The 136753-nt window shown below is 43.0% G+C and overlaps 2 protein-coding genes across 5 annotated transcripts; one reads left to right on the top strand and one right to left on the bottom strand.

The window, feature by feature from the left end:
• The first annotated feature begins 20035 nt into the window (after window positions 1-20035).
• On the top strand, window positions 20036-34801 carry CKB (creatine kinase B). Of its 2 annotated transcripts, none has more exons than XM_066612291.1 (8): window positions 20036-20121; window positions 22415-22602; window positions 24255-24409; window positions 26094-26226; window positions 27373-27544; window positions 30378-30501; window positions 32889-33078; window positions 34421-34801. In XM_066612291.1, the coding sequence occupies exons 2-8, from the start codon at window positions 22425-22427 to the stop codon at window positions 34597-34599; spliced, it is 1131 nt and encodes a 376-aa protein (XP_066468388.1). In that variant the 5' UTR covers window positions 20036-20121; window positions 22415-22424; the 3' UTR covers window positions 34600-34801. The 2 variants fall into 2 exon arrangements, with proteins under 2 accessions (XP_066468388.1, XP_066468387.1); XM_066612290.1 differs by lacking the exon at window positions 22415-22602 and adding an exon at window positions 21746-21961 and having other exon boundaries at window positions 20038-20121.
• Window positions 34802-56447: 21646 nt separating this feature from the next.
• MARK3 (microtubule affinity regulating kinase 3) lies at window positions 56448-129098 on the bottom strand. 3 transcript variants are annotated; one of them, XM_066629341.1, is made up of 19 exons: window positions 127804-129098; window positions 114778-114816; window positions 109979-110170; window positions 105731-105784; window positions 102688-102736; window positions 95301-95366; window positions 91812-91882; window positions 88754-88810; window positions 85795-86031; window positions 85540-85659; window positions 83697-83796; window positions 83426-83538; window positions 81795-81948; window positions 78205-78419; window positions 71156-71259; window positions 64367-64624; window positions 63444-63470; window positions 58946-58990; window positions 56448-57009 (listed from the first exon to the last, which is right to left on the bottom strand). In XM_066629341.1, the coding sequence occupies exons 1-19, from the start codon at window positions 127852-127854 to the stop codon at window positions 56661-56663; spliced, it is 2301 nt and encodes a 766-aa protein (XP_066485438.1). In that variant the 5' UTR covers window positions 127855-129098; the 3' UTR covers window positions 56448-56660. The 3 variants fall into 3 exon arrangements, with proteins under 3 accessions (XP_066485438.1, XP_066485455.1, XP_066485446.1); XM_066629358.1 differs by lacking the exon at window positions 58946-58990; XM_066629349.1 differs by lacking the exon at window positions 114778-114816.
• Between the last annotated feature and the right edge of the window lie 7655 nt (window positions 129099-136753).

Below are 136753 nucleotides of genomic sequence, written 5' to 3'. Positions count from 1 at the left end.
ACCTCCTTCAACTTCCTCCTTAAAACCCACTTTTTCTGTGGAGTGGCATGAGCCTGAATACCACCTAATGCTGTCTCAGATCCACTTCTTCTGCACAAAAAAAAAAAAAACACCACCAACCCAAACCTTTACTATGCTCCTTGTGTGCTACTCTCAAACACAGAAGTGCAGGACCTCTGGTTTCATTTACAGAGACAGTGTGTTTGTGCTGATGGCAGTACACAAGAACAGTGGTGTAGCTATGGGGAGAGGGGTACTTTGCCCTGGGTGCCACGCCTGAAGGGGATGCTAACCTGCACCCTGATGGTGGATCCCAAGACAAAAGACCATGGTCCACCACGTCTCCCAGCCCATGGTACAAAGGGGGTGTTGGAGAAGGTACTGCAGCAGCAAGGACACCTCACTGCCATGGTACCTTCTCCTGCACCCCCTCCCCATGGGCACTTGGAGTGGTTGGGAGCTGCTCTGAGAGCCGTAACCCAGAAGTAATTGGTGGTGACATCATCACATCAACATAATTACTTCTAGCTCAGGCGCTTCCAGGGGGATGACACAGATAGTCACAGCCCCAGGTGTCAGAGGGGCAGCGTCACCACTGCACAAGGAGAGGGAGAGGAATAAGACTTCTGAGTTGACATGTATAGGATTGTGCTGTAGGCTGCATGACATGCAGCAGGGACGTACTAAAGATGAAGCATTTGAAGAGTCATGCACAAAGGGCACTCACGTTTCTTTGTGTTAGTTATGTTTTTATTAGATTTTTAAAATCAGTTGAACCTTTACTGCAGGTTTTCATAACAGCTACTAAATTTAAGACTGAGAAAGAAGCCAGCCAAACATGCCCATGGCAGAGTGGGAACCATAAATAGATGTTTGCCCTATATGGCAGCAAATTCTTCTTTTATTACACATGATTTTTATGGAGTTTGCCAAGAAGAAACTGTTCCAAAGCAACCTAACACACTACATTCACAATTTTTTTTTTAAACGCACAAAAATAAACAGAGATTAAGCCAAACAAAAATACTCCCATCAGTCTAAGGACAGCACTATAGATGCAGTTCACTACTTTTCAGTCTAATTATTCCTAAAACATTACACAGTTATTTTTTCTTTTAAACTTTAGTTTCAAGAAATTGTTCATTTATTGATGGCTCTTGGAGGTCAGGGCATATTTTGACATACGGCAGCTGACAGTTGTCCTCCACAATTTAACAACGCTAACAAGAAACCAACACTCCCCCCTCCCCGGGCTTATAAACACCCTGTCTGTGAAAAGAAGTTATAAGAGACCATGAAAGCCATTCTGTTTGTCTCCAAGGGCCAATGTCAGGTTCTTCTTTTTTTTTTTTTTAGGGTACAAGATGTGGGTTGACTTTTTTCTTCAAACTCCACAGCTTGTTATCTGTTGGATGACATCTCCACACCAATAAAAAAGCCTGCTTTTGAACTTGTGCTTATCCTATGCCCGTTGAAGACATAGGGGCCTGCCAGCCAAGGAGTTGGTAACCTATTCTAGAAAGCAAGACAGTGTTGGGCAGGAGGTCTGGTCTAGAGGGTAGAGCCTCCATTTGCCTGAAGATAACATCCGAAGGTCGCCAGTTCGAGGCCACCGGCACCGTGCGACCTTGAAGCAGCTGACAAGCTGAGCCGAGTTATTCCATCTGCTCTGAGCGTGGGAGGATGGAGGCCAGAATGTGAAACCAGATCAAGAATGTAACACCTGAATGTTGTGGTTCTTGTAAGATAGAACATTCTTTCAAATTGTAAAAATCCCTACAGGGATTTAATAAGCCTGCCTATGTAAACCGCCTTGAATAAAGTCTTGAATAAAGACCAAGAAAGGTGGTATATAAATACCTGTATTATTATTATTTTTATTATTATTTGGTTAGGGTTGCCATCTCTTTGTTTGTGAATGATCCATTTCTTTATCCAGGCCGGTTTTTGAGGTACCCAAGATTAGTCACAAAGGCCCCAGTCTTATCCCCCACCATCCTACATGATGCAGCTGCACTGCTGGAGCTCACACTGCATTCAATGTGGGGAGGGGGCAACTAGACAGCCTGAAAGAGGTATTTTTTACTTACTTTGCCATAGGCCGCCTGGCCGTCAGTCAGTGGGTCTCCTTGGACCTATGCCAGCTGGTGTAAGTCTGAGGAGAGGCAGGGCGTGTGTTGGGCCAGGAAAACAGGGATAGATCCTAATGTGCGCTGCTGCCACCAGGATCCACCTCCTGAATCACCACCTATCTGACCCACTCTGAACCTCCCCTGAACTGCCCCTGCCACCACCTTCCTTGCACGGGAACAGTGTCTGGGTGGCACTGGTGTATCCAAGGAACCTCGGGGCCATTTATGCTGGCAGCCCTGCAGAGCATGACAACAGCATGTCATTTATGATGCTGCAAGAAGATTTACCATGGCAGATTGGGAGATCCACTGTCATAAGCCCTCCATGAGATTGAGCAGCCCAAGTCCCCTCCAAGGCTTATACTGGGAAGGGAAGGTTTAAAAAAAGGTGGACAGCAGTGTGCGCAATGGTCATCTGCAAAGAAGGAATCTCAGCAATAAAACTTTGCATTTTTAAAAGCTTTTTCTGCTTGCTTAGTGTCATTTTCGAGAGTTCTTGGCATGCTACGGAGGCTGGAAGCTGAGCAAACGCCCTTCAGGCTGACCCGCCGGAGGAAGACAGATCAAGTGTTTATACAGCCATAAAGTGTTTTCCACACAGACAACTGCTTCCAAGCCAAAGGGTCTCCCACGCAGCCATATTTTCATGCAAGGACACATACAACTTTGGATTGGCGCTCGTGCATCTGTGAATGTGATGGTCCGGAGCACATGGTCGATGCAATCCCTCAGAGACTGCCACTACATATTGCAAGAGTGAAGATAGATGCCTGTGGAAATCTAGAACCATTACCAATGTGTAGTGTTTTGCTCTTTTTGCTTTCAGTAACCAGTCTGTTATAAGTTCAGTATATCTGGTGACCTATGGGCCTGATACGCCAATTAGTTACAAGGTGTCCCGTCCAAATATTCCAACTCCCTTCGCCCGCTTTTTGGCTAATTAACATCCCCCTTTCCCAAGAACAACAGCTGCGGTATGCAAAGAAATGAATACAGAACTCCTTATCAGTTTGAGCAATTAACAAGAATTTATTGCTACAAACACAGACACTCCCTGCAAGTCCTCTTGTCCAGAGGCTTTCCTTCCCCAAAACTCCACTTAACTCAGGGGGTAAAGGTCTGAAGCCTCCAGTTCAAGTCCAATCTCATCTCCAAAGCACAGTCCAGTCTTCCTGGTCCAGTCTTCTGCAGTAGAGTTCCTCCTCTCCAGCAGTGTTCTCTCCAGCAGAGTGTCTCCTCCAGCAGGGTCCTGGCAGTCCTCTCCTCCTGTAGGTCTGGTTCCCTCTGGGTCAGCGTCCCACTCTCCTCCCCTTTGGTCCTTCTGGAGCTACCTTTTATCCTTCAGCCCCTTGTTAAGTCCAAATGCAGCTCAGCTGTGAGCTACCTCGTTAAGTCCAAATTAGGCTCAGCTGAGCCATCTCTTCAGTCCATGTCCATTCAAAGTCCCATCAAGGTCAAATGAAGCTCAGATGTCCATCAGAGTCCCATTGGCCTTGATTGCTTACAGCTGTGGAGCCAGCCCTGCCCTTCCCAGAGCTGTCAACCAGCTGTCAAAACATGGAATCGCTGTCAACACCACATCATCCACCTGATGATCTTCTGATCTTCCATTACACAAGGCAGCTAGAGCATCAGGACTATCAAAACCATCATAGACTGGATCCTGATGGGCTTACTTAAAGTCTCCAGGTTCATGAAAAATGTTTGAAAGAACTAGAAAGTTCATGGACAGTAACATGGAAGTAAGTGAAACATCACATTATGATACTTGTTCAGCCAGAAGCTCTTCCACATCAGAAATCTGGTGGAAGATGAACTACTGACAGTGGCATAGCTAGAGGGGGTGAACTCTAAATTTTGCAGGGAACTTCACAGCAGCATGCAAGGGGCCTGTCCTCCTCCCCTTTGGAGCCATTCCCTGCAAAATTTTGTGTTTTGCACCCGCTGTAGCTATGCCACTGACTACTAAAACACTTGGAAGAGCTTGATATTGTTGAGCAAGCAGAAGGCCCCACCCCTTGGGTCTCTCCAATAGCAGGTCACACACACACCCAAATCTAAAGAACCTGGCAAAATTCAGACTTGTGTGGAAATGCACTTACCCAGTCAGGCACAGCCATCTCGCTGTGGACAACGTTATTGCAGACCTAACGAGAAAAATTCTTCTCCAAACTCCTCATAGTGAGCTGCCACAAACTGGAGCTCTGTCCTGCCTACAGACACATCATAAACTTTTCAACCCCATATGGGCTTCACCACTGCAAGCATCTGAGTTTTGGCATTTCTTCAGCTTTGGCAATACCATCCGTGAAATTCTAGCTGGGCTCCCATGCAAGTGACGATATTTGGGACCACATCTGAAGAGCATGATATGCATCTTGCAGCATTCTTACAATGACCTCATGAGGAGAATCTAACCCCAAACAGAAGCAAATGTGAGTTCCAAAAAACCTGCTGTGAAATTGTTTGGATACAGCTTATTCAAAGCTGGTGTTACAGCTGATGCCTACAAAGTCTTGACTATTCACAGTAATGCCTAACCCTACTGATGTTTGCAGTTTATTAAGTCTTACAGTTTTTTATGACCGATTCATAACAGTCTAGCCACTATCTCACCAGAATCTTAAAAAAAAAAAAATCAGACATGGGAATGGTCGGACAAACATCAAACTCCTTTTACTGAGTTAAAGAATGCCCTTTCAAGTGATGCTGTCATCTCCTGCCTTGATCCAGGCAGGAAGCCTAAACCCCTGGGGGGTGCCAGCCTCTTTGGTCTAGGAGCCATTCTCACACAGATAAATCCACAAGGTCACATCTCCACCACTGCATATGCCAACAAAGCTCTCACACCTACATAACCGTTATACTAACTAAGGCTGCAATCCTAACCACACTTTCCTGAGAGTAAGCCCCATTGAACAAAATAGGACTTACTTCTGAGTAGACTTGGTTAGGATTGTGCCCTAAGGGCGCAATCCTAACCCCTTATGTCAGTGCTTTCCAGCACTGGCATAGCGGTGCCAATGGGACATGTGCTGCATCCTGCAGTTGGGTGTCACTCACAGGGGGGCCTCCTCAAAGTAAGGGAATGTTTGTTCCCTTACCTTGGAACTGCATTGCCCTTATGTCAGTGCTGGAAAGCACTAACATAAGGGGTTAGGATTGCACCCTTAGCCCTTACTAAGCTACTAACTAACTAGAGGGAGGTGTCAATTTCCTTCTCCCGCATGTCATTCTCAAAATGCTCTCTTTACTGTTCCACGTGCTGACTCATGCTTTGATCATCAAGTCAGTCTTCAATGACCAGTGGAAAGACCTCTTAAATTCTAAACAATTTGACTTCTGAGACATGAGCAGTTCTTTGCTAATGCAGTTTTCAGACTGGGGTGTCACGATGCCCCAGCCTGTGGGTTCTGGCCTCTTTGCCCTTAAGGGGCAGGGACAGCCAGGAGGCAGGGAGGAGGCAGCGGCGCGATCCCCAGGATCCTGCAGGGCTCCCCGCACCCCAGGAAGGCTGCTGCAGGGACTGGTGGGTGCACCCCAGTCCCTGGGGATTGCATCACTGCCTTCCCCCCACCCCCACTGCCTCCCTTCCCTCCCTCGTAAGAACTTACTACAGGTTTCAAACTCCTGGAGAGTTTGAAAACCACAGTGCCAATGTAAAAACTGAACTTACTGTTACAGAGAATGACCTCTTCTTCAAGGCACTTGTTTGGTTATAATAAATAATAATAATAATAATAAACTTTATTTATATCCCGCCCTTCTCCCCGAAGGGACCCAGGGCGGCTTACAACATATTAAAAACAGATTAAAAACATAATTTAACCGCAAATAAAAACATATTAAAAACACATTAACAGATACCCATAAAAACAGTAGTCAGCTAAAAAGTCAGATAAAAAGAGCAAAACGCAGCAAATCATAGAAGAATCAGGCCTGTAAAAATACTAAACATTATCCCACATTCTCTATGGAATTATGCATCTGAGTTGGCTCATGAAACTTGCAAAGGAGTAGTTAAAATTACTCGCAAAGGAGTAGTTAAAATTAAAGTTCTGCTGAGAGAGAAGGTATGATTTCCTGGGACTGACATACTCGCTGAATAGTGTGTAAAATTTTGCTAATTGTAGCAAGCAGCAACTGCTCTGCAGCACTGCAGGTCCCTTCTTCCATCACCATGGGTGGAAGAAGTCAGGGTTGATTTCTGAGGTCTCCCCAATCGAGGACATCTCATGGTTGTTGTGGATGACTATAGCCATTGCCAGAGGTGGAAATGTTCACAACCACGTCGGCACTGTTGTAATCTCCCCATTTAACAAGATGTTCTCATCTTCTGCATACCAGCTCTCTGAGAAGTGACAATGGCCCACCTTTCAAAGTTTGCAGTTTCTTTGGTTTTCATCCTCTCTTGGATACAAACATCAGAAAATTACACATGCTAGCCACAAGTCAATGGGGAGGCTGAGAGGTTTAGCAAAGACCCTCAAGAAAGTTCTACAAATTGCTGCAGCGGAAGGAGGTGATTTGAAACATTTTGGTTCCTCCACAGTTATGGGACCATTCCCCATTGTTCCACAGGCATGGCACCTTCTGCCATCACGTTTGGCAGACACATACAGGCAAAGCTGGTTTAAACTGATGTCTCTTGAAAGGGTCTACTCCTGGGCCAACTGGGTGGAAAAGAGAAATTTGCAATACAAGACAGCCACAATAGAACCATTCAGAGTGGGAGATGAAGTGCTTGTTAAAAATGTCCAGCTTTGAAACAAACTCAGTGCCCTTTTATCCTTCAGTATATCAAATCACAATAATAAAGGGCTTTGCGATCACAGCACAGAGAAAGGACCATAAAATCAGGAGGAATGTGTCTTACATTAAAATGACTTCATAGTGCCCCTCAGTCTCCAGAGCCAAATGATGATGATGATGATGTTTCACACGCAATCATGACATCATCCCACTCAACACTTCTGCTGCACTGAATCCAGCATCCTTGTCCCCCATAATCAACTTTACCATCTAAGGATCAGCTGTTGTGCTCCAAGCTATTTGCAAAACTCTGCTACTTAAAGGAAGCTATTCATAGCTCTGAATTATGGACCAATCTTGTCTGATCTTGGAAGCTAAGCAGGGTCAGGCCTGGTTAGTACTTGGATGGGAGACCGCCGGGGAATACTGGGTACTGTAGGCTTATACCATAGTCTTTCGAGACTGAAGGTTGCCAACCATGGACCAAAGGAACAGTTCTCATTCTCTCTGTATCATTCTTAGTTCTTCTCATATTTGTAGAATTGTGTTCTAAATTGAATTTATATTTACGGTTATGGTTTCACATCTGAGGGAAAAGGAAGGATATAGTGTTTGTGACTGAGCCAGATATTGATCTGGTCCAGATATTGGACCAGGCCAATATCTGGAGTGCCCTGGGCTGGCGATTCCAGGACTTATACTGGGCCAAAGAGTCAGGGAGGATTCTAAGGAGTGGACAGCAGACTGCGACCACCTGCAGAGAAAGAACTTCAGTAATAAACTCTCCATTTTGTCAAAATGGTGAATACCTAATCTCATTTTCAAGAGTTCCTAGCACTGACTAGACCAGTGATTTTCAACCTTTTTCATCTCATGGCACACTGGCAAGACACTAAAAAGGTCAAAGCATACTATTAGTTTTTTGACAATCGACAAGGCACACTGTGCTGTCAATGGGGGGCTCGCATCCCCCAATGGTCCTATTGATGAATGACCCTCTCCCAAACTCCCGTGGCACACCTGGGGACCATTCACGGCACACCAGAATGCCCCACGGCACAGTGGTTGAAAATGTCTGGACTAGACTCTTCAGCTAGGCTGTGCCTTTGAAAGTGGCTTGCTCTGCCACGAAGCAGGTGATAAAGTTTACCATCATAATTTGAAACACTTCATTTGCAGGGCAGGAGGTCTGGTCTAGAGGGTAGAGCCTCCATTTGCCTGAAGATTAACATCCACAAGGTCGCCAGTTCGAGGCCACCGGCACCGTGCGACCTTGAAGCAGCTGGCAAGCTGCAGCTGAGCTGTTCCATCTGCTCGGAGCGTGGGAGGATGGAGGCCAGAATGTTAAACCAGATCGGAGTGTAACACCTTGAATGTAGTGGTTCTTGAAAGAAAGAACCTTCTTTCAATTTGTAAAAATCCCTGCGTGGATTTAATAAGCCTGCCTGTGTAAACCGCCTTGAATAAAGTCTTGAATAAAGACCAAGAAAGGCGGTATATAAATACTGTATATTATTATTATTATTATTATTTGCTAATTTCTGAACATTAAAGGCACAGCTACCAGCACAGGTTAAAAATCTGACAACCCCAGCTGTCCCATTTTTCACGCCACTGTCTCTCCATGGGAGGAAAGTGTTACTTACATGTCAGATTGCTGTTAAATGGACTGCAGCAGATCCAGTTAAAAAGTTGGCAAGCACAATATAGTTTCTGTCTATGAAGAAACACTAATTCTATAGGAAACAGTCAAGGTTGGTTGCATAAATATTTGCATTTTCCTCTTTCTTCCAAAAATGCCAAAGTGCCAGTAATTTCGGTCATTGTGCGCGCATGAAAGTTCCCAGTATTCTTTGGACCCAACGTTTCCATACCCCAATGCAAATGAATTCATTGAAAAGTGTCAATTTCACCCAGTAGCATAGCTACAGGGGGGCACAGCACTAAGTTTTTCACGGTACGTCAACCTGCCCCTCCCCCTTGCCATCGCAGCCATTCCCTGCAGTGAGAGAAAAGTGGAGGAGACCAGAAATGGCTATGCTGGCGGGGGGGGGGGGGCAGCTTACGTGGCGCACTGAAGCGCCTTCCAAAATTAGTGCTGTGCCCCCCTTTAGCTATGCTGCTTATTCCACCTTTCCTAATTCACAGCTTCTTGCTCAAAATCTCTCTTCCTCAAACCTAAAAAGATAATATTCCCTGCCTAGAAAATGCAAGCAACCTCTAATATTATTTTTTAAGCTTAGTTTGGCTTTTTTTTTAATGTTCTTTCACATTTAAGTGAAGGCACTCACATGTCTGGAAGGATTTGATTGTAAGGGTCATTGAGAGGACACAGTATCAGGGGGTAGGATTAATTCAGACGTCTGTGGGCTTGCTCAGGCATTGCAGACTCTAAATATTGCACGATATACCAAGTACTACAATAATCCTTGGTTTCCTTTAAGAGGCACTGGTCGCCTTACCCTAACTGGTAAACAAGTTCAGCATTTAATCCAAATTAAATACAAATCAGAAAGTAATTATGAATTGCAACATGCACAATAAATTTAAGGAACCGGCTCCTAGTTGCAACTTAATTCTCCATGCAACTTAACACTCCTAGACATCTGTCTGTGAAAGCATCATTCTCTGAGTATCTAATGCTTCCATCTATATTTTGATTTGTCAGCGGCTACAGTTTCGCTTTTCTTATAGTCTGCCTCTGTGATCAATTGCTGAACGTTGATAATACACAGATAGTGCGGATTCTTAAAAACCTTTCATTTGTTTTCCCCTCCCAATTGCCCCCCAGCATAGCATGCAACAGAGGCTGTTTTGGGCAGCTGCATCCTATGGTGAGAAAAACAGGTATGATTGGGCTGCCTGTCCATAAAATGTACGTGAAATACTTATTGACTGTTTTATCCTTTCTTCCAAGTTGCTCAGGGAAACGTAGCTTCTTGTTTCTCCTTATATCCTCACAACAGTCCTGTGAGGTAGATTAGGCTGAGAGATGGTGACCGGTGTCCAAGGTGGTGACCAAGGTCAACCAGTAAATTTCATGGCTAAGGGGTGATTGGAAACCCTTAGTCCAGTACTCTAGCTACTACTCCACACTGACTCCGCATGGCTTCATTGCTTCTTTGCAAGAAAAGCTGTGTGCAAAACGTTGTTGTTGTACTGGGAGCAAAATCTGATAGGTTCACTGTGGGCTGGAGAAAACTACTTTGAGGGCTGACCTGAACCTCTGAGTGGGCATTCTTGCTGAACAAAGCATTGTACAAAAGAGTCAAACTTTGGGCTCTCCCACAGCCTTTGACTTTGAAAAGTTACTAATAGTTGTGGGGGTGGGGTGCAGTTTGGATCATGGTGCTGGTGGAGAGGGTTTTATCCTCCCTCCCTATTTTCCAGATTAAAATTTTGTCACCCCCCCCCCCAGCTGTTCTTAGCCCCATGGTGCAAAATATTAAGATACCCATTTGATAAATATATTTCTATCCTATAGGACAAATAGCAGCTTTGGAAGGGAATTATAATCAGAGAAAAGGGTTATGCCTTTTCCCTAAGCACCATGCAGCAACAGACCTTGCAGATGCCTGATCTCGTCTGATCTCAGAAGCTAAGCAGGGTCAGACCTGGTTAGTACTTGGATGGGAGACCACATGGGAATTCTGGCACCATGATCCTAATTCAGATTGTTCCCTTACTTCAGCCTGTATTAATGCTTAAAAAGGGGAGGATCCTATTTGTGGGCTTCTCATGTCACATCAAAGTTGGACCTAATTCAGTATTCTAAAAATGGGGATCTCTGTTCAGTTTCCCAGGCTGAAGCCCATCTTCTTCAGGTACACATCACTCTGCACAGAGAGAGGCTGTTAGATTCTCCCACACCCCCACATCAGCAACTACATCTTCCCTGTAGTACTAACTTACAGCATAACATTTATAATTAAGCCACCAAGGAAGCTAATAGCAGGGCCCCTGAGTAATGTCTCCTCTAGCTTCCCCCTCCCCCTACAACTCAGTGTTAGAACTCTTTGGAACAATTATCCGAAGGCCTGTATTTGGTTGCAAACTGGCTTTCTGCTCTATAATTCAGACCCATCTGCTCTATAATTCATCAAGACACTTATACACACAGCCAAGGAAATATAATGTTACCTTCTACCTGAGAGCGGGTACTAATAAGTAGAAAAGAGGGCAGGGGAAAAAAGGAACAGAGGCTCCAGACAAAACTTGTTAAATTCTCATTGTATCTGGAAGATGGAACTCTAACGCACAACAATTATAATTAAGCCTCGGGGGAGGAGGAGACTTGCTTGGGCTGATGTAAACCAATGCAGGTAGACTTCCTGTACCTGCAGAGTGGCCAGATTTTGCTGTGAATTGAGCTTTGGTAACTTTAAGATAGCTTTAAGTAAAGGTGTTTGAAAATGGGATTATTTACTTTATTCAGAAGTAAGCCCATTGTGTTCAATAAGACTTTGGCTGTAAACCATACAATGAATGTAAAGCTTTAGGCTAGTGTCCCTTAGGGCTTCCATTAAGGTAGATGGCCAACCTCTCAATGTTAGGGGGACCTTTAACAATTGTGTAGAAGAGGGAATTTCAGCAGGTGCAGCTTGTCGCCTCACAGATAACAATTTGTTTGCACCTGCTGAAATTCCCCCCCCCACACACACATAATTGTTAAGGGTCCAGGAGCCCTAAAGTTGGAAGATTGGCCACCCCTGCTTTAAAGTACGGAAGCACTAGACTCAGTATTAGATTTATGGGGTTGCTGCTTTTTCCTAGTATAGACTCCTGCCTTTAACCCATTTTTGCCCAGCCCACAGGTTCACACATTTGGTCCCTGTTGCGTATATGCAACATTGGGCAGAAATGGCTTAAGAGTTACACAACCAACAGAAATTCAACAAGTACAGCTGTTTCATAAATGGACTTGGAGGAAATAAAAGTTCATCATTTGGTGCATTGTTCCAAACACTGTTTCGAAAACAGTGTTCTTTACCTTCCTCAGAAGTAACCCCATTGTGTTCAGTAAGACTTTGAATGTAAACCTATCTTCCTCGCTGGAAACAAACACCTCTAGCCATGACTCATGAGCAACACAGGGCTTTATGACTGGTTGATGGATTGGCATTTATAAGCTGCTTTTGTGCCTGTTGTGGGCTATCAAAACAACCTTTTTTTCTGGCAGAGTATTGTATGTTGTTTAAATCAATCACTTTTTTTTCCTGGCAGTGCCCTTGTGCCTGCCACTGCAGAATTTCCATCACTACATTTCCATGTTGGGGAGAGCATCACCTGCCGCAGTTCCACCTGCCACAAAAATCTTCCAGGTACAGGGCCACTATACCCTTTTCCTCTGGCTCCTATGCCTTTAGTACCTGCACAAGAGACATACATTCAGCAGATGAAATTTTGTACACAACTGCATGGAAAAAATTAAGCTGCCAAACTTTTGCCCACCATGATGGTGCTCCTGATAGCCCAGGGACAACCTCCCCATCCCTCCCACTCACCATGCAGCTGCAGCCACCGATAGTTCCACGCACAAAGCACAATACCTGGAAACAGTAGGTAGTGACATGATGACTTCACCACTAACTACTTCCAGGTGACCCATTTCAGGCCCTATGGAGGTGAGGGTGGGTGGCAGGACCAACACAGGACTCTGCCTGCCATGGGCAATTCCATGCAATGGCTCCTCTGAAGCATGGGCCCTGATTATGCCAAAATGCCCCAAGGTTAGCCCTGAGCACCAGCAACTTCATGAGGTACAGCAGCCTATGATGCAGGGATAGGGTGACCAGATGCAATGACAGATAAAGCTCACATACCTTTCAAAATGGCTTTGGTTTGGGAGTTCAAAAGTTTGTCATGCAACTTACCATTCAGATGGGGTAAGGAAAGCTATGTGGATCTCAACAAGTGGGAAACCTTGGCCTCTGAGCGGCCCGCTTGGAGGCAGGCTGTGCAGCATGGCCTTTCCCAGTTTGAAGAGACACTTGGCCAACAGACTGAGGCAAAGAGGCAAAGAAGGAAGGCCCATAGCCAGGGAGACAGACCAGGAACAGATTGCACTTGCTCCCGGTGTGGAAGGGATTGTCACTCCCGAATTAGCCTTTTCAGCCACACTAGACACTGTTCCAGAACCAGCTTTCAGAGCGCGATACCATAGTCTTTCAAGACCAAAGGATGCCAACAACAACAATGCTCTTTTGACAGAAGGTGCTGGACTCAATTTATAACATTGCTAGATAGCACTGGGAACAAGGCTGGCTTTAACCCAATTGGATCCCGTGTCTAAGGAGACCCTTGTTGGGATAATCTAGTCTTGTCAAATACACATAACACCATGTTGCAACAGAGACCTAATCCTGCATTGTTAAATTAAAATGTGCTTCGATCCACTTAGGGCCCAATCCTATCCAATTTTCCAGTGCTGGTACAGCCATGCCAATGGGGCATGCACTGCATCCTGGGGTGGGGAGGCAGACACAGAGGCCTCCTCAAGGTATGGGAACATTTGTTCCCTTAACTCAGGGCTGCATTTCGGTTGTACTGGTGCTGGAAATTTGGATAGGATGGGCCCTGAGTCCATTAAATCACATGCACTTTTTAAACACACATTTTTATTTTTTTCCATCCTACAACAGAGATATAAAGTCTATAATAAATTCATTTATATCTAAGATTCTGTAGACCTTGGCTAGGAATCTGGGATCCCACAAAAAATGTTTCCAGTTGGGCCCCTGCAGCTCCAAAGGCTGACCCTGACAGCAAAGCCACTTGTCTGAAAATACTCCAAACAACTGCTTTCACAGCCCAATCCTAGCCACACTTTCCTGGGAGTAAGCCCCACTGACTCTAATGAGACTTACTTCTGAGTAGACATGCATAGGATTGGGTTCTCAGTCAGCACAGGCACAACAGACCTTAGATGGACCAATGGTCTGATTCAGTAGAAGGCAGCTTCCTATGTTCTGAGCACTACTGAATTTCTGAAATGAGCCGTAACAGGGCTTCAAACTTGTGCGCATGTTAGCCCTTCCTATGTCCAGATGATTATGGATTCCCACTGCCCACTGTGACTCCAAGGTGAGGGAACAGTAGCTTTACATTATGCCCAGAAGCATATCTGCTTTGATCACTTCACATGTTGCTAGGCCCTGGTGAGGTCTGGCTCAAATAAAATTCTGGAGGGTGGGTTTTTGGAGTCAGCGGAGAGGCTGAGGTTAGCAGACTGCTCTACGTTTCATTACTTTAAACACACACTTAAAACCAGTAATAATAAGTTTTGCCACCTTGTTAAAGACTGGCTCTGTAACTTTAAGTGCAACCTCACACCCTGAAATTAAGCAGATGACGATTTTCTTGGCATAGAGATAAATGGTGGGAGTAGTTTAATGTCATAACTTCAGCATGTTAGGCAGGACCAGATTGGAAAAAAAAATCACCTCTAGTAATAATGGAAAATAACAACAAGAAAGTATTTGCAAGACAGGATGAATCATGAGGAATCACAGAGCAAGGAGAGCTGATTGGCTGGCAATACAGTCAGTGCTGATAAAAGACAGTAGAGCAGTGTCCTGATCCTGGAATAAACTGAAATTACCTGAAATAACCCTGAGGGACCTTTAAGGGGAATTTTCTCACCTGAAACTATGCTATGAAAAGGGTTGAGCCTGCAGTGTGGGGGGTGAGAAATGAGTCTACTCTATCCTTGTAGAGCACCATCAGGTAAAGGGGGAGGCATCTGGTGTACCCCTTCAGATACCTGGAGATTGTGAGCCCAAACCTAAGCATGTCTACTCAGAAGTAAGTCCCATTAGAGTCAATGGGGCTTACTCCCAGGAAAGTGTGGATAGGATTGGGCTGTGTATCAGTCCTGGTCAGAATCTTAGCAATTGTGCAAAAAACAGCTTTCAGTCGCACAAGGCTTCACGGTAACTTTTTTTTGTTCTATTTAACAAGAATATTTAGTTACAGTGAACTGTGCTGGGAAAGTGTAATGGGGATGGGTGGATAGCGTGACAGGAGGGGGGCAGGATCAATGGTGGGCTCCCAGTCTCATGCTTTATTTGTTTGGGTCTTGGCATGAAAAAAGTTGAAGACCACTGTCCTGAAGGAAATTAAAATGATGGCAGACAGCTGTTTGAGGGGAGCTGCTACCTTTTTAAAGGGATTAGCACCTGCGTGTTTAGCTGCTGCATATATCCTAAAATATAAGACCTTTTCCCTGAATGCAAATAGGAGATGCTTCAGTGATGGCACCTTGACCTGGCCATATTGATGGGGGCAGCTGTCTTTGGGGACTAGGCTTATTCAGATGCAATGTGGCCCTGACTCCAATCTCCTTCAAAGTAGTGAGAGGAGAAAGGCAGCAAAGGTCCTGATCTTCTCTGGCTACTTCACAAAGCAATCCTAGTCATAGGTTTAGGACCCTTAACACTACCATTCTGCAGAACTAGCATTAAGATAACCATTATTTTCTGCCAGTTCCTACAGTTGGCATACTATCTGTACAATTAGCATGCTGTCTATGCCAACTGCCAGACTTTTTCTGGCAAGTGTCCTGCAAGTCGGCTCAAAGTATGAAATGACATGACCTTTTTTCATGTTGGGGAGACAGAAGTGGTAGGGGTCTTGAGCCCTGGAACAATGGTTCCCTGTCACAGGGGTGCTATCACCTGGCTGTCCTGGGCACCGCCATCTTGAATCATGGAAGATTTTGTGGGATTTTGCAAGATGGTGGCACCTGGGAAAGCTGGTAAGAAGAGACCACTTGGAACATCCCATGCTCCCCCCTTTACTGCACTGCAGCACAGTGGTTTGGGAACCTAGCCTGATGTTTGAGCTCAACTCCACCCAAATTATGACTTAGTAAAGCACAGATCAATTCATTCAGTTATAGTCTCACACTATTTTATCATCAAATTGTTCACAAATGATCACCTTCGCTATCTGCTTCACTTCCTTATTTTCTTAACCCTTCCTACCCATTAATTCTCACAACAACCATCTGAGGTAGGTTAGAGTGAGGGATCATGACCTGCCCAAGATTGCCCTGCAGTCTTCACAGATAAATGGGGATTTGAACCCTCAGCTTCCAGGTTGTAGCCCAGAAGTTCTCACACTTTCCAGTACTGTTATTTCCCCCAAATATATTAAATTTACTCATACATGATCCCTATCATGTTTTAGCTAGTCATGACCCACACTTACTCCAGAGGTTCTCAGTGTGTGGGTCATGACTAGCTTTGTCATGACTAGCATGACAATTGGTCCATCTAGCTCTATTGCCTATACCTGTCAGCAGCTGCTTTCTGGGGTTTCAGACAAGGGTCTGCCCCAGGCTATTTTCAAGGGATTCAAACAATTCAAGGGACTGAGTTAGCCCTTCAGAGCTTTGCAACCCCCTGACAAGCAGCTCACAACCCCTTGACTGAGAATCCCTGTCCTCATCTAATCACTGTGCCATACTGCTTTTCCACATATTCACAGGCTACCTGGCAAAGTGCTCCCTTCCCAGCAGTTCTTAAAGGTGCAGAAGTCAGGATTTGGATATTCTTTAAAATAAATGAACCAGGCTAGGAATTTAAAAACACTGTATCCTGTTGACTTTGCTGCTAAAGACCAGGCCTTTGATAACTAAGCCACTGCTGGCTCTGATCCTGTAAAAGAATTGCAGGCCTCCTTCTCTGCAACCCTATCAAAGGCAGGCTGCATCACTGTGCAACATTAGATGCTTTTATTAGGAACCCAGCTATTCAGCAGAGCTGTTGGCAAAGCATATTACCATGGTCCCATGTGTGGGCCTTGTCCAAGGCCCCAGTTCTACAAAGACTTACTGGTCTATTGCGCTGCTCAGAATAATGTAGCTCTATAATGTCCTCATTGCTTTGGGCAAACACTTTCACATAGTCCTCCATTTTTTTCTGGACTTTAATGATCCAGCCACTTTGAGAACTACTCTTGCCTGAAAAGTAGGGTATAAATATATTGAATAAACACAAACTACTTTGCTCTGCAACAGTGTTGAAGAAACTCAGCTGATGGAACTATTCTAGTTTTAGGGTCCAAATTAATACACACAACTTAGGGCTGCTGCATTGCTCCCAACAAACATTCTGTGCCCTTAACAACTCTGTGAAAGGCAGCAATTAAACAGATGCAGCTTTGTATTAACGTGTAACTGTAGCAGGGATGAGTCCAGCCCACAAGTAGGCTTGCCAACTTTTCAGCTGTAACTGTGCTTTTATCACAATCTCTAGGCCAGTGTTTCTCAAACTGTGGGTTGGGACCCACTAAGTGGGCCATGAGTCAATTTCAGGTGGGTCCCCATTCATTTCAATGTGTATTTTATTTTTAATAGACTTGATGCTACCATAGTATGTGACTGAATTTGGGGAAATGTTACAGATCTGTACTTTTAACAGGCTACAATGTATACGCTTTTAGCAATGATAGTCAAAGAGGCTTACACCCAGGTAAGTGTAGATAGGATTTCTACCTTATGTATCTCAGCTGCTTTTTCCTGAGTGACAAGATGCACAAAGACCTCTTTAACCACTCATCCCATGTAAACAGTACTGTACATTTTAGCAGAACCATTCATTGTATTTCAGTACTTTGGTTTACATGCAGCAGAATGAACTGAACCACTTCAGACTGCAGGATGGAGAAACCATTTTTGAATGCTGTTTCGTATAAAAACTCCCTGCAAGTAGAAAGCCAGCTCCCTGCCAAGGTAGTTTCCTGCTTAGAAGGCATTTTCTTCACAGAGGTCATTCAGAAATGTGATTCCCCATGTGAAGGGCTACAGCCTATTCTACCACCTCATTTTGACCAGCTCTGGTCTGTTGACCAGCTCTGGTCTACACAAGCAGAAGCTGAAGTGGGAAGAAGGTGGCAGAATGGATAGGTCTTCTTTAGGTTGCAGCTAGGAGGGAGTATTGTTTGAACACTCCCTGCAAGAAGAAAGCTAACAGAACAGGAAGCAAGCTAGAATCTTCCCCTTAACTGTGTTAATCTGCATAATATTGCAGAAAGGGAGCATGAAAAAAAACATACACAAAGAGTCTGAAGTTGCATTTGCTAATCTACTGCCTTGGGTTGCTACAGTTTCCTACTCTCACACACGTGTGGATCAGGACTAAGATACAATCAAAGGGCTCTTTCATACCTTTTCCCTGCTTCAGAACAGTAAAGGACGATGAGTTTGAATAGCCAATTATGTAGTTGAATGGAAAATCTTATCAATGCTTCATCTGCTTTTCATAAGGAATGGAAGGAGTTAAGAGACCCTTTTGCTTGTGCCTTTGCTGGTGTGAGAGTGAGTGAGTAGCAGGGATACTGGTCCTGTTAAGAAACAATTGCTGACCAGGCAATTGCTGAGCAGTGCACCTGCTCCAACTCTTCTCTTGTACACAATTATTAAAGATACAGGAGCCCTAGCATGAATTTGCATTAAGGTGTACCTGGGGGGGATGTCATGCTCTTTCTGTGCAAGCTTTAACCCATTTCTTCCCAGTCCACAGGTGCATACATTTGATCCCTGTTGCGTATATGCAACATTGGACAGAAATGGCTTAAGCCACCTCTCCTGTAACTCCAAACCTCGAGAAATTGTATTTCAGCTGCTCTCTCCAACATCATAACTCATCCCACATGACTCTTAATAGCTGCCTTGGGGGAAAAAAAAAACAACCCCAAACAAACCAGCCAGCCTTTGAATCATACTGAAAGCAAAACCTTTGACTATGTAATTGAGGATTGAGGGCCCAATCCTATCCAATTTTCCAGTGCCAGTGCAGCCATGCCAGTGGGGTGTGTACTGCATCCTGTGGTGGGCAGGCATTCACAGAGGTCTCCTCAAGGTATGGGAACACATGTTCCTCTACTTTGGGCTTGCACAGGTGCTGAAAAGTTGGCTAGGACAGGGCACTCAGTCTTATAGTGTACACACTTACCTGGGAGTAAGAGCACAACCCTATGCATGTCTATTTAAAAGTAAGTCCCATTGTGTCCAAGGGGGCTTACTGCCAGGAAAGTGTGTATGGGGTTGCAGCCTAACAGCCCAGTCTTAGCCTCCTGACTGACCTTGGGCCAGTCACTTTCTCTGGGTGACCTTGGGCCAGTCACCTCACCTACCTCACAGGGCTGTTGTGAGGACAAGAAGGAGGGGAGGAGCAACTGTGTAAACCGCTGTGAGCTCTTTGGAGGAAGGGTGGCATAAAAATGTGAACAAATAAATTAGAGTCAATGGGGCTTACTCCCAGAAAAGTGTGGATAGGATTGGACTGTAAGGCAGCAATCCTATCCATACTTTCCTGGAAGTAAGCCTATTCACTATAGTGGGACTTACTTCTGAGCAGATATGCCTAGGATTGGGCTCCATGTCCCTTTGGAAGCAGGGGTGCTTATGAGCCAACAGCATACCCAGACTCTATCTACAAGTGCAAGATACAGCCCTGATCCTTCCCGTTTATAAGGTCGATACAATCTACTCGGAGAGGCAGCAGTTTAATCACTCACATGACTCAGGTTCAGCTCACCAGTGAAGCTCTTATTTGTGATGCAGCCAATTTTTTTTTTAATTGCAACTGCTAAATCCTGAATAGTGGCAGATGGAACATCAGTGCATGGGGGGAAAACCTCAGCACATACCTGGCAGAGGCTACAATCCTATCCACACTTTCCTAGGACTAAGCCACATTGATCATAATGGGATTTACTTCTGAGTAGACATGGGCTCAGAGTCATCCTCGCCATGAATCGAGTGCATCTGCGGCGCCTGAGAACAAGCACCCTTACACAGAAGCAACCCATTGTGTTCAATAGGTTTACTCCCAAGTAAATTTGCACAGGGTTGCAGCATGAATCACACAGATTCCACCAGTCACTTTGTTTTATGGTCTTTTTTCTTTTGCCTACCAGGGTGTTGGAGCCTGGGGGGGACGATTGGGCGCTCCATCACCCCTCTGCGCCTGGGAGAAGCGGCGACCACCAAGTGGGGCGCACTGAAGGGCAACAACAGCGCCCGCCCCCCTCCCTTGCAAGCTCTCAAATGGAATGAATGGAATATAAATACCAGCCAATGGGCGGCCGGCTTGGGTTGTATATAAAAGTGATGAGGAGGTGGGGGTGAGGTTCCACTCCGGGCAGGTCTTTCTAAGAGGAACAGGAGCAGCAGTGCGGGGTGGTTTAGTGTCTGGGGGGAAGAAGTCCTCGCTTGCCTTTTTCTCGGGAGGTAAGTGATGGGGGTGCCTGTAGTCGCTGCCTGGAGCTGTGGGGCGGGCGGCTAGCTGGAGAGGGAGGCTGGAAGCAGCAGAGCTCTTTGGATGCTCTTGCCAAGGAAGAGATCTTGGTGGGGATAGAAGCAACTGGAGATCAAAGCCGGGGGAGGGGGAGATGCCGATGTTGAGACTGGAAGAAGGCATCGTTGGGGGTGGGTGCAAGGGGGGGTTATGGGAAAGTCTGGAAAAAGTAGCCCAGCCCACGGACGTCCTGGACCCACTCAAGACAGTGCTACGCTCCTTGGAAAAACCCTCTTGCTATGGGGCTGTGTCGCCTACGTGACCTGGATCTCCCCGATCCAGGCGAGCGTGCCTTTAGCAGGGGACTTGCATAGCTTCCTTATCGGGCGACATCTCCGCCTGCGGGGGAGGGAGTTGCATAATGGGACTGTTTCATTTTCTCCTGCCTCCTCCTCCTAGACTTGAGCGGGTGAGGTGAGAAGAAGTGGACGAGGGGCTTTTTTTGGGGGGGGGGGGTAGAGAAGAGCTGGGTCTATAGCAGTGGCGTAGCCAGAGGGGGGCCAAGTTTCGCAGTCACCGCAGCGTGCACGGGGTGAGGCTTGCATGCGCCTCCGTTCTGCTCCCCCCGCCTGGAATGGCTCCGAGGGAAGGGGCTGCGGTGTGGCTCACTGCAAGACCTAGCGCTTGCCCCCCCTGGCTACGCCACTGCCTCCAGCCTCGCGCTTCTTCTCTCCCCCCGAAAATCGGGGGCTGGACTCGCGCTGCAGCTTCGGGCTCCTGAGCAGGGAAGCAGGACGGCAGCGTCCGATCTTCCCCTGAGCAGTGCTGCGCTCGTCTGCAGCCAGCGCCCTTCCTCGTTCCTGCCAGGGGGAGGCTGCCTGCCTGCCTGCCTACCTACCGTGCCTTCCCCAGTGCAGCGCCCCTTCACCTGCTCCTTGAGAAGCCCTCCCTGCAGGCTAGCAGGTTGCAGCAGCCCTGCCAGGTTGGCGGTGCCCCCAACCTGTCTGCCCCCCCCCAGCGTTGCTTTGCTTAGCTGTCCATGCCTGGGGTGTGCAGCCAAGGAGGCAGCTGGCTCTGGGTGGGAGCTCTTGGGACCCCCACCTGTTTGCAACAAACTGGGGATCCCCCCCCAACCTTTGCCTGCCTGCAAAGAAGCCATCCCAGAGACTCCTTTCTGCCTTGCAGGGGAAAGAAAATATGTCTGCCACCTTGCCTTGAAGGTGACCCTTTGGGACCCGAAAAAGGAAGGGAGGCGCTCCATAGCGAAGCTCCTAGAGGAAGCCAAGGCCTGCTTGTGCCTGTCCCTGCCACTGTTCTCTTGCGTTGACCTTGGGCAACTCTCTTAATGCTGGCTTCCTTCCGTGTGTCCCTCCCTGGTTGCAGCCTGCATGGGGAGGAAGTTGTAGGGAAGGGAGTGGCGTTTGCAAAATACCTGGCAGGCCTCCACGACTGCAGGTGCTCTCGTGAGATGGTGTCTGACGGGGCAGGTAGGGCAAACGGCAAGGTGACTTTGTGCCGCGGCCCAGCTTTCTTCCAGAGACTGCCTGCCAAGTTAATACCCTGGAGGAGGCCAGGTGACCACAGAGTTTCCACTCTCTTCTTCTTCTCCTCCCTAAGCTCCTTGCAGTCAGGTGTCCGCCATGCCATTCTCAAACAGCCACAACCTCCTGAAGAAGAACTATTCTGCGGAGGATGAGTATCCAGACCTGAGTGCCCACAACAATCATATGGCCAGAGTGCTGACCTTGGAGCTGTATGCCAAGTTGAAGGATAAAAAGACTTCTTCTGGAGTTACCGTGGATGATTGCATTCAAACTGGGGTTGATAACCCAGGTAAAGAACACAGGTCACCTTCTTTGTTCTGGATCTGTTCTCCCTTCATTAATGAGGAAGTGCTGCTTTGAAAATGGCATCTGAAAGATCTCCAAAAGGCGACTTCCAAAAGGCATAGCTCCTTAAGCCCTTGAGTACTGGTGCATAAACCCTACTCAAGCAGAAAAATAAAGGTAGTTTTTTTTTTTTCCGAGGCATGCAAATGATCAATGCATGCAAGATCCTAACATGGTCAGTCTATGCAATTGCTCTGCTAAATGGTTTTGATGTACAATAAGATACTTCTTAAAAAAGGAGAAAAAACCCTCCCTCAAACTGAGGCTATTTTGTTTCTCCCCCTCACTACAATGCAATTATTTCCTGTGGCACTTCTTTAGTAAATCAAGGGGGAGCAGATCTTGGTGTGGTATGGCTGTCTAACTGCAGTGCGTATGGCTTTCTTTGTCACTCTAGCGATATCAAAATGGCCCCATTTAATAACCAGAAACTGCCTCCTGATGAGGAATATCCGGACCTGAGCGCTCACAACAACCACATGGCCAAGGTTTTAACTCCGGAGTTGTACCAGAAACTGAGAGACAGAGTCACCCCGAGTGGCTTCACCGTGGATGATTGCATTCAGACTGGGGTTGATAATCCTGGTAAAAAAGCCTTGAGACTCTCTGCTGTGAACCAGTTCCTAATAGTGGCTTTGGCTTAGAGGAGCGTCTGTGTGTTGGGGGAGGAGGGTTGGACAGTCACAGTTGTAGCTATAGAAAATAAATGCAAAATGGCTGTAACAAGAATGTGAATCTAATGAAATGGCTCTTAATTGAGTCTGATCCTCCCATATGGCAGCACTTGTTAATACTTGTCGCTTTGTGACTTGCCCCTCTATTACTGCAAGATGTGGCAAGGGCTACTTAAATGGCTTTACAAGGCGAGCGCAGACAAATTCCAAGGATAAGTCTTCTAATCATGGAACACCCATATTCTAAGGTAGTATATGAAATGAGTAAGAAATGTTTGGAAAGGATACTAAATGGGGTGTCATGGGGTTGGAGCCCAGTTCCACTCTTGTCTGTGCCCATGGTGAGAATTTTGTTACTAGAGACTCTTTGGGTGGCAGAAAATGCAACCGTCTAGAGCAGCAATTTTTCAGCCAGTATGCTGTGGGAATTTGGGGGAGTCATTAATTATTAGGGCCATTGGGGGATGTTAGCCCCCCAAGAGCAGCATGGTATGCCTTGTCAATTATTTAAAAAAAAACTGGTGATGTACCTTGACAATTTTGGCACCTTGTCAGTGTGCCCCAAGATGAAAGATTGAAAATTGCTGGCCTAGAAAACTCTAAATGACAACTTCAAAATGAGGTTTTGGTTTCTTGTGCTTGTAAACAGTTCTGTGAAATCTTTATATTCTCAGTTGTCCCTTAAGAGAGTGCATAATTGGAGCAGCACAAAATAAGCAAACTGTATGAATTTGAATGTGGGGGAGCTCTGAAAAAGCTCCAAACATAAAAAAATTTTCTGATTATATTTTTCCAAGAAACTAAACTTGTTGGAAATTGTTATGGTTTCCAGCCCTTGTGTTGGACTGCAGTAGCCCCTGCCATTAGGAGGTTTCTTACTAACATTCCGTTGTCTAGATATGGAAATTGGATACCCTGCATAGCACCTACCCCCTTCTGGGTTTAAATTATGTAAATTGTGGAATGAATTCAAGTTCCTGCATAATGTATGACAGAATTTAGATGGCCCGGGTGCAAGATTTTAATTTTTGCTTTGTGTGCACAGGACTAGATATGGACAATAGTGGGCAAAGGCAATAGTGGGGAAAGTGAAGAGTCCTTAAAGGTGATTTAGAGGGCAGAATCATTTGTAACCTTGTCCAGATGACCCATGAAATCTTGCATCCTACCAAACTTCCTGCCTCCAAACTAGAGGCCCCTTTATAAAAGCAAATTAATTGTGACTATAGCATTTTAGTTTTCTTCATAATTCTGCAATCCATATGGACATCTAGAACCTTCTAGTAAACAGAAAGCAAAAAACAGTTACGTCACTATGGCTTACCACAAGTTGGTGCATCAGATGGTTTTTCTAACTTGTTCACAAATTGCAGTCTTGTGGAATTGGGCTCTGAAGTAGCAACCAAATATGTTCTGAACCAATACCTCATAAAGCGAATGAAGTGTAAAACATTTAGTGCCTTCTGATTCACTTGTGTGGGGATGCACTAGAGAGCTGTGGATATTTTGGACCTAGTTGAGCACCTTCCAAATCTTGACTCTTCTGACTTGTTACCTCTGTAGGCCACCCTTACATTTTGACAGTGGGCTTGGTAGCTGGTGACGAGGAATCGTATGATGTGTTCCGCGAACTCTTTGATCCAGTTATCCAGGATCGACATGGCGGTTTCGGCCCTTCGGACCAACACAAGACGGATTTGAATTGTGATAATTTGCAGGTGGGAAAGCCTTTTAACATTAATGACTCTTGATCAAATAGCATGTTTGTTAGTTGCATGTTACCTTGGCTCTTGGCTATCCTGTACAAACCTAAAAGTTCAGATAACCTGAATTACATCTTCTCAGGGTTTGGCATGGTTGGTCACATGATGTAACCTGTATTGATGTGGCTGGGTTACCCCCCAAAAGCTACTAGTCACCATTGCCATGTGTCTGCTCCTTGGCCCATAGCGGTGAGTGAGTAGATGGTGGTGAGGAGGAAGTGCTGCTGCCATATACTTGCTTTCTTCCTGGCAAGGGCAGTAAAGAGGTCCACTGATGGAGGGACCCCCTTGCTTGAAGTATTCTTGCCAACAATTGGAGCTAGCATAGTTGTATCTATTGTCAGATGCTACCCATTGGGTGACTTTGCCCTCTGTCTCTCCCCTGCCACTTTTCTTATAATGGTCAGCCAGGCTTACTGAACACCTTTTTTCCAGTGTGACTTTGGTATACCCTGTATTGATCAGTTCACCTGCTTAGCAATTGGTTTTTCTGGGAGAATACCTGGAGACTAGGGTAGGACTGGAGTTTCTCAAAAGCACTTGGCCATACAACACTGTTATCTCACAGCCACAGTTTCCTTCCATCTTTTACCTCTAGGTTGGTGATGGGATCTTAGTCTAGGCCCTGAGACTAAGAATGTCTGAGAAAATTCTGCCATTCAAAACTCATAGCTGACGTTGCCTAGACCAGTGATTCTCAAACTTTAAGAAAGATTTACTCTCCAAGTGAGTCTTTGCAGGGAAGAAATGGAGTAGTAACCAGCAATTCTATGAACATTCTTGTAGAGTCAAGAGGTCTAGAAAGAACATAGAGGGCATCTTGCCAAGTCTGTGCCTTCCCAGACATCCAGAGTATACCAGGGATGAAGGTGTTCCATGCCACCAGAGGTGCCTGTACAATAGCTGGCATTGCTAGTGATCGTGCACATGTTGTGGGTAGAATGCAACTTCCTTCCTGCCCTTCTCTCTTGCTGACATGTATGAAGCACTGGGGTAGGAACAAGCAATATAAATAGACTGTAGCTGCTCTCTCTGAGTTGCTAATCTGTCCGACCTGATGAGTCAAGTATGTCATCCTAGACAGAGCAACTAATTGCATGAGTATAAAGTAAGCTCATCCAGCAACATATTCCCCAAAATCACATTCTTGGTCTCTAGCACTCATCTGCTATGACTTCAGACGTAGCATGGAATCATGCTATGATTCCATCTTGCATGTAGAAATGAGCGGTATAAATATGGCTTCCTTTCCATGGGGGTATTTCATGATGTCCCTAGCACGCATGCCTTTGATGGAACATGCAGTGTTTTCTTCTGCAGGACTTTAGAATAGTCCTTGTGGTAGGACTTGGCATTACTTAAAAATGCTTGAAGCAGACATATAAGGAGGTGCTAACCAACTAGATCCTGTATCATAAATGACTATAGCAAATGGAGACAGCTGGGAACTTGTAAGCCGTTGCTGAAACTCTCATTCCTAACATTGCTGTGAAGGTGCCACAAAAGCTTAACAGGATTATGTGTCCCCTGCCAAATCCATACCTGGTTGGTTGTGTTTTGGGCAAGTCAAAGCAGGATGTGTTGATGAATCTTCTGCTGTTGTGATGGGACTGTTTAAAATGGGTATTCTGTCTTTCAGGGTGGCGATGACCTGGACCCTAAATATGTCCTAAGTTCCCGTGTCCGAACTGGCAGGAGTATTCGTGGCTTCTGTCTCCCCCCTCACTGTAGCAGAGGAGAGAGGCGTGCAATTGAAAAGCTTTCTGTGGAAGGTAGAGTTGAGCATTGGTTGCTGCTTATCACTCGCGTAGAGCGAATGGAATAAAGCTGTAGCCTTAAATTACCTGATAACGATTCAAATGGATTGTTAACAATATGAAATGTCAAGTTTTATCCTTTGCTGTTGGTATTGTAAATACAGTGTGAGGGATGAAATGACTTCCTGTTAAGTATATCAAATTGAGATGCTTCTGGCACCAGCGAGAAATGTGGAATTTGGTATACACTTAGGGGTGCAGTCCTAACCAACTTTCCAGCACTGGCATAACTGTGCCAGTGGGGCATGTGCTGCATCCTGCAGTTGGGGGGGGGGGGCGGCAGTCACAGAGGCCTTCTCAAGGTAAGGCATTGTTTCTTCCCTTACCTTGGAGTTGCATTGCCCTTACCTCGGTGCTGGAAACTTGGTTAGGATTGCAGCCTAAGTCACACTTTCTCTTCCATCTAATACTCGACCTGAAAGAGGAAGCTTACTGTGCAACAGAGGCAAACACAGTGCAAGCCAAGCCACACCTGGAACAGGCAGCTTAGCTATGGGAGTGCTGCTGCCTTTCACATGCTTGGATAAGTCTTGGATGGATACCAAGAATCTTTCCTCCTCCAGCCTGAAACCTGTACCTGATGGCAGGAAATGAGCTTCATTTATTATCTAGCAACTGAATGAGTGTTAACTTTATAGAACAGTTGAAGAGCAGACATTTTTATCTGTGCTGTGTCCTCTTGGAAATGATCTCCTGAACAATTTAAAAAAATGCTAAAACTATCTGGTGTGCTCCCTGGGGCATTTGGTGGGTCACTGTGAGATACAGGAAGCTGGACTAGATGGGCCTATGGCCTGATCCAGTGGGGCTGTTCTTATGTTCTTAACTACAATTCCCAGGAAGCCTTGCAGGTCTCTTGTTATCTGGTGTGCTCCCTGGGGCATTTGGTGGGCCACTGTGAGATACAGGAAGCTGGACTAGATGGGCCTATGGCCTGATCCAGTGGGGCTGTTCTTATGTTCTTATGTTATGTTCTTTAGCGACCATATTTAGACTTCATTTTTTGTGTTCTGGGCCATAAGCCCAACTGAAGGCCTTGTCTTAAGACATCCTATAGGGCAATTGTTCTTTAACCCCTAAGCATCACTGTCCTTGTTTCAGCTCTGGCTAGCCTGGAAGGAGACCTCAATGGGAAGTACTATGCCCTGAAGAACATGACAGATGCTGAGCAGCAGCAACTTATTGATGACCACTTCCTGTTTGACAAACCAGTTTCTCCTCTGCTCTTGGCCTCTGGGATGGCTCGAGACTGGCCTGATGGAAGGGGCATCTGGTGAGTAAGACGAAGTGAAAAGGATGCTTCAAAACAGGGCAGCTGACTCCTTGCAAGTGGTGGAGACGCTAGCCTTGACCGGCAGCAGGAGCAACCAAAGGCATGGCTTAGTATGGGTAGGTGCTGTCTTGCTGAAGGAAGTCCATCAACAGACACACAACGAAGTCTTGTGGAGCCCTTTAAAGCCTAACAGATCTTTCAGTTATTATAGACTAGTCTACTTCATCAGAGGCATGAAGTGTTATCCTTGGTTGGCAACTGTGTGCATATACACATGGGTACAGAATTGGGGGGGGGGAAGGAAATGTAAACAGTAGTACCAGTTGACCACCAAATGTCTTCAGCTATCCTTCTGCAATTCATGTAAAGCTTAAACGCATTCAAGAGAAGCACAGCAACCTTGCAACAGCCTTCATTTCTGATGGTAGACCTGGTAAAACTAGACGGAAACCTGGAACAGGGCAGAAATCCATAGTCTCCGATGCTTAAAATGGCCAAATGACTTGAGCTGTCAAGTTGTATCCCTTTTTCAAGGTGGTGGTTCCTTGCTCCAGTATTTTAGTGTGGGGAAATTTTGCATACCTTAAAACACATCTTGGGCAGAACTATGTATTCCAGGGTGTCTAGTGTGATGGTGATTCTCCAGCAGAATCGTGCTGTGGAATGCCTCTGCTAAAGAAAGCCTACCTGTGGACCTGGATTCTCTTATCTGCTTAAGTGCTTCCTAGTAAGAGTTGCAAGTTCTCCCATGCTAGACCTTTATGCATGGAAGAAATCCAGAATATGATACAGGAAGTACAGGCACAACTGGAAAATCATTGTTAATTAATTAACAGAGTTGTGTTGCAGTCTCCTGCAGGTAGGAGTGAGTGCCAAAGACCTGTAGTGGAATCTTGTTTCTCTAAACTGAATTAGAACAAGCTTCATTGCTGGAAAGATGATGTGAGATGTTGACCTTGGCGGAACCAGGGTTGAACTTATGTTCGTTACTCATCTGAGATTTCACTGCCTTCTATGGGTGCCATTGCCACACTCTAGGCACTTTCTTATCTAATCTTTGAAACTCTAGGCACTTTCTTATCTAATTTTATATCCAGGAGCTTAGTCTCAAAAAGGAACAAACTCCATACAACTCATTTACAACGAGGTTGTGTGTAACTGGGGTGGGGGGCAGGAAGTCAAATTTTGTCATTGAGTACTGGGTCGGTGCTGAAAATAAACCACACAAGCTAAACCTGAATAAATGAAAGTTGACAAATTCTTCCAGTGGCCTGTATTGTAAGCGTGGCACCCTCCTTTTCTGTCTTAATTTTATTCTATATGCAGTAGCCTGTGTTTTTAGCAGGGCCTTTCTTCATGCCTCATTCTGAAGGGAGAAGCAACTGTTAATATTACTGGTTGTCAGGAGTAAGGGGACAGTGCTACACATGGCATTGTGGGCCATTTCTTGGCAAGCTTATTTTATCTGTTTGAACAGGTTACAAAACTAAGGGTTGGGCCAGGCACCAAGGACCGCAAGGGATGTGTGCAATTTTCAGCCTTGCAATAACTTAAAAGGTAGGCTAGAGCAAGGAATGGTGACTTGCCAAGGGTTGCCCAGGCAGGATTTGAACCCAAAACTTCCAGGTTCAAGTATGCAAGCAATCCATTACACCACACTTATCCCTGAACTGCAAGAGTCTGTCTAAATAAAACAGAAATGCTCTTTCAGGCAGCTCCTCTTTAAACTTTTCTCAGATGCTCTTAGTACACTTGCAGGTTTTCTCTGCAATAGGAAGTAGCGCACAACTTCTCGAGAATCCAGACAAAGGTTCATTATGCAACAGTCATGTAGTACATGGTTCTGTAACCCTTGCTGTATATCTTGAAAAACCTTAGCTTCTTGAGATCGCCTTTCAAGGTACTCCTGTGCAGTCTTCATAAACTACTCAGCTTGACCCTGTGAGAGACAAACCGAATAGCATGGGTAGTGCTGTCCATGGTAGCTAGCAGTCAAAATATGGACTGGAGACAAGCTGCAGCGGGACCCAAGTAAAGAATGCTCTCTCCCCTTCCCAAGCATTTGCTCCAACTATATGAGTGTGCAGCCTTTGGGAGGACATGCAGGCAAGCATAGTAGGTCAGTTTTCAGACTAAGTAGAATTGGAGGTGAAGCAAGAATTCTCTGCCTACTGAGCTGCCCCTTGTACAATTCCTGTAAAAAGTCGCTTTTGTAGCAGCAGGACTATACCTGGCTTACGTTGCTTTAGCCATTTGTTAGGGGAGAGGCCATGGCTCGGGTGCGGATTGCATGCAGAAGGTCCAAAGCGTAAGCCCACTTTCTCCAGTTAAAGGATCGGGTAGCCATTGATGGGAAAGGCCTTTGCCAATCAAACAATACAGGACCAGGTACCTGACTTGTGCAGGACAGCTTCCTGTGTCCTGACCTTGAATATGCAGACGGATTGCATTTGAAAACCAGAAAGCTGACATGGTGGTGAGCAGCACAAGAAATTGGTCCACTGGGGCATCAAGCAACCCTTCAGCATTGGCAAAACTGCTCTGGGTTAGGAGATGCCTCTATTCTGCGTGTCTGTCTCTTGGCAGCACAGGTCTACTTGTGTATAACACCATTTCACGGTCAAATGAATGTTTACCAGATTAAGATGGACAGCATAACCAAAGTCTTGTTCTGCTCCTACGTGGCTACTGCAAAGTAAATAGGAAACTCTTTTTAAAGGATGATCTTAGAATATGGTTGGTGCATGGTGAAAAAGTGGCCTCCCTGTCTGGGTCTGGTTTGGGGTAAAGAAATCTGGAAGTCTCTACAGGTTCCTGGTTTTTGTCTTTTCAGGCACAATGACAACAAGACCTTCCTTGTATGGATTAATGAGGAAGACCATCTTAGAGTCATTTCCATGCAGAAAGGTGGAAACATGCGGGAAGTGTTCAGTCGCTTCTGTACTGGGCTAACGCAGGTAAATACAAGTGCTGGTGGAGGGAAGCTTCTCACTGGTGAATTGGTGCAGGCTTCTCTGCAGTGTTCACAGTGTGGGCTTGGTGTCTGCTGTAGAATGAATGCAGCAGCACGCGTTGCTAGGCCTTTGAATTCCCAGTTCAGGCAGAGGTTGTGGCGCACTGCGCTTGTAGAAGCAAATGCAGATTTGCAATGGGAGCCAATCTGTCAATACTGGGGCACCTGCCCTTTCTGTCTGGAGGAAGGGAGGCCTGAGGACACAGACCCTGTCCATGTTCTCCTGTAAAGAAGGCCTGTTTGGCATTGGGATGCCAGCCGTGTGTTTTTATGCCACCTCCAACTCATATTGCATTCTGGACAATAGCAGGCAGCGGGGCCTAGGAGAGGGGGGTAAAGGGGGTAATTTGTACCTGGGCCCAGGGTCAAAAAGGTGGCCCAGGAGCCAAAGGAGGGGGCCCAGAAATTTCCTGGGATCTGACATTTTCCAATCTCACCTGAACTCAAAGCCCACATGGGATGCTGGAGGCACTACTATGGGGCATCTGGCTGCAGCAACCGGCAAGCCATACATCCTGGGCTGAGGAATGCATACATGACACTCCTTAACACAGTGTCAAATCTGGAAAGCAACTGGCCTGCTACAGTAGCTCTTTGGCTTGTGGATCTACTTAGCATGAAGAAGCATATAGGAGCTCAGCTGTAACACTACAGAAGGATGTTCTGGTGCACACAGGACATTTTCCATTCTGTTATGAGCCTAAATATGATGATTTTCTGCATGTTTTTCTATATTTAAAAGATTTTAGAGAGACTTAGGAGTGTGTGTTTTTTGTATTGCTGTATCTACCTGCCAATGCTGCATGAGCAAGTAGACATGGGCTCCAGAGACTTTTCAAGATGCCTTCACCCTTCCCCAGCCTGTTTTGTCCCCCGCCCGCATTCTTCTTACCAGTCACCACCCTCCCCCCGTTCTGTTTCACCTCTCCCCCCTTTGCAAAGGGGCAAAGCAACTTTGTACCCCCTGATAAAATTCTTCTCGGAGGCCCTGGCAGGCAGCTATATGCTGTTTCTGAGTTGCAGGTATACAGTAATCTGATATACTGGAGCAGTTGACTTGAGATGCAGTCATGTGAAGCTCTTGAAAGGGGAGGAGAGACTAGACCCCGTGCATCATTCCAAATGTAGCATTACTGGTGCGGGTGTTTAAGCTTCAGTTCCTAACAATTTCTGCCACAGATCTGATAAAGTAGCAGAAGTTGTCATACATACTGCAGTCCTTCGTATTGGCAGGGGTAGGAAGGTGCTTTGTTTAACATGAGATTGTGTCCCATTCTGCTCAGGGATTGTAGACTGCAAATATCTTCAGTATCTCTTGGAGAGAAACTGTTGGTTTGCATCCATCTTTAATATATGTGAAAATGGGTATGCCAGTTTGGAAGCTGCTCTTTCCTATCAGCCTGCAGCTTCACAATAAAAGGAATACGTGGATTCTTAAACAAACTGGAGATTGCTTTATGAAGAACATGTCCCTCCATCCTGATCCAATAGCCTATGCAAAGGTTAGATTGCAAGGGTTTCTGACGCTTGATAGCAACAAAAAGGCTTCCTCCTAAATTAGGTGGTGGAAATTCTTGTTCTTCGTAGCTCTGGTGTAGATCTGCATATTTATATTTTCAATGGCATATTTATATTTTGTGTATTTCAACGGCTGTTTAAATATGCAGTGTATAGTTAATGGAATGTGTATGTAGCTGACTTTGGTGCCAGAATCACATTTTGCATCTGGCTCCACTCCCTAGCCACTTTTGGTGGCTCTATCGACAAAAGTCGATCCCACAAACCTGAAGGCTGTTCATGTTGGAGTTGGCAAACTCTGAGGATCATCAGCTTTATTCCCTTGAACTTTCTTTGGAGCAAAGTCCAGGCCCAATTGAGTTCATGCTACAGGCAAACAGGGTGCCCCAAGCAAATATACACACCATATTGTTTAATTTACATGTTTTATGGTATAAACATATGATATAGAGAAGTTGTTTTAATAAATAATAAATAATAACTTTATTTCTACCCCGCCTTTCTCCCCGAAGGGACTCAAGGCGGTTTTTTGACCCACTGAAATATTTCCCACTGGTGCAATTAACTAAGATCTGTAGTAATTCACCAGCATGGGTGCTGGGATAGTTCCACACATCTCTTCCCTTAGATTTTCAAGTATTGCAGGTTTTTGACAATGAAGTACGTTTGAATTAGATTTCATTTAAAATACATGTACATTTTTTTTTGAGGCACCCTGTGTGTAACTTTTTAAAAACAGAACAAAAAACTAATGTGAGGACATGTGGCTTTGGTGAACAAGCTCTTCATAGTGGTCTGTATTTTTCCACCTAGATCGAAAAGCTTTTCAAGTCCAAAGGCTATGAGTTTATGTGGAATCCCCACCTTGGCTACATCTTGACCTGCCCATCCAACCTTGGCACAGGTCTCCGTGCAGGAGTTCATATTAAGTTACCCCACCTTGGCAAGCATGAAAAATTTGGTGAAATCCTCAAGAGGCTGAGGCTGCAAAAACGTGGTACAGGTGAGGAAATGATGGGACCCAACACTGATGATTGAAGCTGCCTTTGACCGAAGGAACAGGAATGTAGCATGGCCATCCTGTCTTACTTCCTGCTGCCTTAAAATGACACCCTTGTATAGTTCTCACATAATGCTCCCCAGACGCATTGGGGAGTGTAGGCAAACTGACACAGTCACAGCAGGGTCACTAGCAATTATTTATTCTCCTGTCCACCTATCCCAATTATGTGCACTAGCTATAGGAATTTTTTAATCATTTGAACCTTGCTGCTGCTGCTGCCTTGTGACATTTTTCATGCCCTCAGGCTAGTCTTAAAAGAGGAACAGGCCAAATCTGGTTAGCTACATTGTGTTCAAGTCACGTGAAAGGTTCTTCAGTTACCTCTTCTGTGTGTACTCTGCAAACCAAGATACAGGTCCAACCCTGTTATACATGGATTTTTTATACACAGATTTGACTCAACATGAATGACCACTGCAAATGAGAAGGAATGTGCTGAGAAGGGGAAAAATGCACCCCTTTAAAATCACAGTTTAAAAAAAAAAAATTGATTTTCTTACTGTTGTAGAGAGAAAGTCAAGTAAGTGATTACAGGTATAACCTAATTATCCATGGATTTTTCTATCTCAACCCTAAGAAAAGGGCCCTTTAAATTGAAGGAAAACAGTCTAACAATAGCTGCGTTAATGCAAGAGAGGGCAGCAGGGCAGCCAGCTGACAATCCATCATTCTTTCTCCAAGGCAAGCAACCCCACCCTTCCCCCTGAGCATGTGAAAGAAAGAATCACTTTGCTCTGGATGAAGGGAGGGGTTTTGCTTTGGGTGAAGGAAGGGATCCCTGGCTTGGAGTGAAGCTTTCTAAGAACCTGGAGAGAGACTGATGGATTGTCTGCTTAATGACTCTTTCTTACATCACAAAGATCAGCAAGGCTGTTTTTTTAAATCACTGAAGAAAGGGACACTGTTTTTTAAATAGATTTGCTTTAATATGATTTTTGCCATCCACATGAGTTCAGGGAACAGAACCCTTGCAAATAATGAGACTCAACCTGTATTGTGCAATAGTGTGGCCCTCTTTCTTTGCTTGCTGGTAATTTAGAGATGGTCAACCAGGCTTCACTTAGTCTATATATTGCCCTAAGGCTGTTCATACAACCTGACTTCACACAGCTCAAGAATGACCTTCCCAAATGCAGAGAACTTTCATCATGGGCAAAGTAGATCTGGGCTTTTGAACTTCAGCAGGTTTGTTGGGGTGGTTAGCAAGAGCTTAAAATCCACTTGGATGGCAGGTTCGAAGCTGATGACTCTGTCTCAACTAGATGCTGGTTTTCTGTTTTAGGTGGTGTGGATACGGCCGCCGTGGGAGGTGTGTTTGACGTCTCAAATGCTGATCGCCTTGGGTTCTCTGAGGTGGAGCTGGTACAAATGGTGGTTGACGGGGTGAAGCTGCTGATTGACATGGAGAAATGCCTTGAAAAGGGCCAGCCCATTGATGACCTCATGCCAGCTCAGAAATGAAAAGCACTTTAACTCGCCCTTTCATGCTTCTTCCTAACTTATTGGATGAAATAATAAGAAATGCTTCAATCAAAACCCTGGAGAGGGCAACAGAAAAATCCCACTTAGCAACACTTGTAGAAAGTCTTCCATCCATAATGTGTTAGAGTTTATTTTTTTGATGGCTGAGATGTTACTGAAAAACTGAAATAAACCATGGTTTGGCCTGACAAATGTCTTGGGCTCTCTCTAAAGTTGAGTGGCATTTTGTGGCCAGGCCTGCTCCTGGCTCCTGCAGGATTAGCTAGGACTTATAGCTGCTCCCATCAGTCTCATTCTAGAGCCATTTTTATATAGGCATCTTTTTGTGTGTGTTCATTAAAAAAAAAATATCCAGCCTTTCCCTGAAGATTCAGGGCATTGTACTGGACTCTCTCCATTTCATTCTTGCAGCAACTGAGGTCAAGAATGACTGAGTGCTCCAAGGTTATCTGCTGAACCTAAACTAGACTTTGCATTCTCCCTGCCAATAGCATGGACTGTTCAATTTTGTTCTTTGTATTTGAAAGAAAGTGAACAACTATGGGGGGGTTCCATAATGGGTTCCATGTGTAACCTTTGTCCAGATTCCGATAGTCATGTGAGCATTTGAACTCTCCATCTGTAAAACTAGCACTGTACTAAGCAGCCCAGGTTTTCTTTTATTTACCCTTAAGAAGCTTACTCTGGAAACTTTATAAGGTAGGCTAGGCTAAGGGAGTAATGACTAGCAAATCCCCCCTCCCCCTAAAAAAACCACAGTAAGTTCCGTGGCAGGAGTTTGGAAGTGGAAAAGTCCAGGGTAAGTTGATCTACCCAGCCAGACAATGTAGCTTGACACAACACACTAGCATGCTTGTAATACTAGTGTGCGTTGAGGTTCCCAGAGCATGAAAGTCTCAACAGCTGGTTTTGGTTGCAGTGGTGGGAGGGCTGCCACAGAAGCCCTTGGAGTAGGGCTCTAATCTGGAAAGAGGAAGGGGTTCATAGGTACCCATGTCCTCCTAATCCTAGTAGTGCAGTAGCTTCCGTGGGCAAGTCTCTGTAATCCCAAGGTCCTAGTTAATCCTCAACTTGGGCACCATCCACCTCATCATTTGCTACAGCCAGGGTTTTAAATCCATGACTGAATTCCACACAGACTCGGTCCCTCCCTCCCCTTGTCTTGCAGTGTATGCCAGTCCTGTTGCCATAGAAGTGGGAGTGCCAGTTTTGCTCCTAAAGCCCCTCTGAGTAAGTCTGGAGATCCTGAGCAACTCCTTTTGGAGGACAGCTTGCTGATGGGGCAGTGAGTCTGTGGCTGTGCACTGTTCTAGTGGGGCAGGTGCTCCATGACTAGCTGATAGAGCTGTGGCTTCCATAATACAGGAGCTACTTGAGCATTCTAACAGGTTCTTTTTTCAAGGCTCTCATTTTAAGCTGCATAGCTGGGGGGGGGGTCACCAGGGTAGCAGTCCATGGGGGGGTGGCAATGCAGCCCCAGCTATGGGAGTCCTGTCCCCTTCACCAGCAGTGGATAACCCCTTCGAAACATGCCTGGAGCTGTGCTCTGGTTGTGTTGTGAGGCCATGTGGGGCCTCCCTGAGCCTGGGAAGGCATTTTAAGGCCTTGGACCATTTCCAGTTCTCTGTGGAAAACTGGAAGTGATGTTTTGAGGCCTTCTGATGCCCAAGGAGACTGTGTTTGGAGAGGCCAGGTTAAGGCCAGGTGTGCTCCAGGGCAGTACTCCTTCCAGCTACATGAACAATCCTTTTAGCTTGCTTATGACATACCAAGTTTACTTAAAGAGGAGCTAACTGTGCAAAAGTGCCTGCTGAGGAAATGGTGTACATGTGAACAGGCTAACTAGGGTTGGCCCAGTTGGTTTAAATCTTTGCCTAGGGCAGGTAGCAAGGTGGAAGGGAATGTCCTGAAATATCTGCCAGCAGCCCCATCCACTCTTATAGGATGAGCAAGGAAGATGCAGGAGGACTTGTAATCTCCCCGCTCTGCTGTTGCTTTTGTAAAGCAGCTGAGTGGAGAGGATGCTGGGAACACTCCAGCATTCTCAATGCCAGTGACTTTTCAAGAAGTGTCCACAAAGCCGGAGAGTGGAAGAGATGAGCCCACCCACCCTCTAAGAGAAGATGTGACTATGGAGGAGCAGGTGGGTGTGCAATAGCAAAAGCCTGCTGTAGACAATAAACAAACACTACTCAGGAAAACCTTTGAGAAGATGGTGAACCTTTGATATGCTTTGTGTCTTTATTAGCTTCCTAATGAGAAGTGCTCTAGTTACATACATGCTGCAGCTGCTCAGGCTAATGGATTGATCCACAAAGGAACTGCAGGCTATGTCTGTTCCATGTATTTTGGGGGATTAATTGAGGGTGAGTGGCCTGACCCTGCATGTGCTCCAAGCTTGAGCAGTTGTTGGCTTGTGAGGAAGCTTGTTAGGGAGGGCACCAGGATTCAGGTCTCTTGTTATGTGGTGTGCTCCCTGGGGCATTTACTGGGCCACTGTGTGATACAGGAAGCTAGACTAGATGGGCCTATGGCCTGATCCAGTGGGGCTCTTATGTTCTTATGTAAGCTTCAGGTCTACAGAGCTTGCATCCTGAGTACACTTCTGTACTGCAGCGAGTCATGGACTCTTCGCTCACAACAGGAGAGGAAACTGAACGCTTTCCACATGTGCTGCCTCCGATGCATCCTCGGCATCACCTGGCAGGACAAAGAAATTACAACAGAAATGTAAGCTTCAGACTGCATGTAGGTGCAGGAGAACAGTCTGGGCCTCTCAATTTTCATTTTGTTTAGGGTGCTGTTAAGGCTCCACAGAATTATGATGAAGCTATTTCTGGATCATACCATGTCAGGCAGAATTTTGTACATTGAATGCACTTCTACCCTGCAAAAAAAAAAAAAGTGGGGGGAGGAGGAAGTGGTGATTCTGTCAAGAAGAGAAATTCTGCAACCAGTAGCTTGCAACCCTAAACCAGTTATGCTTGCATGAGCCCAAACAAATTTCCCAAGGTGCAGTAGAACCTCAGGAATCTTCATGGGTAGGAAACTGCTTCCTCCTGATTTTGACCTGCAGTTGATCTAGCTCAGTAATGTTTACATACACTGACCTAGCAGAGGCTTCTCTGGGGTCTTAGATGGTTATTTCCTAGTCCTCACTGCCAAGTCAGAGATTGAACCTGGGCCCTTCTACATGCAAAGCATATGCTCTGCCTTGTCTTTCATCACATTTATAATGGGGAAATGTCATTCAAGCTGGTACTCAACAGTTGACTATACAGTATTTCACTTGCCCAGTAGGAAATACGTTTGCTCAGAAGTCTTTATTACTATCTGTTGGTGTGCCTGGTGACTTAGAGTTGGCTAAGCCTGCTTCTAAGAAGCTTGTAATGGGGATAGGGAACAGATAAGTTCCCTTATCTAGATAGAGCGATAATGGAGAAAGGAACAGAGGACACTAAAGGAGAAATGTGGGCAGATCTTGTAACATGTATTTAAAGCTTGATTACATCTTGGATGGAGCATTAAGTGGAGAGCCCCTGGTTAATTGTGAGGGGGAATTTGGAGGAAGGGGCAGAGGTGGTATCATGTACATGATTGGGGGAGCAGTTCCATGTGTAGAGGGCAGCAAAGGAGAGCAGGCAGTATATACTCCTTGGAAACCTATGCAGTGGCACGGAAGCTCTGGAGCTACAGACAGTCCATGCAAGGGGCCATTTTCTCCCATAACTAAACCTGATTTGAGGTCAGATTCTCCTTATTTGTTAGGAGAGTGGTTCAGGGGACCAAGCTAGTTGGTTGTGCTGGGCCCCCAAAACCAACTCACCTATGAATGATGCATGCCCCACATAGCAAGTTGCCACTTGGAGGGCAGCTCTCTGCATCCACCAATAATTATGTTTCTCTGAGTGATGTCTGAATGATCATCTTATAAGATTTCCCATTGGATTGCTTCTCTTATTAAAGGCTAATGAGTGTCAGGAGACTGATTCTTAACAGGCACACTGAGATTACAGCAATGTCAGTTATGTTTATCACTGTCAACTGGTATGCATAGAAAGTCCCTCCTCCCAACTCCCTGTGGGAAGGGCATTTAAAAGGGAAACCAGGAGAAATGAAATTTGGTCAATCACAGTAAAATGGCCTGTTCTCTCTTATACACTTCTGTTAAAGTCCTTGCCTCCTAAAGCAGCTAAGCACATAGTAAAAACTCTCCTGGAGCCAACCAGAGTTCATCTAGTCCAGTGTTTCTCAAACTGTGGGTCGCAAGCCAATTTCAGGTGAGTCCCTATTTATGTCAATATTTTATTTTTAATAAAGTCTTGATGCTACCATGGCATGTGACTGTATATTCTTTTAACAATGATAGTAAATGGGACTTACTCCTGAGTAAGTATGGGTAGGATTGCAGCCTAGGATTGTTAAAAATTTTCCTAATTGATGATGTCACTTCCAATCATGTCATCACGTCTGGTGGGTCCTGACAGATTCTCATTCTAAAAGGTGGGTCCCGATGCTAAATGTGTGAAAACCACTGATCTAGTTCATTCAGTATTCCCCGTGGTGGCCAATCAGCTACCTCCAGGAAGCCATGGCTTTTATTATTCTCTGCATGTTCTTGTTTACTTGTAAAGTTAATCAGAACTAGTTTAAAATAAATGGGTCAGAACATGTCCAAGGCATGATGCCCTTTCTTCTCTTGCAGGCAGAGACCAACAGCTAAGCACACAGTGAATCATACAACCTAAAGGAACAGAGCCACTGACTATCTAAATGGCCCAGGTATCTCTGCAGCTTCATTGAAACTCAACAGCAAAAACTGAACAACACTGAAACACATTGAGTGGTTAGTTCTTGTCCTCCCTGCAGGTGGAGATATTTCTTTACTTGGCTTTGAGACCTTGGCTGGCTTAAAGGAGACTCTCTTGTTTAGTGGGGACTTCTGCAGTGGTAAGGAACTGGTAGGGTGCCTTTGAGCAATTAACCAGATGACATGGCAACTCCAGTTCCAGATTTAATCACAGACAGTAGAAATAAACTTGTCACAAAGAATGTGCTTAGGCAAGTACAACATTAAATTAACATCTCAGCCCCACTAAGCAGGGAACTATTAACATGTTATGATTGGGTTGGTTTCTAAGTAGCTGTCAATGGATAAAAATGGCTTAATACGAAGCACAGCTTCTTAAAAAGGAGTTTAAAGTGTGATTTTTGAACATGAGCATTAGGATAGGTGGGTGGATATGGTGACAGACTTTTGGTAGCTCTAGTTTTAGCTTACACATGGGCTCACATCAGCTGTGCCCAGTGGCATAGCTAGAGGGGTGCAAAGTACTAAGTTTTGCAGGCACTTGAACACACCATTCAAACAGCCTCTCCCCCTCCCCTTCTGAGCCATTCTGGGCAGTGGGAGTGAAACAGAGGTGTTCCTCCTCCAGTTGGTCCAATAATCTGCAGGGACTGTGTAGCTGTGTCACTCTTTCCTGGGAGTCTCAATTTTTAGATGATTAAATGTGGCAGGAAAGAGAGTGTATGTAAATGAACAGCTAGCAAGTAGACAAAGCATTTTTCTCATGCCACAGAAAATCACTGCATTTCAGTCTGACCAGTGGCGTCACTAGGGTTCGCGTCACCCGGTGCGGAGGCCAGCGTGTCACCCCCCTGCAGTGGGCAGGGCAACACTCTAGGTGGTGGGTGGGTGGAGATCTACCATCTCCCCGCCCCCACTGGTTTTTTGGCTGTACCTTTTGATGGAATAAAGATATTTCAGCGTAGTTGGTTTCATCGCATTCTGCATGAAATCACACATTGATTGATCTATAACATGATGGTATTTTTCCTCCAAACTCTGATTTTAGTGATTTTGGTCACTAGTGGTCCCACTTCCCCCCATGGTGTCAACTTACTAACACCTTATTGGAGCAGTTCTCAAACTTTTAGCACTGGGACATAAGAACATAAGAACAGCCCCACTGGATCAGGCCATAGGCCCATCTAGTCCAGCTTCCTGTATCTCACAGTGGCCCACCAAATGCCCCAGGGAACACACCAGATAACAAGAGGCCTGCATCCTGGTGCCCTCCCTTGCATCTGGCATTCTGACATGGCCCATTTCTAAAATCAGGAGGTTGCACATGCACATCATGGCTTGTAACCCATAATGGATTTTTCCTCCAGAAACTTGTCCAATCCCCTTTTAAAGGCGTCTAGGCTAGACGCCAGCACCACATCCTGTGGCAAGGAGTTCCACAGACTGACCACACGCTGAGTAAAGAAATATTTTCTTTTGTCTGTCCTAACCCGCCCAACACTCAATTTTAGTGGATGTCCCCTGGTTCTGGTATTATGTGAGAGTGTAAAGAGCATCTCCCTATCCACTCTGTCCATCCCCTGCATAATTTTGTATGTCTCAATCATGTCCCCCCTCAAGCGTCTCTTTTCTAGGCTGAAGAGGCCCAAATGCCGTAGCCTTTCCTCATAAGGAAGGTGCCCCAGCCCCGTAATCATCTTAGTCGCTCTCTTTTGCACCTTTTCCATTTCCACTATGTCTTTTTTGAGATGCGGCGACCAGAACTGGACACAATACTCCAGGTGTGGCCTTACCATCGATTTGTACAACGGCATTATAATACTAGCCGTTTTGTTCTCAATACCCTTCCTAATGATCCCAAGCATAGAATTGGCCTTCTTCACTGCTGCCGCACATTGGGTCGACACTTTCATCGACCTGTCCACCACCACCCCAAGATCTCTCTCCTGATCTGTCACAGACAGCTCAGAACCCATCAGCCTATATCTAAAGTTTTGATTTTTTGCCCCAATGTGCATGACTTTACACTTACTGACATTGAAGCGCATCTGCCATTTTGCTGCCCATTCTGCCAGTCTGGAGAGATCCTTCTGGAGCTCCTCACAATCACTTCTGGTCTTTACCACTCGGAAAAGTTTGGTGTCGTCTGCAAACTTAGCCACTTCACTGCTCAACCCTGTCTCCAGGTCATTTATGAAGAGGTTGAAAAGCACCGGTCCCAGGACAGATCCTTGGGGCACACCGCTTTTCACCTCTCTCCATTGTGAAAATTGCCCATTGACACCCACTCTCTGCTTCCTGGCCTCCAACCAGTTCTCAATCCACGAGAGGACCTGTCCTCTAATTCCCTGACTGTGGAGTTTTTTCAGTAGCCTTTGGTGAGGGACAGTGTCAAACGCCTTCTGAAAGTCCAGATATATAATGTCCACGGGTTCTCCCGCATCCACATGCCTGTTGACCTTTTCAAAGAATTCTATAAGGTTCGTGAGGCAAGACTTACCCTTACAGAAGCCATGCTGACTCTCCCTCAGCAAGGCCTGTTCATCTATGTGTTTTGAGATCGTATCTTTGATGAGGCATTCCACCATCTTACCCGGTATGGATGTTAGCCTGACCGGCCTATAGTTTCCCGGGTCCCCTCTCTTTCCCTTTTTAAAAATAGGCGTGACATTTGCTATCCTCCAATCTTCTGGCACCATGGCCGTTTTGAGGGACAAGTTGCATACCTTAGTCAAGAGGTCTGCAACTTCATTCTTCAATTCCTTAATAACTCTTGGGTGGATGCCATCAGGGCCCGGTGACTTATTGATCTTTAATTTATCAATGAGGTCTGAAACATCTTCTCTTTTAACCTCTATCTGACTTAACTCCTCGGTCAGGAGGGGCCGTTCGGGCAGCGGTATCTGCCCGAGGTCTTCTGCCGTGAAGACAGATGCAAAGAACTCATTTAATTTCTCTGCCATCTCTAAGTCTCCTTTTATCTCCCCTTTCCCTCCCTCACCATCCAGTGGGCCAACCGCTTCTCTGGCGGGTTTCCTGCTTCTAACATATTTGAAGAAGCTTTTATTATTCCCCTTAATGTTGCTGGCCATGCGTTCCTCATAGTCTCGCTTGGCCTCCAGTATCACCTTCTTACATTTCTTTTGCCACAGTTTATGTTCCTTTTTATTCTCCTCATTAGGGCAAGACTTCCATTTACGGAAGGAAGCTTCCTTGCCCTTCACAGCCTCTCTAACTTGGCTGGTTAGCCATGCGGACACCCTCCTGGATTTAGTGGAAACCTTCTTTCTTTGCGGTATACACCTCTGCTGGGCCTCTATTACTGTTGTTTTAAGCAGCCTCCATGCACTCTGGAGAGATTGGACTCTTTTTACCCTCCCTTTCAACCTCCTTCTAACCAGCCTCCTCATTTGAGGGATATCCGCCCGTCGGAAGTCAAGGGTTTTTGTTAGAGATTTGCCTGGTATTCTTCCCCCAACGTGCACGTCAAAACGGATCGCAGCATGATCACTGTTCCCCAATGGCTCAGTAACGTTTACATCTCTAACCAGGTCCTGCGTACTGCACAATATTAAATCCAGAGTCACCTGTCCTCTGGTGGGCTCCGTGACTAGCTGATCTAAGCCACAGTCATTTAGCACGTCAAGAAATCCGGTTTCCTTATCGTGACCAGAACACAAATTGACCCAGTCAATATGAGGATAATTGAAGTCCCCCATGATTACAACCCTGTCCCTCCTTGTCACCTCCCTGATCTGTTTCCTCATTCTTAGACCCACTTCTTAGAATGACAATCTGTCCAGGACCCATCATAAAGCAAATTAAAATAAATAATTTTAAATAAATTAAAGTAAAATCAATAAATAAGGGAAAACCAGCCCTGTTCCACCAAGTGAATTTTCTCTGTAGCCTGCCTGCAATAACACCCCCCCCCCCAAAAAAAAGAATCAGTAAGATTTTCACCCCTACCCAGTGTGTATTGGCAACCTTCAGTCTCGAAAGACTATGGTATCGCGCTCTGAAAGGTGGTTCTGGCACAGCGTCTAGTGTGGCTGAAAAGGCCAATCCGGGAGTGACAATCCCTTCCACACCGGGAGCAAGTGCAGTCTGTCCCTGGTCTGTCTCCCTGGCTATGGGCCTTCCTTCTTTGCCTCTTAGCCTCAGACTGTTGGCAAAGTGTCTCTTCAAACTGGGAAAGGCCATGCTGCACAGCCTGCCTCCAAGCGGGCCGCTCAGAGGCCAGGGTTTCCCACTTGTTGAGGTCCATCCCTAAGGCCTTCAGATCCCTCTTGCAGATGTCCTTGTATCGCAGCTGTGGTCTACCTGTAGGGCGCTTTCCTTGCACGAGTTCTCCATAGAGGAGATCCTTTGGGATCCGGCCATCATCCATTCTCACGACATGACCAAGCCAACGCAGGCGTCTCTGTTTCAGCAGTGAATACATGCTAGGGATTCCAGCACGTTCCAGGACTGTGTTGTTTGGAACTTTGTCCTGCCAGGTGATGCCGAGGATGCGTCGGAGGCAGCGCATGTGGAAAGCGCTCAGTTTCCTCTCCTGTTGTGAGCGAAGAGTCCATGACTCGCTGCAGTACAGAAGTGTACTCAGGACGCAAGCTCTGTAGACCTGGATCTTGGTATGTTCCGTCAGCTTCTTGTTGGACCAGACTCTCTTTGTGAGTCTGGAAAACGTGGTAGCTGCTTTACCGATGCGCTTGTTTAGCTCGGTATCGAGAGAATGTGTGTTGGAGATCGTTGAGCCAAGGTACACAAAGTCATGGACAACCTCCAGTACCCTACCCAGTACCCAGTTCAATTTAAGTTCTTATATTTCAAGCATATCACTATCAGGACCCACCTGGCTTTGCAAATCTTGAAAGCCCAATCCTATGCCTGTCTACTCAAAAGTAAGTCCCATTATAGTCACTGGGGCTTACTCCCAGGAAAGTGTGGCTAGGACTGCAGCCTAAAACAGAAAAAAATGTCACCTTACCCTGTCAAGCCTGTTTCATTCCTTTTATGGGGGAGCTGCCTTCTGGAGCATTTGTTGAGCTCCAGTTGCATCAAATCAGGACCATTCTGGTGGCTTCACATTTCCCTTTGCCTGCCCTGCCCAGGAGCCAAGGCACATCTGCTTACTCGTGAGTAAACATGACCATGTGGCTTAGTTTTGCTTTCCATAGGGCTCAATACATTTGCCAGCTTGGAGGGAGGGACCTCCTTCTCGGGTGTTTTTTGGGGGCTACATTCATTGGATCAGGACCATTCTGGTGTTGTTGGATTCCTCTCAGCCTGCCCTTTCAGATGGACTAAGGCATGTTCACCTACTCATGAGTAAACGCGCGATACCCCTTGGTTTCTCTTTCCACTGGGCTCCATGCATTTTTTGTTTTCCAGTTTTTTGCCAGTAACTTTTGATAAGAGATATTTCCCTCCCGTTTTTTGCATTGCATTCTGCTCGAAATTCCGCATCCAACAGTATATAACATGATGGTATTACTCCTAACCACCACGATTTTAGCGCGTCACCCTCCCAGTGCGCGTCACCCCCTCTTGCATGTCACCCGGTGCGGCCTGCACCCCCCTAGCAACGCCACTGATTCTGACTTCAATAAACCAGCCCCTGCATTTCAACTGGAGAGAGCAGTTGCAAGCCTCTTGGGGTCATCACTTATTTCTCAGTGTGCCGGCCCAGACTTGACTTTACTTCCATGTATGGCTCTCTGTTCTGCTTTCCGATTAGATAGGCTTGGAAGAGCTATAGCCATCTGTCTCTCTCCCTCTCTCACTCACTCACACACACACTTTGAGCTGGGAGCACTCAGTTGTGCCTTTGTATTGTCTTTCCAACTGAGAAGCAAGGAGGGGGCCACTGAATGGACAGATTGGGAATGCTGGATTGATTGGTTCATTGCTGCGAGGCACATGTAAACAGTAGCTACACTTAAAAAAAAAAAAAGCTGCAAAGAAGGGGGAAGCCAGAGGACACAGTTTCTGTTGCCATGGGAACTAGGCAAATAAGCAGTTTCAGACAATGTTTTATTTGTATGTGACAATGCTAGCAACTCTTAATGTGAGCTAGCCCTGATCCAGCACCAGCCGTGCACCATCCGCATGGAATGAAAGGGGTCACTGGTGGGTGCTGTTCTGCAGCAGCAGGGAAAGAGTCTGCATATTTATTTATTACTTTTGTATCCCTGCCCCTCTTTTAGGGGGTTCAGGGCAGCATACCTGGTTCTTCCAACCCTGGTCCCCTCTATCCTCACCACAGGTCCAAGGAGCTTCATGGCTGAGTGTGTGGATTTGAACCAGTCCTGGATCAACACTGACATCCCTACTAGGTGTTAACACACTGGAATGTCTCACACCAGCGTAAAAGATCTTCACTGTTGTCATTTTTCTTCCAAGTGCTGGTTTTGACTTTAAGAGCCCTATATGGCTTAAGTCAGAGTAGCTGAAGGAGCAGCTTCCCCAGTATGGATCGTCACCACAAATCTTACTCTTGGTGTTGCCCCCCCCCTTTAGAAGTCAGGCTGGCAGTGACAAGGGATAGGACCTTTTTGGTGGCAGCACCCTGATTATGGAATGCTGTCTCTAGAGGACAGTTCTCTGTGCAACTGTCCAGGTGCTGGGGGAGGTCATGCTGCAAGGCCTAACTGCTATAAACCAAATATGAATGCTCACATTTGTCCCTTGTTACCCTTTTTTTTTTCTTGTTTTCCCGTTTTCTACCATTTTTGTAAGCACCTCAGGGCAAGGACTTTTCTCCTTAAGTTATTTTGTAAAGCACTGTGGTCAAAGATAGTACCATACAGTGAAAAGTGTCCAGATCAGGTCTGGTTGGCAACCTTCAGTCTCGAAAGACTATGGTATAAGCCTACAGCACCCAGTATTCCCATGCGGTCTCCCATCCAAGTACTAACTAGGCCTGACCCTGCTTAGCTTCCAAGACGAGATTAGTTTGGGGATTTAAGTGTCCAGATCAGGTCTAAATTTGGGGATTTAATATGGGGGGTTGTCTGTTTTTATTAAGGAGGAAAAGCAATGACAGAAAGAAATGCCTTCCTACAGTTGCCTCCTTTGGTCTCAGAAAGAAGGGACCTCCAGTTCTTCTGCAGCTGTTCAGTATGGCCTCCTGTGTCTCATCATGCCCAGCCTTGCTTTGTGCTGGAAGCCCTTCCATAGGAGAAGTTGGAATAGATGTCCACCCCCCCCCCCGGGCTGCCAGGGAGAGCTGACAACAGCCCAAAGGTTCTGTAGTTTTAGTCACTGCTCTTCCTCACACTTTCAAGATTCCTACAGTCATAAGCTTTGTCAATAAACCAAATTATTACTCCTGAGTATCTCAGTATGTTTCCCCTACCAGCCTACCACAGCACCGCTGGCAGCTGTCTACAAAATGCTGTTTCTAAACCCTGGAGACATCTTGTGGCCATGGCTGTCATTACAATTTTTCAAGCTTAGCTCAGCTGTTAATGCAATACTATAGTGTATTTGTTTCTACAAGGCATTTTAAGCAATGTATCTCTCTCTCACACACACCATATGTCTCATGGGCCTTTGTTATAACACTCAGGGGATGACTACTGCTGCTGCAACCCCTTCCTCTAGCATTCAACTAGTCTATAAGGCCCAGAGACCATAATATACCTCTGTCATTGTCCAGTAATCTGGGAATGTAATGGCTTGTCTATTTTTATTTGAAAAAAGCAGTTACAAAGACAACTGCTGTTGTCCTGGTATTATATCTTTATAGTACAAAATTCCAATACCCTGTACTGAATAAAAGGTATCCCAGTATCCCCTTAAACCAGTGGTTCCCAAACTGTGGGACATGGCATGATTTCTGGTGAGTTCCCCAAGTGTGATGGATCTGATAACTAATTGCCTCAAGCCCTGAGGCTGTTCAAAAGTCAGACACTGCAGTTGCTAATTATTTATTTGTAGAATTTATATCCCGCCTTTCCACTCCAGAAAGCAGCAGTCAAGGCGGCTAATTACCCTGCAAAGAGCTCAGCTCCTGCAGTTTGCAAGCATGTGCAAATATAGGGAGATAAAAAATGTTTGAGGGTCTTTTTTTGTTATTACTTATAAATAAATAAATAAATAAATTTTTTTTTCTAGATCTCCTTTTTAAAAGTCTGGCAAACCTAGGTGGGTTCCAACAGAGTGTTGTTTAAAAAAGGTAGGTCCTGGTGCTAACACATTTGGGAACCACTGCCTTAACCCATTTCTGTCTAGCCCACAGGTATACACATTTGATCCCTGTAGCATAGATGTAACATTGGGCAAAAACTGCTTAAACTGATGCATCTGATAAGTGGACTTCATCTCACAGAAGCTTATGCTGAAAAGAATTGGCTAGTCCAATTGTTCCCAAACCTTTTCAACTGGTGACTCCCTTGATCTACTGGGCCATTGGCCATGGCTCCCAATTAGGGCTGCATTCCTATACATTGTATAAGGCAGCAGATTCTGTGGCTCCCCTGGTTGGTTTCCACAGTTCCCCAGGGAGCAATGGCTCACAGTTTGGGAAACACTGAGCTAGCCCTTAAGGAGCTACTTCGCCAGTTTTGCTGCAACAGCTATCTCTTTGTAGACTGAATGTTAGTCCTATTAATTCTAACTGGGCTCAAGACCAGTCCAAGATCTCTTGAATTCTGAGGCAGCATGCCAAATGCTGACCCCCTACCTGATGATATGCCAGCCTCTGCTCCTCCCACACTACAGTGTTCTCACTGCCCCCCCCCATTTCCTCTTCCTCTCTGTCCGTTACAGGCAAGTCCTAAAAATTTCCTGAACCTGTCACTGCTCCTAGAACAAGACTTGTAATACTAGAGCGCTATGAATAAAGTGATTTTCTTCTTGTCCAAGAAGGCTGAAACAGGGCCCAACAAAACAGGTAGGAGCCAATAGAGACATAATTGTTTTCTTGCATTCTCTTGGTGACATTCAGTGAATAAACGGGTGCATGGTTGCCACACTGAACTGCTGAATTTAGGAGGCATCAGGATAGTTGGAGTGTTGCATGCATGAATATATTCCACAAATACCTTAGTGGAAAATAATAGTTTGCAAAACTTCTTACTCTCAATCATTTCTGTACTGATTTTCCTGCCCAGGAACTTACATACATACATATACATATACAGTATTTATATACCGCCTTTCTTGGTCTTTATTCAAGACTTTATTCAAGGCGGTTTACACAGGCAGGCTTATTAAATCCACGCAGGGATTTTTACAAATTGAAAGAAGGTTCTCTCTTTCAAGAACCACCACATTCAAGATGTTACGCTCCGATCTGGTTTAACATTCTGGCCTCCATCCTCCCACGCTCCGAGCAGATGGAACAGCTCAGCTGCAGCTTGCCAGCTGCTTCAAGGTCGCACGGTGCCGGTGGCCTCGAACTGCCGACCTTGTGGATGTTAATCTTCAGGCAAATGGAGGCTCTACCCTCTAGACCAGACCTCCTGCCCTCTAGACCAGACCTCCTGCCCATGTTGCCAATTGGGCTATAACTACTCTATGCACCTGGGAAAGCAGCTAGGATTGGTGGGTATTGCAATCATCCCCATTCTAAGTGAAAGAATACCCTACACATGTAGAGTTCCCTTTTAACAAGTATGCTGTTTGGGAAGCTTGACAATAGTTGACAAACTGACTTCCAGGGAAGAGATTTAGCCATAATTAATCTTTGAATTGATAAGGTTGTGCAAAACCCAAGTTCCTGAGAACATGGCTTGAAAACCATGCATACAGAGAAACATTTTGCTATCTATCCATTGGTATAAGAACATCAGAACATCCAACCCCACTGGATCAGGCCATAGGCCCATCTAGTCCAGCTTCCTGTATCTCACAGCGGCTCACCAAATGCCCTAGGGAGCACACCAGATAACAAGAGACCTGCATCCTGGTGCCCTCCCTTGCATTAGCATCGTGTTAGTTGCTGTGTGGTCTAGACAGAAAATTAAATATTCCTAGTAGTTGGCAACCTTCAGTCTCAAAAGACTATGGTATTGCACTCTGAATGGTGGTTCTGGAACAGCGTCTAGTGTGGCTGAAGAGGCCGATTCGGAAGTGAATATTCCTATAGTTCTTAAAATTTCCCCCTCATCTAACCTGTCCCAGGTAAATTGATGGAAAGCAGTATTAAAGCTGGATTATATATGAACAAGCATCAGCATGGAAGAATCAGCATGGCTTTGGTAAAGGAAAATCCAGTCTGAAAGCATGTCAAACATGTAGATAGAACCATCTACTAGACGTTTTCTAGTTGGACTTCCAAAAAGCCTTTGGCAACATTTTGCACTGAAGTGGCTGAGTTGAACTTAGCAGTCATGGAACTATTTAAGGAATATAGGAATAATCAGTTTTCACTATGGAGAGACGTAAGCAAGGATCTCTACTGAACCCAGTGCTATTCATAAGCTATCTAGAATCAGGGCAGTCACAGTCACTGTGACAGTGGTCACAGGTAAAAGCACTTGCCCATATAATGAGATATGGGCCCATGACATAGAAATGTACGGATGAGCTCTCCTACTCATGTGCACAGTCAGCCCACCCATCGAAAGCACCAGTCATTGGCATGCCAATTCTACATACAGATGTGGACTCAACTCACATGGAAAGTGCATATAAACTTGTCAGAGCATGCATGGAAAGCTTATACAGGCAACCACTTTATCCATTGGAACATTGTGGGTGAGCAGGTGATGAAACCAGATTATTCAGGATGGTGAAAACACAAGGAGAATGAATTGCTCCAAAAAAGGATCTCTCCAAACTTGATGAATGGGCAGCAAAATAGCAACAGAAATTAGAAAGGTAAAGCAAAGCTATGCACACTGGAGACAAAAATAAAGAAATCACAACTTACGTTTTCTTTGACATCTGAATTGGTTCAGACAATTCAGGAGAGATATCTTGAGGTTATGGAGGTTCAATAAAAAGATGATGGGCCACCGACTTTCATGGGCTAATAGTACGTATTAGACTCCCCCCTCTCCACCATGAATTTGTTTATCAACAGATATTAGCTACGATGGCTGCACATTCAGAAGTATGAATACTTACTGCAGCTGGGAGGGCCAACAACTCATGCCCTGCTTGTGGGCTGCCTGGAAGCACCTAGCTAGCTACTGTTGGAAACTAGTAGTTATATTTAGAGCAAGCACAGTACTAGACAGAACACTGAACACAGCAACATCATAGTCAGGTCTCAGGGCGACCAAAATCAGGAAAAAGATGAAGTGGGAATAACACTGCCAAATAAATAGGCCAGGTCAAGATTAAATTGGAAACAGCACAGAATGTTAGAATGGTAGCAATTCAGAGAAGATTTTGCAGAATAACGGATGGGAGGAGTACTGGGGGAAAACTATCTCCAAGAGGTTGCAAAATAGTTCAAGCATCACTTGCAAAGGGCAGCTGGAAATGAGCCTGTCTACTTAACTATGCACATGGTAGCAGACAGGCTTTATGCCTATGACTGTGTGCAAAGATCTCCATGTGCTCACCTGCAGTGGCATTGCTATGGAGGTGTGAGGGTGCGGGCCGCAACAGGTGAAACGCATGGTGGGGGGAGTGACGCCACTACTGGCGAAAATTTTTTTAAATCTTGGTAGTTTTGAATAATACCATCATGTTATATATCAGGCGATGTGTAATTTCATGCAGAATGCAATGAAACAAACTGCGTTGAAATATCTCTATTCTATCATAGCCAAAAAACCCAGCAGGGTGGGGCAATGGTACATCACCATGCTCACCGCCTAGGGCAACACCCCGCCCACGGCATGGGAAGAGGTCCAAGATATGGGTGACAAGCTAGCCTCCCACAGCAGGTGACACCAACAACTAGGTTTTGCTGTATTTCTAACAGGTACGTGTACAGGTGTCTGTGCAGACAAGAACATAAGAACAGCCCCCCTGGATCAGGCCATAGGCCCATCTAGTCCAGCTTCCTGTATCTCACAGTGGCCCACCAAATGCCCCAGGGAGCACACCAGATAACAAGAGACCTCATCCTGGTGCCCTCCCTTGCATCTAGCCTTCTGACATAGCCCATTTCTAAAATCAGGAGGTTGCGCATACACATCATGGCTTGTACCCCATAATGGATTTTTCCTCCAGAAAATGCCACTGCTCACCTATGGAATTCAAGGAAGCAAAGGCTGAATTCTGGTTGGAAGGGGATTAGACAAATTATTTCCTACTTTTAGGAGCAAAGATTTTGTCGTGTTTGGAAGGAACAGGGACAACCTGTAATGGGCAAACAGAGTGGCTCTATAGCTTCATTGGAATATAGTCTTGCAGCAGTGTGCATTGCTGGTTCACCACATCTCAGTGTCCATGGAAACAGCAATATCTTGTGCTTTTGTGAGTTCCTCTCCTCTATATTTTGAAGATGCTTTATGTTAAGCTGACTGCTCCCTCTTTCTCTCATTCACCATTATCATGGGCAAATTTTATGCCCTTGGTTATTCACCTGAAATGTTAAATAATTGCCCAGAAATGTTTATTCTTCATCAAAATAGAACTCATAACCACCAAAGTTCAACAATCCCTACTGTTCAAGCTCTATACAGAATATTTTAATGTCATATAATGTCATACGATATTTGACATTTTAAAAAACAGTGTACTGTTCATGACAACCCTTTAATAGCACAACATATTAAAAAGAGTCAAGGAGAGTTGAAGAGGTGAAAGTTAAAATTTTAGATGATTTTGTTTCTAAAAAGATCAATGTAAACTCAACGTGCACGGAGCCACTAAAGTGGCTGATCTGGGCCGGTCTTTTCCTACAGACCTGTTCCTGAGGCTTTCGGGTAAAGAGCCATGGCTCAGGTGCTTGGCTTCAACTTCAGCCATAACCCCTTGTTGAGGAGCTGTGCACTGGCTTGATTTCCTGAAAGATCAAAGTGGCAGTGGCTACAGTGGGAGACTGGTTTGGGGAAGTTGGCCTGCCTGGGATTCCCCACCGCCAGAAAACACATTCCCAACACCATACCTGGTCTTGTGGATGCTGGAACAGCTGTTGCTGGACTTACCATGTTCTTCCACTCCTCTTGTCTCTTGTATGGTTGGCAGTGTGGGCACATCACAAAGCAGGGGAGAATGAACTCTATCCAGTTCACAAAGGCATAGGATGAGAAGGGGAGGATGCAGCTAGGATGCGTTGAGCTAGGTCCCTGTGAGGGAGGGTGCGGAATGCACGGGCCTGCCAGAAACCTGCCAAGCCAGCCAGTGTGGGTCAGGGAGCTTTGCGGGTAATTTATTAGTAGGGCCACGAGAAAATATGAGCCCCCCACTAGCAGCAGACTTGTCACTTGTCAAAAAACTGATGATGTGCCTTGACAATTTTAGTGCCTTGTCAGTGTGCTGTGAGATGAAAAAGATTGAAAATCTGTTAGATGAATCCTTATGTCAAGCCTGGTTAGAAACTGGCACCAAAGTAAATGGTAAAAAGTAAAAATACTTAGACATTCTTCACAACTTTGCAAGAATGTTTACTGCAGTCTTTAGCTAGAAACAGAAGGAATGCCTGAAACCACCATTAAGATGTCAGGCTTGCCAGGAGACTCCTAATGCCTATGTGTGTCTTAGCAGCACATGTTCCCTCTGTGTCTAATTTTGGATCAGGGACAAGTCTTGGGCATTGTCATTAGCAACACATTGTTACAAAATCGACATCTCTACCCTCTGCAGGGGAGGGAAAGAGATCTTAGCTAGATTAGAAAAGTCTCTGAGGCAAAGAAGGCTGAATACCCCTCTCTCTTTTCCATCCAGGTACAGAAAGGATTCCTTTCTCACAGGCCAAGATATTGCACAAAGGCTGCAAGGCTGAAGCGAGATACACTCGTGAAAGATTTGTAGATGCCACCAAGATTTGGATCCTGTTTATCAAGAAAATCACAATTAATTCCTCATGCAAAGTCTGGTGGGAGACCCTGGCACATGAATTCTCTAAGTCATGACCTTGAAGCTGCTGGGTCTGTTACCAGTATGTGCCGCAGCTCCTGGACAGCAGTTCTACTGTTGTCTCGGAGGGGAGAGAGACTGGGAACTGCCAATAATTCTCCATTTTATGGTACCTGAACTGCTGGGCCTCATTTGGGTCTTGCCACATTCTAGCTGTGTGCCTGACACAAGGAAAAGAGATAATTTTATTAGGATGAAAACGAGGAACGGCCATCCCTCTCCAATGAGTTTAGATCTCAAGAGGCTAGACCCCAGTAATGTAGTTTGGTTCTTGCACACTCAGGTCATGTGCCTCCTAGAGAATGGGACGGGTTGCTCACTTAGCGAGAGACTGGGTGCTGCCATCCCTCTCCATTGCGTTTGTGTCTTAGTATTGTTGTTTAGAACTGACAGTGGGATGGAGAGGGCTGCCAGCCTTCTCCAAGGCGTGTCTATCCCTGTGAGTCGCCAATCAGGAAAGGCTAGCAGAACTCACAAAGCAGCCATCAACAGCACTAAGGTAGAAAAGGCTGGAAAACAGCCTTTTCTCACAAAAAACCTTTTGGGGTATTACCAATAGCACCTTCTGAAGAGATGCAGAAATTGATAAACCAGGAGATAATACTTGCTAACAAGCAGGGCTAGGTTGGAAGTTGAGGGGAAGACCTTCCTTTTTGGATCGCTCTCGCTGATGTATTGTACCTGTCAACCAACTGGTGGTACTTCCCAGAAGTAAAACTGCTTCTTCTGGAACCATTGGAGAAAGAAGGTTTCTAGCCATCAATCAGCACAGAAAGCTTGAAAAATATTTGGTCAAAGGCTCATAAAATAGGAGTCTGGATATGGACCAGAAACTTATCTCATAGGTGTCTCACAAAGATATGAGCCAGAAACAAGGCTTTTGCTCCCAGCAAAACACCTAATATTAAATACTTGTGGTCCTTGTGCCAACATCCTGGGCCTCCTCATCCTCGCTACATGCAACACTATCTGGTTGTTTCTCCCTGGTCTCTGTATTTTAAAAAAGTTGTGAAGCTACATGAAAACTCAGCTTGCATAATTGCTTCCAACTGCAAACTCTGCAGTTGGTCACAGAATATGGGATATATATGTGCAAAGAACTCTTAGGGTATAGAAATCTATGACATCAAGGAGGACATCTTAACCAGCTCTTTGCTGGCATGCAGAAAGATGAAATGGGATGGTTGGACAATACTTTGGAGCTGGCCCCATTGCAATAACACACTCATGGTGTGTGCACAACCCATCCCCTCCCCTCAGTCCTTCAGTTAATTTGCCTAATCACATGTGTGTGGAAGTAGTTCCATCAAAACCACCTGCCTATGAACACTGCAAAACCTGGGTTGAAGCAGCATTCACAGAGGGATGGTTCAGATGAACACTTTTCTCCATAGGACTAGGAGAAATGACAAGAAAGTAGGGGCTGGATGGCTGGACATAGACAAGTAAGTGCGCATGTCCATTATTGCATCAGTCAGACTCCAGATTTAAACTATTCTTCAAACTGGCACAATGACTTTCTGTCTTTGGGGCAGAAACTCCTGTGTGGGATGTAATAGTAAAAGTGAGTGTGGGAAGACTGGACCAATATAATTAGGAAGTTTAGCACACAGACCACTGTCAAGATATATTTAGAAAATGAAGATTGACAGGACAAGTGGTACTTTACTTCTTTTTATATTTTTGCAATCAGTGCTCATAAAGGAGGTGGTTTTAAGAGTCTGATTACATTGTAATAATAACCAGAATTTTAGTCTAGGGGGAACATACTAGAATGTGATCATTAAAACACTATGTGAAAGTTTGCATATTCTTGCTTTCTTTTCCTGACTAATCTGGTAGAGCCATTTTTACTGTAGGAGCTTCTGTCACATTGATTCTGCTGCATCATGAAGAGGGGCAAGGTCCAGAAAGATAGAGTTTAAATACACATTTCTACCACCACAGAAAATATTAAAATGTAACACCAGTCATCAGTGTTTCAATGCTATAGGCTATTGCAGAGGTTCCCAAACTGGCTGCCACGGCACATTTTCAGGGGCATTGCAGGATCTGTGCTGGTTCAGCTACTTGGCAGTACAAGAGCAACGCACTGGAGTGCTGTGTTGAGGTCCAGAGAGGTGAACTGGGCTGTTTGAGGAGCTATGGAAGGGCCCACCTGACCCCCCCCCCGGGCCATTTTGTGCTGTTTAAGCCTTTATTTGTGTGACCCGGAAGTAAGTGTTGCTGACATCATCACATCACAAGTCGTCAGCACTTACTTCCAAGTCTGGAGCTTGACGTGGGCATTGCTGGCCGAGCAAGTTTGTGAAGCAATGGGCTATTGGCAAAGGGCACTATCCACCAAGAAATGCTCCTGCATCAGGTCCACTGAAAATGGAGAGGAGCTGTGCAAGAACAATGTTCAAAACACGTCACAAAAATTGTATGATCCAAACAAGTAAAAACGTTGAGGTGAAAAGATGATAAAATGTTCAACCTCTACTTAGTAAGGAAAAAAACTTGAGGCATTTCCCCACAATTTTAATTATCACAAATGTGTAGTTTTAATTTGATTCAGACTTAAATAATAATAAATAGGTGGGAGAAATAATGCAAGACTTAGAGAAAAAAACATGAGTTTTAAAATTACCTCATGAAAGCAAATAAAAAAACCACAGAAATAATTTTCACAACCATAAACCCAAACCCTTCATACTAATCTTAAACACAGCAGCGAATTGCAAAATCTGCATTTACTGGTTAACTAGTCAGGTATTTTAAAAATAAAAAGTAAAGTATTCTCAAGTGTTTCCACCTTGGCCTTTTCAATTTTAGCACCAAAATTAGTCCAAAAGAGAGGTACTGGTACAGCTTTGATGCTTCAAATGAACTGTTTACATATAATATCTTTATATTATAATTATACACACATACTGTACATTCACACATCCACACAAACAGGAGGCATATTCAAACGTATATACTGCGTGTTTCAGATTGTTCACCAAGACTCAGAGCAATGGAAATAAAGCAGAAGGGAATAATATTTTACATAGTAGGCAACTTTAATGCTGTAGTGCACTTATAAAAAAAGTCCAACTCCCCCTCCCAGCTCAGCAGCTTGTCTCAACTGTTTTTAATATCATGATTCAGAAGATAAGGAAGTTATTGCCCTAAATATTATTCTATACATTTCCATTGGTGTTCTCAAAAAACACTTGAAATTGCTACTTTAAATTTACAAACTTGATTGCTCTTCTCAGTATAGCTTTAATTCATTGGCAATTTTGGAAGCAATGTTTTTAAAAGCTATGGATGTTCCCGATATCCGTTTGAAGCGGACTCCGTTCAGCGACAGCCTTGGCAGTTTGCACACCTCCATCTCCCATTGCACAAGGTTTTCTGCATGGCCATCCCCGTGGACACAGAAAAGCAAGAAACGCTCCCTCTGTTCATAGTCACAGTTATTGGCATCTAGGACCTTGCGGATTTCCCTCATCATATCATTCGGATCCATGGAACTGGTGGTTTTCATGCTCCACGTAAATCGCAGTGAACGGGGCTTGGCTTCTTTGTTGTCGTCCTTCTGATCCACAGCCACATTGCGACTGAAAGGAAATCAAGTGTTAGTATTTAACAGATATTCAAACTTCCTTGAAAGTGATGTTAGTAAAAGGCGCCATCCTCTGCAGCGTGCAGCATTAAGCTTGTTATGTTAGCAACTGCGACCAAGCTCCATTGTGAATTAAAAACACCTGCTGCTGCTGGGCACTAATTAAAGACTACAGCTCTATGAAGCTAGAGCTTGTAAGACATTGCATGTGAACATGCAACTTGCCTTCAAAGTCACTTTGGGCGGGGATGATGTGGAATGGAGAAGAGGCAAGTGGTGGCACTTCACCTTTTCCTAGCTTATATTCCCTGTTCAAAATCATCATGTTGCTTTCCTCCCTCACAGGTTGCCAAACATATGCGTGTGGTCCTTCCAAAGAAAACCCAAGCTACATAGATGGTAAGTAAATATGCCAAGTCTGCATATTACTCAAAATGTACAATCTGGAGTTTGCTGCAACACTGGTGTAGAATTCCATGCTAAAAATATGTTCCACACCATGAATTAAGTTTAACACAGGGCACAGAAACTGTATCATGTACTCACTACTATTACCAAGTCCCTATTAAGAAGTTCCTCTACTATCCTTTTCTCCAATGCTGTGGGAAGCACATGAAGGCAGAACCTGTGCCTTAAACTTTTGTTGTGGCCATCCCACTTTCCTACAAACTGAAAACCACTCAAAAAAACCCCAATCACATTTTGTCCATGACACAGTATAAAAATGATATGCCTGTTTCTAAGACAGATCTTGGAATCAAGCAACACTACTGCCTATGTACTGTTTATAAAAGTGTATCGCCATAAAACTGGAAGGCACTAATAAAAATCTACTATCTTAAGCTACAGTTATTAATACTACTGCACGGTAAACAAAATGACTAATCCTATGATCAAGACAAGCATAACCACAGCATGGGTGATGGAATGGATTCTGCTTGTAGTTCTTTGGACTTCAGCCTCCTCATGTAAACATATGCTTTTGTGCATTATTTCATATGAATATATATATAGAGAGAGATTCTAAATTGCAGCCTTACTCATCCCAATTTCTTCTGCCCTCTTCAGAGTAAATGAATATATGCAAACAGTTCCAGAACATCGTATTCAAACTATGAATTAGTGGCACTGTGTCCTGAACACAGGTGGTCTCTAAGCTAATGCCCCTTGGGAAAAACAGAGATATTTAATACTATTAAGCACTGTTCATAGAATCCACCACTATACATCTTGAGTACACTTCACAAATCATTCTTGTTCAGGGGGTGCCCCAGAAAAGAGCTGTAGTTAATTCAGTGATCCAGCATTTGACACTTTCTAACAGGAGGGTCCCAGCACAACTCATCCAAGTTTTTTTTTTTTTAAAAGACAAATATAATGAAAGCCTAGAACTTCTAAAAATAAGAAAGCTCACCATTCAAAACCAAGGACCTCTTATAGACCTTTCTGTGATTAATTTCTAGTCACATGATACTGGCTTCTATGCAATGATGGTAGCTAACAAAAATGAACCTCCCTGAAATCCAAAACTAAATTCAAATATTTAATAAGAACTAAAAATATTTACTGCATACACTACAAAATGTTAAATAATGGGGAAGAATTCCTTCCAACAATAGTTTCAGGTTAAATAGAGAAGCCCTGTTTGGACCAGTTCAGTAACCGTTTTGGCTGCAATGTCATTCCCAATACAGATGTAATAAATTAGTTTTTGCCAGGGATATGAAAGTGGACCTGTGTATATTTAAGAAATCAGAATCAGGTATAAGTGATTTAATCACAGTTTTGCAGATAGGAGGTATTCTTGGTTTTAAAGTCTGTTAAGCAAAAGGATATTACAACCAATCCCAGCGCCTAACCAACCCGAAGGAGAGGAAAAAGGGTTAAGCTCACCTAAGATAATATTTTAAGCAAAAGAGAGTTGCCCTCACCTTGAGCCCTCATATCTCCCGTTCCTCTCATATTCAGTCGGGAGCCTCAATGAAAAGAATGCCGAAGCACAAAGGAAGGGGGAAAGAGAAGACAAATCTTACACTAGCATGAATAAAGTTGGCAGAACACTGCAAAATGATAGCTCACTCAGTTTACCATTGCAATTAAGTACCTTGGATTAAACATACAAATGGCCAGTCAACTCAGAACACCAAACATGCCTCCGTCCAAATAAAGCATATTTGGAAGCCTCAAGTGCTTGCAGTTATAGCTAGATTTTGATACACAAGAAGAAAGCTACCCTTTATCCTCAAGAGGATCTTAGTGACACAATCCCCATTCATTAGAAAAGATTTGCTACAATGGCACTCATTGAGGATTTGGCTGCTCATATAAGGAGCTGCTAGACAAGAAGGAAAAACTAGCACCAGATATTCCGTTTAGCTCAAGATTTAAAAATAAAGAAAAGGAAAAAGGTCAATCTTCATGATTTTCCAGTCTTTCATCTGATATATAAGGGAGCGAACCTCAGAGTCTGACCTGAAGGGACATAATGTCACATGTTTATGGAGGGTTGAAAAAATAAAACAAGTTGATGACAGACTGAAAAAAGTATCTTGTGCACTTTCTACAGGTCTCTAGTGATTATTACAATACCACCATAAGGTTTATGGAACCACCATCTTTCCCTTCTTCATCCTGTCTGAAAATTATTGTCTACCTATGGATAACATGATTTCCAGAAAACAAATTCTCCCCATTTGTTAATTCAGCTTCATCAAACATCTTCAAGCTTTATCACTTACACATAGAATTCTGGGAATGGAAAGTCTTTTTACATAACTGATTCCAATACTCAACATCAATGCCACACTAGTGGTCCACTACAGAATTTGGCTTAGCTTGATGTAACATTTTGATTAGCTCAGTGTATACAACTAAGGTTCTGCACAGATGCACACACAACCAGTCTATAAATGCAAACTGAAAACACAAATGGTGCCATTTCTCTCTAGAAATCAAAGTGCTTCCATCTATGCAGCACAGGATGCTAAACAAAGGCCAGAGTCCATGATGAAGTTTTCAAGGCCTATATGCATGCTGGCTTTGGCTTCCATCTTTAGATAACTGTAAAGTCCACTGCAGAACAAGGGAATCCAACACAACTCTAAACAGTGATTCGCTGGTTACTTAGAGATGCAGTAACAGCTATACTCAACTCACATGAAGTACAACAGCACAGACTAAGCTTCCTCGGTATTACTTGTCAAAGCTAAGATCACTGAAAAATGGTCAGGTACAGATAAGAAAAATGCTGAAGATAATCTTACCCCAGAATCTATAGCCCTGTCTACTGAATTATGAGAGAATCCATATTGGTACAAACTCAACTGCTAATTTAAAATCTGTTTGCAATAGCAAGAATTGTACACTGCTTAGTTTCCAATCAACAGCCTCAATAAGAGCAGTCCAACAAAGTCAGAAGGGATCTTACAATACTAACATTTATAATTTATAAATACTTGAAGAGGGGTCCCAGAAGATCAGATGGATTTCATGGGACTTGGGTCTAGTTGCCAGTTATATGAGCAGGATGGGCTCAGGACAAGCAGGCTATTTATTTACATTTCATCTTAGCTGATGAGATGAAATAGATTTTAACATTTCCAAAGCATTCAGGAGAGAATCAGGTATATTACATTTTATCAAAATACTCTACTACAATAACGTCCTAGTAATGAAACAAGCCACCGGTTTTTAAACCTGCTATAACTAAATTATACGTCTGTTTGAAAGTGTTTTAGTTCAGCAAGCCAGGGATATTGTGAATTTCTTATATTCATTAGAGCATACATTGCGTAGGGAAAAACGTGATCACCTGAGACACTCCAACTCAATGCAAGCTCTGTAAGTGATCACAGCATATGAAACTGTGATGATATTGATGAGATATCTTAAATAAGACTTGAGAGGACAAAACAGGTTTTTTATATGTTCAGGTCAACAAAAACGTTTTTGTAATAATTACTTTGAATGTAATCAAAAATCCTTGGTAACCATTGTTGCCCAGCCCACAGGTGGTCCCTGTTGAGTATTTGCAACATTGGACAGAAATGGTGTGACTGTTACAATCAATTTACTGCCTCTAGACTGATAATACACCAAATTTAATTTTGAAATTCAAAAATTACTTAAATGATACTGCCTGGGATCTGACTTCATGTTATCACAGGGCACTTTTACTCTGAGAATAAAACACTGGCACGCTATTCATAGAAGTATCCCAACCTCGATACACCAAGTCTCAATTTAAAGAAAAAAATCAATCTATGACAATACTAAACTATGGCATGTACTGAAGAGCAATTTTTTCTAGTCTAGAACAACCTTAAGACCATTATTCCTTAACTCATTAAAATTACCATACTCTACACTAGAGGTTTAGGCACTTTAAAGAGTAACTCTCTAAATGCTCTCTTCAGCAGCAGTCCTGGGGGTTTTCCCACCAAGGGCCGCCTCCTTACTTGCCACCCCCCCACCTGGAAGTAACTGCAGTGACAGCACCGTCACTGCAATTGTTTCCGTGCCGCCGCCTCCTTTCTCCATTTTGAAGAAAAAGGGGGGAGGCAGCCAAGGCGCTGCAATGCGAAAGGCTCAATCAAAGCTTTTTTGCACCACTAGAAGCAGAGCGTAGGAGGCGAGCACCGCCTGCCTCCTCAAAGTGGTGTGCACCTCCTGGACGCTGCTTAGGAGTGGTGTGAACCGCTCCATCGGAGCTCGAAGGGGTGTGTTGCTCCTTTGAAATCAGAGGGAGGCATGCACCACTTCTGGTGGGGCCGGCTCCCTAGCCGTTCTGAGGGCTGCCCCCTCCCTTTTCTGTAGGTGCAGTTCCCCACTGATCTGAGGAACTGAACTGAGTCATTTCAACTCAGGTATGATGTTGCTTAGGCATATGGTGAGTTTCTCATTCACTCAGAAGAGGCAGATCTATATGCAGCATGCAAGGCAATACTAATGCAGAGCTGTACCCTTCATGAAAGTGGGCTGGGAAGTTCTCAATGACAGAAGAGATGGATATACACATCAGTGCCCTAAGGACCATCAATTGGAAATAACTGGAAGGAGAGAAGAGAGCATTCTAACCCAAGTTAGACTACTCTAAGTGATCACACCTAAGCCCTACATTCAGAAGCTTCATGAATGGCTAAGAGACTAACCTACTGACTTTAGCTGTATATTTATGCATAATGGGGTGTATGTGTGTGTATGCAAAGCACTTTCTTTACAGAACTGAGAATTAAATAAACTTTGAGCAGACTCCTTTTTCCTGTAGTGTTAGAAGCTATGAATTTAAGTGCCAAAGCCATGCATTCCTTCAGGATGGCTTGAAACTAACGTTTCAGGCTCAGCAGAGCTCTCCAGTCACGTGAGACCAGGACTCCTGCCTGCCACCACCACCACCTGCCATCATCAGCTACTTGACTACCTCTACCATCTCCTCCTCATTCCCCCTCCCTACCATTTTTAAAAGGTAGAGAGGGCAGGGAATAGAAGCAGGGAGAAGAGATTGGCAGCCTAGAGCAGCTCCTGTTTCTACTCCCTAACTCCCCTTCTCTGCCTATTGAAATGGCAGACAGAGAGAGAAGAAAGGATGGTGAGGCAGCACCGTGGCTTCTTCCATTACCACACTGATGCCAGTTAACTGGCAATTGGGTTGCACCCTTCTATGTGCTGCCAGGGACCCATGGTCTCACTGGCGCTTATCAGAGGGTTGGCCCTGTAACTTCTTGCACTCTGAAATAAATGAAACACTTGGCTTATTATTACCTTAACATAGGAATGTCAGACTTATTTTGAGATTCAGCAATTTTAGTAGGACAAATAATTACTGCTACTATTTTTACATATGCCAAGTAAGTAATAGAGACCACCACTCATGTAATTTAAATAAATCAAACAGTTTAGAAACATTGTCTATTCCAGAACTACAAGACTTAAGTGAAACATTTTGCTATCATAAGAGATGCTCACAGTTCTGACTGTATCACAATAGCGTTCCAGTGTAAAATTGCTTAAGCAGAAACCTAGGATTAGGTTACAAGTACATGGCTGGTGATAATTAAATTCATACAGCACTTAAAGCCAAAATTAAGATTGATAAAGCAAGTATAAGTTTACTTACCTCTGTTACAGTATAAATGGAAATTACTGAACATATCATTCTTTGACTATAAGCATGCTAAGTGTATTAGTATTGCTGGTACTATCAAAGTAAGAAGAGTGCACAAGGCATGCTTTGCATCTCATTACTCAGGTTCCAGAGATCCTTAGGGATTATCAGTAGTTAATGAATTTCTTTTCAAATCGTGGGTACATGAAGAATATTTAGTTCTCAGCAGAAAGTTTAGTTTGTTTTAAAGAAAAACCAAGGCTAGAAAGCCAGATTCATTGTTAATTGCAAGAGCTTGTTCTTAAAATATATAAGTAAAATCCTACCTTCTGATAAACCTGAATGACATGTTTCTAAAAGAAATTAAGCCAAAACAATAATTAACAAAATGTGTTGGTATGAAATAAATTGAAAATCCATTCAATACGTGAGACATACAATGGTAAGACTAACTCAATGAAATGTAGGAACAGTTTCAAATTCACCCTGGAAAGAAAAGAATGCTTACTGGAAGAGGTGGGTTTCAGCTTTTCAGCAATTCAGTGTTTTACGCCCTAACGCTCTTAGGACTAATTACTGGACTCATCCAGTTCCCCTCCAGTACACCTGGGAATCCCACCTCATCACTTCTTCCTAAAATATGACAAGCTAAAAGGCAAGTCCAAATTACACTGGGGATGCCTGAATGTTACACATGTGAACTGATTACTGAGGATGAAAATTTGCAAATTTCTAACTGGAAGAAAACTTGAAATCCAAGTTTTTTTTGAAGAAGCTGGGAAAAAAGCCTGAATGCATCTTCTAGGAACAGGAATAGGGTCCTACTGAGCAGGGCTCTCTGTCCTCTTAATACTCCTCCAATCCACATCCAAAACTGCTCCCCTCTTTCCTGCCTTCCAAGGACAAATTTGCAAATACTCGTGAGTCAGAAAGATATCTTAATTTTGAGAAGTTTGCACAATTGATGCTGTGTTCTGGAGTGAAATGGTAATATATTGACATGCAGTTTTCCTGTCATCAAAAGGCCTGATTTTACAGTCTTGATTTCCTATGTACATAATTTCTGAAAGTGATCAGGGTTGTGTAAACTGCTGTTGTCTAGAGCAACTGGAAGCCTCTTGAACAATTTGCTACAAGTCTTCCAGCGTTGACAGATAAAAGTGCAATACACTAAATTATGTTCTATTACATATTAAGGAAATTATTGCTAAGCAAAATTCTCTCCAAAGTGTTTAAAAAAAATACACACCTTCTAGTCAGCTTTGAAGTCAATTTACTGAACAGGTTCGTAGAGCCCCTACTTCGTGTCTGTGAAAGTGGAGTTGCTTCATGCGACAGACTGGGCGATGCAGGAGGTCCATTGTAAGTGGCAGTGCGCCGTTCTCTCAGCTGGCCATGGAAAGTACTACGACTGGCTGTTCCTCTTGGGAAACGGATGTGGTCTGGTGTGGTTGCACTGCTAATGCTGTGAGTTGAAGCAACTGGTGTCCTCTGATCCGGAATAGTACTAAAATAAGCATATTTTAGAGAATGTCACCTGCAGAAATGCACATTTATAATAATAAATTTTTCAAATTGAATAGTTCGTGTTTGAAAAGAGCACAATGTAGTTCTATAATACAGTGAAAAATTGTGCAGATTACAACTGAAAGGAAGAGCTGCACATAAATTTACAATGTGTTAGAAACTAACAGGTAATTAAAACTTTGTGAATGGCAGAGGAAAGCTCAGTCTAAAGGTCCTTCATATGACTTCTTAAAAAGTGAATGCAAAAAAGGAGAAAAGTTCCAAAAAGACATTCCACTTTAAAATAGTGGTTCTAATAATAGTGGATTATTCTAATATTTAGCAAGATAGAAGAAAAAATTGAGAGTGTCAAAGGAATACTCAAGATGTTCATTAAGAAGGGATCACATCACAGACAACCTTCACCATCACGAGACAAAATGAAAAAAACAAAGAGGGAACACACTCCTCATCTGCTTTTCTAACACAATCTATGACTAAAACTTCCACAGCACAGTTAAGCAGCAGTGGATACCAGTTAATTTCACAATAATTTCAGCATTTCTTACATAGACCTGAAGTTATCTGTGCCATTGTTTACTGGAGGCAACATCATCTTCATGTGCACAGAGGCTGACATGGACATCGACTTCTGATGTCGCAGCCGAACACTGGTGGAGGATGTGGTACAAACTGTAGCAGGACTAGCTGCACAAGCGAACATTTCTGTCAGGCTGTGAGGGGAGTTGGGTTCAGATGGAGGCAGAAAGAATAGCATGATGGACCAATGACGAACATGCAAACTACTTGTGCAGCAAGAAGCAAGCACTTTTCTCTCATAAATCATCTTCCATTTTGGCCCAATGTTCATGTTTGCAATTAAATCCACCAAGGGTTAAATGGAGGACTTGGCAGGGTTTCTTGACCTTGCAGCTGCTAAACATATGAAGCTGCCTTATACTGAGCCAGACCACTGGTTCCTATAGACCAGGGTGGTGAACGTAAGACACTCATGCCAAAAATGACACGTGAAACAATTGTTGGCATGCAACATGCAGTGCGCTCACTAAATGCAAGCAGGAATTGGATCATCCCTTTACTTCCCTGCACTTGATTCTAGGAAGGAGCACTTCGCTACTCATAAGAACATCCCCCTTGGACCAGGCCATAGGCCCAACTAGTCCAGCTTCCTATATCTCACAGTGGCCCACCAAATGCCTCAGGGAGAACACAAGAGACCTACATCCTGGTGCCCCCCTCCGCATCCGGCACTCTGAGGTAACCTACCTCCAAAATCAGGAGGTTGCACATACCTATCATGACTTGTAACCTATGATGGACTTTTCCTTCAGAAATTTGTCCAATCCCTTTTTAAAGGCATTTAGGTCAGATGCCATCACCACATCCTGTGGCAAGGAGTTCCACAGAATAACTACATGCCGAGTAAAGAAATATTTTCTTTTGTTTGTAGTAACCCATCTCCTCATTCCATATTTGCACATCATTTAAAGTTTAAAGGAATGTGCTCCCTTTCAATTTCAGATCCCATGCAAAGATGAGCTCTGTGAGGAGGTAGGGAGCTGTCAGGGTTCACCTGGAGATGCCAGGCTTGAATCTGGGATCTTATGTATGCAAGTATGTGCTCTATCTCTGGGTTACAGATCCTTCCCTCTCTAGTTATAGTAATATTTTTATAGGCCAAAGAGAATACGAGTTCACTACCACTCCAATAAAGAAACTTATGCAGCTGTCTGGCCATTTCTCACAATCAACCAGGTTTTGCTCACTTCATTCCCACATTCTGTAATATTCTTGCTGTTCTACCATTCTACACTTATAGCTGAGAGAGATCTGAATGTGGTTCAGACCTGGATAGGGATACATCGATACGCCTTTTTGGCTCACTTACAAAATAGTATCTCACAGTGAAGTTTTGAATGGTTCAGATTGCAAAATACAACCAACCTATTCATCATTCTAAGAATGACATGTTTACAGTATTTAAGACCATGTTACAGATGGGGATTGTAAAAGAGTCTGCTTGCCTAACTCTACCCACTGAGTTCAGGGTTGAATTGAGATCTCGGTTCATAAAACTCATTCTCCAAGAGTGCATGACACCCGCTCTTGTCTATTAAGCTGATAAATAACTAGCCAAATGAAAGTCCTAACAGTATGGCTCTCTCTTCAGATAAGTAAACAAACCAGAACAAATGATTTCACGAAATATCATAGGTAAAAGCTTGCCTAAGTGCAAAAAATCTTATTGTGACCATGGAGGAGGTGGTTATTTACATGTTTCTCAAATACCAAGGTTTACTATCCTTATGAAATAGAATAAGAACTGCCCTTTTGCATGTACAATTGGCAAGGAACACATCTAGTTTAGAAGATAAACAGTATACATTCTTAAGGCTTTTCCCCCTAAGAACATTTGTTTTTTTTTTGTTTTGACTACCTTAAGATTTAGCAAAATCTATCCAAAGCAGTTAAAACACAACCAGTTGTATTTCTTCCAAGTAAGTTTCACACTTTTATAATGATAGGTTGGCCACTTTCTCAGATCAGACCTAAAACAACAACAACAACAACAACAACAGGTATTTACACACCGCCTTTCTTGGTCTTTATTCAAGGCGGTTTACATCGGCAGGCTTTATTTAAATCCCTTATTAAATAGGGATTTTCACAATTGAAAGAAGGTTCTTTCTTTCAAGAACCACTACATTCAGGTGTTTCATTCCGATCTGGCTTCACATTCTGGCCTCCATCCTCCCACGCTCAGAGCAGATGGAATAGCTTGGCTTCAGCTTGTCAGCTGCTTCAAGGTCACACGGTGCCGGTGGCCTCGAACTGGCGACCTTGTGGATGTTATCTTCAGGCAGACGTAGGCTCTACCCTCTAGACCAGACCTCCTGACCTCACAAAACCTCATTGTGAGGGGAGATTCAAAACTAATATAACATCCAATTCCAGAGGTCTTATTTGACAGATGCTAAATAAAGTACTGGAGGAATGCTCTTTACACTCTCACATAACACCAGAACCAGGGGACATCCACTAAAATTGAGTGTTGGGAGAGTTAGGACAGACAAAAGAAAATATTTCTTTACTCGGCGTGTGGTTGGTCTGTGGAACTCCTTGCCACAGGATGTGGTGACGGCATCTAGCCTGGATGCCTTTAAAAGGGGATTGGACAAGTTTCTGGAGGAAAAATCCATTACGGATTACAAGCCATGATGTGTAGGTGCAACCTCCTGATTTTAGAAATGGGCTATGTCAGGTGCAAGGGAGGGCACCAGGATGCAGGTCTCTCGTTATCAGGTGTGCTCCCTGGGGCATTTGGTGGGGCTGCTGTGAGATACATGAAGCAGAGCTAGATGGGCCTATGGCCTGATCCAGTGGGGTTGTTTCTTATGTTCTTATGTTACCCCTGCTAATTGGGTAAGAGGCACTTTTTCAAGTGGGTGTTCCTTTTCTTAGCAGGGGGAGAGTAACTGGCCCACCTCACCCCAGCACTGTCTGTTCTAGTGGCTGTCTGCTGGTATTCATTTGCATCTTTTTAGATTGTGAGCCCTTTTGGGACAGGGAGCCATTTAGTTGTTTGATTTTTCTCTGTAAACCGCTTTGTGAACTTTTGGTTGAAAAGCGGAATATAAATACTGTCAATAATACCCTGTTCTGTTAAACCTTTAATAGACTGCAAACACTTTACTACTCTGTGCACTGGACTTCACAACTGCCACTCAAAGCACTTTTGACTTGAAACTCACACAAGAAGTTCTCCAAGGGAGAGGGCATGAAATTTAGATCTTCCATTAGAGTTAAGCTAGTTTCTCTCAATGCTATCAGAGTAAATTGCTTATCTTGCTGCCTTCCCTGCTACCAAATGAGGGATCCTTTGTCTGAACTGCACATACTCTATGGATTATATGCCCCAATGGGAGATGACCTGCAATTTAGTCATCCAGAAGGAGGAACTAATTCTTTTCTTTCTCTCAATGTTTCTTCATACTATGCTGCTTCTTTGCAATTTGGTTAAAGACCTTCCTGGTCTCAAAAACTTCCAAGAAAGCAACAGTGGCTTCCTATCTGAGAAGGTTGACAGACTGTGGCCAGGGACCAGTCAGAAAGGGAGCTGATTCCCAAGAGCACACTCAGTTTTAAGCAAATAACTAGCTGGAGTGAATGGTATTTTAAAGACTTTAGTTTCCACTACATGACCATGGTGTTTTACTGGGCACTCCAACAATGAAACCCAGTAGAGGTTGGGCACTCCTTAACTGGAATTCTGAAATCCAAAGTATTCCAAAAACTGCAACTTTGAGTGTTGACGTGATGCCACGAATGGAAAATTTCACACCTGATCTTGTGTGATGGGTCATACAAACTGCACATATTAAAAATATTGTACCTCAGACTATGGGTATAAGGTGTACACGCATTTTGTGTTTAGACTGGGGCCCCATCTTCAAGATCTCTCATTAGGTATATGCAAGTATTCCAAGATACAGACATAGCCAATATCCAGTGCTTCTGGTTCCAAGCACTTTGGATAAGGGATGTACAATCTGTTCCTAGCCTGAAAAGTCTAAAGATAGACAGAGACCCAGCATGTATAAAACAAAAAGAATGACTTGCTATGGAAAAGCTAGATATTTTAGAATGAAGCACAAAAGAGTCTGGACTGACAGACACAAACACTTCAATTTCAGGTGTGATTTCTTCAGTCTTGGACAAAAGCTATTGAAATTATGAGCCCCTAATTTGAAGGATCAAATTCTGATATGAAAATATAGATTGATTAGGGTAATATGTCAGACACATTTTGACAAGTTTTCTCTGAGGACAAAAATACCTACAATATTTCATGTTCTATTTGAGCACACTGAAGATACAACACATTCAATGTCAACACATTTGTATTTTCTGTGTTTTTTTTAAACACACATATACATACAGTAAAAGCTACAGGAAAAAGTCCAAGGATCAAAACTATCCCACTTTACAGAAGCACAAGCATACAAACATTAAAACAACAAGAAGTTTTGTAGCACATGAAAGACTAAGGAGAGCAACTCAACTAGTACTTATGCTGTCAGGAACTCTCTCCAGGAACAAGAGTGTTTCTCAGAGGAAGTTCCAACAGAAGCACTACTTGGGATGTTACCCTAACCAATGTATCTCAGCATAAACTTTTTTGGAATACAGTATATTTCATCAGATGCAAAATCCTATTAAAGTCTCCATGGTTGGGGCCGTTCGCTTCCACAGTAGCAAACTAATATTCTTGTTTCAAAATTTTAACTCAGCTCAGCCAGGGAGACTTCTTCACATATTCTTCTTGTTGCGAACAGTCACCATACTGTATATCAGTGTTTCCCAAACTGTGGCTCGGGACCAGTAGGTCATGAGGCCATTTTTGGTAAGTCTCAAAAAGATTTTGAAACATTAAAAAAACTACTTTGTAAGCACCTTTGCTCAGTTTGAAGAAGAAAATCATAAGCTGGAATGCTAATATTTGAAGTAATCTTCATAACCCCACATCAAAATGTCACATTTTCCTATTTTTTCCAGTAAGCAGCATGCCATACATCATGTGTAACCCTAGTTTCACCTTTTGTCTTTCCTGAAAGTCCCTAACTGCACATCTTAGTCTCCACTTCAGCCTTCTGGGTACCCTGGAATGACTGTAAAGGTTTGAGGGAACACTCCTTGAACTCCATTTCTAGGGAGAGTCTAGCAAATGTCTACACACACATAATATATGTAATGTCTCTAGCAGCCTTGGAAGCACAGGACCCAGATAATTATTAATTTATTATTAATAAAATATTTCTAGATCTTTTTCTTGTTTAGTGGGTTGCGAAAGATTTTTGTTTTAAAAAGTGGGTCCTGGTGCTAAATGTTTGGGAACCACTGCTCTATACAATAATGGCAACTTGTACATCTTACATCCCACAGCACTTTGAACCCAACTTTTCCAGCTTTCCCCCCTCTTTTTCCTCTATGCTCATTTGCTGCCAACTAAGGTTAACTATTTATTTATTTAATCTGATAATGTGCACTGCAATCCAGTAAATCTTATGCTAAAACAAACTGGTTGAACTTGATGGTGCTGCCAGTGATGCTTTTGCTGCAACAGACTAGCAACCCTCTAGAACTTGTCAACACTAAATACAAATTACACAAAAGAATGAACACAGTCCAGCCAAGTTAAGCTTTTTTATGTTCTACAGATTTCAATGGAAGAGAGTTAAGAATGTGCTTAAGCCTTCCACTGAAATTAATGGGATTTAAGTGCTCAGCTTCAGCTGAATTGTGCTCTCATTTTCAGCGATTACAATCAGAATTTATCAAGTTCAGTAACTCCAAGATCAACTACTGCAGTTTATTTGAAGCATGCCATAGCCTATGGTTCATGCTTATTATCCTGAAACAAACAATATATACACCTCACATTACACTGATGTTTTAAAGAACAATGGTTTCTTTTAAAGTACAGCTAGCATACTCTTCAAAAGGCTCTTACCTGCTCTCTTTGCCATTTTGAATTACTGAGTGTCTGTCTGCAGTGTTTCTTTCACTACAAACATATGTATTTCGTCGTGTCATGGCTCCAGGTGCAGTGTTGTTCTGTAAAGGAAAAGCATATTTGTATTACATTTCCTTAAAAAGGAATGCTGAAGTGCTTATAGAAAAGACAAACAGGGTTGCTATTTTCTTATATTTCGGCTGCATCTTAATGTTCCTCTTACGTTTCTGGCAAAGCTTTCAGCTGTTTATGATTCTGCTACTTAATAAATGAAGCAGTTCAATCAAAGATGCTATCCCCGTTATGTTGAAATACACATTTGATAATTATTGCCATTAAAAAAATTTTTTTTTACAGCTATTCTAGAGATTCTAATCTCTCAGTTCTTTAAGAACACAATTATGTACCAAAAGTGAGCACAAATCAGAGGACAAGCAAAGATTGAAGTGGGAAAAATGATATTACCAAGTACACTGGGAAGCAAGAAAGGCTTTAACACAAAAATCAAAGCTGCAAGTAAAATACAGTTTACACAAAAGATATTAGGAGAAAAAGTAAAATGCAGAAGACCTGGACAATATCTTTCCATATATGTACATACATACATGCACAGAGGAAGAGTACCACAGTCATTCAAAAATTGAAATTTTGTTCAGGGGCAGGATCACAAAGAAAGTTAAATAATTACTTTGCCTCTGTCTTTACAGAGAAAGAGAGTGGAGATATGCCCAAGTCGGTGATCAGTTTTCCAGGAATGACAGAAGAGCTAGCAGATAACAGAATGATTTTGTAAAGTGTTAGACGCACTGTAAATAGACAAAACATAGTCAAGACAAATATAACCCACTGAGGTGTTAGAAGAAATGAGAAAAGCTGGAAAATTTCAGTTTCTCTCCCTCCTGCATTGTACAATGAGTCAACGAGCAGAATACATCTCAGTGAGGACTAGAAAAGTAATGTGCAATTCTATTACTACCTCCCTTCCTCATACCAAGTTTCAAGTAACAATACATGGAAAAATAGAGGTCACTGAGTCAAGCATTCACTGGTAGGAGAAGGCTTGCAGAGGCTTGACACTCTTAAGTTATATGCTAAGCAAACACCTGGATAAGAGCAGACCAGTTTCCAATAGCGGACACCATGCTTATGTTCCCTGCTGCAGTCCTTTGAAGGTTTACTGTTATAAAAGACAAGGAAAATACTGTGGATGTTTAACAAGGCTAAACACACACTAAACTATAGTAATGTGCACCAAACAAGGATAAAAGGAAATGAGAAAAACTGCTATGGAGCAGGCCAGAGGTACAAAGGTTTTAGGGACTCCTTTTGGGTGTACAAAGATTCTTTTGGACAAGGGGTACAAAGGTTTTAGGGACTCCTTTTGGGTGTACAAAGATTCTTTTGGACCCTTTCCAATCTCCATTGGATCATAATTTCATACGATCATTGCATCATGATTTCTACAAATCACATATAAAAAACTATGTGGGCTTACCCAAAATGTGAATGTTAGTCTTCACACAATATATGCAAACCATTTCTGAGATCCCAGGAAGATTCCAGCTCCCTTCCATTGGGTCCCAGGCTGCCTTAAACCCCAGACCCAGGAATGATATACACCCCTGCACCCCCCCATGTGTCCTGATGAGGTCAGAAAATGTAAAATCTCAGGAAATTTTTTGCCCTCTCCTTTGGTGCCTGGGATCCCTTTTTCACCCTGCGCCTGGGTACAAATTACCCCCTCCATTCCCCTCTCATGGGTCCTGCTCTTCAACTAATATAAATGCAACTCATAGTCTGTAAAATGTAAGTTGTAAAATGCAGCTAATACAAATGTAGCCCTCCCCAATTAAGCTGCTCTAAGGTCCATTTTGTATTTTGCACATCAACAAAAGCAGTTACCACAGAGTGTATATTGATTCCATAGACCTGCGGTTTTCAAACTCTCTAGGAATTTGAAACCCGCAGTAGGTCTTTGCGGGGGCAGAGGCAGCAGGGGCAGGGGGAAGGCAGTGACGCGATCCCCAGGATCACGTCACTCAGGGGGCTGCAGACACTGGAATGCACTCACCAGTCCCTGCAGCAGCCGTCCCTGTGTGCGGGGAGCCCTGCGCAAGCGCCTGCAGGGCACCCCAGGTCAGGGAAAGGGAGAGAGGAGCGTTCTTCTCTGCCTCTGCAAAAGCAGAGCGCGATTGCCCCACTCTCCCTTTCCCTGACCTGGGGAGCTCTGCAAGCGCTTGTACAGGGCTGCCCGAACACAGGGATGGCTGCTGCAGGGACTGGTGAGTGCATTCCAGTGTCTGCAGCCCCGTCAGAAGGGAAAGCAGAGCGATCATGCTCCGCTTCTGGTTTTGCGGAGCAGGGTGCGATTGCTCCGCTTTCACTTTTCCTGACCTGGGGAGCGCTGCCGAAGGTTGCGCAGGGCTTCCCGCACCCCCGGGAGGCTGCAGGAGGCTTGGGCAAGTGCACCCAAGCCCCTGCAGCCCCCCTGAGCGGCGCGATCCTGTGGATCATGCCACTGCCTTCCCCCGTCTCCTGGCTGACGGCGCCCCTTAAGGGGGCAGAGGCCAAGACCCAGTTTGAATACCACTGCCATAGACAATCATTTAGTTAAATCATTTAGTTAAAGACATTTATTTCTATACTTTCTTTCAACAGACCACCATGTCCTACCATGTTGGACCTATCAGATTTATACCAGCAAAAGAGCTAGCATAGATCTAAGTAGCCCACTGGGGTTCTGAAAGTGTCAAGAGAAGTAAAACATTTCTTCACTTCTCTGCCCAAGCCCCAGCCAGTCCGTGAGATGCAGCAGAGGCATTGTTAGCACTGCTGCACCCCGCAGATCAGCCAAGGATAAGATTGGGCCATTAATATGTTAGGGCTATGGAGAGTGTAAAATCCTGGGCTGCCACCACCACCGTGTTTCTGATGTAGGGTGGAGCAGGTGAAAAGGGGAAAAAGATCCCTTCTTGCTACTTCTGCTGCTGCTCCCACTTATCTGCCTATCTCTGAACAAGCTCAGGGGCGACATGCACAGCTCGTTCACATAAGAATCCACTCCTTAAGAACAGCCCCGCTGAATCAGGCCATAGGTCCATCTAGTCCAGCTTCCTGTATCTCACAGTGGCCCAGCAAATGCCCCAGGGAGCACACAAGGCAACAAGAGACCTACATCCTGGTGCCATCCTATCTCTGAACAGAATTGGTCTATAGGGGCCAATGGTCTGACACCTTATACTAAGGCAGCTTCATAAGCCCAGTTTATTCTGTGTGAGGGCAGAGCAGTCCTCCAGCCTAATGACCTAGTTAAACAACAAGACTCACAACTTGATCCTAAGCAGTGAAGTGTCTTCCACACTCTGGATTTTTTTTTTTTTTAAAATACTGGAGAAAGGCATCCAACTTTAAAACAAGAGTGTAAACTTTCACTTCCATCATTTTTATTGCTCTGTGACACAGAACCATTTGCTAAAAGGAAAGAGGCAGGCCTTGAATCTATTATCCTGATAGCAAATTGTGCTCTATCAGAGAGCGAAACACAAAGTCAGCATTTACATTTACAGAAACATCGTATAACAACTTCAGCGAGACAAAACAAGAGCTTGATACATCTCTAGAAGATAGTTCAGTTGTGATTTTCGATCCACATCATGCAAGCAGATACTAAAGTCACATGTTGTTGGTATTACTATAGTATCCTTTCACATAAACCAGGCAGCAACTTTTGACTTTGTTCCCCATGTCAACATAAGGAAAAACATTTTGTGCCCATATCATATGGTTCCCCACTCCAACATTCACGGGGGAGTTCTTTTTCATGTTCTGCACTTCTGGTTTTCAGAAGAAAGTAAGGTTCCCCAAATAGGAAAGACTTTTTGATAGGATGCATTTCCCAACCCTGGTTTCTTACAAATATGTTTCACAAGAATGAAGTGAAGTTGGGTTCTTATTGCTGCAACTCCTTGACCAAATCAATCACTGCGCACAGTGTATCAGCCAACACTCAATACATGTCTCTGCTTCCCTCCCCAGGGCCTCCAAGAAGAATTTTATCAAGGAGTACACTGTTTCTTTTGGGCCCCTTCCCAAAGGGGGAGAGGAGACGACGAAAGAGTGGGGGAGGAGGCAAAGCAGGGCAGGGAGAGGGTAGCAACAGCTAGCAAAAGTCTTTGTAGCCCAGATCTATTGGGTTTACTAATGCAGAGACCAGGTCTACCTGCCCGTGCAGCTTAGACAGATAGATACAGTAATATGGAAAACCAAATGCATGCCTAAGTCACTCTGAAATCTTTTAAATATAGAAAATCATTGCAGAAAGTTAGCTTCATTGTACTTAGGTTCACTCTAGAATGGAAAGTGTCCTGTTCGCACCAAAACATACTTCTGCAGCAGCTGCAGCCCTGCAGCTGTGTTCCTGAGCTCCTATACACTCCTTCCTAGCAAGTGGATCTACACGCCAAGAAGCTACTGCAGCAGGCCAGTTTCTTCCCAGATTTGACACTGTGTTAAAGAATGCATTCCTGTATGCATTCCTTGGCCCAGCATATAAGGCTTTCGGTAGCAGCAGCAGCAGTCATGCACCCAGCATCCCATATGGACAGCGCGTCCAGGTGAGATAGGAAAATACAAGATCCCAGGAAATTTCTAGGCCCCCCTTCTTTGGTTCCTGGACCCAGGTACAAATTACTTCTTTTATGGTCATCTCAAGGGCCCTGGAGCAGACAGCAACAGAAATGGTATGAAAAATTCAATACAGTCATTACAGGTACTAATTAGAGAAACGGCTGCGTTTGCAGTGCTCATAATACAAAAATTATGCAAATAGGAGCTTCCACTCTATAGGAATATGATCACTTAAGCTCCAAATTACAGAGATCATAGCTCAGTAGCAAAGCACGCACAAGATCCCTAGTTCCATCCCTTGCGTTCCAGTTTAAAAAAAGGAGCTGATGGAAAAGACCCTCAAGACCCTGGAGCCATTCTGTCAGGCAGAATAGGTAACAGGATGAGAATAATCAATGGTCTTGTCTGCTATAAGGTTACAGCCTATGACCCATGTCAGATTTGTGACTATTCATCTTTGTTTTACCTTCTCAGGTAAAACTAGTTGATGAACAAGCACTGTGCAACTTCTTTGGCTCAAAGTTCAAGACCTTGGGGGCTTCCCTATCCATGTCAGAGGGAAGGGAAGGTTGTACTCTAAGTCAGAATAGTATGGCCAAGTTAGCTAAGCAATGTGTTGATGCTTGGACTATGCCACTGATGTTCCCACCCCACCTCAAATACAGTGATCAGCTGATGGCCACTTGAAAATCTGTACTTTCCTTAGGGGAAGCCTTTGGTAGACTGTGTATGGAAGCTCACTGGTATATCACACACATTGCTTGAAGAAGTCCAAATTCAATCCTTGATACCTCCACCAGAGAGCCTGTTAGCACAGCTTGGAAAGGTCTCTGCTTAAGACTGCTTAGAGTGCTGCCAGTCACAGCAGACAGAGGGCCAGATGGACTAATGGGGGACTCTATAAAAGGAACTTTATACTGTTGTATTAGGCATCTTGAAGTATTCACTGCTAATCTTTCAGCAGATGGCTAAGCACACTCTTTCACAAGGCTTTTGCTGAATTGCTTTAATGTGTTTGATATGCTGCTATTACCTAGGTTTTAAAAAAATATTTGCTATTGCTTTTATTATCTGATTTTTATGTTTTAACTGTATATATTGTCATCTCAGGAGAAGAATACATTTTTAAACAAAACTAACACTTGAGCCGTGCTCTCTTAATGGAACCTGTGAAGATGACACAGAACTGAACAAGGATGGAAAAATTAATCTGTGGTGAAATAAGATGAGGTGTCTTAAGAACCACTACCACATGAAATCTTGAAGCATGCTACTTAATGACTAAATTACTAAGTTAAGAAAACTTTGGCCGCAGCCCTAACCAACTTTCCAGCACTGACATAAGGGTAATGCAACTCCGAGGAAAGGGAATAAACACTGCCCTACCTCGAGGTCTCTGTGACTGCCCCCCAACTGCAGGATGCAGCACACGTCCCACTGGTACAACTAGGCCAGTGCTGGAAAGTGGGTTAGAATTGCACCCTAAGATGCTTAGCAGAAGTTAAAAAAACCCAAAGCCAATATGAAATCTCAACTTCTTTACCCAGTCACTAAGAGTTTCTGAAAAGGAGCATGTTAGTTTTCAACTGACTAGAAGAGATAAAGACACACTCAAAAGCGAAAGAATCAACAAAGGATGTGGGGGAAGGTAAAAGAATCTAGAAGCAGTATGAGCAAGCCTACTTCTATGAAAGTTTCTTATCTAATTCAATGAAAGTGGTAATAAACAGCTCTAAGTAGGACTTTGAAATAAAAAATTCAGTGTTTCGAAGTACAATTTTACAATAAAATCTAGATTTCTGCTTTGATGTTATTTTGAAATCTATTCTGCTACAAATTCAATTATTGTAAGATATTGTTTTAAAATTCACCATAAATAGAGAACTGTACTCAAAAAGCCAGCATGATTCAGTAAACTCAGGCTTGATTCAGTAAATACAGGCAAAGGATTAGGTATACATTTTCCCAATGCCAGACAGGTGGTGATCAGAAATATTACTGCAAGATACTTATTCTACAATGATAAACAGTTACTAAAAGTATTCAAGCCTTCTCCCAGTCACAGAGGCCTCCTCAAGATAAGGGAACGCTGGTTCCCTTCCCCTGGGACTGCTTTGCAGCGACATCAGTGCTGGAAAGTTAGATAGAATTCAGCTCTAAACCTTTTAATTGTGCATTTTATGGTTAAATTGTTTCTTAATTAAATAGGCGACTGAACTAAATAACTGGTTAATGGTAATAGCACACAAAGTCAAAAGATATGAGCCACCCATATTTGCTTCTGACCAATGCAATTATTTTTTGCACGTTTTCAAGAACTGCTACTTCTGATAAATAAGGCTGGGGGAAAGAGACAGGTACAGTCATGCATGCAAACAAGTTTTAAGACTTCTTACAACGTAAAGAAATACCAAACTTACATTAGGGGCAACGTTTTTCTTACGCTCAGGAATATCAGCCTTATTTGGATTGCTGGCATTCCCAAGCATGGGGCTGGCGGGAGCAATTCCTCTTCCTCCAGCAGCACTGCTGCTAGATTTCCGTGAATGAATCCCTTCTTCTTTGAGGTCATTGTCTGCAGTGCTAGTCTGACTTCTTTTGGGATATGCCACAACCGGAGGAATTGAAGGGCCAGCTAAAAACAGAAAGTATTGCATGTTATTTTACTTCTTTATTACACTATTTATATCAATTTTAATACATCTGAAGATTTTAATGCATAATGCAACAACTAGGTTTTGCTGTATTTCCAACAGTCTTAAGTGTACAGGTGTCTGTGCAGACAAGAACATAAGAACAGCCCGCTGGATCAGGCCATAGGCCCATCTAGTCCAGCTTCCTGTATCTCACAGTGGCCAACCAAAAGCCCCAGGGAGCACAGAAGACAACAAGAGATCTGCATTTTGGTGCCCTCCCTTACATCTGGCATTCTGACATAGCCCATTTCTAAAATGAGAGTGTGATAGTCACGCTCTCAAGATCAGCTCCCTTTGCCAACATTTAGTCTTTGCATTAAAATTCTGAGGCCTAACTTTTCTTTGCCCCCTTCAAACCAGTCATGATGATTCTAAGAGACTTAATGAGCAAAAGTTGACCTTTCCTGGGTTGGAATTAAGCCTTGAAATGCATTCAGATCAGAAGATGATCGCTTTTACCAAGGTCATACAAGGAAAAAAAGGCTTTTGTGTTGCTGCTCCATATAACTGCTAGTCTTTGTGAAAGTGATGTCAGCTGCTCAAGAGAGAGGAAATGCAAAGAAATACTAGTGAACATACAGTTCCTCAAGTTCTTTTAAACACAGTCTGACCCAATAGTGTCAAAAAGAAAACAAAAGCTATATACACACAGTAAGGACTAAGAGAAAAGACATTCAGTTTTTTTTTGTAAGAAACAGCATGAGATTTCTTATTAAATCTTCTTTGGGACAACAATGTACGCTGGGGAAGTGCTGGCAAAGCACACATGACTAACAATCAAGGTAAAATAATCTATTCACCAACCAAACTTTGTTGTTACATTATTTATTAAAATGTTCTCTACAAAATAGCTCACCCCAATTAAAATCTTTTATATGCTTGCGAAAATTTTTTAAGTAGCTGCATTTTCATTGAAAGCACACACATTTCCTAAGGTTACCCTACTAACGCTTTCAAAAATAAACAGCAATCTTGTGGGTGTGTCAATTTTGCCTATCTGAACATTTTAACCATTTGCAACAAGGTGCAGGTAAGATTAGTCTGCCCTACAGGACAAAATGAGGAAGTTTATTTGGTTGAAAGGAATTGTCTCCAGTTAAAACAAAGACAGTTCTTGGTTATTAATGCCAGCAAAACAAGTACAGGAATACCTTGCACTTTCATTTGATTAGGGACAAGAGAATGGATGAATGTCAAAACATAGTCTTAGGGCACAATCCTAACCAGGTCTACTCAGAAGTTCTATTTTGTTCAATGGGGCTTACTCTCAGGAAAGTGTGGTTAGGATTGCAGCCTTATTTAGTTTGCAAATTTATTTTGGCTACTGAGAAAATGTAAATAAGTATATAACACATTTATCACTTGGAGTGCCCACAGGCTCGGAGAGCATTCACACTTGCAAGATGTAATGCTCTTCCATCAGCCGTGTTATCGGGCAGGTTCAGTGGTATTCCCTACTCGGAGAGGAAATGCAAGTGTGGTAGGGATTGTATTGAGACCATAACACATACCCTTTTCTACTGCCCACTTCATGATGTCTCACGCAAGAAATATCTAGGCCCTTTGCTAACTAGGATGCAGGGCTGGGAGGACTCAATCATGCTTCAGTCTCTCCTTTCCACATCTGACTCTGAGACCCTTGATAGGGTCGCTGCCTTTTTATCTGGGGTAATTGCCAGGCAGAGCTCTGGAACTCTGGGCAGTATGTGAGGAAAAGACTGATGTCTATGTTGTGGTGTCTTTGTATATTTTTGTTTTGTTTTGTTCTTTCTCTGTATTTTATGCCAATAAAGGTCTACTGAACTGAACTGAACTATATAACACATGTGAATGTGTGCAAAACCTAAATATACAGAAATAAAAAAACAAAAACATGAATGAATGTTGTGAAAGCTTGGATGAAATCAGACAAAAGAGGAAAGCATGTGGACAAAATCTGGTTATAATTGAAACGGTTGAAAGAGTAAAGCGATGAAAGTCAAGGTATGCCTTTACCCAAAACCTAAAATGAAATGGGGTTCCCAATGGAGGAGATGCTGGACTTTTTCCAAGTTCTTCATTTTTTTCCGGAATACTAATTCAAGGCATTTTTTAAAGTGTTCCTGGCTTTGTCAACAGAAGGCCTGGATGCCAACACTTGGATTTTTTCCAACCCTGATCAATAGTATTACAAAAGAAGGAGGAAGGGAGTTATTTCTGTAGGGTTCTATTCATTGTCCCATGCTATTTAATATTGACATAATGCAACTGGAGAATATCATGTGGGGGTGTCGTCAATATGTAAACACCCAGCTTTGCAACTCTGCAGTTTCCAGTAGGAGAAGTTGTGGATACCTGGAATCAATGTGTTGAGTCAGTGAAGGACTAGTTTTGGATGAAGATTAAATTAAATCCAGACAAGACCAGAAGTCTCTCCTGATCAGAAGATCTGCTGATACGTTGATGGAATATCTCCCTGTCTTGGATGGGGTTGCACTCCCCTTTAAGAATCTGGTTTGCAATATGGGGGTATGCCTGGACCAAACCTTCCTCCTGGACATCCAGCTGCAGCTGGTTGCCAGTTTGCTTCTGAATACAATTTCAGAGGCTAGTTATGAATTTTAAAGCCCTACATGGCTAGTTATCAAAGTATCTGAAGAACTTGCCTTCCTCCATATAGTCTACCCATACTGAGATCTTACAGGAAGACTTTCTTGCATATATTACTGCTGCCTAAGCCAGGAGTGTCAAACATGCAGGCTGGATCTGGCCCCCGTTATAATTTGGCTCTCCCAGGATCACCATCATTTGCTGAGCTACCAAGCGACACACAGGCAGAACCACACTGCTGAAAGACCGGTGCTGAGGTGTCATTGCTGAAAGGACAGCATGACAGTCCAGCTCTCCCATATCTTGAACATATGATCAAGATTTGCATAGTTTATCTGTTGTCATTTGCAGCTAATGAGTTCCCAAGTGAGAAAAACATGCTTATTTCTGATCATCACCTGTTTAATGATATCACTTCTGGCCTTCAGCCAATGCCATGAATGCTATTCGGCCCACTGTGTGAAGCAAGTTTGACACCCCTAGTTTAAGGGGTAGCTTGTAGGAATGTATGAAATTTCCTTATGAAATTTCCTCCTGTGGGTGGTTTGGTTCACTCCTTCCCTCTTGATGTTTTTTTTTTTTTTTTTTAAAAGAGTAGGCAAATTCAGACTGCCCTTCATCAGGATATGCAGACTGTTGTCCTCAATGCAATATTTTTCCTTTGCATTTCTGACATCCTGACACAAAAGTTTGGAGGGCAATAAAAACAAGGAAGGGAAACTCACCATGGTCACTGTACCGTCGCTGTTTTTGGCTGGAAGATATACTTCTTTGTACTTTGTGATGTGGAGATTGTCCAGTGCTATTGTTGAGATCACTACTTGGCCTGACTTTAGCAAGTGAAAGATTGCTGCTAGAGCTTGAGTCGCTGGCATCCAGCTAAACAGAAATTTGTGGGCAGGATAAAAAACGAAACATATTTACACAAAGGTTCCCAATGTAAGAAAGATAAATTAATGGGCACTAAAAGACGAATATGTCTTGAATGTCGATAAGGCAAAGCACAACCACAGTTATTTATTACACAACATTTCTCTGATAGAATGCACTGCACCCTTTCTGCCATTCCCAAAGCTTTTATGCAACTGAACGGGGAGATTGATGTACTGAGAAAATTATTCATTACAAGAAACATCAGCAGGCAGAATCAGACATGGGAATGTAAGGTCATGTGCCAGATTCTTCACAACACAAAGCAACTGACCATCCCATGTTCTTGAAGCCTGAAGTGGGCTAGCTACTGAAATGCTTTGTGCACAAGCTTTGCAAACTGCACATATAGTGCCTCATGATAAATCCCCAGCACCTCTACTTGAGAGTCTTAAGCAAACTTGGAAATTCTTGCCCTGAAAAGATGTTGCAGTCAGGGTTCACCACAGTGGGACACATGAATCATTTTTCTCAATCAGCAGAAAGCTTCATATACCTAGTCACTGACATTCTTCAGAGATTGCCAACTCATCAAGGAAAATCGAAAGCAAAAGCAAAAAACAGGATTCTCGCTATTTGAGCATAACCATTTGCTGCATTCAAGTACAAGGCAAAGCAAGAGGTGTTGCTTCAGCATAAAAACAGGATGATGTACTGCTTTTCTTTCAAACTGAGGTAAACTATCAATAAACGGATGTTTTCAAATCATACATACAACAGCCTGTCAGAGGCTGGTCACACAGTCTATTCACTACAATATGAACTACTATAAGTCCTGCCTATTATTCACTTAAATGATATATGGCCACATACAACTAGCTATATGTGACCATGTAGGAGGCAGAGGTAGGAGCCATGGAGAGTTGGGTTTGGCATGGCTTCTGTATTCTTTGCTCGGTAATATCATTGCCAAACAGCTGACAGTAATCACCTAGACTGGGAAAAACACAGAGTGGGAAGCCTTAAAAGAGACAGAAAAGGCCTTCAGGGGCAAGTGAGAGTCAAAGGAAAAGGATGGTAGAAGAGAAAGAGTGCAGAGAAAGGAAGGAGGAAATGAAGGGTATTGTCAGGACAAAGGAGGAAAGGAGAGCCTGAAGCAAGAGAAGGTGAGCAGGGAGAAAGAATACAAGACTACCTGGGACAAACTCTATTTATCTGTACTGCAAACTTCTCAGGGTAGAGACCTATCTTTTCACTCTAATAAACACCTAGATACATTGATGGTGTACCACCATCTCCATTAGAGGATATAAACCTGAGCTGTTAAAAATGGCCTTATGGCAAGTTGTTAAGTCTGAAGAGCTATAAAAGCACATACTCATGCTACAATGTGATGAGAGGCAAAAAAGCTTGCAGGTGTCTTGAATATGCCACCAGAAGGTGACAGCGCCGAATGCAACTGTATAAGTGTACACATTATACTCACCTCTGATGATTTTCTCCCTAATAGCAAATATGTAGCAGTTATTTCATCGTATTTCATTTTACTAAGGGATTCCTGTATTTCTTCTTGAGAATATCCCATCCCAACCATAATATCTGAAATATGAATTGAAACTTTGCTGAGCAACTCATAGAATAACTGTTTAGTAACTAACTTAAAAACCTGTCTTGGAAAACTGCATGACACCAAAAGGCTGTCTCCAATTTATCTAAATTTGAATATTAAAAATGAGTCAACATTCTCCACTGCTTACCTATTCTCTTCTGGTCCGAGATGTCTAATTCTGGTTCAACAAAAGGTTTAAGTTCGTCATCCTCATGCCCTGCGTTGATCCACCTATCCTTCATAATTTGCTGCAAGGATAGCTTTGGTGTCAGTAGGTCAGTAACAAACACTAATAAAGTCTTAAACATTTTGAGCCAAGCAATCAAGCAAGTACACTTCTCCTGGACTTGCCATATCTTCCCATGCTCATACTTTCTCCTCACAAAAAGCATTTACTTTTGGATTTATGCTTCTCACCTTCACATTTCCCAAGACAAAATACAACACTACAAGAGAAGATATATTATGTTCTAGGAATAGGAAGAATGGATACAGCAATTGGATATTACTGGGAACCAGTTTAGACTACAGTAGGAAGCCACGATCCCATAGCCAGCCTCTCTCCTACAACTCATCAAGTATCCTCTCCTACAACTCATCAAGACATATGACCATCTCAGACAAGTCACAGCAACCACCTGCTGGGGGAGGGAGACATAACATCTGGAAAGCCTTTACTCCTTACCCAACAACAAGAATGTGCCAAGAATGTGCCGTTTCTGCCCACTCAGGCCTGCCATCAACTACTTTGATTAATGGGGGGGGGGGGGAGAGAAGTCAGAGTGATCCTGACCATTTCATAGCCTTTGCCTACACCCCAAAGAGGGAATGAAGATCTGACAGCTGCAAGCAAGTTCGGGAGAAGGCAGCAAGTAGCACTAGTAGCCAGAACTTTTGTCTGCCCACTAGTAATACGGAAACAGAACAGAGCAACAAGCTCTTCCCATTCTGTCACACAAGCTGCACTAAGGGGAACCCAACTTTAGGAAGAGAGAAGGCCCTGCAGTGATGGAACTTAGGGTGCCTCGTGGTCTGTCCAACCACTCCACCTCCCCTGGCTGCCAAGATACACCGCTGCTGTGTTCTGTCCTTTTCGTTGTTTGTTCATTGCCTGAACAGTAATATATGTGCGCCCCCTTCCCCAGTCCAGGTCACAAAAGGTATTTGCTGATTCCTTCACATGATGCACTCCAAATATATTCTTGGATGCTGCTGTGGGAATCACTACTGGGGAATGGTGGAAAATGTATCCAAAATGTGTTCTAACAGCCATTACTTCCTCCATGCAGCTGCATACCCATGATGCTTTGAGAAGGATTGGCAAATGCTGAACCAACACTTTACATTCTTTCAGTTAAAAAAAAAATACTGAAGGCTCTCTCACACAATATTAAATGACATAAGGATAAGTTTGCATATTAGCCCTCCAAACCGAAGGCTCCAAAGAGAAATATTCCCTGAACTGAACTCCTTCAGTTCACAAGCATATGTAAACAGAGGGAGATAAGTGTCTGAAGGTCTTTTTCTGGTTATTATTACTTGTAAATAAATAATTATTTCATTCTAATTCTGCTTGTTTAGGAGTCTAGGTGGGTCCCAATAGACTGCCATTTTAAAAAGTGGGTCCTGGTGCTAAAAAGTTTGGAAACCATTGTACTATACAATTTGGAATTGTATGAACAGTTCTCACAAGACCAACTATAACTACAAAGGTGTTTTCATTACAGGGTGTGACTATATAATCATTGCAGGGGAGATTTGTTTTAAATGGAATAAGATATTCCTTCACATAGCATCATTTTTGTGTTAAACTTCAAATATCCTATGCCCTCATACTGAACAAACGTAACTGGAGAGGTCCAGAGAAACAAGCTGCTTGTAAGGTTAACTAAACATTATACGTATTCCATCAGACCACTTGTCAGAGTCATTTAAAAATTCAAATCTTGCATACTGGCAATGAACTAAGGGAGGGGGAAGGATCTTATTACCTCAAGAGTGCCTCTTTTAGTTGGGTTTAGCACGAGGAAGCGTTTCAGCAGGTTTTCACAGTCTGTTGACATGTAGAAAGGAATCCTGTATTTTCCTCTTAGCACCCTCTCTCTCAGTTCCTTAAATCAAATCAAGCAACACCAAGAAGAAAATGACAAGAGGCTGTGCCCCTACAACGGCATATAGTCAAAATCACAGTAAGACTCTAAGAACTTCCCACCAACCACCCCTTTAAGCATACATTTCCAGTATACCTTTAGGTTCTGCCCATCAAAAGGCAGAGATCCACTGACAAGAGTGTAGAGAATGACACCTAAACTCCAAACATCTACTTCGGGTCCATCATACTTCTTGCCTTGGAAGAGTTCTGGAGCAGCATATGGAGGACTGCCACAAAATGTGTCCAGTTTATTTCCAACTGTAAACTCATTGCTAAAGCCAAAGTCTGCTATTTTAATGTTCATGTCTGCATCTAGCAACAGATTTTCTGCCTAGAGGGGGGAAAACACATAGCAATATGTTAAGCTTTTCTAAAAGAAAGGGCTGCCTATGTTTGAAGCTCTCCAAGATCTAGTTTATGACATTAACTGAAATTATGTCCATCAAGTGATAAGCTTAACATTTACTAGACCATCACATAGATTATAGAGTTCCCATGAGTGTATCTTAAAACCTTCTGCTTACTTGCTACCAAAGTACAAATTTCATAGTCTTTTTTAATATGATTCAAAAGTATTTGACATATACTAGTTTCTGTTTAGAAAGCAACTTCACATATAGCACTGTTCCAATTTTTCTGGAAGCACAAAATTCTGAATGAAATTATGCAAAATTGCTTTAATGGCTTGACCCACTTATAAGAAGAATTCTGCTGATCAGGTCAAAGGCCGATCTAGCCCAGCTTCCTATATCGCACAGTGGCCCACCAGATGCCTCAGGCAGCACACAAGACAACAAGATACCTGCATCCTGGTGCAACTCTCTTGCATCTGGTATTCTGAGGTAGCCTAGTTCTAAAACCAGGAGGTTGCACATATCCATCATGGCTTGTAATCTAATGGAATTTTCCTCCAGAAATCTGTCCAATCTCCTTTTAAAAGGATCTAGACCAGACACCATCACCACATCCTGTGGCAAAGAATTCCACAGACTAATTACACGCTGGGTAAAGACATATTTTATTTAGTCTATTCTAACTCAATTTTAGTGGATGTCCCCTGGTTCCGGTTTTGTGTGAGAGGGAAAACAACATCCCCCTATCCATCCCCTGCATAATTTGTGTAGCAAGGGGTTCCACAGACCAACCACACACTGAGGAAATAGAAATATTTTCTTTTGTCAGTCCTAACTCTCCCAACACTCAATTTTAGTGGATGTTCCCTGGTTCTGGTGTTATGTGAGAGTGTAAAGAGCATCTCTCTATCCACTCTGTCCATCCCCTGCATAATTTTGTATGTCTCAATCATGTCCCCCCTCAGGCGCCTCTTTTCTAGGCTGAAGAGACCCAAACGCTATAGCCTTTCCTCATAAGGAAGGTACCCCAGCCCAGTAATCATCTTAGTCGCTCTCTTTTGCACCTTTTCCATTTCCACTATGTCTTTTTTGAGATGCGGCGACCAGAACTGGAAACAATACTCCAGGTGTGGCCTTACCATCGATTTGTACAACGGCATTATAATATTACCAGTTTTGTTCTCAATACCTTTTCTAATGATCCCAAGCATAGAATTGGCCTTCTTTACTGCCGCCGCAAATTGAGTCGACACTTTCATTGACCTGTCCACCACCACCCCAAGATCTCCTGATCTGTCACAGACAGCTCAGAACCCATCAGCCTATATCTAAAGTTTTGATTTTTTGCCCCAGTGTGCATGACTTTACACTTACTGACATTGAAACGCATCTGCCATTTTGCTGCCCATTCTGCCAGTCTGGAGAGATCCTTCTGGAGCTCCTCACAATCACTTCTGGTCTTCACCACTCCAAAGAGTTTGGTGTCGTCTGCAAACTTTGCCACCTCACTGCTCAACCCTGTCTCCAGGTCATTTATGAAGAGGTTGAAAAGCACCAGCCCCAGGACAGATCCTTGGGGCACACCGCTTTTCACTTCTCTCCATTGTGAAAATTGCCCATTGACACCCACTCTGTTTCCTGGCCTTCAACCAGTTCTCAATCCATGAGAGGACCTGTCCTCTAATTCCCTGACTGTGGAGTCTTTTTAGTAGCCTTTGGTGAGGGACCGTGTCAAATGCCTTCTGAAAGTCCAGATATATAATGTCTACAGGTTCTCCCGCATCCACAAAGGCCTGTTGACCTTTTCAAAGAATTCTATAAGGTTCGTGAGGCAAGACTTACCCTTACAGAAGCCATGCTGATTCTCCCTCAGCAAGGCCTGTTCGTCTATGTGTTTTGAGATCCTATCTTTGATGAGGCATTCCACCATCTTACCCGGTATAGATGTTAGGCTGACTGGCCTACAGTTTCCTGGGTCCCCCCTCTTTCCCTTTTTAAAGATAGGCGTGACATTTGCTATCCTCCAATCTTCTGGCACCGTGGCCATTTTGAGGGACAAGTTGCATATCTTAGTCAAGAGATCAACACTTGATCAAGTGTTTGGAAGAGGGGAGGAACAGTCAGCACGAACTGACATGATGGAGGACACATTTGGCAACAGAAGCTTAAGTATAACTTTTGACAGTAGAGTCTAAAAAGGAAGCCATGAGAAGCTAAACTGGTATGGAGAAACAGCAGAAATGGTGGGGGACAGGGAATGAACAACTAAGGGCATTGGGGGCCTAAGAGAAGAGATGTGAGAATGGGTAGGGGTACAACATGAGAAATTCTACTGCAGACTAATTCTATCAAATAGACTTCATTCCTGGGACACCTGCATCTTAAGGGAGGCAGCATTTGCTCCCAAAGACAGTGAGGGAAAACAAACATTTCTCCCTTCCCCCAACATCCGAACAGCCAAAGTAAAGCTGAAAGTGAGAAATAAGTAGAAGCACTGCTCCTGCTTTTGCCTCCACTATCTTTTTTAAACTACTGAGAAAGTTTGCAATGTCTACTCAGAATCAAATCTCATTATTGTCAATGGAGCTTACTCTCAGAAAAGTGTGTACAGAATTGCAGCATAAATGCAGGAAAAGAATGCCTTGGACAGGCAAAAATATGAACACTTATAATACGATGTTCTTGAATTTCATTTCTTACCTTAAGATCTCTGTGAACAATGCGCTTTTGGTGACAATACTGCACTGCAGATACTATCTGGATGGAAAAAAATCTAAATTATATAAAGTAACATATATTAAAAAACAGGTTTGCACTCAAACTTTAACAGTAATTGCTAAAATGGAAAGCAATACAAGACCATTACACTGAGCAAAAGTATCCAAACCTAAACACACTTATTTGTGAGTAAGCTTCATTGAAATCAATAAGAATTATTCAAACAGGTTTCAAATAAGTGCATTTTGGATAAGAGTCAAGGTGACAACTGAAGGCAAGCCTATTACTTGGGCTACTGTTACCCTTCAAGCAAATTGTAATGGTTTCTCTGTATAATAAGCAAGATCAACAATCAGTCAGACAATATGTGGCAAAAGGTGACATCATATCACTGTTGCTTATGAATAAAAGCTACAATTTCTTCAACTTTTACCATTATCTAGAAAAGCGACTTAGAGTGAAAGTGATGAAGATGTAGCTTCCTTGACTCCTTAACTGACCTGCAACTCCCTGGTTCTCAATGCAGTGAATGAACTCCTGGCAGTGGTTAACTATTATACTAACATTGATAGTAACCATGGTTAAAGTTAAACTACAGTTCCCACTTAGTCCAGAATCTAAAGCCATAGGTCAAAGCAGATTTCAGAAGATTTAACCAGGGGTGGCAACATATAGCTTGTGGGCCAAATCTGGCCCATGAGCCAAAGTTATCTGGCCTGCACAGAGTTCAGCTTGAGAGGCAAAACCTTCTGCCCAGTTTGCTATGTGCTGGACAGGAATGGCGGAGCCACCCACCCAGGCTTGCAGAATCCCTCTGCGACTGGGACTCTACAAGCCCAGGCAGGTGGCTTCGCCATTCCCTATCTGGCCCATGGCAAACTGGGCAGAAGGCTTTGCCTCTCAAGCTGAGCTCTGTGGAGCTGCTTTCCAAGTGCTTGGCAACCTGGACATTCAGCAATGTGATATCACTGCCAAACGTCCAGCCATTTTTAACAAAAAGGTAGCCTATCCCTGCAAGAAAGGAAACTCTGATTAGTGCTAGCCACAGTTATTGCTGGTGCTGATGTAACTATTTACCACGGTTAGCCTTGGAAGTGGGAATACTGCTATAGCACACAGCTATAGTGTGATCATATGGCCTACTCCTGCAGTCAGGAACATTATGGTTGCACTGGGCCTAAGAAGCTATTCATTTTTCCCATGGTGGAAGGTTGGTTACGAGATACAAATTTTAAGGACTAGTAGTTGCAAACTCCTCTGTATCTTTATCATGTTAGTTTCTCAGTTCTGAGGTAATAACTGTTTCCTGATTTCAAGAACAATTCTGTTACTGTTTTGCACCAAGTTATGTATGGGTTAGAGAAAAATGAATACTGAATAGCCATCACTTAGATTATACATACAGAGCTTCATGTGAGTCAGAGATCAGTATTAGAAACTGATCATTTCCAAATTAAGACCAAGATTCTGCTACACAACTATGGAACTAGTCTGATACAGAATGGATGCGCCACTAACTATATTGAACCCTTCTAACGTCACGTAAAGCAAAAAGATTAATTTTACCAAAATCTCAGTAAGGCTTCATTCTGGAAATAGTTTGTTTCCAGGGCACATTAACTACAAAGGACAAGCCAGAGAGGTCCTAAGCTTCCAATCTCACAAGAATCTTCACTCATAGAAATAATCAGATTTCTAACTGGGAGTAGATATTTCTTCTGCTTCCAGTTTTTTTCCCCCCAAAAAACAGCTTAACTTAGTTCTTTTTTTTCTGTCCCTGCACAATTTCACATAACTTGCTGCACAGTGGTTTGCAGTTAACTGGTGAGAATAACACAGAACAGAAAGAATGGGAGCAGGAGGTGGGCAAGAAAAAAAAGGAAAGAAGACCTGCAATGTGAAATAGGATGAATTCAAATCAAGGACAAGTTGCTCTACACTCAATACTTGCTTTCTTTGAGCCATTATCAGTTTTTGATTCTTCATTTCATGGCAGCCTTACTTTAAAGAAACTGTTTAATTCAAACATATCGCCAAACCATGTTTTGTGGCTACATTAAAAAGCCATCTGTGCTACCCTTTCCTACCATTATGCACCAAGACTCAATTATATATTTCCTTTTAATGCAAACCATAGTTTCCCATTATAATAAACTATGGTTTGTGCTGGCCCTGCAAACAAAGACCACAAACCAAAATTTGATGCTAGCTTTAATCCTAAGTTTAGAGCATGCACAAACATAGCTTACTGGTCCAGATGCAATAGGAAAGTATGGTTTGTACTAAAAAGTAACTAACTGAATAACTGAACTGGAATGCAAGAGGAAGGAGTAATGTTTGAATGCAATGCTCACTCATTTAATGCTAAACCAACATTTAACATTGTGTGTGAACAAGCCATTTTTCCCCCCTGAAAATACTTTTGAGGTTGAAATCATGTTTCAATCTCATAAAGTACTACTTTTTATGTTTATGAGATCTACTAAAACAGTGCAAGTGTTGCATTAACTATATACTCTTGAAAGTCTCCACAAGAGTCTATAGTCCAAGAACAATGCAAGAGAAACACAGGCTATCACGTTTCCGTCTTACCAATGAAACAAGATTGATTTGTAAGGCATGACCAGTACTGAAGACAAATATGCAGCTCAAATGTCTAAGAAGTCCATGAATTCTTAGGAATGAAACAGAAACTGAAAACAGCACAAAGTCAAAGTGAGAGCGCTTAGCACCTCAAGGTCCGTGTCTATACGCAAAGGTAATCCTTGTAGATTTCAACAGAACAGTTTTGCAGCAAGTATACTTCTGGCCAAAATTAAGGACTTCCTGTTCATACACATAAAGAATTAAATGGGAGTCACTTCCCAATAGTGTTATATCACATAGCTACAGCACAAGAGCATATACTGCAACCAAACCGATTTGGCCAATTTTGTCAACATCTTCCACCATCAGCGGTCCCCTCCCCACCCCCAGGAGAGCAAGCAATAATGGCTTGGGAATAATCTTGATCTAAATGTCTATCACCGGTCATACATACCTGTCTAAATTTAGCCCTTGCCTCCTTTTCCTTCATTCTTCCATGTGCAACTAGATAGTCAAATACCTCCCCTGCAAAGAAGATAAAACAGGATCTCTCAGATACTCTACGTAGTTAATTTCTGACAAAGACTATAATTTTAAAAGTACTTACAGTTTATTACAGGAAACATACAGAGAAAGTAAAAACCTTAAGAATTAGTTTGGTGCATACAATGGACTGAGTTAGACAGTCTAGAAAACTAGTTTGCTGATTGAGAAATGAGCTGAAGCAATGCTGAACATGTACACTTCTGCTTTCCCCTTTTCTTCTCAGTTTAAGAGTAGAGCTGTGAAAGACAAAACTGGTTGAACCACAGCATTTGTCACATGCTGTCCAAACTCTAGAGATACGGTCTAACACAGCAGTACTCAAACTGTGGGTCCAATTTTTGGTAGCGCACAAAACTGACAGGGCTATTGGGCTACGTGCATCAAGGGTTAAATAAGCTGCTACTTGGAGGGGAGAGCACTGCTCCCCAATCACCCTGGCATTCATAAATCAGGCAATAGCCTCTAAAAAGTTTGAGAACCACTGCTCTAATTTATACAAACCAGGCAATGACAAATCAGTTTCATATCCTGGCTTGTAAACCAAGGCTTCCAGGATTGGACAATGAAAAACTGTGTTTTAACAAGCTAGGATTACTTCATGTGTGAGATGAGAAAGGAATGGGGGAGGGAGAAGAGAGACAGGTTTGGCATCCCTTTTTAATCACAACAGAATATTTAACTTGTTGTAAAATTACTTTCTAAAATATTTTGAACACAGTAGGAAGAATTAGATATTTTATGAAACTATTTTAAAATGAACAAAGCAAGGCAATGATAAGCTACATTCCTGCATAAATATTTTTCTGGAAGTCCTGATAATTCTAGAGAAGCACCAAAGGAACCACAATTGCTTGAAAACAGACAAACCTGAAACTAGCTTCAACAAATATTTGACTTTTTTACCAGCACTACAAGATTAACTTAGCTACTGATTTTTGAAATCATATGACCAGAAAAGTAGCACATTAAGAGCACCAGAAGAACTACTGAAAATGCTACCTGATGGGGAGTGCCTCCCACTGCCTGCTGATTTACAAGAACAAGCATACTTAAATATATTATTCCTTCCTACCCTGAACTTTTAAAAAGGTTTGTATCAGAGGAAAACAACTGGCACACAATATGAACATTTCTTTGACTTTAGTCAATATAATGTCATTGGAGCCAATTAAAAATACATGATTACAATCCTAGCATTGCAGGAATTAAGTGATTCACTCCAAGACAATATTGAAGTTGGGAAATTCTCAACAGATGCAGTCAGTGATATTAGCAGTCTTCAAACAAATCAGCATTCTCCCTGCGCTTGTTGTTCACTGTCCCCACAAGAGGATTTTATCTCTCCTGAAGCTGAGATGTCAAGGATTTGCCAAGTCAGACACTATCTGGGGGCCCATGACAGGAGCCAACTCCTAGTACTAGTAGAGCAAGTCTTTAGGGGACACTCCCTTTGTGGAAAACTTTTTCTAGTAAAATCAGAAGAGACATACAGTTGGACCTCGGTATCCACAGGGGATCCCTTCCTGGACCCTTCAGTGGATACCAAAACCCATGGATAAGCAAATTAGTGGGTAGGTCTAATATTGTCTTCAGACCCAGAGGCTTCTGCAGGTCTTAGAAATGCCTCCGGAGATGCTGGAAAGGCACTTCCAGTTTTTATAGAAATCAGAAGTGCCTTTCCAGCACTCTGGGCCTCAGAAAGTCTCCCAGTTGCAACTGGACAACACCTCCAACTGCATCCGGGAACACAGGTCTGAACCTGCACTTCTGGTTCGGAACCCACCGTGCTTTAAATCCGTTGGTCGCAAATTCGCGGATAAGGACAGACCTGTATCTGGACATCTGGCTGACCTTTAATGACACATGTGCTTAGAAAAACCTGGCAACCACCAGCCCCGCTTCTTTTGAACCAAGCAAAGTAGACCCCTTTTTTTAAAAGCCCCATCCTTTGACTTTGTGTGTGTGTGTGTGTGCGCGCGCGTGCGCGTAGTTGTTCTTGCCACACTGTTTATGTGAAGAATGTATAAAACTGAAAAATAATAATTGTTTTTAAACGTATTTGTGTGGTAGCTCCTCCTATTCCTGCTCTGCCAAGTTTTTCTCCCCAAGGCCCCTGCAATAACACGGCACCAACAGGGAGCATGGGCAAATGAGGAGTCACTGCAAGCCACAGCAGTGGCAGCAGCTCCCCTACTTCCCACTCTCCATCTCCACTGGTGAACTGGGGGGGAGGGAGAAATGTGGTGGCAGCTCCTCTTCCTACTAGCCTCTGAGAATAGGAAGGAGAAGAGCTGCCACTGCAGAAGATTTTCCTCATTCAACAGTTTGGGGGGAATGGACAACTATCATGGACAACCATTGTTGCCTCCTGTGCCACTAGCCACATATTGATGCTTACAAGGTGGTTGCTTGCCACATTATTTTTGTGTTCCCAGAAGACAGCAAAAGCGATGGGTGACAAGTTGTACCAACCTCGCATAGAATTTGTCACCTTTCCCTTACTCCCTCCAGAATCCAGCAAGTGTAACTTTTTTTTACAGTAGTTTACTGTTGAGACATCCAGAGCAGGTTATCGGAGCACCAGAGGTAGACAGAATTATTCACCTTTCCCGAAGTACCTAATTGCTAAAGTGATTTTAACCAACTGATTTTGTGACTGAAGGTAGTGTTGAGAATGACTAAATGACTAAAGAATTTAGAATGACTAAGTACATGAACTGTTGCCCTCTGATGTAATTGGAGAATAAAGAGTAACTCTATTGCCATCTAGTGCATAGCCTAAAGGTAATATATGTTTTAAATCTATATAGGGGATCATCTGCATAAGAGGTTTTTACAGGTTGGCTGTGTTCCAAACTACTTTTTATTTTGTCCCTTTCCCCATCTCCCCCCACCCCCATCATCATTGCCTTGTGCCTGTATAAATTACACATGGAGCAACTGCAGTGCTTGCATGAAGTTATATATTCTGTGGGTGAGTCTGTATATAAGGAAGCACTCCAGTGTACAAAAAAGCTCTGTGATGCATCACTCATTACTGATGCCAGTTTAAGAGGCAACCCTGATATAATCCTGAACTGAAGGCTCCCACGTAAATCTCCCCCTTTCCAAAAATGGGAAGGGGGGGACACAATGGGTAATGCGTTATGATATCCTACTGTCATTCCCATTGCAAACTAAGGTTGCTCAAGTTCAGCTGTGTAGACTAACTTACTGCTCAAGATGGTAATGAGGAAAAGCATTTTGTGATCTCTGAAAACATCTCTTAGTTAATACATCTAATCTGATAATAGAAAGGATTTGTGATGGTTTTCAAAAATTACTACTTTTTTCCAACAGACACTTTTATTTACACTATTTAACAGATCTCATTATGTTGTATCAGTTTGCTACTTACCCCCACTTGCATACTCCATGATTAAATAGAGCGTTTTCTCAGTTTCAATTACTTCAAATAATTTAACTAGAAGAAAAAAGGGAACATATTTAGAGACTAACTTTCATTAGACTTCTCTACAAAGGTTGCTTATAAACAATACTGGAACTCAGGCACACCTATTGAAGTCAAACAGCAGAACATCCTTAACTCATAGTATTTGTTTCAACATGGTGTCAGTCAAACAATTGTTATTAGCCATGGTAATTAAATGGAACTTCCATGTTTGGGGCAACATGCTTCTAAATATCAGCAAAGGAGAAGAGTGGGAAGCTGGAGACAGCTAGGGAGAACCATTTTCTTCTCACTCATTTATGGGTGTTCTAGGAAGCTTCTGGTTGGCTACGGAAATAGAATGCTGGACCAGACAAGCTCTTCGTTGGATCCACTATGTCTATTATTTGTTTCCACTTGACATTAACAAGTTTCATTCAGTCAATGTTACATTTTGCTTATAAAATAGGAAGATGCCCTGAATTGCAAAGCAATAAGAAACCAACAAGCTCACTTCTGTTTAGTCATTTAAAACCAAGAAAGTCCCCACTCACTGATTAAATCCACACTTGGTTTTAAAGACTGTGAAAGGTTCCATGTTCTTCCAAGGTCATGTCAAGGAGATGAGAAGTACTTTAAGAAAAACCATTCTTTCATTCTTTTGCTGAATGAACAACAATTTTCTTTCCCATTTCAAATCTGCTTTTCTAATTTTTTGAAAAAACTCTCTGCTTCTTGTCTATTTTATGGCATTTACTATCTTTCTTTACGTTTAAATACTTCACACCAACTGCAACTACTTCCTCTTTATACCAATCCATCTTCTGCTCTGATCAACCAACCACATTAGCTCCATTTTGTGTCCTTAATGACTGCCTTACTGCCAAGTCCCAAGGTCTCTTATTTTGGCCCCTGCTCCAACTCATTTGATGGTATCAACACGTTTGATACCATTAACTATACACCATTTCCTTTACTTCACTCTAGACTTCTCCTGACTCCACTCCTTAGTTTTCATCTTCTGTCTTCAACACTTGCCTTTCTCTGATCTTCTGACTTAGCCCTTTTCTAAAAATCAGGAGGTTGCATATACACATCATGGCTTGTAACATGCGATGGACTTTTCCTCCAGAAATTTGTCCAAAAACCTTTTAAAGGCATTTAGGCCAGATGCCATCACCACATCCTGTGGCAAGAAGTTCCACAGACTAACTACACACTAAGTAAAGAAATGCTTACTTTTGTCTGTCCTAACTCCCCCAACACTCAATTTTAGTGGATTTCCCCTGGTTCTGGTGTTGTATGAGATGGAAAATAGCATCTCTCTATCCACTCTATCCTTCCCATGCATAATTTTGTATGCCTCAATCATGTCCCCCTCCTTAAGAAGTGCAATCTCAAGTCAATCATTTGTGTCACGTATAATACTAAGTATGCTGGTAACTCTCAGACCTGCTCTAAGAAAAACTATTAATACATAAGGCATGTAATAAATTTCTACAGGATTTATTTAGACCTCACCTTTCTGTCATCATAGACTCAAGACACAGGGTTACTAGGCAGGCCCAGACATAATTTGCTTCAGCATGGTGGGTCTGTCATGTTCCCTCAGATCAACATATGAAGTTGCCTTACACTAAGAGTTAAACCATTGGTCCATCAAGCTCAGCACAGTCTACATCAGGGGTCAGCAACCTACGGCCCAGAGGCTGGATCTGGCCCACCAGTTGGCATCATCCAGTCCTTGCAGGGCTCGGCTGCGGAAGTGATGCCTCCCACCCAAGTCTCTGAATGCTGAAAGGGGAATGGCAGAGGTGCCTGCCCAGGTTCACAGCTGCCTGCCCAGGCACAGAAGTCCCTGTGCCACCAAGTAGGTGGCTCCGCCATTTCCTGTCTGGCACACGGCAAAGTGGGCAGGAAGCTTTGCCTCTAAAACCAAACTCCACTTGGGTCACTTCCAGGTGCTCGGCAGCTTGGAAGTTCAGCAGTAATGTGATGAAATTACCTCTGAATATCTGGCCCCCTTAAACAAAAAGATTGCTACACTAACTGGGAACAGCTTGCCAGGGTGTCAGACATGGGTCTTTCCCAGTCTTTCCGGGATGCTGGCAATCCAGTTGAGAACTCTCTGAATGCAAAGCAGAAGGCCTGTCACTAAGCTATGGCCTCATCCAACCATTCATTACTGGATTGTTCTGCATACAATATACAGCCTGGTTGCTCTCCCTTTTTCATCTGAAATTAGTTCACAACTTAAAGGGCTATAACTGCAGTTCAGAACAATGCACCACTCAATTGTGAGTACTAAATGAGAGTTGCAGCACAATCCTATGCATGTCTATTCACAAATAAGGCCTACTGAGCTCAGTGGGACTTACTGCCATGTAAGTCCATACAATATTGAAGTCTAGGTACAGTTTTTAGTTAAAATAGCATATCAAGAGCAGTAATTTTATTTTAAAAATAAAAGCCTGCAATCATAATACAGTGAAAATTGTAATATCTGGCATCTTCAGGATGGAAACGGTGCCAGATATGAGAAACTCATTGCAATAACTAGGCAGAACACTGCAATAATTACTGGCAGCCCCCATTTCCCTCAAGCAGTGAGTGGAGGAGAAGGTACCATGAGTGCCACCATCACCTCCTCCCTATCTGTAGCTGCATGGGCGAGGGAGGCAAGGAGTCAGATCTTCCCATCTTTTTGTTTTTTTAAAGCACCATGCTAGGAATAAGAGAAAGGTGGTGCAGGAGGTAAGGGGTGCGGTCATCCTTCACCTCTCCCTGCCTGCTCAGCTGCAAGGGAGGTTAGAGCCATGGTGGCACCATTCCCTCCCTTCTCCCTGCACTTCTGGACTACCAATTTCTAGTTAATAGGGCTTTCCAGATTATCAAGAGCCAGATATAGTAATTTCTACTAAATTCGGTATCCAAAGGGAAATCACTGCTCATCTTTCATGTTATATGAATGCAACATCATTCAATTATTTATGCTAGTGTCTGATTTGTGATTAGAGGCTGAAGTGATAGATATTTATAGATTCACATGATAAAAGAAGAGCACATAGCCGTTGAAAGTTTTGCCAAAAAATGTTAAATGGATTGTCAACATTACAATATAGCCCTCTCCCATAATTTAAAAAGATGCATCTTCATTTCCCATAATATATTACATTGGCATTGCACTGCACTATATTCTAGCTCAACCATTTTCAACCACTGTGCCATGACTCACTGGTGTGCTGTGGATGGTCTGCAGGTGTACCGCAGGAGTTTGAGGGAGGATCATTTGTTCACAGGGCCACTGGGGGTATGTGAGCCCCTGCTGTCAGTGTGGTGTGTTTCGTCAACTGTCAAAAAACTGATGGTGCGCCTTGAAAATTTTAGTGCCTTGCCAGTGTTGAAGGTTGAAAAAGGTAATGAAATGAAAAAGGTTGAAGATAGCTGATCTAGCTCATATTGTGCTGCAATATTTTTTATTCCTACCTATCAAACTTATGTACTTTCTATTAAAGAACTGTTTCTATCCATCAGCTCTACAGTTTGACTACACCCAAATACCAAAAATTGCTAGAAAATAATCTCTGCATTGCAAAATGATGTCATACATTTTTAAAAATTATTTATTTTGCTAGGGACAAGCCAATAACCAGCTTCAAAAGATACTATAACTGTACATCTTGAGGAAATAACTGGTGGCAAAATGTGAAGGCAACCACAATTTGTCTGGTTTTCTTTTAAAGGAAGACTATTTTGAAGTTTAGCTCCTAAAAAACTGCTAGGTAGCTCAGGGTAATCAGTACTAGTGCCGTGTAATCAGTACTAAGTGCAAAACTAAACATAACTACTAGGGGAGTAAGCCCAACTATGCTCAAGAAACTTACTTCCAAGTAAACATATTTACAACTGCACTGCTAAATCAACAAATTTCCTGGCAGCTGAGTACTAATTGTAATTACTTCTTATTTCATTCTATGATAATTGACAGAACTTCTAAAAACCTACCCAATATAAGAAACACAGCAGAATTAAAGTGATTTAAATGGGAGAGATAGTGACCTGAATTATAGCCACAAGTAGCACAACATAATCATCCCTACAAGGACATTTGCTTGAAGTTTAAATTCAGTAGGTGAAACTTGTTACAACAATCTTCATTAACTCTCTAAACCAGGGGTGCTCAATAGGTGGATCGCGATCTACCGGTAGATCGCGAGGTAAAATGAGTAGATCGCGGAGTGCCGACCCCCCCCCTTCAGGTGCCTCTGGGAGGAAACGCCGGGAGTAAGGCCCATTGTACTCAATGGGGCTTACTCCCAGGTAAGTGTGGCTAGGATTGCAGCCTCACAGCCTAATCCTAGGCATGTCTACTCAGGAGTAAGTCCTGTTATACTCAGTGGGGCTCAAGGTACACCAACATACATTGTACACATAAATGTTATATGTTATGATGGCGCGAACATTGTAAAAAAAACTCTGGTAGATCTCCAGGCCTTGCTGGGTTTCAAAGTAGCTCTCGAGCCAAAAAAATGTGAGCACCCCTGCTCTAAACACTACAATGTTAGGGTACTACTTCATATTCTACCTTGTACAATAGCCCTAAATTTTGGATCAAGAACCCCGAATTATATGGGAATGCTCTCAGTAACCATCACTATAAACAACAGTATCAATGACAACTTATTTTTATACAGGGCTTAGTTTTAGATTGACTTGCATTTTCATGGTAAGTGTGTTAGAGATATCGGGGATTACACGGAAGTCGTCAAGAGAAACTTGAGTTGAATTTGGAGATTAAATTGCCAAGGCAAGGGATAGCTGAATCACTTATTAAGGAGACAAAGGATTTTTTTTTTTAATCAAGGAGACAGTAAGTTTTGTTACCTCTCACCGCCATTCTCATGCACCATCCCCTTCAGTGCCGGAAGGTAACCTTAGTAAGTCCACTTGGAACAGTTTACCCCACAATAGTTACTACAAATGCAAGTAAGTGTAGTAATGTAGTTTGACGTTTCTCTTCAATATGTTCAGGAACAAGAAATCTGGAATGTCAGCTGGAGTGGACATGAGCCTAGTTAATTTCCTTTGTAGGAAATTTGGTGGAGAGACACTGCATATGCTCAGGGTCTCCCAGACCTGCATATCTGTGGACAACAGTATGCTCTTTTAGGTGAGATCTGCAGGTGACACTGGGAAATAGCACCTTCTGCAATGGCAAGTTACTTGCACCAACTGCTTGAATTACCAGGACTTAACTTGTTATTCCTGCACTCTGCGTATAAGATTGAGGGCTATTCTGCAGCTATTCTGTGAGGCAATACAAGTCATGTCCATGAATTTACACATGGGATTTGCAACCATGTACAGGGGGACCCCCATATTCACTGGACCTGAAACCACGGTTTTCAGGTACCTGTGGATGCGGAGACCCCCTCTCCCCCTGCACACACCCCACTCCCCCGCGAGCCCATTTTTAAAAGTTACCGAAGCAGAAATTGCCTTGTTTAAACAAGCTGATTTTCACTCCTAAAACTTTTTAAAATGATGCAATGGGTGTGGGGGGTGCACAGGGGGTGGGGAAACCCTCCCTCCCTGCACCCATTAGATTGTTTTAAAACTTACCAGGTGTGCGTTCCTGCCTAAACAGGCTGCATTTGCAGCCAGCAGGAAGGAAGGAATAGCTGTGAGGTCTATTGACTGTCTATAAATGCAGCCTGTTTAAGCAAGAATGCACACCCAGTAAGTTTTAAAAACAGTTTAATGGGCATGGGAAGTGAGGGGTTGCCACCACCCCGTGCTCCCTCTCGCATGTCCATTACATCATTTTAAACACTTAACTTGGGTGAAAATCAAACTGATCTTTGCCCCAGTTAAGTGTTTAAAATGATGCCCATGCATGGCAGGGGCATCCGTGGTATCGGCAAGGGGGGGTTCAGAACAGATCCCCCACGGATACCAGAGCACACCTGTACTAATTGCAATTCTTTGTGGCAAAAGCAACATTAGTCCCTCCTTCAGACTCATGACAGTTCAAAGAGATCTAGGTGGTTCTGCTGGGAGATGAAAGAATAGGAAAAAAACCCCATATAATCCTATGTTTTTACTCCGTTTTCAGAGATGCTCTCTCTAACAGGGAAAAGAAAAAAAGAATTGCTCAGCTGAATGGAAGGAAGCCCAGTGTTTAATACAGTACTTTCACCAATGAAAATGAAGAAGGGGTAGTTTGTGTAAGAAATTGTGAGCCTCCCTCTCCATTACATGAGCTGCAATCCCATAGGTTTTCCCAAGAGTAAGCCCTGTTAAACACTTGCTTCTGAGTAGGTAATGCACAGGGTAATGAGAACAGAAGTTATCTTGCAAGCAGGAAGAGGAGCCAAGCAGAAAGAGTGCTGACAAGAGCAGGCAAGGCAGAGGAGATGGTTGCCCTTCAAAGCCAAAAACAAGGAGAGGAGGAACTATGATGGAGAAGAGCTCCCCAGGAGGGCAGTCAAGAACAGCAACATATCTACCAGAGTCGTGGATATCACAAACCACATGGGCTTTTCAACCACACATTCAAGAATTCAAGTGGAAGATTCCAAACAAATTAAGAGATGCCTGGATATTCCATGAAAAAAATTCACTGAGCTAAGGAAACTCATGTGGATTTTATATCCAAATAAACACTTAACCAATGGGAAGTGCTTCCCACATGAATTTTTCCACATGGATTTTTGCACATTTGGCTTGGGCTTAAGACAAAGAGAGGGGCACTAATGAAGGACATGTTTAACTTGATAGTCTCTCAGACCCTTCCAAATTACCATAATACAGTCAATCATGTGAATGAGCCTGTTGGTCAAATAGGGTTTTACTTTAAAAGAAAAAAACACCGAATTGCACAGAAACTTTTCACACACAGTGAGCTACTTGTGAAAAATTGAGTGAGTGATTTCAAAAGTAGTACAGGAACAACAGCGGTGGGGGAGCTGTTCATGCCTTCTTTTGTGCAACGGTTACGTTGGGGTCTGCAGCTTAATCACACAATATTTTTATCAACAAAAACTCATTTGGAACACAGTCAAATACAAATTTAGACCAACATTGTGGGGATTATCATATATGGAACCAGGTAGTAAAAAAAAAAAAGGAAAAAAATCCTCACCCATTTTATGCAAACAGGGCAAGTTTCAGTTTCAAATGCAAATGAAGCCTGCTAAATTACATTAAAATGAAATGCAATTCTAGTGAAAAGGAACCTGAATATGAGAGCATGGAAAAGTTTCATTAAATGTATACATTTTATAAACACACACATACTTTTAATGCATTAAAAGATGCAAACAGAAAGAAAATATCTTAAGACATGCATTACCTATATTGGGATGATTTAAAATCTTCATTATCCTTACTTCCCTGAACAGCTAGAAAAGAACAGACAATGCAAAAGTTAACAGTAGAACTGACCAGCAACTACAGTTCCTTTTAAAAAGGCTAGCACCATATTCAAGGAGGCACTACAGCACAGTCTTAAAACAGCTTAAAGGAAATGTCCCTTTTTTCCAATTGTAAGCAACACACAAAGAAGTCAAGGCTTCAGCAGATTAATGCTAAAAGGTTACTTCAGGTGGAAATTCAGACTTCTTGTAGATTGTCTTTAGAGTGAACACCAAAAATACTTAAGAACATCAAGTGCCAGGAGATGAACATTCCACATTCCAGCAATAATGACACTGTTTGATAAGCTTTGGGAGTGTGCCTACTTCGGGGTTAAAATCAAATGTTTACCTCAAAAGTGTTACACAATGATTTTAGTTATTCTGCCAACAAACTAGAAGAAATATTTAATAGGAATGGTGGTGGGAAAGGAAATTGGCCTCTGTGGTATAATTTCTAAATTGGACAAGTTTACATTTTTCTACTAATATCCATCACCACAATGCAACAAACTGTTACAAGTTGCATCCTTTTACATGAAAGGAAACAAGCTCACACAATGGATTCTCCTCATTCCTCAAATTGAGCTCCTTCAACTTCCTTTTTCTACTCTCAACTTTGAGGGACTCCCTCCTCTCTTGGCAGCATTCTGTCTCATCTCACCATCTTCCTGAAGGCGAGAAGGATTTAAAGTCATGGCTTTATTACTTTCTTACAGCAGCACTGTTTCAGAAACAACCTTCTTAATTGGTGCTAATGACTGCAGAAATGGTTCCAGGATTTGGATCAGATTAAGCGACTTTCCAGGTTAAGCTTGGATGGAGCTAGAGTGGTCAGGATTAGAGTGATCACCATTCATTTCACAAAATTAACAAAGCCACCGTCTCAACCCCTCCCAAATCTGCCACTGATGCAACCTGCATCATCTCACCTAATAGATGGGTTACCCCTGTGCAGGGGGATGAGGAAGAGTCAAGGCAACAAGCAGGAGTGGCAGGTAAGCACCTGTCTGTCCCCTGTGGATAATGAGGGGGAAAGAGCTGTGCTTTGCCCCTCTTCCACTGGAGCTTGGGTCACATCCTCCCTCCTCCAAGCCACCCCAGTTTCAAATGAACAGGAACTGGGTTCCAGCACTGCTCCCTTTAAGTTGCATGGCTGCACAGTTCAAAGTGCTGAGAAGCTGAGTTATGTGCAGCTACAAGCTTGGTGTTTTCAGAGATCAGGTGCTGTGCAATATCATTGCTGTATATCCAAAAATGCTGCTGAGCCACTGTGCAGCAACCTAAGGGGTCTGCACAGCTCTTCTTACAGAGAATATTGGTTCCCAGCATGCTCTGCTCCTGTACATTCAAAACAAGAACAGCACATTCAAAACAAGAACAGCACAGAGAAGGGAGGGTACCCACCAAGCTCCTGGTAAGCTAAGGGAAAGGGGGCAGGCTCAATATCTCCTGTCTCTGCCACTTGGTGCTTCATAAACCATGGTGTCTCTAACCCTTCCAGCAGCGCTTGAGGGTAGAGGGGACTTGCTCTAAGCAAGTAGAAAGAGGAACAGAACACCAATTGGAATGGCAGTTTGGATGGGACAGCACAGAGATGGGCTGGGGGTTTGTAAATTCACCACCAGTCCAACTTTGCCACTCTACCTGATGGTCTCAAGTTCCTTCACAGTCTTGTTTCCCACTAAATTAAATGCCTATTTATAGTCTTCTTAACTGGGAAATTCAAATCTCACATAAAAAAATTTTTCTTCCAGGTAAGACATACATACAATCTATTAAAATCTTGGTAAGAAATGCAATGCACAACAAGTAATGGGAACTGAGGGCAGGATTAAGTGTTCAGTCTTTGGAGATTTCTCAAGAATATGAAGTCTCCAATTCCTACAGAGTAAAATATTTTGTAATCTTCTTCAAAGCAGAGTTTTACTCTTACATCCTTTCAAGTAACCCAGGACTCCAGATGGCTTGCATTTTCATGCATTTTCTTGATTTCCTAAAAGCTGTTCTTAACACAAAAGGAGGCAGAACAATCAAGTAGCCATGAGAACTGTATGCAGCCTCCAAGTTTTAGAGGTAGCCTACTTCTAAATGCAGATGCAGGGGAGTGACACCAGGATACAGGTATTTTGATGTCTTTTGTGCTCCTAGAGGCATCAGGTGGGCCACGTGAGATGCAGGAAACTGGACTAGATGAGCCCTTGGTTTGATCCAACAGGGATCTTCTCATATTCTTATTTTAAAGCAGACAGACTGGCAAGAGGAAGACCAGAACGGTACAGTAAGGCAGCAATTAGGCAAGTCAGTATCTGAACTCAGTTAATTACTCAAAAGAAACAGAAACTGCAATTAAATGTTCTGCAAAACAAAAAAAACTTCAGATCAGCACTGAACAGCATAGAGACAGGAGACAGATGATCTGAGGTAATGATCTGATCTCAGGTAATCTGAGCAGAGAAGTAGACAGATGGAATGTAAAACCTGTTCACATTTTTCCCTGATAAAAATCAAGGATTTCCCTGAAATCCGCCTCTTCTTAGCTGCTTTTCCCCAGAGTCAGCCTCTCAAAAAATGGCATAAGGAAGCCAGAACATCTTTGTTAAGGACATAAGGACATCTTTGCAGATGTCTTGTAAATTCTGCCCATAGGACAAAACAGTAGATGACACAGAGGATCTTGTTTAGTTTATGCAGCAGTTCAGGGTATCAGAATAAGGAAATAAACTGACTGTGTTAATTCAGCCTGTTTTTGTGTATATTTCTAGTTCAAATCTGGATTTATCTTATGATGAGACTGCATGATCCCTGCCCCCTTAGAAAAAAAAACACAAACAATGCATCTATCAGAAAGAACAGCATTAAAATGAAATCACTGCTGAACATGCACTTTTCTGCACACAGCACATTCAGTATAAATTACCCTAGGTAGAACTGATAAGAGAGAATGGAAATTAACTAACAATCTAAACATTTAAGACCTACCTTCTGTAGACTAGTTGGATTCAATTGAGTTTTGTCAATTATTTTTATTGCAACCTAGAAGGGGAAAGTTGCAATTAATTTGTGTTTCAGAATGAGTTTTAAGATCCAAGTCAGAGACACTGGTGATGTTAACAGAACATCACTTACAGCAAAAGCATTGAGCAGAACAAAATTAACTGAAGAGATATGAATTTTAGAATGTATGACAAACACATACCTGACTATTTAAAAATAGGTGTATTTTTAAATAGGTATATTTTAAAAGCCAAAATGGCAATGTGATCAAGACTGCAGCAAAACTGTAATCAATAATATGTAAGAGCATCATATGTAATCTCTATCCAAAACAAGTCATCAGCTGTAGGTCATAAAGTATCTCATGGTTCATTTAGCAGCTGAAATTGTAGCAACTTGAGACGAACATTACCAGCACTCTAAACACTATGTCACAACTGAAAGAATGGCCCACCAAGAAAACCAACAACCCTAAATCAGACAAGGATCACACTCTCCCAAATAGTAAGATCTGAAAGAAGTTGAGGTTCAGTGGTAAGTAAAGGGGAATATTAGAAAGAACACATTTGCAAAACTCATACAAGACCGGAACTTCTACTGAAAATTAAATCAGTAGGTTAACTTATAACAAAAGAGATTTTTTAAAAAATTGAATAGATACTGCTGGCCATTTATACCTCTTTTAGAAATGCTCACAAAAGGATTATGCAAAGCACTTCTCTTGTATTATTTCAATGTGCAAAAGCGTAAGAAACATTCCTTGAACTAAAAATGCACAAACCTACAAGTGCAGAAAGATCATGAGACAATTAGTGGGCAGGGATAAAAAGAATTCCACTATTCTCGACATGTACATTTTTCACACAATGAACACCAGACACTACCTTCCAAAATAAAATTTCATTCCTGTCAATTTTTGAGCTGTCAGTATGCCTTGGGCAATTCCCTTTAACACAAGATGGGCCCCACCCTGCACTGAGCAATAAGCCTCTTCCCCTTGACTCAACTTTCTATACAATGTGTTCAACATACACTGTCCATCCTCATAAGGACAAAACAAGACTACTTGTTGCAACCTCCTTCTGTTGCTCGCCAGATGCACTTTGATATTGATCCATAGCTTTATTACTTCCAGGCGGGATTAACTGTGAGGAGGGGTGGTGGTGGTGCTACAAAGCTACTCAGAAGCATCAGCTAGTGTAGAAGGCAGCTGTCTGTCATTTTCCTCCTTTAAGAAACGTAACCTCACTTGCCTGTGATTGGCACTAAATTTCAGTGTGTTTCTAAGTGCTCATCTTAAAAGATTACTTTAAAAACCACAGTATCATTTAACCATAACAAAGGCCACTTCTGTGCAGCAGCTATGTGAGGAGACTATTGTTTACGCATGACTTCTCAAAATGCTTGTCTAGATTTGCTGTATGACTTGCAGAGCAGGGTTTCTCAAGTCACCATGTATGTCTTCCGCCATACCACTTCACAAGGTCCACCTATTCAAAGTACCATCAGAAGTAACTGGTGATGACATCATTGCCAGTTACATCTGGACTGGGAGGCCAGGTGCAATGCAACAAACACCAGTAAGATGCTCAGGGTGGATAGAAGGGCTTTTCTGATGCAGAAAAGCATGCTTTGGAGCCCCCTGCCGCTGTTTGTAGTGTCATGTCCCTGGTCTTGTTGCTGGGCGGCAGGTGTCCATGGGTTCTGCGAGGACCACCAGACACTGCCTCAGGTACTACTGGTAGAACCCGTACCACTGGCAGAGAAAAACTATTGTAGAGTAATGCTCCCTACAACATCATTTCATTATAGCACTGCTTGTCCTGGCTATAATTTTTACAGTATACTGAAAAAGAAAAGTTAAAATCCCTAAAACTGTTCAAAAGTTCAGTGCAAAAATTACAGTTGTCTACACTATGTTTTCAGCCAACAGGAGATGTATATCCTAGCTAGAATATCCTGTGCCAATGACAACAGTGCATTCTGGCTAGAACAGGGCCAAAGTTACCGGGAAATGCTTTGCAAAAGGAAACAGTGCACAAGGCAATCTACCTTAGATACCTTCTTCAACAAGGACGAGCCACAGCATGGCTTTATCCTTCTGAATGTGGCTTCTTCCAACCTCTTCCACTGTTGCCATGTTGGAAGAGTGATTGTAGTGGTGGTCAGTTATGCAGCAAGCTCTGATCTAACTACTAGCGAATATCATACAGTGAACGCATCTCCATTAAAAGGGTTACATTGGCTGCCCATTCGTTTCTGGGTCCAATTCAAGGTGCTGGTCTTGACCTTTAAAGCCCTATACTGCTCTGGGTCAGGCTATCTTAGAGATCGTCTACTCCCGTACAATCCGGCTCATCCTCTCAGGTCATCAGAGAAGGCCTTTTTGCATGTGCCGCCACCTAAAGAGGTACGTGGGGCGGCGGCAAGAAATAGGGCCTTCTCAGTAGTGGCACCAATGTTATGGAACTCCCTTCCCCTTGACTTGAGAATGGCTCCCTCCCTCGAGACCTTTCGGCGAGGCCTGAAGACCTTGTTGTTTACACAAGCCTTCTGACTCTATGGCCTTTTTAACATCTTTTAGTTTTTTACAGGAGTGATTCCTCCTTGAACTGCTGTTTTATGCTTTTTATTCTGACTTTTATCTGATTACTGTTTTTATGGTTTCTCTTAATGTGTTTTTAATATGTTTTTATCTGTTAAATTATGATAATAATTTATGATTAAATTATGTTTTAATCTGTTTTTTTTTAAATATGTTGTAAGCCGCCCTGGGTCCCTTTGGGGAGAAGGGCGGGATAAAAATAAAGTTGTTTATTATTATTATTATTATTATTATTATTATTATTATTAAAAACAGTGCCCTTCATGAAGAAAAAGGGGATAAAAATTGAGTTAATAAATAAAATGTAAATATTTTTACGAGCTATGGCAAAAATTTAGTCTATAAATGTAATACATAAATAAGAGACGTGAAGGCTGCAGTACCTTTTGAAGAGCTTAAATTTGCTTATTTGGCTTATATATTAATTTACCAACAGTTGAATGTGGTATGAATTTATCCTCATAAAACCCTACGAAATAAATAAGCTGAAAAGATGGTGAGTTGCCCAGAGTTACCCAGAGTGCCTGGAATTCTGGCTGAATGCTCAAAATCCATTATGATTTACTAGCCATTTTGTATTGGCAACCCTCAGTCTCGAAAGACTATAGTATCGCATTCTGAAAGGTGGTTCTGGCACAGCGTCTAGTGTGGCTGAAAAGGCCAATCTGGGAGTGACAATCCCTTCCACACTGGGAGCAAGTGCAGTCTGTCACTGGTCTGTCTCCCTGGCTATGGGCCTTCCGCTTGTCGGTTTTCACCCTAAACCCCACGCACCCCGTGAGGTTAACGGACCGTGGCGAGGCAACACCTTACTGACTGGGGACTGCCCAGCTTAAGGTGGGCGGTAGCTACCCAATGAGATGCAATGATCTCTCCCACCGTCGGAAGCAGCCCCTGGTGTCACGCTCTACGCCAATCAAGCGAAGACTTATAACTGGTAAACTGCTGCTTCCCATGTTGTGCCGACGCTGTATGGCGAAGTTGGAGTGTCCTCTCCAGTGCGAGAAGCCTGGGTAAAGAAGGTATGGAGGATAGGCTCTCCAGTGCGTGAATCCTAGGTAAAGTAGATATTGAGGATAGACTGTTTCCCATGCAGCAAATCCCCCCCTCTCCACATCGCTGAAATGGTCCAATGGAAAGGCAGAAGCCAATACGGTTGGTTCCAGCGGAGTTGCCAGAATGTGACTGTGTTCAGCCACGAACTACCTCAGGGACTCCGGCTCCTGATTTTTGCCTCAAGGTTGACTCCTGAAGCCTTTTCCAGAACTGGATATAGCCACAAGGCAGTGGAGGTTTGGGATCAGAGTTTTCCTTCTCTTAGATGAGCTGCCTTCCCCCCCCTCCCACCCCACATCCTCCGTTTGCATTAATGGCCAAATTAGTTACACCATCAGGGGTTTGTTTTTAAAATTTTAGCTCTGGGGACACCTGATTGAGACCAGAACAAACAAGGAGGGTAGGGGTGCCCATTCCTTTACCTCTGAGCAATTTTCTCAACAAAAGTCCCCATACACCCCCCCCCCAAGCTGCTATGGACTCCTGAAGCAGCCACTTACTGCAATGAAACCTGCTACATTTCTAAGCAAAACTATTTTAAATGTGTTTGTAATATTACCATACTGCATTACCTCTCTGCCAGTAAGGATATGTCTGGCCAGTTTCACTTTTGCAAAATTCCCCTTTCCAATCGTTTTAAGAAGTCGGTAATTCCCAATATGGGGTTGCTCATCTGCACAGGAAGCTATAGAATTCCTACAGCGGGCCCCAGAGCGACTAGTCCGAGAGGATACTTCCTGCCGTCCTTCGCCATGAGAGGTGTGCTGTTAAAAAAGAAAGATACAAATTTAAGTACACAAACTAGAGGGGGTGGTGCTCTATTTGTAAAACAAGAGCATAGAGTTGTACAAGTTAGAATTTGGGGTCACCTAATGAAATTGATGGAGCAATAAGCCCAGAACAAACAGAAGAAAGAATTCTTCACACAACTGCATAATTAACTTGGTGGAAGGGGCAGCAATAGTCACTGGCTTTGATGCATTTAACAGGTTTATCAACAGATATTAGCCACGATAGCTAAGCAGAACCTCCACGTTCACAGGCAGCAAAGCAGAACAGCCACTGTTGGAAACAAGAATGCTAGGCTAGATGCCTCTTGCCTTTATCCAGCAGGACTATTATGCCCTTATCTAGTGCCTGGTGTAAAACAAGTTGACAAACAAAGCTAAAATGCATCAAGTCATCGCTGTTGAATGTTTTGAATAAGATGTATATGTAGATGTATACACATGTTTCAAACATATCTAGCAGTAACTCAGGTATTCCAAAGTCACATGCTCTACTCAAACAAATGCTCTATCTACTCATGCTCTATCTCAAACAAAATAGAGTCCTAGCAAACATAATCACATTTGCTCACATTCATCCCATTACTACCCTCGCATTTTCATTTCTCCTGTGCTGTTCTATACCACTGTTGCCTCTTCTTTCCATTCTGTCTAACTCATAACACGAACATTTAGTCTGCACCTTCCTTGGGGCAGGGACTTTCCCATTTCTTTATTATTTCAAAGCACTGTGCATACAGAGAGCTGTATATGACAATAAGTAGTGCTGAGTTACTATTCGACTTTCATGGAGCCTTATGTAATTATAGCATATTAATTATGCTAAATTGCATATCAATAGTTTCTTAAAGGTTTCTAGTTAAATGCAGTTAAATGCAAGTCAAGGAATAAAAATACACTGTAGACAAATTCAGGCACTTTCAACAATATTGCCACTATATTTTGCCCAAAGAGCAAAATATTACCTAACCCTACCAGTATTTTAAAAAGGTTTTCTTTGCCTCAGCTGAAGTAATAAAAAGGTTAACCCCTAACCTATTAGCCAAACAATTTTGAAAGCTTATTGGACTGAAGTTTCAACATAGATATTTGGAAGTGCCAGACCTATAAGTAGCAATTAAAGATTCATTCTGCCCTTTTCAGCACATTAAGTATTGTAGAGAGGAAAAGATATGTAGTTAATGGGAACAATGAAAATGTATGACACTACTGGATTACAAAATATGCAATTGTACGACATGAGACAGACAAGACAACTTGAATGATATGTCATGACCCATTAAGTTTCTTCTTAAGAGGGAAGTGGCATATGTACAGGATAAAGTAATGTTTTGCAAAAAGTGGCCCTACTTGCTCTCAGAGTGTGTGTGCATGTGTACAAACATGCAGACAAGAGGAATATCTGAAAAGCAAACTGGTCATTAAATGCACATTCTGATTCAAGTAACTAAAAAATAATTCAAGTCATAATATTGCCACTGAGCAAACAGCTAAAATATGGATTACAGTCTATAGAAGCTAACACTTTTACAACACTTTCTAAGGTATTTTGGAGTATCTCATTAGTGCAAAACAAGCTATCAAGGGAATTACAGAAACTCCATTTCAGTTCAGCAATTGTGGTTTCACACCCCAACCACGCCAAAAAACTATCAGTAGGCAAAACAATGAAGCATTTATTTTGCAGCCAACCATGAGAATATTGTATATACTCGCCTATAAGTCAAAGCTTGACCCTGAAAGACTGTCGACTTATACACGGGTTAATGCAGCGGGTGGGGTGGGGGCCTCGGGGAAGTTTGTCGGAAGCTTTGCAGCTGACTGGTAAAGTGGGGGTGGGACTGGGCTGAGAAGCAGGACACAGGGGTGGAAGAAAAAGGAGAATTTGTCCTAGTAATTGCGGTATTCAGAGGCAGCCATTTTAGCTTCTTCTCCAAACAGGAAGAGAAGTGCAAGCAATTATGGGAATTGTAGTCTGCATGAGGTTTGCCGCTATGGAAGTGCAGCACTTACTCCTCACAAAGCCTATGGAGGACTCATAAGCCCCTCATCTCCCTTCCAGTTTGGAGAAGGAAAATGTCTTTTTTTACTTTTTGCTGCTGCTTCAGAACAATTCCTGGCAAGTCATTTTCAAAGAATTTCAAACACCCCTCAGTTTGGGGTCTGGTTTTTAAAACAGGATGGAATCTTCGTTTCCATCTGAAACAAAGTCCCAGGCTACAATTCAGTGCACCATTATTTAACACCCATGGAAAGCAATGCATCTACTTTTGAGTAAACAGGATTGCAACCATAGGTAGCTGCACTTGCCCACGCTCAGTTCTTGTTGTTTGTCTCTCCATTGTGAATTGAATTGCACACTCCTAGCTATGTGTTTTATGTTGCATGTTATACATGAAGCCTCTGGCTTCATACACTAGGCACTTTAAAGAAGGATGTGATTAATGGTTCTACCAATGTGTTTTTTATAGTGCACTTACTCTGAGAGTGTTTACAAAAAGGTTGTGAAGACCATAATTAAAAAAGTTAATGAATAAAAATGTATCTTATGATCTTTTACTATATTTTTAATAAATTAGAGACTGCACAGTTCTTAGGTAACAATTACTGGTAGGTTATTTTTCAGGATCTGGCCTTGGGTGAAATCAGACAAAACTATAGTCAGACACACAGTCCCTAAGTTTAACCCCCGACTTATTCAAGGGTCATAGAAAATTCCATGATTTTGGACTCAAACCTGCCCTCAACCTATCTGTGAGACTGACTTATAGGAGAGCATCTCCAGTAATCTGGTCTACCTCCCTTTAAATGTAAATTCTGCTGCAAATAGAGGATACACTTCCTCTGCAGTTCAAGAATTCTTTATACATATTTAAAAACTTAAAGCAGCAAGTGGGGGGGCGCATGCACACACACACAATCCACCATTACTAATCCATACATGGAGAGATGGTTTTGAAACTTCACATCATCTGTTTTTTAATCCTATATTTGGGTACATCATAGCACAGTGATGGATTCAATAAAAAATAAGGTCTGCTAACATGCAAAGGATGTAAAAGATTACATGTTGCTCCAATAGTTCTCTCTTCAATACAGAACCATTTGAGACATCCTTTCCACTCTAAACACTCTATTTTGTACTTGTTTATCCTTTATTCTTCTAACCCCCATATTTCAATTTCAGTTCTTTATTTCCCAACCATAATCCTATATTCTACAACTGGTATCTAAATGCCACCAATCTGCCCTGCCCTTTCTCTTCATGATTCTTGCAACATTTCATCCACCTTTTTCCAACTTCATGAATGCTGATTCAGCCAGCCTTTCCTTCCATTATATAGTTTGTTTTTTAACTTAATGAGCTTCAACCTCCCTGCCCCAAAAAACCCAGGCACCACATGGTATAAATAGAGTAGTCCCAGTAATTCATTTTATTATTATATTAAATGCAGATCAGTACAAGGAAAGACCATCCTGGTTCCATTCACCAGGAAGAGAAACAACAGGTGTAGGGACCTTGCCAGTTGAAGCAGAATGTTATTCCGTCAACTGGTGGTGACCAAGATGTAAGGAGAAGCACTAGGTTCTGCCATTGGCTAAAGAAACATTGCTAGGTTGTTTTGTTATTGACATTTGTTCAATATCATTCAAAGCTAATTTAGGATCATTCACTCAGAAGTCAGGGCACAACTATTCCAAGTTGTAGTTGTGGGTGGGTGTTTAAGCAAAACACAGTACATAAACATAAAAACACTGTGTAATGAATACAATGTGATCAGGAGTCCTCGTTAAGTGGTCAAAAATTGGTGTCACATTTTCTTCCACCTTAAAATGCCAATGAAATAAGTCCAGATCACAAGCCAATGGAGAAGCAAATCCTGGGTCTCTAATGCAAGCTATGAAGCCATCAGTGCACAAAGAGGGTGCCCGCTGTCCTATCTCCCTGTAAGGTTCACTTTTATTAGACAGAGTGAGGCAGTTCAGGCTTTGCTTCTTAGGAAATACCCAAAACTGTATTATTAAAGGGCAAATTGTCCATTTATTCTATACAATACTATCATTAAGGAGGAGAGGGGTTGCCATTTGGATTTTCTGCAATAAGCAACTAAATATCTTGAGCATCTTGTTCCAAGTCAAAATATCAGAATTGGGCAGGATATGGAGAAGAAAATAGGGAGAACAAAATTAAAAATAAGATTAAATAGTCAGTTTTCAAAACCTTCTCTGCGAAAGATGACTCGACAACCTGCCACAGTAGGCAGGTGCTCAGAACTCAGCCATGTATTAGGACAAAGTAGCACAGATAAAAGTTGACATGCCCTGCCTGTAGGAGGTAATCCTGAGAAAGGAAGAAGAGTCATAGATTTTGCCCTTGTGATGGAGTCACTGTCTTTCCCAATTCCAAAAACTCAAGTCTACTAATAGTGAGGTTGGAAATTTACAAGCCATTTCCTTGTCAGCAACTATCTTATCTTTGGAGACAAAGGAATAAAGGGAGTGAACTAAGAAAAAAGAAATAAACTGGGTGACAGAAGGACAAAGATAGAAGTCTGTTTTTATAACAAAAATGTATAACCCACCTTTTCACAAAAGCTTTCCCCTGCCGATGTTCTGGCATCCTTTCTCATTGTGAAATAAGCATGATAGAGAAAGAGAAAAGGGAAAAGCAAAAATAAAAACATGGGAAAAGTAGCAATAGAGGTTTATCCGGGCAATACTTGTGCTTATTTTCAAACTGTTCATATTGTGAGTACCACTGTCACAGTGATGCATTAGCAGCAACATGAGGATGACACTAACCAACTAGCAAGATTTACAATGGACTACTTCTCTACAGAAGAACTAGGAAATGGAAAGCATGACAGATGAACTTTTATATTTACTGAAAGAACAAAAAAACTTCTGTTATAAAGCAAACTCTGAACAGATTTCAAAGAATCCATTTACTTACTGGATTTGTTTTTATTGGGTTCTACAGGCAAGTTACAGTATATGGGTAAATGCTCACCCAAGCGAAAAGCAATGCACAGCCACAGATCCATACATTCAGGCAGAGTATAACAAGTTGCTCTCTGAAATACTTCATTTACAGTAAAAGGAAAGGCACCTTCATGATAGTCTTCTGCAGTTAGGCGCATGTAGCAGTTCTTTATCCAAAGCCCAGAAGTCAAATAGCTTGACTTACTCATGATATTACTATACAATTTCATATAATATCACGAACCAATACACATCTAAGGACAAACATGCTGAATCTTTTCAGATGAATTACATGTGTCTTCTGCTCTGTCCTACCACAGGATATCTGTGTTTCCTCTTTGCACAAGTCCTTGCCCTAAACACATGCATACTGTTCTCCGTGCAGACAGTTATGGGTTAGAGGAAGTGAGAGCTTCAGAATAAGCAATTATACAAAATATCTTATTACACATAATCATAACTTTAATGATTTCTTCCACTCCACTTTCAAAGCGCCAAAGAAAGAGGATGTGTAGCTTCCTGGGCAAGAGCACACACTCAACAGCATCCAAGTATGCCTACATTTTTGTCAACTCTTACTGCTCACTTGCTTCCCCCCACCGCAATTACTGGCAGAACAAAAACTATTTCTCCTTAGTTTGAGAGAAATGCAGCTACTTGGAATCTGCTGGTCAAAAAAAGGAGCCAATAATCACCTCCGCTTCACTACTAAATACATAAACCATAACTTCGGTATTTTAAATTCTCAAAATAAATTGTTTTGCTACACAGAAAGATTCTTAGGCAAGGGACCCTGACCTCTCAAAGAATTTAGGTGAATGTTACAGTCTGGATTTTCTCTCCCAAATAGCAACAATTTTTTAAAGGAAATTATAAATCGGAGACTGAGAGGTACAAAGATGGAACATAAAAATCTGATATTGGTACCCAGGGATCATCTCTGAGATTACATGGAATGAGTGCAGTATGCAATAAGCCTGAGAGAAACAGACCACTCTAAAGTGAGATGCAGGAGGCATCACAAACTTCCTTTTCCTCACCACACCAAACTTCCATTATGTTTCTGTATTCAAGTATGTCTGGGTGTAGTTTCCAGAGATCAGAAAAGTACATCACAACATGAAATCCCCAAGTCTTTTAAAGTAATTTCCCCTACTAAGTCCAGTGTACTGGACACTCTAACTGTATCCCTGCCTAAACTATTTGCCACTACTACAAAACCTACAGTATTAACCAACCAAGTATTAGTTAAAAGCTATAGTATTTCAGAATCACCAGATTCAGTAATCACACAAGCAAAACACAGAAAACTAGAAAGGTACAATTAAAAAAGGCCTTTCCCATTTTGTCCAACAGAAGTACAATCCTTTCTACTCATAAAGCCAGCATGAACTTTTTCTTTCTCACATTACATGATGACATTGCTGCTTACACTGAGTTACATGCTAGGTTTACAGAGACCTCCTCTGCCTCCATCATGTCTTCCTGCAGTGTCCTCACACTGTTTTCATTTCTCTCAGCACCCTGCATCCACAATGCATCATTCCTTCAGAAATTCTTTTGTCCCTAACACCCTGAAGATGAAACCATCTCCTGCCTTTTTTCACCCAAGTTCCTCAACTCCCTCCAGCATTCTGACACCAGAGAAGCTCAATGTAAACATCGTGAACATTCACAGAAACACATGCAGGACCCCAGCTGTGATTACCAGAATCATTCTGACACCAGAGAAGCTCAATGTAAACATCGTGAACATTCACAGAAACACATGCAGGACCCCAGCTGTGATTACCAGAATCTGTAAACTTTCAAATCTATCTAGCCTCTTCCAATACAGTGGAAGGAGAGGGATCAGATATTGAGTAATAGAATGCAGTCTCTTTCCTAGATTTCTAAGAAAGCTCCTCCTCCCAGGAAATTGGACTGGTCTGGAGTAGTCTTAAGAAGGCCAGCAAAACCTAGTGATTAACTGATGGGCAGGACATCACACCCTGTAAGGAGCTCTGAGTATTGCCCTATCCAATTATCATCTGTGCTACATGGCTGGACATCTGGTAATGGACTATTTTCCTTTGGTTCCCCCTCCCATCTTTACTTATCATTGGTGCATGGCTGCAAGCCAGTCTCAGTCTCCCTTCTGTACTCCACCTTACTGCAGACACACTAAACCAGCAATTTTCATATTCTACCCTGCTCTCAACCTTGAATTCTGCAATTTCACTTAAAGTGATAATGCTTATTTACATAAACGAAAATCAGAGCTCTAGCAGAATTTTACTGCAGCAAACACCACAAAAGTGTTTTATTATCTAATGGGATAATAAATTAATCCCATTAATAATCCCATTATGGGATATTAATTAATAAGTTTACTAGTAAGCTTTTATTATTTTGTTGAAATTTTTTATCCAGCTGTAGATCAGGATGATTAAGCTTACAACCATATCTGTGGAACTTCCAAAAGTATTCATGTGACATCCACACAGAAAGTGATGGTTTAGTATTAGGACAAAGTTCCAAACAACACAGTCCTGGAATGTGCTGGAATCCCTAGCATGTATGCACTGCTGAAACAGAGACGCCTGCGTTGGCTCGGTCATGTCGTGAGAATGGATGATGGGCGGATCCCAAAGGATCTCCTCTATGGAGAACTCATGCAAGGAAAGCACCCTACAGGTAGACCACAGCTGCGATACAAGGACATCTGCAAGAGGGATCTGAAGGCCTTAGAAGTGGACCTCAACAAGTGGGAAACCCTGGCCTCTGAGCTGCCCGCTTGGAGGCAGGCTATGCAGCATGGCCTTTCCCAGTTTGAAGAGACACTTGGCCAATAGTCTGAGGCTAAGAGGCAAAGAAGGAAGGCCCATAGCCAGGGAGACAGACCAGGGACAGACTGCACTTGCTCTCAGTGTGGAAGGGATTGTCACTCCTGAATTGGCCTTTTCAGCCACACTAGATACTGTTCCAGAACCACCTTTCAGAGCGTGATGCCATAGTCTTTCAAGACCGAAGGTTGCCAACAGACAAATCTGAGGCCTCAGATGCAATATGCCTTTCAAACAAAATTATGAGATTACTAGAGACCCTGTGCCTTCTTTGACCTTCTATATGCAATACACCAGGGTTTCTCAAACTATGGGTTGCAACCTAATGTCCAGTGGGTCCTGGGCTGAGCACTCAGACCTGCCCTTGTGTCTGGCTGGCTCCAAATTGGAACCCTCCAGACGCAATTGCAGGACGCAACAGGCCTCCAGAAGCAGCCAGGAAGTCACTTACAGTTTACTTCTGGGTTATTTCAGAAGTGATTTCCGGTTGCTTCCCAAGGCCTGGAGCCATAGAAGGAGGTGTGTCACAGTGTCCTCTGCCGCAGAACAGTGAATCGCAGTGGAGGGAAGTTGTTTAGAATCCTTGCAATAAACCAGGGGTGTCCAAAGTTTTTGGCAGGAGGGTCACATCATCCATCTCTCTGTGTTGGGGGCCAGGGAAAAAAAGAATTAATTTACATTTAAAATTTGAATAAATTTACATAGATTTTCCAGACTCACAAAGAGAGTCTGGTCCAACAAGAAGCTGACGGAACATACCAAGATCCAGGTCTACAGAGCTTGCGTCCTGAGTACACTTCTGTACTGCAGCGAGTCATGGACTCTTCGCTCACAACAGGAGAGGAAACTGAGCGCTTTCCACATGCGCTGCCTCCGACGCATCCTCGGCATCACCTGGCAGGACAAAGTTCCAAACAACACAGTCCTGGAACGTGCTGGAATCCCTAGCATGTATTCACTGCTGAAACAGAGACGCCTGCGTTGGCTCGGTCATGTCGTGAGAATGGATGATGGCCGGATCCCAAAGGATCTCCTCTATGGAGAACTCGTGCAAGGAAAGCGCCCTACAGGTAGACCACAGCTGCGATACAAGGACATCTGCAAGAGGGATCTGAAGGCCTTAGGGATGGACCTCAACAAGTGGGAAACCCTGGCCTCTGAGTGGCCCGCTTGGAGGCAGGCTGTGCAGCATGGCCTTTCCCAGTTTGAAGAGACACTTTGCCAACAGTCTGAGGCTAAGAGGCAAAGAAGGAAGGCCCATAGCCAGGGAGACAGACCAGGGACAGACTGCACTTGCTCCCGGTGTGGAAGGGATTGTCACTCCCGGATTGGCCTTTTCAGCCACACTAGACGCTGTGCCAGAACCACCTTTCAGAGCGCGATACCATAGTCTTTCGAGACTGAAGGTTGCCAATACAATACATAAATGAATATATTAAAGATGAATATGAATGAATGAAGATCTTGCAATAGCTCAAGGCCTATAAAAGGCCATGCACAAAGCCTTTCCTTTGCTTTCCTTTGCCTGGCCTTTCCTTTGCTGCCGCTACTGCATCACAGACATGAAACAACAAGCAGTGGAGGGAGCCCTCATCCCACAGCTCACGCGAGAGGTCAAACAGTCGCCCTCACACTGAGAGCAGTTTCGTCGGGCCATTGTGGGCTCCAACAAATCTCTGGATGGCCAGAGGCTTATTGGAGACTGGGGTCTCCCCGAGGGCCACACTGAGAGGCCTCGAGGGCCGCAAGTGGCCCCAGGGCCGGGTTTGGGCACCCCTGCACTAAACAAAAGCAATGCCTTGCACTTCCCTCTGGTTAGGGACCAGGGCATGGACAAAAATAAAAAATGGATGAATGTCGAAGCACAGCCTCACTGTGTTTAGCTTGCAAATTTTGGCCAGTGAAAAAGGCAAATAACTATATAACAGATGCAAGTGTGTGCAAAACAAACAGAAATAAAAGAAAAACATACATAAGAACGTTGATGAATACCATGGAAAGTCGGATAAGATCAGATGAAAGAAGAAAGCACATAGACAAAATTGGACATGATACTGAAAATGGCTGAAAGATCAAAGCGATGAAAGTCAAGGTACTACTGTACCTTTTGCTGCTAAAGTGTTTTTTTAAAATTTATTCAGTCTCTTTTCATGTGTCTGTTGTATCTTGGGAGAAGGGGCAAGTGTCCTTTTGTCAACAAACCAGCTTCTAAATATAGAGGCAAGGGGACATATTCTAAACACACACCTTGGGCTACTGTACTCCATCTCAATGTGAAAAGAAAGTGAGGCAGAATTTGCTTAAGAGTCAGATAATGTCACAGCCAGATAGTCAACAACCAACAGATTGGGCAAATACAATCACTATTCTTTCTCAACCTGCTCTTTCTCGTGCCCATTTACGCAGCTACTAAAACTGTTAAAGTGATTGACCAGTTAAGCAGAGTATACATGACAAACCATCAGTTTAAGAAGGTAACCCACAGAGCAAGTATGATTTTTACTAACTCAGTCATAATGACACATGTACTAATTTTCATCCATGAAAAACAGCCTCCACAACCAGTCAAATCTTCAAAGGCAAAGGGATTATACAACAACAAACAGGACAAAATTCCAGGGCACAAGTGCATTCAGCGCTAGCATTTGAGAGCTAACAATATTACCCTACCAAGGACTAAGTAGATGATCACTGAACCACCAATACAGTCACTGAACCACCAGTATAGGGCAAGGTTTATCTTCTTCCCATAATATTTTCATGTGTCAGTGCAACTGTATTTCTCATGCAGGTCTAAGTGTGTACGTCAAAGGCAAGCACACATATTCCAAATATAGAATCCTATCCACCGCCAACCTGCAGACAGGGGAAGAGTGACAAAGCCGGACATCATCATGCCAAGGAGACAGAAACTGGAACAGCTTGTTAAATCTTGGCAGCCAGAAGACATTAAGCATCCCTTTAAGGTCAAGGGACTACTAGAGCGCTGAAATTCATTTGTTCATATCTTTTTCTCAGCGCCTGCTTGGTTATATCAGCAGTAGAAATCGTTGGTTTGGGATACAACTACTCTGTATGCCATGTTGTAAAAAATGAGTTAGCTGCTATTAGTTATGGAATGTTGAAGTCTGACACAGAAATGATGCTGGTCTACAACAGAAAACACAGTAACTGAAAGGGGGAGGCAACATAAAGCTTGACAAAAAAACAAAGACATTCTTTGAGTTAGAGCAGGGGTGTCCAAAGTTTTGGGCAGGAGAGCCACATCGGCTCTCTGACATTGTGTCGGGCCGGGGAAAAAAGAATTAATTTACATTTAAAATTTGAATAAATTTACATAAGTTTACATAAATGAATATATTAAAGATGAACTTATATGAATGAATGAAGGTCTTGCAATAGCGCAAGGCCTATAAAAAGGCTTTGCACAAAGTAAGGCTGGCCTTTCCTTTGCTGCTGTTACTGCATCACAGACGTGAAACAACAAGCAGTGGAGAGAGCCCTCATTCCACAGCTCACACAAGAGGTCCAACAGTTGCCCTCACACTGAGAGCAGTTGCATCGGGCCAGTGTGGGCTTCAACAAATCTCCTTAGGGCCAGAGGCTCATTGGAGACTGGGGGCTCTGTGAGGGCCGCATTGAGAGGCCTCAAGGGCCGCAAGTGGCCCAGGACCAGGGTTTGGACACCCCTGAGATAGAGGCTAGAGAGAAGCAACACTCTAAAATAAAGTATTATCCAAATGCCTTTTAACAAAACAGATATTTTGCAGTGCTAGAAATTCAAAGTAGATATGTTTCAAAAAAAAAATGAAACCTGCCTCTGGAGATTGACTGTATCATCCAAGGCACATTGACTTTGTACACTGGTCAAAATGAGGTTTTACTGACATCAGCACTGAAGTGTAAATATAGCGGCAGAAGAGCAAGACATAGTCAAGCCTGAATCATCAATAAAATTGCCAACTAAGTCCAATTCCCATATAGCCATTGTTAGTAATTATGTATGAAGCTAGAAGGACACCCAATGGTCAAAGTTCCAAGACTGGTGTCATAGAAAACCTCTGGTTAGAGTTTAAGCTCATGACTCATAACTATTTTTATGAAGTCAATTTTTGGCCCAAACATTCATTTAGGGATTTAATCCTCAGGAGACCTGCTATAACAGGAGTTTTGGGAATTTAGTACTTCTAAAAGGTCACACTTTTACTCCTAATGGAATACACAATAAAACCTCATTTATTCAAATACCTCAAAATAATGAAGACCACCAATAACCAAGGGCTATAAGACATGAAGATCCACATTCTTGTATAGAGATTTAAATATTTTTTCAAGGAAGAATGGCAACAGAAGTGATTCAGAGCCGATACATGCACCTGGGTCCTGATTTCGATTCCAGGTACACATATCAAATTGAAAAAAAGACATCTGTACAGACATTCTTGCATTATAAAATACATAGGTATTCATATGTGAGTGTCAAACTGCGTGTACAAAATGGAAATATGAAGAACACCCTTTGCTTATTTCAAGATCATTGATACAGTACCCTGTAGTTCTGTATGGCACAGCAAAAGACTGGGCTCTATAGGAGTGCCCTAATTTCAGCAATTAAGAATCATACAATATGGCTCACATAAATGTACCTCTGTGCAAACATTTTCATTTATCAGAAACAGCAACAACAATGCTATGAAACGCACAGGTCTCTTATGCAGACTATGCAACAAAATGCACTGTAATAGACTATCCAGTGAACACATTTAGAAGGTGCTATTTCACTCCTGAGATAAAGTCTAAACTAAGTCCTCTTGACTGGTGTACAAAAATTGGGCTGAACTAAATATTGGGGCCAAAGGGAGACCTAATTTTACTGGTTTATCTAATCTTACATCACAAATATGTCTTCTAAAAGACTATATAAATTTAAGAACCATGATGCTGTCCTGTTAGGTTCCCTGCAAATAAATGTCTATTGTCAACAGTTTCATATGTCATTTCAGGAGGTGTGGTCTGAAGGCTGAGCTGTTGCCCTGCCTGAAGAAGATAACCAGAATCAGCCTTGGATTGGCCTTGAATGGGAGACCAAAAGTTGCTGATGGAGCTCACAGAGGAATGCGAGGAGTGTAGAATGTGGAGGGCTTAGCTGACAAGAGATGGGTAAACTCTTGAGAACCAACAAAGGTGTGATCTGTGGTTGCCTGTGAAGGTTTGGAAGGTGTAAGAGTGCAGCCAGGATGATGACCACACTTTGAAAGGAGAACATCTGTAGAAATTGAGGGTTCTATTAATTGTTCATAGAATACTTGCAAAACCCCCAAAATATTGGGTTTATGAGCAGCCTGCCAACGTAAACTGTCTTGAGAAATCTTGAGAAAGGCAGTACTGTACCAAAATAAATAATAATAAATATGTAATATTATGAAAGAAAATATCCCAGGGTCCCAGTCCTTGGGTCTGAGGACAAGCAATACCCCTTGCTGAATCTAAGCAAGTCAGTGGGTGGATGGGAGAAGCCTTGTGTAAGCCACCTAGGTTCTATGATGGAAGAAAAGTGTGTTATAAATGTAATAAACACTCCATACATGAATGTCACCTGAAGTACATAGACTTGAGTGCGCACATTCCTTGCTAACTGAACATTATCTAATCCTCAGAGTTCTGCATTCCTTCACACAACTACAAGCCTACTCCACAATTGGCAAAATCTATGCAAATGTATGTTCCTATGTTTTGAAGTGGCTGCTTGGATGGAAAGTATGTGTGAATAGCCCTCAGGTGGCCATCTTACAGGAAGATACAAGAAAAGACTGTTCCCATCAAAGCAAGGAGCATTCCAACAGAGTGCACAGAATTTCAGAGCAGAAGCCAGATCAGTCATAAGCAGAAACACAAGGGCTAAGCACATATAGTTGCCACATTGTGGCAACTATGAAAATCAGGGGGTCAGGAATCACAAAATCAGGTTCAACTAGCCATTCAGGTTGTGTGCACCCAAAGTTGACTTTGGCCTTTAAATAACTCTGAGGATGTCATTGTGTCTGGTAATTTCAGAAAACAAACATGGAATTTGCACAGAAAAATTTGCACTGACTTGTAGGATTTGTTGTCAGTTTTAAAATTACTTAACCCAGTTCAACTTCAAGCACAGGCAAGAACAATGCTCATTCAGCATTTTTCTAGACACCAATATGAAACCATAGTAAACATTATCTTTGCTAATGTTGTTGTTGGCAACCTTCAGTCTCGAAAGACTATGGTATCGCGCTCTGAAAGGTGGTTCTGGAACAGCGTCTACTGTGGCTGAAAAGGCCAATTCGGGAGTGACAATCCCTTCCACACTGGGAGCAAGTGCAGTCTGTCCCTGGTCTGTCTCCCTGGCTATGGGCCTTCCTTCTTTGCCTCTTAGCCTCAGACTGTTGGCCAAGTGTCTCTTCAAACTGGGAAAGGCCATGCTGCACAGCCTGCCTCCAAGCGGGCAGCTCAGAGGCCAGGGTTTCCCACTTGTTGAGGTCCACTTCTAAGGCCTTCAGATCCCTCTTGCAGATGTCCTTGTATCGCAGCTGTGGTCTACCTGTAGGGAGCTTTCCTTGCATGAGTTCTCCATAGAGGAGATCCTTTGGGATCCGGCCGTCATCCATTCTCACGACATGACCGAGCCAACGCAGGCGTCTCTGTTTCAGCAGTGCATACATGCTAGGGATTCCACTGGTGAATATTTCACTGGCTCAACTGCATATCTTTACTGGTGTCAGAAATGAGCATTTTCCTAGCATAAACAAGCACCAAAAGTGGCCCCATGACCCTTGAACCTAAATGCAATTAGGTACTTTTTATGCTATGCCTCTTTTATGTAAAAAAAAAAGTTATTAAAAACAAAGTTAGCTTGCGATCCTCAATCAAGATTATCAGGTTTGTCCTGAATGAACATTTGAATTTGAAGAATTAAAGGATGAAACAACAATTATTTACCCAAGTTACAGTTACATATTTTGAATGCCTATATAGTGAACCACAATTTATCAGACTAATGAGGGGAAGCGGTGTCCATTAATGCCAAAGTCCATTAACACGCTGAAGTCAATGGAGATGCGCATGCGCAAAATGTATATGACTAGTGTTTAATGGAGCAGAAAACGTCAACTGCTTCTGAAGTCTGTTAAATCAAGGTCAATTAAATTGAGGGTTCACTGCACTCGCAACATAATCAGGGGAGCATTAATATGTACGCTACTCGTATTAAGGATAGACCTGCAGTGAGGTACTATTGTGATCAAAAGCAGGTCTCAATGTAGGTATTTAACTCATCAGTCCTATTATACACATACAAACTGTGCAACTGACCAACCATTTTCCTTAATTTGCAAACTCTGATGTGAAGAAAGTGGTGAATTTAGTAGAAACAAACAGCATAGTGTGCTATTTTATATTTTTTAAATAAAACAAGACATGCTCCTAAGAACACAAAAATGGAAGACTGAATTTCAGACTGAACACAAACATTAATTTTACTTCATTTCTGAAATAGGAAAAGCCAACCATCCACAACACATTTGTTTAAGAATTCATCTAGTCCAGTGGCTCCCAAACTGTGAGCCATGGCTTCCTGGGAGCTGTGGAAACCAGACAGGGGAGCTGCAGAATCCTCCAGAAAAACCTGCTGCCCTATACTATGTATAGGATTGTAGACCTAATGGGGAGCTGCGGCCAATGGCCCAGTAGATCAAGGGAAGGTGCTAGATGAAAGGTTCAGGAACCACTGATCTAATCTCTACCTCGAAAAACCTTGAATTATACCTTGAATTGTACCTGGGCAGTCTCCACCACAGACTCATAAACCTAATGAGCTTGATGATATAGATAAAGCTAGAGTGGTTTATCTAACAAATGAGAGGATGGGTAAGCACATCTTGCTTCAAATTCACTAACACAAGATCACTGAACAAACATCAGTGGTGATATTTCCAAGTGTCCAAGATGTACAGAAGTGTCCAAGTTTGAGCACTTTTGAAGTCTAAGCTGAAGACCATAACAATTATATAACTGAGACTGCAATTCTATCCTCACTTTCTTGGAGTAAATTCCATTGACTATAATGGGGACTCACTGCTGAGTAGACAGGCATAAGCTTGGACTCTGAATTACTTAACTATGGCTGAATTACACAGCTTTTATTTTGCTGCTTGTTATCAAGACTAAAGATAATTTTTGTCTACTCTATCTATAAATCCAAAGTGGTTGTTTTACTGAGCATGTTTTCCACTTCTGTATATTAACTTGTTCAAACTATCTTCAATTCATGACAGATTTTTCTTCTACTCTAAAAAAATTATGGACCTCAATGACCTTCTGTCTGGGGAACTATCAATACTATTAAGTTTGTCTGATTTGCTGTTAAGTGGAACTAAAAGATTTTTCTCTAGTGCAGGGGTGCCAAACCCTGGCCCTGGGCCACTTGCGGCCCTCGAGGCCTCTCAATGCAGCCCTCAGGGAGCCCCCAGTCTCCAATGAGCCTCTGGCCCTAAGGAGGTTTGTTGGAGCCCACACTGGTCCAATGCAACTGCTCTCAGTGTGAGGGCGACTGTTTGACTTCTTGCGTGAGCTGTGGGATGAGGGCTCCTTCCACTGCTTGTTGTTTCACGTCTGTGATGCAGCAACGGCAGCGAAGGAAAGACTGGCCTTGCTTTGTGCAAGGCCTTTTATAGGCATTGAGCTATTGCAAGACCTTCATTCATTCATATAAGTTCATCTTTAATATATTCATCTATGTAAACCTATGTAAATTTATTCAAATTTTAAATGTAAATTAATTCTTTTTTCCCTGGCCGCCAAAACAGTGGCAGAGAGATGATGTGGCCCTCCTGCCAAAAACTTTGGACACCCCTGCTCTATTGTCATATAAGTTCTGTATCAACTGACATCTCTGTCTACATAATTTGTTAAACAGAATTCCCACAATACACTTCCCACTTAAAGTGACAGCAAAAGCCCATTGTGCCTTAACTTTAGCAAATTCACTACCTTTCCTCTTCAAGGTATCTTTAGCAACTACGCAACCAGCACTCTCAAATGCTATGTCTGAAGGCTGACAAGGCCTTAAAATCACCTGTATGACTACCAGCATAAGAACTTAATTTGTCACTTAAGGGAAATACAAAGCTATTTAGGTCACCCAATCCATTCCTGGCCTGGACAAAGTACCCATTCTTTCCTCTTGTATGTTTACAAATGCTCCACTTTAAGCTATTAACACATTTTATGCACAATAACATGCTGAGTATTCAATTCATCCTCACATTCTGAAGCTGTATGACTAAAATATGAGAAGCTTAATAAGAAAAACAGTATGTAAAGAGAGAGAAGGAGACATCCCAACTTCAGCAGGAACTGAAGCTTACTGTAGGGAGCCCTTAATTGCAGCTTCCCTACTGATAGGGCTCTTCATAACAACCTGAGAAACATCTGTTACCAGATGTCCAGCAACTAAACAATGAATGCCTTAACAGTAGGGGCAGAGGATATTTCAGGCGACGTCAGGTTTGACTGTTTACAGTAGATAACAACGGTAGAGATTCATGTTTTCATTTTAAAAATTGTAGTATTTTAAAGTTACACGTTTTGGACTGACAATTTACAAATCATGTTATCTTTCATACATCTTATAAAACTGAGGCAACTTATACAACAACTGAGGCAAAATACACCATGCTGTCTACTGTTAAATTTAACACTGATTATTTGAAAGGCATTCAACTACTGGAAAAACTCACAACACAATGAACAATCCTGAAGTACACTCACATTTTCAGTGTCGCGCTCATTCACCGTGGGCAACGGAGTTCTAGTGGACATTTTCGTTCACTTGTGCTGAAGCCCCGTTTTGCAATGGCAAAACCCAGCTATGTATATATTATATAAAAATTACACCCCCCACCCCAAAAAAAAAATCCTAAACACCCACCTCCCCCCAAATACTTATATGTATATATTTACAAAAAAATCGTAATTTTACTGCATGATAGTGGTGTTGAAGTGCCACCATCAAGAAAACGGGAGTGTGGGGAAGGAAATTTGGGTTATTTCCTCCTCCACCAAGACCCCTCTTTCTCATCTATATTCCAGTCTGGAGGTGGAACATGGTATCTCACTGGGAGCCTTCAGGGATCATCCAACCCAGGGATTAGGATGCCGGGAAGGTGGAGGCGAGGGATTAAAGAGGAGATTCTCATGAAGTGCGGGAAAGGAGTGGGGGGGAGGAGAAGAAGAAGAGAGCTAGGATTAGGGGACGGAAGGAGAAGAGGCCAGCAGCATGGAAGGGAGAAGGGGATGGGGCTGTGGGGGAGGAAGGGTTCAGGGTGCTGCAGCAGCAGACCCTAGTGGTTAGTGGGGAGGGGGAAGGGGCTGGGGAGGGTGGAGCAGCAGTAGGACCTAGGAGCTAGTGGAGGTGAGGTTAGTGGGGAGGAGAAGAGGAGTGTAGGACGCTGCAACAGCAGCAGGAACAGCAGTAGAGCCTAGTGGGAAGGGGAGAAGGGGTGCAGGGCACTGCAGAAGAGCCTAGTGGTTAGTGGGGAGGGGTGCCGGGTGCTGCAGCAGCAGAGCCTAGCGGCTAGTGGGCTTGGGAAGGGGCAGCAGGAGCAGTGCCTAGTGGGGTGGGGAGGGGGGAGGAGGAGCAGCAGAGCCTAGTGGCTAGTGGGGGCTAACTGGGTGGGGAGGGGGAGCAGCAGTAGAGCCTAGTGGCTAGTGAGGGCTGGTTTGGAGGGGGCTAGCGGGGTAGGGAACAGACAGCAACCCCCCCCCCGCTTGAGGCTTCTCTGCCGCCCTCCCTCTGCTTAGGCAGCAGCAGCGGGCGCCTCTGAGGCCTCCAGGGGCGGCCTCCCCCTCGCCCCAGCCCACTTCACCGGGCCGCGGCTCTCATGCTCAGGCGCTCCCCCTCCCTCGCCGTCGCACCCCTCGCCCCTCCCCCGGCGGGTGGGCTGGGCAGAAGCCCCTCAGGCCACCGCCGGCGCGGCCTCGGGCAGCCCGGGCCTGGCTCTGCGCGAACGGCCGAGACCCTCCCCTCGCGAGCGGCTCCCCTCAGCAGCCGCCGCCTCCGCCGCTCCCGGCTAAGCCAAGATGGCGGCCCAGCTTCCTCTGCTCCGGCGTGAACCGGAAGAGACCGCCCCCTGGCGCTGAGGCGGGAATGACAGGCAGCGCCGGGGCTGCGGCGGAGCGGTGCGCATGCGCGGGCGCTTGCGGCGCCTCGCCTGGCGGGGGCGGGAATGGAGGAGGCTGAGGAGGGGCGAGAGGAGGGCGGGAGGGGCGCCTCCATCCGCCCCCTTCAGGGGCTGAAGCCTGACTGGAGCTCACCCAGAGGCCTCTCTCCTTCACACAGATCTTGCTTTATTTATCACAAATAAATAGAATAAATATAAATATAACTCTCTCTCTATATATATGTGCGTGTATATATATATTATACACACATATATTATATATATGTTGGCAACCTTCAGTCTCAAAAGACTCTGGTATCGCGCTCTGAAAGGTGCTTCTGGAACAGCGTCTAGTGTGGCTGAAAAGGCCAGTTCGGGAGTGACAATCCCTTCCACACTGGCAGCAAGTGTAGTCTGTCCCTGGCCTGTCTCCCTGGCTATGGGCCTTCCTTCTTTGCCTTTTGGCCAAGTGTCTCTTCAAACTGGGAAAGGCCATGCTGCACAGCCTGCCTCCAAGCGGGCCGCTCAGAGGCCAGGGTTTCCCACTTGTTGAGGTCCATCCCTAAGGCCTTCAGATCCCTCTTGCAGATGTCCTTGTATCGCAGCTGTGGTCTACCTGTAGGGCGCTTTCCTTGCACTAATATATATAAATTCACTACCTTTCCTCTTCAAGGTATCTTTAGCAACTATGCAACCAGCACTCTCAAATGCTATGTCTGAAGGCAGGCAAGGCCTTAAAATCACCTGCATGACTACCAGCATAAGAACTTAATTTGTCACTTAAGGGAAATATATATATTATATAATATTATATATATATATATATATATATATATATATATATATATATATATATATATATATATATTTATATAAACAGTAACTGTGTGTGTATAAAAATAAATAAGAACATAAGAACAGCCCCACTGGATCAGGCCATAGGCCCATCTAGTCCAGCTTCCTGTATCTCACAGCGGCCCACCAAATGCCCCAGGGAGCACACCAGATAACAAGAGACCTCATCCTGGTGCCCTCCCTTGCATCTCCACATATACACAGTGTGTATAAATATATATATGTGTGTGTATATATTTAGCTATACACACATACACACATTGTGGTTGATTGTTATTGTTGCTAAATTATGGTTATGACATGATGACCGGACGAGTGTGTAATGGAAATGCGAAAGATACCTTGAAGAGATAGGATGTGGTGTCAGCAGTGGCCCCTTTAAGGGTTAAGGCCTGGGCATTCAGCAAGGAGTGTGCTGCACAGCTACAGCCACTTGAAGGCAATAGGGCCCTCAGGCATAAAAGCACCTGATGAAGGGAGACTTGGGTGTGGGTAGTAGAAGGAGGAAAGGGGAGACTGAATTGATGTACTAAGGAACTAATAGCTTACTGGAATTGCTGATGGGTCTGATGTGTGAATGGACTTTGGTGGCTACTGGAACAGAAACTGCTGGAGATGCTGAGACTGATGTTTGGCTGCCATGCCCAAGACCTGCTGAGGATCAGGGTGCTTCTGTAGTGGTGGGAGGTGCTGCTGGCAGGAGAGGGGAGGAAGGAGGACCTCTACAAGTGAAACAAGTGAGCAACCCTGGTGGTGAGGTCCAGCAGTGCTGCAGGACAGAACTAGGGTCATTTTTGAGGAAAGAAGGGGTGCTAACTAGCTTAAAGTGGCAATAGTTCTCTAGGTGGAGTTTGGACTGGGAATCTGCACAACAATGTGACAGTATCAAGCAGGAAAACTTTTAACAATCCTAGGCTGAAATCCTACCCAGGAGTAAGTCCCATTTACTATCATTGTTAAAAGAATATATATAGTAGCTTGTTAGAAGTACAGGCCTGGAACATTTTCCCAAATGCAGTCATGTACTATGGTAGCATCAAGTCTAATGTATTAAAAATAAAATATTGAAATGAATGGGGACCCACCTGAAATTGGCTAGCAACCCACCTAGTGGGTCCAGACCCACAGTTTGAGAAACATTACAATAATATATGTCAATAACAAACAATAATCAATAACAATATAAAATTTACAACAGATAAAATCAATAAAAATATATAACAATAGCAAATAACAGCCAATAACTATAAAACTTATAACAAATAAATAACATATAACAACAATAATCAATAACTATAAAATTTACAACAAAATCAATAACAATGATTGACAAACAATAAGACTCAATAACAATATAAAATTTACAACAAATTAAATCAATAACAATATATATATATAATAATCAATAACAATAACAAATAATAATCACAATATATAATTTATAACAAATAAATAAAATTCAATATAAAATTTTCAACAAATAAAATCAAGATCAATAACAATGACAATCATTAATATAAAATTTACAATAAAATCAAAAACAATTTATAACAATCAATAACATTATAAAATTTATAACCAAGAAAAATAAATAATACAAACAACTAAAAACACAACTAAGAAACACAACCAAATCTACTAACAGAAGAAAAAGTATACCTATAAATGTCACACAAATATGTGGAGCTTCTCCTAATTCACTAAAAGTTCCCTACCATCTAGTCCAGTGTTTCTCAACTAGTGGTACGGGTACCACCAGTAGTACTTGAGGTGGTGTCTGGGGGTACTCGTAGGACCCCATGACACATGCCTCTCAGAATGTGACACAACAAACAGCAGAAGGAAGCTCCAAAGCGAGCTGTTCCACATGCAGAAAAGCTCTCCTGTCCACCCTGAGCCTCTCACTGGTGTTTGTTGCATCACATCTGACATCCCAACCCGGAAGTAATTGGCAATGATGTAATCACAAGTTACTCTCAGTGTTAACTTCCAATAGGTGGACTATGCCGAGACCAATAGTGGTACAGCAGAGACCAGATGTTGAGAAACACTGATCGAGTCCAAGTATTTCTTGATAGTGGTACAGCAGAGACCAGATGTTGAGAAACACTGATCGAGTCCAAGTATCAAGAAATACACATCTCCGTCTGCACTTCTTATAGATTCTTTTTCTTATTGGTTAGTTGTTTCTTCTCAATAGTATATTTCATTTCTTTCTAATCCTCAAATCCAGAAATCATATCATTTTTTTCTCTGGTATGCAGAAAATCATTGAGCAGTTTCCAATTATTCATAAATAAACATGATTTTACTTAAAAAGTCAATAACTATGTTTATCCATTTCTGCAAAGTCCATGATCTTCATCCACCAATCTTCAACCAAAAGTATTTCTGTCATTTTCCAGTATTGTGCATAGAGTATTCTCGCTGCAGATGTCATATATAAAAATATTGTATCAATTTTTTTACTTAATCATCCCTCACAGTCTTAATATAGAATTAGAACCAAGACTCTAGCAGCACCTTAAAAAAACAAACACATTTATTGTAATATAAGGGTTCATTTGTGTAGTAGTCCCAGAATGCTTCTTGTGCATTACATGTGTTAGCCTTTAAGGTGCCACTGACTGGACTGACATGATTGTTCTTGAAGCAATAGACTTCTTTGTGCTACCTGCTTCTCTGGAAATAAAATTAGGGTGCAAGGCTTGGTTTCCAGTTCAGTACAGTACAGGTTGCTTATACTTTTAAACAGTGGTTCTGAAACTTTTTAGTACAGGGACCCACTTTTTAGAATGACAATCTGTCAGTAGTGATGTCATTAACCTGGAAGTGATGTCATAACCTGAAGTGACACCATCAGTTTAGGCTTCCAACCTAAGCCTCGATCAGCCAAAGGTCCCATTCCAAGGCACGCTTGTGCTGTTATTTTGCATAGCTCAGAATTCAAACATTCCAGCTTGGAAGTCAAAGCAGAATACATACTTTGATCCTTCTCCAACTGCACAGCCCTCCCCCCTTTCCAGCCTCCCACCTTCCCCCTATTCAGGGCAAAGCACCATGCCGCTCTCCCACCGGGAGCCCACCCTGCTCAGCAGCTCTGTACCCTATCTTTTCAGTGGGGTCTGAGCTAGGTGCTATGCAACCCACCTAAAATTGGCTCACAACCCACCTAGTGGGTCCCAACCCAAAGTTTGAGAGGCACTGTTTTAAAATGTGCTGCTTTGTGATGTATAGCCCTGAAGTAGCATACAATTCCTAAATAAAAACAAAATGAAATCAGAATATCGTTCAGAGGTGGTCCACAAAACACACACGCACATGCATCCATCGGGCCTACCAGCGGCCACTATATAGTTGGCTGCAGACATGGCATGGGGGTCTGAACCATAATTTACTGTACAACCAGACAGAGCCTTTTTGGCATCATAAAGACTAAAAAAATATATTGTGGCGTAAGCTTTCTGGGGCTAGGGAGGCCACTTCAGATGTTTTTTCTTTTTTCAAAAGATGTTTTTCAAACCAGATAGATAAGAAGCTGTTTCACTTTCTAAAGCAGTTTGCACATGTTCAGAAGCACTTTGTCCTCAGATGTTTTAAAATTATTATTTCTCATTCGCAATGTTTGACATCGTGGGTAGAGGGGAAACAATTGTAAACAATGGGGCCAAAAGGCCACAAAGTGGCAGAGGTACAGCCTGACCTTTCTATGCAAAGCCCAAAGGTACTACAGATAAGCAGTGGCCATTCACAACAGCTGTAACTGGCAGGAATGGACCCTTTTCCCCCTAGTTTCAACAACCTGTAGCGAGAAAACCTTTGGCTTGATTGGCTATTTCTTAAACAGAGTCAAACATGCCAATGAATTCTAGGTCAGCAATTTCCACAGAACTCAATTCAATAGGACTCGTGCTTGGATGTGGTTGCAATGGCGAAGCTGTTAGTGCAAAGTGCTAAGTTTTCCAGGGAGCCTAACCACGGTGTGCAAGCGGCCCCTCACCTTTGGAGTCATTCTGGGTGGTGGGAACAAAATGGAGGCATTTGTTACAGAAATAAGACGCATTGTGTTAAGGGGTGCTTACTTCCAGGAAAGTGTGTTTAGGATTGCAGCCTGGCAGTCTGTCCTAAGCTGCCCAGTGTGCAGGGTTGCCGTGGCACCGAAAATGGCCGGTATCCTTAGCGCACCGGGCAGCTGCTGGCAGCTCCTTGGAAGAAGGGGACATTTGTCCCACCGGGTAAGGAAAATACGTAGCTTCCCAATGGGGCTACTTGATTCTGTGGCAGCCCTTGGCCTCCATGTCGGGCCATGTCAGGAGCTCAGGATCTGGTGGAGTTGAGCTTCACTGGTCCTGCCCTACTCCAGCCCCACTCACTCCCCAGGCATGCCTCCTCTCTGCTCTCACCCTGCCCCAGAACACCTCCTCCCTGCCTCCCCCCACACCTACCTCTCCACCGCCTGGCAGTTTGGGTGACCGCTGAGCAACAGAGCACTGGCTTTCCACCGGCACTAGCACTAACTCTGGCACTGGGCTCGCAAATGTGCTTTACAGCATGTTTGTGATAGTGCGTGCCGGCAGTGGGCTGGCGTGGTGACTTAAACACTAGCATTGTCTGTCTGAGTGCTTGCTTGTGCCCCTGGCCCAGTTTGTAGATTAATGTGTGTACAGTTTTATCAAAAACAAGAGTAAATCTCCAGTACTCTTTCCTTGCAAAGAAACTGGGTAAAAAGCTATAACTGGAACTTCCTACTGCCCAAGGAAGTGTGAAATGTGCATGTTTCGTGCCAATGTCTACAAAAGTAAACATGTTTGCCTCCTCAGAGTTCCCTCGCAGGGCACTTACATGCTTCTTGGAATTGTCCCACCTTGAAGATTCCCCAAGAATGATTTTCAGAAGTCCACAATTCCAGTCAACACACTTGTAATAGCATGTGCCTGGCAAGGGTGGCAGGTTCCAGCCCTCCTGCTTCTACTTGGAGGGTGTCAGGAGCACAGCAGAACTGTGGGAAAATCCCCACTCCCAGCACGAACATGTATACAGGGGCCTGTTCTATTGATATATAGCTAAAGTGTTTGAAGTGCCTCAGGAGTGGAGGGCCAGTGGGGGAATGATCCCCTGTCCCCCTGATAGAAGGTGACAGAATGGATAGGACAAATGCTTAAAAGGGTGCTATGCCATTAGGACAAATCATCAGGGCAAATGTTTAAAAGCTTAATAGAGCAAGTGCTTAGAAGCTTACAAAACTTAAAAGCCGTATTCTGGTCTCTTAGAGAAAAGGGCTTGAAACTGCAAGGTTGCTCTTGGCAGCATACCAAGGCATCTAGCAAGAGATAACAGTTCAGAAGAATACACACATTGAATACAAGGCACTGCTTTGTAAATAGGGAGGATGCTGAAAATTCCCATCTTGAGCTCCCTGCTTGTATGGCAAACTAAACAGAGAACAATGAACAGATGAATACCCTTGGCAAAGAACAGTTTGCAGTTTTAAAATCATTATTCTTTCAGGCTCTTTTAAACCAAAAGACAGTGTTATATATACAAATTAGTCTTTACATATATACATATATTGTGTGTGTGTGTGTGTGTGTGTGTGTATAGTCTCTACATATATATATATCTATAGATTACTGTGTTTGCTTGCTTGCCAATTATTCTTCAATACTCTAATAGCTATTGTCTTAAAGTGTAACTAATATAAATATATATATATAAAAATATATAAATAAATATATAAATATATAAATATATATGACATAGTAGCATTAGAAGTGAGTTTTAACTGTTAGAATGTTTAATAAAATCATAGAAACACATAGATGAAAAGCCATTCCAGCTAAAATAAGACAGTCTCACAGGGAAACAGCTCACAGACTTTGGAATGTGGGAAGTTGCATCTCAAAGATAGATAAGGCTCTTTTGGCACCAGAAAGCGAGAAAATTGAAAGGTTATGTGGATGAGCAAATACACGGACTTGCAACATTATGGTGAGAAGCCTTAGCATTACAAGGACAGTATTATCTATTGGCAGGTTAAAATAGGATTTTCTAACTGACAAAGATACAAACACCTGCAGAAACAGTTAGAAAGAAGATAAGGCAAAACGTCCATGAGAAAGCCTCTGTCTGGGCTGCAACTGACAGAGGGAGCTGTAATTTGGTTAAAAGTAAATAAGGAAAAGATTTCTTAAAAGAAATTCTTTTTTACAATAAGAGTTTGTTTTGTTTTGTATTGAATATATAAAAAGTACACCACTATACATCTCTTAAAGGTACTCAAAGGTAACAGGTCACATACAGAATCAAAGCATGGAGTAGAGGCAAGTCCAAGGACCTTGTTTAACAAAGGTTGGCAGAAAGCCCCACAGAGTTTGATAGGAACAGGAGAAGGAATGTAAGAGAGATAAACAGGTGGCTCCAGCCATCTAAGTTAAGGATGCCAAGAAATAAGTATGAAATAAGTTAAGGATGCCAAGAAATAAGTATAAGTAATGTCTTGTACTAAAGACATGCCAAAAGGCCAGTTCTGAATAAAAATGAGGTTACAGTGCACTGTACTGGTACTTGAAAACAGAGTTTTCTATATGTTTAAATGTATAACTTTGCCTTATTTGAAACATGTAACTTGAAGCTAACCAATCAAATGTCTGTAAGGCTATCTCCAGCCAATCCAGAGATAGCCCCATCTATGATGTCAAACTCCA

This window comes from Tiliqua scincoides, chromosome 1 (assembly GCF_035046505.1).
Source record: "Tiliqua scincoides isolate rTilSci1 chromosome 1, rTilSci1.hap2, whole genome shotgun sequence".
Lineage (NCBI taxonomy): Eukaryota > Metazoa > Chordata > Lepidosauria > Squamata > Scincidae > Tiliqua > Tiliqua scincoides.
Note: the sequence above shows the minus strand (reverse complement) of the source record. Positions and strands in the feature narration are given on the sequence as shown.

Bases quoted from the DNA above. Each gene is read 5' to 3' on its own strand.
- CKB (XM_066612290.1), top strand. From the start codon at position 21,769: ATGCCATTCTCAAACAGCCACAACCTCCTGAAGAAGAACTATTCTGCG. The intron at 21,962-24,254 runs GTAAAGAACACA...TTACCTCTGTAG, and splicing joins AACTGGGGTTGATAACCCAG to GCCACCCTTACATTTTGACA. The intron at 30,502-32,888 runs GTAAATACAAGT...TTTTCCACCTAG, and splicing joins TCTGTACTGGGCTAACGCAG to ATCGAAAAGCTTTTCAAGTC.
- MARK3 (XM_066629341.1), bottom strand. From the start codon at position 127,854: ATGTCCACTAGAACTCCGTTGCCCACGGTGAATGAGCGCGACACTGAA. The intron at 95,367-102,687 runs GTAATGCATGTC...TTTTTCTTCTAG, and splicing joins TTTAAATCATCCCAATATAG to TTAAATTATTTGAAGTAATT. The intron at 71,260-78,204 runs GTAAGTTTGGTA...TTTCCTTTACAG, and splicing joins AGAAAAACGTTGCCCCTAAT to AACAACACTGCACCTGGAGC.